Here is a 143,279-nt window from a genome sequence, read left to right on the forward strand (position 1 = left end):
ATTACCCTGACAGCCTTGTCTCTGAACCTGCAGGGGCCCTGAGATGAGCTGGCGTTGAGGGAAGCAAAAGGAAGTGGTGTGTCGACGGGGGCCACAGGCTATTGCTTAGTTGACTGGTAATCATAAATCGGAGGGCTTTTGTACAGAAAGTGTTGGGGGGAATACAGTTTGTGGAGTATTAATGCATGAAATAGCATTTCAAACTGATAAACGGTTTGCAGAATGGTCTGTCTGCGCAGATTGCTCTTCCCTCTTTCTTTTTCATGAAGGCATATTGTTTGTAATAACATTTACTGGGAGAATTTATTCCACTTCATCTCATGTTTTCTCGCAAGACAGCCTGGTATTGCTCTTGTGAAGGGAGGTGGAGTGTCACACTGTAATATTCACTCCTCCTGCCTGTCCTGTTTGGATTATTGTCTTTTTAGATTAGACTATGTTGAATTGGCCACGATGTGAGCTGTCATGCAGTCACTTAACTTGGCTCTTCAATTGATTTCTTGCTACGTCTCCCATGTGGTTGTTAAAATCAATTAACTATAAGTAACTGGGCAACAAAACACATTTCTAAATGAGCTGGTATTGATATTTTCATCTTTCTCCATTAAAAGCAAGGTATTGAATCAAAGGTTTATGTTATATGTCATGTTGTCTCTTTGTCTACACTATTACTGGGAACATATAAACCACGTTTCTAAGGCTGATGAATTTCCAACACGATGCACAACACCAACAGTAATACTGTATGTGTCAGCTAGAGCAAATATTACATTCATATCAGAACAGCTGAAACAAAAAGCAGGTTGTCATTTGAGTGCATGTTTAGGAATTACATTTGAGCTGATTATTTTGTATAACTATCTCAACTTGCTGATGTGATTCATGCACAGTGAGAAGAGATTCTTATTTCAGTTTGTGTGCACTTGCCGACTCGTAGCTGCTGATGAGATGTGTCTGTGATGATAGGGTGTCTGTCGCAGTCCGCACGGCGACCAGCGGCTCTCCCTGCTCTGGTCTTTGTGACACCTTTGGGCTTCTACTGTAGGGTGAGTCACCTCTCATCCCATTCAGCCCAACCTTTATTAGCTCTCTGCCCATTAAACATGACCTGAGTGCTCATTTTGCATGGAGACATTTAATTGCGTGCTGTTGAGGCACTAGTCCTAATAAACTAAGTGACTAAAAGAACTGCAAAACTTTCCTCCTTCCTGCACCTCCAAACCACTGTCTGCTAGATTTGTGTGATTTATACATGAATTTGATATAAAAGTATTCCTTCTTCAGAAATATTTCCATTATAAAGTTGTTAAATGTTTCACAAAGAATCAGTTATATTTAATTTAAGTTAAATCTAAAATTAACAAATCTTTGTGCACTGTGTATATATGATTGAAAGTAATGTTTATTAGTTGTGAAATTTGAAACAAGCTGTATTTCGAGTAAATGTGCTGTAACTTTAGACTGAAAGGGACTCAGTTATATTTGTAGACGATTGCCAGGAAATATATGACTGTATATTATGGTCCGGGTGAGCTCAGTGTGACGCTACCACTGCCAAAATGTGTGCTTCAGTTTCTGCAGAGTGCATTCATGTTCAAATGTAGCGCATAGTCATAATGTGTTGTGCTTTGTATTAAAGTGTCCTTCAAATGTTTCAACAGCGTTTGGGTCAGGCAGTCCAGCAGAATAAACAGAGCAGACCATTTAAAATTGTCCCAACAGTCAGCATGCCATCTAAGTTCACTTTCTATGAGAGAGTTAATATGGTAGGATTAAGACTAAAGTAGCTCTGTTGCAAACAAAGCAAACAATCTGACTTTACACTTTCTAACCCTGGATTAAAGAGGCTTCTAACTTTTTTTTTTATTATGCATACATGACCAAACATGTGAAATGAAAACCTCACAAAAATGAAATAATGTTTGATTTTAATTTGCACTCTAAATCTATCCAATCAGGTCGGTTACAAAGTTTCTAGCAGCCACCTCCCTGCAAGTAAGTCTAATATCAAACCGAAGAGCTGGCGGTGTTGGTGAATCACTCTAAAACGACTTTTTAATCACTGTATTTATCAAAAAAGACACAAAACACAGAACATTGCGAATGTAACGGTGTATGTATGGTGATATATAGTGTATGACAGCTTTTAAAACACACACACAAATTATAGACTGTGATCTAAACCTGCTCTATCTGTAAAGTGTTCCGAGATAACTTCCATTATAATTTGACAAAGTAAATAAAATTGAATTGAAAACAAAAAATCAGTTTATTCCCAACATGAAATGAAAATCTGAAGGAAACTTCACATAACACTTTAAGATAATTAGCTAAAGGTTAAAGCTATGTTAGATTACAGATTCAGCTTGGTTTCACTAAAATAGACTAGTAGTGTTACTGTCATCTGGTTATCATCCTTGTCCTCCTTTTGAACACAGAGTAAGAGGCCATATCAGACGCTTTCGTCTCCGTGAAAAGAAGCCAAACTTACACTTCAATGTTGATTCATTTTTCCTAGACAGTGGCACATACACACCCTGGTATACAGTACGTAGAAAATGCAGTTCTGCCCATACCTGCTGTAACATTTATACCTTTAAACATCTGATGTATACTGAATACCTTTTATATGTTTTTAACAGAAGACTGTGAGTCTTGCTGACAGTCTGTGTGGTTATTGTCCAGGTGGTTAGTTTGTGCAGGCCAGGGTTTATTTTTTTCTTCATCCAGGGACAGTTTTAGCTGTCCATAATGGGAGGTTCATTTCTTGTCCCTTGCTTTAGATTTCTGCAGCAACTGTGGGTCAAACCTCAGACATGGTGGCCACAGATATATTCCATGAGAGAGTACTGGATACCCTAAAGTAATTATTGCAGCATTCTGAATTTTTTAGTTTTTTTGTTCTCTTGATGATTTCCCTGGGTATCTCTTTTCAAATGGAGGACAATGTGCGCAATCATTTCTATATTTTTGTTTTCCACCATCAGCCAGAATACTGCTAATAATCCATGAAGGCCTTTTTCTGGAAGGAAAACTGTAACCGAGCACAGCCGAATGGGAAGGGTCAGCGCTGAAAACAAAACAGATCAAGTTTTTTTGTTTTGAAACTGTGTTTATAGTAGGCCTCGTGTTGCATGGCATGTGTCCATGAATAATAGGCTGCACAATGTATTTCCAAAGATTGCTTCCAGACCTATAGTGTTCAGTGAAAATAAACAAATGTTTATGTGGAAAACCTTGCTTTTGCAATGAAGTTTATGTTACCGCCTTTTTATTTCACTTGCTAAAAGATGCACACAGCTCAGTGTGAGGTACACAGTGTGCATCCACCTCTTCACAGCTGTTGGGATTAGGAATTGATTAACCTACACTGTTTAAAGTGGGCTGGAGGCCAGAGTGAATGATAATTTACAGAAATTGCACACCAAAAAAACACAAAAGAGGGGTTTATTCTGTCAATTTGGGAGCAATGTTATTCTGTTTTGAAGTTTTGCGGGTTTGTTCTTACACTAATAATAGACTAGAAATACTAATTTACAAGTACAAGTCCTGCATTAAGAAGAGATTGTTACTTATCAGCAGTACTCAAAGTATCAGAAGAAAAAGTACTCATATAGCAGAGTCACCCTATTTCAAAGTGTTAAATTATTATACATACAGTATTATATTATTGGAATATTATTGCAGATGCAAATGTCAGCAACATTTTAATGAAGTCGCTGGTTGAGCTACAGCTGATTTAACTACTTCACATACGGTTCGGTAACTCAATTTACAGCATGACAAAGTCATGTTTTAGAGGCTGGGCATGTGTTTTTTTATATAAAATCGTAATCTGCAAAGTAACGTCAGCTGACGTATAAATGTGGTGGAGTAGAAATCATAATATATTCTTCTGAAACAGTGGTAATTTGCTCCGCCAAATAAGAAAAAAAGTACAGTCTATACCTTGGTGCAGTATTTGAGTACATTTACTTTTCACACTAGTGCTTCAAATGTGATATTTCCACTAATAGCTTTTTGTAACTGGTAATGTGTTTCAGCACTGATCACATTTTGTGTCCAATATGCTGTCATACAGTTCCTGGTGTGTCTTTTAGCTCCCACAGTACATACCAGCACCGGTCTGTCACTTCCACAACAGAGGGATGATTATCATTGCTTTGAAACTTTAACAACACTCCTCATCAGGTTGGAGCATAAGGAGCTGGGAGGGGGCACAGGGCAGCCGCGCTGTGAATAGACCTCATCAGTGAGGGTGAGGGTTCAGATCCTTATATTAGTTATACAGGAGTCACCCTCCCCGACATAAGGCAAATAAGCCACTTAAAGCAATTATTTGCAATCACTAAATGTGGTATTCATTATAAAAGATTTTTTTTTTCTTGCCTCAACATAATTTCCTATTGTTCGTGTGGAAATGGGAGGCAAGAGAGCATTTTAACAGTTATTGCGGTGAGAAGGGCATCTTTTAAAAAAAGACCACTTTAAAGTCTAAAACAACTTTCAAATTGTGAAACTGAGCCTTATTGTGCACAGAACCCCTCTGAGAGGGAAAATGGCAGGTTTCTGGAGCACATTGTATTGGGCTGATTTGTAAATATAAGCTTTTGAAATGCAACACAATACTCCATTATTATTTCAACTGTTGCATATTCTATGCTATTGTAATACTTGAACTGTTTTTATTAACCTTATCAGTAGGTATTGTGGTTGGAGATATGTACGCACTTTATCTGATACCTGGCGCCTATAGATGGAAAATCATAGAGAGAGAAGCGTCCATAACAAGCTGATTTCTCCCAGAAGAAGTATCCGTGTAAACAGCGAGAGCAGATGAACAATTATTCCAAACTTTCCCTCTAGTGTTTATCTGTACATCTGTCTTTGTTTGATTACAGTTTCAAGAACAGAAGCCTCACCCACTTTAACCTCCTATCTGTGCGGGGCGTAATGTGCTATTTGGTAATGCAAACCAAATATCCAACTAATTAGCAGTTCCTGCACGTTGCTATATGTTTTTTCGCTCTGCATATTTCTGCCTTCCAGATAGTAATGCAATTAAGCACAACATTTTTTTCCCTCAACAAAATTGCTTAAGTAGATGTAATTAGGGAGTGAATGTTTTGATGAGGAGAACAGAACTTATGGAATATATCCATAAACCTTCACTCTGCAACATCAGAAAGTAGCTATAGGAAGTGTGCATTAATAACTTTGTGTGGTGTCTCTCATTGAAATTATTGCTTTACATTTTTAGACATAATACTCACATGCCCATATATAGATTAGAAGCCTGGTTACTGTAATTGTTCTTCTTCTTTGCAATGTAAGTTACTGAGTCCTCGTTCCGTGTGAAAATGCATATAAAAGATCAGTGGAAGCTAATAGGATTCGTCAGATCAAGTGGGTATCTTGCAAAGTTTTGGTCATTTTAGGGCAACATTTTCTCTTTCTGTTTGACAGTGTTTTCTTGCTGCGCTGCATGAAAATGTTTTAAAAACATATTAATGGGGTCGCCCCTGTAGCTCGCCTGGTTGAGCGTGTGCCCCATGTACCAAGGCTTGGTCTTTAGCGGCCCGCAGCTGCATATCATTACCCTTTCTCTTCCATCTGTCTTAAGCTGCCCTATTCAAAAAAGGCAATAAAAGCCCCAAAAATCCTCTTAAAAAGAAGTGCCGCAGAAGAAGTACTACATTTTTATGATATTGTACTTAAGTAAAAGTAGCAATATACCACATTGTAGAAATACTCGGTTGCAAGTAAAAGTACAAAAGTATTAACACAAAAAGAAAGTACCAAAGGTAAAAATACTCATTACACAGAATGGCCCATTTTATAATAATAATACATTATATTATTGGACAATAATATTGATGCATTAAGTCACCTTACTTTAATGTTGCAGTGGATAAAGGTGGAGCTCATTTTAATTACTTAATATACTGCTGGGTAGCTTGTACATTTTTTCCCCAAGGACTACCCAAGTTTAATCTTAATCTATAATAAATAATCATAATTTATTTGTTGATTATATTTTGTATTATTGAATTATCTGAAGTTATCAGTAAAAATATAGTGGAGTAAAAAGTACAATATTTTTCTCTGAAATGGTGAAGTAGTAGTATTAGGTAGCAAAAAATTTGAATGCTAAAGAGAAGTACAAGTACCTCAAAGTTGTACTTAAGTACATTGTTTGAGTAAATGTTCTTACATTCCACCACTAGGCATGTAAATAGTGTTTTAAAACAGAATGATGAAAACATAACACACTTAAATAAGTATTGCATGACGATTGTTTTCATAATGAAGTACACCTCTTTGACATACTAATGTGCATGTTGAAACTGCTCATTCATATTGTGTCATTTAAACTTCAATGAAAATCCCTCATTTAGTGAGTAAGCAGTTTAACCAGTCCCTGCTCCCATTAAAATCCATATACCGAGCTAAGAGTTAGAGAACTTGTGGTGGCATGCGCATCTGTGTGAAAACTGGTGGCAGCATGATGCGTCACAATCGCCTCTGATCAATTACAATGGAAATAAATAATTCATGCTGGAGGAAATGAGTCTAATTAGCAGGCAGTTTGGGTCCTTTGATAAAGCTGAGGACTAATTCTATGAAGGGCAGGAAGCTCTGTCATCAGTCAGCCCTGAACAGATTAGCATCTATTATGAATGAGGGACGAGCACCCTGGTGAAACCAACTGTGTCCGAGAGACAAACTTAATAACTCCTGCGATGGGACAAACTTCCCCACACCCTTTAAACCCCCCCTCCTCCCCAGTAACACACGTATATATCCTCCCTCCCTCTCTCTCATCAGTCTACGCTCCCATCCTGCAGGTCTATTGTGTGCAGGTAGACGCATGCCGCTGACTCGCCCCTCTGTCCATCATCTTGACAGCTGTGGAAATACATTCGCCATGCTGCATTAAGGAGCATCCACAGTGTTTAACACCACACTCAAACACAAAAGGATTCTGGGGCACCTTCTTCATGCCCATTTTCCATGTCCTTGCACCACATCACTTCATTTCAGTGCATACTTTCCCCCAGCTTTGTTTTTTTTTTAGCAACTTCTGACAAACAAGGAGCAGTAAAGAGATGCTCTACGTGATGCAGATGATGTCACATCTCTCCTCTGTCTTGCGAGAACTACACAATAAAGGCCAATTAGAAAGCAGTGTGGAGCCGTTGTGACAAGCAAAGGTCCCGGTATCAGGGGGGACACACATGGGCGGGGTGAACCTGTCAGCTCTACATTGAGAGAGAGATAACAATAAATAGCTAATAATGACACTTAATGGGCTTGATTAAGTTGATTTGTTATGGAAAAGTGCAGCAAATGGTGAATGTAGGCGATGTGATGAGAGATTGATTTTAACAGATAGGAAACTCTGTTGGGGCTTTGCTGTACAAAAGAGCTGCAGAGGGAAAATACGGTACAAAGGGATGCTGAAAGGATTCTCACGAGACACATTTGAGATAATTAGATAAATTTCACACTTACACACATCATTCACTCAAGGACATTATGAACATGTTACATTTCTCCACATACAGAGGACGTCATATATTTTTTAAGCTTGGTCTGATTATTTTCAACTTACATGTTTCCAGCAAATGCAATATGTTCATACAGTATATGAATGTCGTTAAATGCTATTATGGGAGCAGTAATGACTGCCAGATAATTATCCCTCCCACTCAGACTTGACGGGTGCTGAATTTCTCTCATTTCACCATATAATTGTCTATGATTGAATTGGAGATTTTATATACTTCTCTGTTCTTTCAGGCTGAGTTGACTTTCCACGGTGATGGTGGAGGTTGTCACAGGCCCTACAACTCCCCCCATTGCCCTATAAACAACATGCAATGGCGAACAAAGTTTCCCTGGCTTTCAATGTGCCTCTCCCAATTTTTCCTCGAAAGCGAAAGAAAGTCAGATGAAGGGAAGTTTAATTAAGTAAGAACCTGTTGAGGAAGATTTCCAATCATGGTCTTCAGAATGAGTGCATTCAGCGTATTCATCTCCAGGCGATATGCTCTCTCTTTATCCAAGTGTGCGCTGGAGTTCTCTAGAGGGACCGCAGTTAATTGAATACATTAAAGTGGAGCGCCGGAGGCTTTATTTATTTTTCTACTTTAGTCAGACTTGTTTAAAGGAGACCAACTGCTGATGTTTGGCCCCTTCTAGAGTTTAAATGGTCTCTACACTGGGAGTGGTGTGCGGGAGTAGTGGTTTGAGAAGAGATTTGATGTAATCCATAGCCTTATTTATTCACCATGAACCCCTGAGTGAGCCTAGTTTATGTATTTGGCAGTCATTCAAATGTGCATCTTGGCCCTTAGGCCTGTGTCCCATTATGTATCTGAAGTCAATCCAGAGGGACCTATGGAGTTTTCATTTAGTTGCTTTTAATGTTTGGCTGCTGCTGCATTCTTTCTCCCTTGTAACTTTTATGACGGGTTGCGCTACACTCTTTGCTAGCACGAGCCAAATTGACAGCGTTCATATGATCAACTTTTACTGTATCTCTTGCATACACCAACTTCATAGTGTACATATGGAGCTACCTCACAATTGCAGCTCATTCTCAGCCATTTTAATCGATGTTGTTGTTTCATGTAAACACAAATATGAATTCAAATCACAAATTGCGCTTTTGCCTTTTTTCATGTTGTAATTGTCTATGTGCAACAGTTTTTACAGATGTAAAACTTTCTCATTTGATAATATATACTTATATAGTAAAAGAAAAGAAGAAAAACATCTGCAAGCAAACAACCTATAGTGGAAATGTATTTTTTTTAATTTTCTTCTTTATTTTGACGGGACAGTGTAGAAATGGAGGAGAGCGAGAGGGGTATGACATGAAAGAAAGGCCCCAAGGCCAGAATGGAACCTAGGAGGTCGCAGTTATGCATGCGTTTTAACCATTCAGCTAAGGCAATCCAGAAATGTAATTCGCACACAGCAAATATTATTATAATATTCAGGTAATAATAGTCAGGTTTTCATATTAAAACAAACATTGTCACAGGTGGAGTTTGGAGTTTTAGTAAAGTTTTTTTTTTAAAGTCCCTTTAATTTGCGTGTTTCTTTGGTGTCTTCAGTGCTCACTGACTTGTTGAAATCTGTTCATATGATACTGACAACGTGTGCCAAATGATTTAACAAAAAAAAAAAATTATTAAAGATGCAAAACACTTTGGGACTCTTACGTTGAAAAATGTTATTTTGATTTTCCATTACTGGTTGATGCCGTTTCAAAGCAAACAAGATCATATCAGTACTCAGTACACAACTTTCAATTACATACAGTATAAATGGAACCTGGATCTGGATAGGTCAGAGGGAACGTAGAAATGACAGAGGTGATTCTTTAACAAGCACCTTGACTGGTGGATCTCCGGGTGTTAACATCATGTGGAGTGTGAAATCCAGACGGTGGCTTTCTCCCCAGTGGGCACCGAGATCAGATCCCTGGACAACACTCATTAGTCAACGTGCTCTTCACATCCACCGTCACATTTATCATGACACAGAAAACTTACTTGCACAAGCACATTATATGCTCATTAATAACCTGGTACAACATTCATCTTGCTGGAAGGAAATTAATTTCCTTGGTGTGGTGCACTTGTTCATTTAAACCCATTGTCATATCCCTTTTTTCTTTGTTTTGCCGAGCAGGAGTAGCTCCATCCTTTCAATCATAGTTAAAAGGGTAATGGTATAATATTATTTTGCATTATATTAAACTGGCTGGCTATCTAAGTCTCACAAGAAACACCTGGATTTGCAGTATAAAAAAAGGAACAAAAACAAAAGGGCTTTTTAAAGGTGGATTTGCTGCTGAGAAAGTTATTTTAGTTCTCCACAGTTTCATCCGAATATGTAAAATGTCATTTGAATACTGGGATGCCTTTTAATAAAAAGGACTAAAGTGAGATTTAAAATGAACAAGGTGATTAAGAGTGACTGTGCTGGACATTTATATAGCAGGACTGCACATAATGAATAAAGATCCATGCTTTAGTTCCAAATTTAAATTTTTGCACAAAATGTGCCGGATGTCGGCAGCTTTTAATCACCTTACTGACAGGAGTAACTGCTTTCATTTAACCTTGACTGAATATCATGAATTCTAAAGCATTTAATTGGATACGTCATTTAACAGAATGAACAGAGCAAATTTTCACCAATTCAAAGGCTCAGATTGACAGACAGTGGCAGTAAGACCCACCACAATTAAAGCTGATCTGTATTCACTGGCCCTGTCACCCATCGCCATTAGTGATGTGACTGTTTGATCATCTCTGCAGAGAAACTTTGTCGAACTTCACCTTGTTTTGAAAGGATTCAACGTTGAATGAAAGACGAAGGTTGAGGAGGGTAAGGGTCTCTGGAGGATAGCGACACACACACACACACACATGCGCCCAAATGCACACACACACACACACACACACACACACACACACACACACACACACAAAACTATTTTCCTCTGGGATCAAAGCTCCCACTGATGCACCTCTGGTTTTAACAGCAGTAACCATTCTGAAAATGGACGTGACAGCACAAAAAAGACAACAGTGCAAGTCTCCCACCATTGTGTTTATATCTCCATCAGTGGCTTAATTGAAATGTTTCAAAATCAAATAGCAATGCCATTTTTTTGAGACTGAAAGTATGGCTTTGTCTCATCGCTCTCTGCAGACAATTGCCCCAGTGATGTGAAAAACTGTGTCAAGTGGTACACAGTGAGATTTGCGGCAGACACTTAATTGTTTTCCTGTCTTTGACTTCAGAGAGAACAAATTCAATCTGTGTGTCAGACATTTCCTCTGTGACTAAGCCTAACCAGCCAAAGCATGTTTGGTTAAGCAACCAGCCCCAGGGTTAGATTTCAGATTTTGCAATTACAGTTTTTTTTCATCCACAAAAATACAATGTGTTATTTAAATGAACATAGCTTTGGGATGTTTCTGTTAACCAGATCCAATATAGTGGTTTTCAGAGTGAGGTCTGGGGACCCCTGTGGGCCCTTTGGAGTGCCCTGAGGGTTCCCCAGAAAAAATGAATTGTAGATTAATTTCACTCCATTTTAACTCATAATTTCATACAAGGAGAATAGATTGTCTGTTTTTGGGTCATCAAGGAGACGTCTCTATATGAGTCATGGAGGTCTTAGATATTTTCTATTTTCTTGTTAAAATAAGTAAAAATCCATAATATTTTAAATGATAGATAATCTGTAGTTCCAACCATGTTCTGTAGATGTGAAAATTGTGTTTCTAAAATGGGCTAAATATTTACAACACTTACTGTATTAGGGATTCCAATGAGATGCATCTTCATTTCAAGGGGATTTATGTACAAAAGCACACAAAATAAAATAAACAGTGAATCTCAGGCGACAACTAAAAACACCCCTTAGACCAAACCCTTTATTGTTTCCTCTTGGGAAAAGTCTTGCGAAAAAATGTTCAACAAGGATGACACACTGGCTTATTCCAGCTGGATATGATCAACACTGACATTTGGAACAGAATAAAGGCATGTTAAAGGAAATGCAGATTAGGGAGACCAAATCAAATCCACTCAAGTGTTGTTCATTCTGCCCTACCACAATACAAACCATGTGTGCTGCTTTTAAGTGGTGAAAATAATCTCAAGATTATAGAGTGGTCTCTGGTGCTAATTGTCTAAGAGCTGTTTTTCTTTTGCTCCCATTAATTCTTTCTTTAAGAGCTTTCCCCTCAAATGTTTTTAACTGGATTTTGTCAACTGTTAGCTTTGGAAATATTGTTTGTGTGGTGAAAATGATCTCACAAATGTTCTCCGGGACATCTGTCGTAACAGATTTGAAATGTTAAGAAGTTTATGCTGCCTCAGAGGAAAAGCACTTAGCGCCTGCTCACTGATGTGTGTTGTTCTCATGCTAAGGGTGGGAAAAGTCTGACAACAGGTTTGAAGCATGGACAACTTCACAGCTTCCACATGAGACTGAACACAGAGGCACTCAAGCTACATACAAATGTCTTGAAAAGCTTAAGCATTTGTGAACTTTTCATCCTCAAAGTGTCATCCTGACAATCTGTATGATTAACTACAATATCTTTAAAGTCTATTTCCAATCAGTGTGTTGTTTATTGTTGTGTTTCTTCATTTGAATGTTTGACCTTTACTGTGTAGAGTTTGACAGCAGAATGCTGTTTATACATTCATCTGCAAAAAGAGGAACTTTGCTCAACTTAAATCTGAATTTAAGACATGTACAGAAGAGCAGGATTTGTTGTCATCATTACTAACTAGTTTGGCAGCTAATCATGGTCTAAAGCTTACAGTGCACATGCACAAGAATGAGTAGGATGCATCTTGTGTCCACTAGTTAAATATGTTTGCAAATTTACAGATTCTGGACTTTTCAATGAAATGAATAAAAGTGTTTTTATGGAGGAAGAAAACATGTCACAAATCATAACTGCAAGAAGAGTATTTTCTTTAGTCTTTAAGTCATCTTAAATGATGCACATGTCATTTCAGACTGAAACTATCCAGCAGTTAGCTCACAGCCACAGACTGCAGCTTTGGTGAAAACACCAAACAAGCTCTCACTCCAACTTTTCTCAAGAGTTCCGTACCCCCTGAAGATTTTTCACAACACACACACCCACACACACCACACACACACACACACACACACACACACACACACACACACCACACACACACACACACACACACACACACACTCCCATTGTTGCTGAATAGGTCAATCACTAAAAAAAGAAAGGAAAAAGTTAAAAACAAACATCATCCCTCTTTAGCTCCCACACACTCTATTCTCTTGCTTTGTAAACCAGTGAAGGCCATCACTTGTCTGGAGTCAATGGTGAAGCAAGGCAGAGCAGCTTGCACAGGTGCTTTCATGACTGATTAATATTGTTGGGTTTAAGGCTGTAATATTAAACAAATGGTCCTTTCTCAAGGGCCCAGGGGCAATTTTGAAATACCCTGCTGTGAAACAAAAAGTTGTCGTTGTAGCACCTGTAGTTTGTAAAGGTGTAAACAGAGAAGCAAGTAAGCACAATGCAGGAATACAGTAAGGACGAGCGTCTGTAATCTGTAATTATCATGCTGGATTTTAAACCCATCACTGGTGCATTTTGTGACACTTATAATTGTTCCAAAATGCCCAGTTGTCAATAGCAGAATGAACAAGAAACATATAAGATTTCTAGTGAACTCTTTCTCCTTAGTGTTTTTGTACCCATGCTTTTTGTTTCTGTGGCTGTAATGACTTTTTGACAGCTAAATTGATACAGCACTTCATCTTATTGTGACTGGAATGAATACTTTTATTCTTGAACATGTTTTCTTTTTATGTAAAGACACAAGTTCTAAAAAAGATGTGACCTCGCGCATGAATACGGATTGATCTGAGGTTATGTATATTTCATGTGTTACTGATTTGTTTTGACAGCGTTGCTTCAGTGTATCCACTCCACTGAAAGTCGTCCAGGGCTTGTCCATTTGCCTGTATAGCCTGGATTCATGGTCGGCAATGAATTGTGTGTTGAAGGGTCTGAAGGAGAGAGTTAATGAAGTAAAAATTAATGAAGCACGTGAGCACCACCATCTCAAGGCTGTACGCTCCTCCATGCCCCATTTATAATGTATGATCTCAATAAAATCAATCCAATGTACCAGTTCTCACTTAGGGTAAGAATAGATTTACAGATTACAGCCGTGTGTTCCCCTGGTCATAATTACACCCAATTTACCCTCCCCCTCCTACAGTCAGAGTGTGCTGCTGGACTCCTTAAGAGAATTTAATGTTAAGTTTCACAACACTGTGCACAGACAATGCAGACTTCTTCCTGTCACATCACTGAATACTCAGCTCTGATGCTGTAGGGGCAAAACCTGTCACAACCACTTCTTAAAAAGTGCAAGGCATACCAAAGTCTACTCATTTTCTGTCACACGTTTTACGACTCTCTGATGTTTCCTGGTTTGCAGAGTGTCTTTTTATTTGGTTTGTGATATGTGAGAGTATATATGTGATAGCCCTTTCACTTTTTCCTTCACTTCCTGAAGACTTGTTGAAAGTTGGAAGGAGAAAAAAGTGTAGCAAGTTGCCTGCATTAGAGCTCCCCCTTCAGGTGCCATGGAGAACAATGTATCAAAAGACCACACAATGAGAAGGGGCAGCGTTACATTACAGTGTATCAACATTATTTAGCACCAGAATCGATAGATCATGAGCATGTTTTGTGCAGACGTATTTTCTTTTCTTTTTTAAATCTTTTTGACAATGACCACAATTATTTTGGTGGCAAAGACAAGATTTTGTGTCCAATGAAATACGCAATCAAAATCCCCATTCTAATTATTCTTGCTGTGTTGTATATGCAACAGTGCAAGAAATGTGCAGAAACATTATTTACAGCTCACTGTACACTTACTATTGCACACTCACTGTATGTGCATGAGATTATTTGCACAATTGTCATATGGTCTTCATCATTATCATTTTTTCGGTCAGTTGTCTCACTCTTCCATGAGCTGAAGTTGTAAACTATGTGGAGCCACAAGTACTTTCAAAAACAAACATCCACAATAACAGCCTACCACGTTTACAAAATGTATGAATCCCAAGTGGATGAGAAGCTGATTTTGTTTTAGATAAACCCATAGAGGCTTTAGACACACACATAAAAACAGAATTGTCAAGTTCAGCTGCCTGATGTGCCTCCCCGCCACCTCCATGAACAATTCTGTATTTATAATGTCATCTTATCACGGTCCCCTTCAAGGCAGCAGCAAGTGCACTTATGCCTTTCTTTGTTAGGGTGAGTTGGCAATTTCCTGTGAGATGGAGCAACTGCAGGCAGCCCTTTTCTTTGATAATGTCTCTGACACCTGGACCAAACTGCTGTTTCCATCACTTTGCAGCCTGGAACAGGGGGAAAAAGAACATGTCATAAGCCTCCTGCCCCCCAGAGTCACTCACTGTGCATTTAACAGCACTCTCCTCACTACACTTTCCATGATGTAGAGGTCAGAGCCAGAAGAGAGATGCTTTTGTGGAAAGTTGTCTAGCTGAGCTGAATCCAAAAAGTAGGAACAGTAAGAACAGTAGGAACTGCTCATTTTACTATCAGAAAAGCATTTATCCAATTATCTTGTATGTATTCCCTCTAATAACTCAGCTTTACATGGTGTACCATGGTGTGCCATGTCAAATTTGTACCATGTAAAGCTGGTTACTAAGCAGCAAGCCTGAAAGGGTGTTTATTACAGAGTCCTGACAGATTGATTCTAAATTATAATTAATCAGTTGATTTTGACCCACAGATTGTGATTGTGCCCTGTGAGTTTCATTTATTCTACTACAATCACCGTAGACCTGCAGGACTCTCAAGCAAATTAACAGTCTTCACGCTACCCTGCAGCCATAATGAAAATATCAGTCAATCAAAACCCATATTATGCTGTGAAATACTACCACATATATTCAGACCCGCATACAAATAGAAACTGCAGAATAATTGCTGAACCTGTTTTAGCTTTATGGCTGGCAGTAGATCAGTGACACAATATTTAAAAGCTGCTGCACTGAGCACATACTGCATACCTGAAGCACCACGGTCCTGATGTATTTTCTACTTTGTTGACGTGTGATAAAACAGATATCTGGAAATTAAGATGCTTTGGGGAAATCCAGGCTCTATTTTCTGTCAGTAGGAGAGCAGGGCATGCTGGGATGTGGGGCACATCTGTGACCTGTCTGCAGGTCTGGTGATGTATAGCTGTGGGCTGGACGGCCACAGTCAGGGCTGTGTGTTGCTGCTCAGTGTGCCATGGCACTCAGGGCACTTCAACCCCCAGTACCTCCTTACAGGTACCCCGCAGCCCGCCACCGCGCGCTACTCATTTACTGCTACACTGGTTTTCATAATTAGCGCCGCAAGGCCTCATTAAATCTGCTCTAATGAATAAATATTGTATTTCATAGCCTGATTACCAGATCAGCTCAATGCTTGAGCGTTGTAAACAATTACTTCCCTAAATATTCATCACCCCAAAGTGGATGATCATTGGTATTTAATACAGGACTAGTATTTTCAAGTGCATCTTTATTATACTAATAATAGTTTTTGAAATGTTCCTTTTGGTGGGGAAAAGAGTTGTTCAATAGAAGTTACAAAGTATTAGTGTTAATGCAGTACAATACAAAAAAAAATGCAATAAATCTTACATTTACTTGTTTTTGTGTCAGAGACTGGATGGTAATTTTTAACTATTTAGTATAATTAGTGTCCAAGTGAATTTTATTATATAAGTAGGTTTTCTAAATACAATGTTCTGTTCAGATAAATAGGACTGGACATAATATAACACAACACTACAAATGTATCTAATGACCATTCATTTTTGTATGCCTGGTAAAATATAACCAGAGATTCTTGTTATAATGTTTATTGTTGCATTTGTAAATTGACACAATTATTTGATTACAAAACTACAAAACTTAGTTACAGTGGTTACCATCACTTTAGTCACCTACACACCCAGAGTCACTTAAACGTGTAACTAAACAAATATAATTAAATTATCAATCAATAAATCAATAAATCAATCAATCAATGAATCATCAATCAATCATTTCAAATTTAAAACGCAAAGGAATACTTTGACAATTTGGGAATTAAAATCATGTTCTTGACAAGATTTAGATGAGAAGAATGACAACACTCTCATGTGTGTCATTGTGTCATTTGTGTGTTGAAAGTCGTTGTGTAGGCGCCCCTTGCTTCCTGTCCTCATGCTAGTTAATCTTCTCAGAGCCACTGTGAGACCAAGACCACAATGGCATGAAGTCAGCCTACTCATTTGACTATCAGTGTCTGTGTCTGTGACATTTTTTACTAAAAACAATGACTATATACAATCATTTTATACTAATTGTATCCACGGCCAAACATCATAGCCCCCCCCCCCATATCCACATATAAGCTTGTGTGTCTTAATGGATTTTTTCGACATACAATGCTATTATTGTTTTCAACAGAAATTCTTTATACTATACTATACTATAACTTCATCACTTTTTTAAACATTCTATACTATGACCTTATTCAGGGGTTAAAACTGCTCCAACAACAAACCAGCCAGTAGTCACAGCAGACTCTGACCCAGGTTCAATACCCAGATCAGACGATTTTTTTTAAGATTCTATACTATGACTTTTTTCAACATAGAGTACTACACTTTGACTTTTTACGACATAACATACTATGACTTTTTACTAGCTTTTTTGACATACAATACTATGACTTTTTTTGATATTCAATACTATGATTTTTTTCCGACATACTTTACTATGACTTTTTTACGACATAACACACTATGACCTTTGTATCACTTTTATCGACATACTACTACTTTTTTCAAAGTTCTATACTATGACTTTTTTTTATCACTTCTATCGACATAGTATGACGTTTTTATGTACTATACTATGATTTTTTTCCTACATACTTACTAAGACTTTTTTTCGACATTCTATACTTTGACTTTTTTATTGTTTCAACATACTATTCATTTTTAATCACATTTTTGACTTGCTATACAATGACTTTTTTTAACATACAGTTCTTTGACTTCATACTATAACTTTTTAATGGCTTTTTTTTTTACATACCATGCCATTACTGTTTTCAACAAAAACTCTTTGATGACACACTAGCTTAATGGTTTAGTCACGGTGGGTTCTCACCCAAGTTTGACATCTAATCCCGGTTGTCACGTCTTATAACGTTTTTTAACATACAATATTATGACTTTTTTGACATACTACACTTTGACTTTTTAATGGCTCTTTTTTACATACTATACTATGAAATTTTTTGATGTAGGAAGAGCCAATGGGGATCCAATAATAAACTAAACAAAGCCATGTTTTGACTTTTTTCGACATACCATACTATGACCTTTTAAGCACAGCTACTCTTCCTGTACTGGAAAACGTCATAGTATGGTATGTTGGTATGGTAAATGTTGGTATGGTAAAGTCACAGTATAATATGTCGTAAAAGTCATGGTACAGAATGTAAAAAAATGATAGAATAGCATGTTGAAAAAAAGTCATGGTATTGTTTGGCGAAAAAAAAAACTTTATGAAAAGAACATGCTGGGACTGTGTATGGAACTTGTGTGTGAGAATCTGCAGTGATTGTTTATTGACAGCAGTTTAAACCAATGAGCCGTGTCAATGAAGAATTCGTTGAAAAGAGTAATAGCTTAGTAAATTGGCAAAGGCCGTTGAAAAGTTATAGTGTGGTGTGTTGTAAAAAATCAAAGTATGTTAAAATAAGTTATGGTATTGATGTTGAAAAAAGATTAAAAAAAAGTTTATTGAATAGAATGTTAAAAAAATCTTAGTATAGTACATCAAAAAAAGTCCTAGAGCCATTAAAAAGAGCCATTAAAAAGTCACAGTGTAGTTTAGTTTATTACAGGATCCCCATTCGATGTGCCCTTGAGCACAACTACTCTTTCTATATCGGAAAAAGGAATTGTATAGAATGTTGAAAAAAGTGATACAAATGTCATAGTATAGTGTAGTATAGTATAGTAGTCAAAAAGAGCCATTAAAAAGTCAACGTGTAGTAAGTAAAAAAAAGTCATAGTATTGTATGTCGTGAAACATTATGAAAAGTGATTGTTTGAATTGTTGAATGATTTTTTTTGACATGCTATACTATGACTTTTGGATCACTTTTTTCGACGTACCATACTATGACTTTTTTTGATATAGGAAGAGTAGCTGTACTTAGGGGCACAGCTAAAGGGGATCCTATAATGAACTAAACTAAACTATGCTTTGACTTTTTAAGTTCTTAGTAAATTAGGCTTCACATTAAGTTTTGGGGATATCCTGGCTCAGAGGTTACACCTGCTGCCAAAGGCAACCCTTAGGTAATCAGTGTAGACTATCACCCAGACCCTTTTCATGTTTGTTTTTTTTTCCACATACAATACTATGACTTTTTTTGACATACTATATACTATGATTTTTTTACATTCTACATTCTGACTAACGGCACAGCTAATTGGAATCCTATAATAAACAAAACTAAACTAAAATATGCTTTTGACTTTTTTGACATACCACAACACTTTTTAATGTACATAAATTAAACTTAACATAAATTCTTTAATTATTTGATTTATTAATTATTTGGTGACACACTGGCTCAATAGGCAACAAGTAGTCACAGCTGACCATTTTCATGACTTTTTTTTTTACATTAACAACACTATAACTTTTTAGGACATACTATACAATGAATTTATCACTTTTTTTGACAACCTATACAATAATTTTTTTCTAAAAGTCTATTCTTTGATGCCACTATGCTTTGACTTTTTTTGGCATTCCATACTATGACTTCTTAAAAACTGTACTGCAGAGATTGTCATTTGGGTACTAATTTAATTTCCACCCACTATTTGAATGCTGAAACAATCGGATCAACAGAATAACAATTTTGTTTATTGTGTTAGTCTTGAAAAATGCCAAACATGAAGTAGTTTCCAACTTGGCCCATTCAAGCCAGCACAGACAGTTCAGTCACAGGCCCATACAAGGAAAGTGTCAACTTTTTAGTCAGATTAAAAGTCAGTTTTACCCTCTTAAGGAATGCAATATCACTATAAGCACTGACTGTAGCATGCTATTTGTGGTGGAAAGGTTAATAAACTTCCCCACTCTCCTTGAGATCTCCAATCACCAGCAGTATTTAGGATTTCTCCTACACATTTTAATAACAGTAATTACAGCTGCCACTGTCTGGATCGAGTGATGGTCAAGTCAAAGGAAACTGATAACATGATTTTGCAGTGATTAATGCTTTAATGAAAATGTATAGCTAACCACATGAACACAAAGCAAGCATCACTAGAACATACAGTATAGTCCCATGAACTGGTCAGCATTATTGGTGCTATCAGTGCCTGATAAACACAAGCAGCAGTAACATAACCTCCACCTGCCATTACGCTGAAGAGGAAGAAATCCGACAGTTGATTATTTTTGAAACAGTATCATATAATCAGTGTGTCCTGGTGCAGGTCGAATGAAGTACATTTCAAAGATGAGCGACACAAAGGTTAATTCCATGTCATTTCGCGTAGAGTATCGCACTTCTGAACAGAAAATGCAGTCCATAACTCTATTGCCACTTCAGTGGCACCTTCAACCAGTCCTACTTAACAGTGTAAGGCAGAAAATGAGCCAAAGAGACTGGAGCAGAGCGAGAATGTGCTTTAACAGGATAAAATGATTTACAGGTATGAGATTCCCATTAGAGTGTGCTAATTGTTTCCACACCATTAGTGACAGTTATCTAATGAAGGATATTTAACCAGGCGCTGTAGTATATCACATAGTTCCTTTCGGTTTAGAAGTGAGAGGCAGTGGACCCCAAGTCTAGGCTCTTTCCACCTGCCCCCCAGCAGCATGCAGCTCATTCGACCCCTTCTACAGGACACCCCCACTAAAGCAAACATTTTGTTTTAGTTTTACATTTACACTTTCAGCAGATTTACAAAAGGCTACCCAACTTGTAAAAACACAAGCATAAACTAGAAGAAAAATAAAATAAAAAGGCAGTGATGAATCCCTTGGAGGCCAATTTATGTCAGAGTGGACAGTGTTAAGTCTGTACATTTAAAACAATGTAAAATACAGTAGATCTAATCAAGCCGGACTTTGCAGCAGGGAGGATGATTCAGCTATAAAAGGGATTTCTTTTTTCCATGCTAGGGAAATATGTACATCAATTGTCTTAAAACATACACATAAGATCACAGACGTATGTTTGGAAGTCAACAATTTAAGGTTGACAATTCTTTTGTCCACAACAAACAGACCAAGCAGGAAAATATGTTAAACAACAACAAAGCAACTAGCTGCATGTGCCTCTTCCAGATGTCAGCTAATGCTACATTTTTTTGAAATTTCACAAACAGGAACAATAAGCATTGTGTTGTAATGTTTGAAACCCCATGAACAATATTTGGACTCTGGGTAGGTAAAAATGGTCACAGAGCACGTCAGTCAGGTCCAGCTCCTTTCTCCACACGTCACTCGATTTCTTCCATCTCCTTTTTCAAACTGCAATGAAGATTAAACAATCTCAGTGTTAAAAACCGACATTTAAGTCTAAAACAACAACACACTTGCACTTGTAATGCTCCAGTAACCTTTTAAGGTAGGAGTGCACATTATCAAATCCATGATATTTAGCCAGGTACACTAACACTCCTGTAGCACAGCGACCGTCTCGGGCCCGACAGAAGCTGCAGTTACAGATCCCTCTGCATGGCGGGCACTGCCACTCCTACCAGGAACAATGATTAAGAAGTCAGTCAGGGTTGCCCATCACACATACACGATCAAATGTGAAACCTTGTACGATTTAGGTACTCACTGGATTCAGCAGAGCATCACGGACTTCCTCTCCATAACGGTTACGGAGACAAGGGCCGCAGAACTGACCTCTCACCCCCACACACTCTGGATTACGGCAGTTGGTTTTAGTGTCTATGGTTTTTTGGCGGCACTGGTGGCAAGTGGACCCCTTAATGTAAAGAGAAACATGTTAATCTTCAGGCAAAGAGCTCCACCAGCAGATGCAGCCAATCAAATCATTTCAGCATTGCAGTTAATCTGGGACCTACAGTGGAGCTGTTGTAGACTTTGTCCCGCACATTGTGGCAGATGCTTTGGAGCTCCGCCTCTGTGATGTCATCCACAGGCCGCACTACATGAGGGATGGCCTTGGTACTGTTGATGAAACGACGACGGGGCTGCACATGAAATAAATGTTATTAATGCCTGTACCTTATACTGAGGAGGATTTGATGCAACGTGAACGGTAAAGAGACATGCAGACCGTTTGTGCAACTTACAGGCTCATCATAGTCCTCACTGTAGCGGCTTTTGCGAACCAGACTAAACTTGTTCTCGGGCTCTTCCTCTGGAGTTGGGCTGGGGGGTCCGTCCACCAGTGAGCGGGACCGCGTGTGGGGACGAGACAAACGCTCTGGGTTTCTCCTACAAGCCCGTGGAGTTCCCATTGCCCGTCGAGGTACTTGTTGAGGCTAAAGTTCAAATAGTACCAATTAATACAGAGCACTGATAAAGCACTATGCTCCATGGTGAGATGTGTAATAAATCGTCAGGTTAAATTACCGTAGTGGATGCAGACATTGCCATCCGTCTTGGGAAGAGTCCGGGTACCTTGTTCAGTTCTGCCATGAGCTTTTGCAGCTAAAAAAAAATAAAACTATGAATGGACAGACAAGGTAAAATAAAAATGGAAGCTGTTCTAATCACAGTTTAGAGCACTAAATGCTGTAAGTAACTAGTGTGAAATAAATAGAGCAAGTTGTACCATTTCTTTGTTCTCCTTAATATTCAGAGCTCTCTTGTGCATGAAGTTCTCCTCTTCCTCAGAGTCGGAGTCTTCTACTTTAATTTGAGGGAATGGTTCGGACGCAGGCCTCTTCTTGCCTGTCTTCTTGTTGGGGAATGGCATGGCAACCTTCAAGACGGTGGACCTGCGGCCACGCCTCGGAGGTTCGGAGTCTACTTTCTAAGAGAAAGTAGAATTAATGATTAGATGAAACTTCCGTGGTTTCTGATTAAGTTCTGAATGTTTCAATTGTATTTCTTCCAAGAACGTACCATGGCTTTCATCTGACTGTTGATCTCACTCTCCTCAGACCCACTGCATGTATCCTCCTCTGATGAAGTCTTAAACATCTTTGGTTTCTCTGCCATCCTCTGCCTCGTCTGTCTTAAGCTGTTCCTCTAAACAGAAACAACCAAGTTGCAAATGAATTTGCAAAGACCCCACACATTCACAACCATTTTACAGCAATAGGAAGACTTTATTTTTTAGAGATTTTATCGTTACCGTATTTGCAAAGCCTCCATCAGAGCCAAAGCTATCACAGCTGTCATCAGAGGAAGAAGAGGAAGTCTCCAAGGGAACCAGAGGGACAGTGCGGAAGCTTCTTAAACTCATCCTGGTATATGGAGCCTGTGCTGCCAGTTTCTGTAAAGGATAACAGAGGTTAAGAAACCATGAGCTTTTTGTATAGCCCAGCTACAAAAGTGCACAGGAAGGTGTGTGTCACAGGAAGGTTTGTGTTAACACAGCTCAAACTCAATTGTTAACTTTCCACCTGAGGATGCCAGGTGACTGATTGCCCTGTGAACTGTGTGCACACCGGAGTAACCAATGTGGGTGTGCTACAATTATAGGAACCAACATTTACATAGCCAACAGTTGGGTTTCTTCAAGTGATCTTGCTCTCTAGGCATGAAAAGGTTTATGGTAAGGCTAACGTTACTAGTAACGAGTCATTCATTGTCAATTCATTTTTCGTGTAATCATTTGCTCTATCAAATAAAACGTTTAACGTCTAAAGCCCAAGTTGACATGTCCACAGTGCTTGTTTTGTCTAAAATAATATTTAGTATAGCTCTACCATATTAGTTTAAAATTAGCGAATATTAGGGTTTTAATGTTTAAAAAGACGAACGTTAGTTATTGTTTTTGTTGAACTTTTACTTAAATAAAAGTCAATAGAATAACACGAATTTTCAAATCCAACTATGGGACACACTCCTGTTGTAAACTTAACGTCAACCAAATGCAACATAAAGATAGCTAGCGTTAGGTCACGTTAACTGGATCGTGCAGATTAACACGCTTAGCATTAAAGTTAAGTTAACGTTACCTCTTCAACTTTGTTAACTTTGAGTTACTTGCCCAATCTTTTAATTCTCGAGTTGATCATGTTGCGAGCCAGTGAACTTTGAAACGATGAATAAGTTAGCAAACCATTGAAGGAAAAGTATGATTTAAATGGTAACCTACCTATTGCAAAGGGATCATAACAGGATGGCAATTATCGAAAGGATAACAAAACACGATTTTGCTGATAATGGTGCAAGTTAAGAAATAGTTAGGCTGCTTTTCTTACCTTGGAGCGGGTGGATGGCATTTTTCTTTTAATAATCTTCGCACATAAACAGCGACACAAACACCCCGTGCAGCAGCTCAGCCGAGAACAATCAGATGCCGCAGCGGCAGGCGGTTCCCACTCTGTTCATTTCCCGCGCCACCGGAAAGTCCTGAAAGATATATAAAACGTCGTCAGATAGTAACAAATTGATTACACTTTTTGTAAGACGTGGGGGGGGGAAACTCATGAGCGAAATTCGTAATTAAGATTTTAACATGTGTCCAATCTTTCTTTAGATAAGATATCTTCACACACGTATTTATGTACGATACATTTAAGGAATGAGAGCGGTGCATCTTCCATGTACTTTTCCGTGGCGCGAATTTTTTATTTGTGAATTTGCATGCAAGGCGGGTAAAATGTTGAGTTCTGTCCAACTTTGCAAGTACTAAAGAATCCACATTTGAAAAGGTCATTTATTTTTCAGACTAAAGTTCAGTGGTCATTTTCACGCTATAGTAGACAGGGCATAGTGAAGGAAAATACAACACTTTGTGTACACTTAATTAAAATAAGAAATGTTTCAGTTACGCTTTATGTGGGTTAGTTGATAAATGAACTAAATGATGAACATGTAGTGAAAAAGAAGATATAGGAATTGAATTTATTAAAACTGAATAAAATGGACTTATACTACAAGATAGCTCTAAAGACTGGCAACAAAAACAGGGTGAAATAAACAGAAGGATGTTGATGTGATTGAAGAGTGAACAAAATAGTAAGGCTGGTGTGGGGGGCACACAAAACTTTGCACTTTTGGGTTTATAAAGTTTGCTTTTACCTTATACTATATCCCATATTATATAATTATGTTGATGTGTTAGTGTTTTATTTCTATTATTAATAATGACAAACACTAAGTAGCATTACTTAATTGTATAGCCTATATTATATGTCTGGTGTATGCTGTTTATACACTAAACCTTGTTGACTTTGCTATTACTAAACACATCCCGCCACTGTCACGTTTGCCTTGTAATTGTTTTTTTAATTCCTCTTGTATATATTTTTAACTTATATTCTTATTTTAGTTTGATAAACCTCTCATTAGTAATTTTTAACTTTCTATATTTACATGTTCACCTACTTTTGTCCTTGTGCGGATGCTGCTGCTACAACAACACCAATTTCTCCATTGGGGATCAATAAAAGCGAACCGTATCTTATCTTATATGTCCATTGTCAAACAATGGAATCAGAAGACCATGTTATATTTCAGAAATTCTCCACAGAAAGAGACATACCAAAGAGGCAACTCAGAGGGTATGGATTTGAAGAAATGAGCATTGTATATTGGGTAAGTGTGTTATAACAGTTTATTTGAGTACTTGAGAGAAGCTGGGCTGATAAATAAAATAAAATAAATTATGCAACCATAATGCATAATGTGAAGGAAGAAAGTGAAGAACAAGAATAATTTTTCCATTTTTATAATAATAAAAATAATAAAGCATTTATATTAACCTGACAGCAGCCAGTTTAAAAAAATAAAAACCTTGTGTTCATTCACATACACATCATAGGCATCAGTGTGATTCTCTTAAAACAAGCAGTTCATTTTTGAGCATGTAAGCAGACATAATTCATAATGTAAAAACCTTCTCAGCGCATGTTAAGAAGCTGTCAGTTCATGTGTGACCCACATTAACTTCTTCCACCAACAATGCGGCCTCCCCTGCCCCCTTTCCTCTGTCGACCTCTGACTTGTTTATTGTCCTGACGTGGTAATCTTTTCTGTCGCTCCACTTTGATCCACCCTCCATCGCTGCCTTTGGCCCCTTCTTTCTCCTCACTGGGGTTTTCTGTCACAGACAATATACCTGGTATCATGGAGGGGCGGTTCTGTGGTGTAAAACTATAACTGTTGGACCATGGCCTTGCTGGCTGTCGTGAGGTTTTGCTGGTTTTATTATTAATATAGTTACCTCTAGTATTGGTCCATGCATGCCCCCTACCCTGCCCCCCTCCCACAGCTAATGTGTTGCCCAAGTAGCGGTTTCTGTGGTGGTCATGCACTGCACCAGCACTGGGTGGGCGCTCTCGCTCCCTCTCTGAGGCGCTCTCTGACGTAGTGCTGGAAGGGCTGCTGCCCTTTGACCCAAGATGAAGTGAGGAGAGTTTGGCCGAGAGGCTGGTAGTTGGCGAGGAGCTGCGTGAGTCAATCCAAGGAGTTCCATGGGCACGGTTTGGAGAGCGACGCACAGCTGCAGCATAAGAAAACCCATGGCTTTCATGTGCAGACAGGAACTGAGGCAGAGTGCGGGCGTCAGAGCTGGTGAAGGCAGCAGTTGTCTGCAGGGATTTCTGGTTCTTCAACTGCCTCCGCCTTACATTCCACATCCATGTGGGATCAATATCTAAGAAGGAAGATATGCATTGAAAAAATAGGAGCATAGTCTGTGTCCAAAACTTCAATACTGTTAAATATTTTTGTGATATGTTGAAATGAGGAAATTCAACAGCAACAATCTTTAATTGTCCAGCAGTGAAGACTGTTGCTTTGGCACTCTTTTATTTAAAAAAAAACTATAAGTAAAACGATTACCAGCATTAGACTTGTCCATGGGGCTCCAGTCGATGTTAGCTGGTGTTGTTTCAATGACCAGCTCCACAGTCTTGATCTCGTCTTGGCCACCACTGGGACTCCACATCACTGGACAGCTGTGTCTGGTAGACTTTGGTGACTTGACATCATTCTGAAGTGTGAAGTCAAAGGAGAATATAAGGATTTTTTGTGTAAGAAATATGTATACTTGTCGCACAAGGTTCTGTGATTGATGCATTTTCAAATAGCTGACATGTAACATCTTTCTTTGTTTTGTGAGGTGCCTCCCACAGCTGCTGAAATGACTCACCTCATAATTGACTGTGTAGTCCACTTTCTGGTCCTGCAGTAATCCAACAATCCATTTGTCCATCACAAAAGGTGGCTGGATTAAAATGACATTAGTTCATGAATAAATCTGACTATGGCAACAACAATACAATAATATAATAGATAACATGCAACCAATCAGAAACATAGACAACATTTAGAATTGATTAAAACATGAGTGGTCATGTATGTTTCTGACGACACCTTAGTCATCCGCAGGATTTCCACATCCTGTCGGTTGGCATTGAAGATGACGTCTTTGATATAGGTTACTGCAACGTCATCTCCATCAAGTTCCATGTACATTTTCCATTTGCAGTCCTTGAAAGGAAACAGATAATGGTGAGATAATGTAGGTCTGGTCTGGTACACTCAGAAACAACATCTGATTGCACAGAAAAGTTTATAATTGCAGTTCTGTGTGGAGTCACTCTTGTATATAAACCAACAGCACAACCTAGAGGTAGTTTAAAGGTAGTGGGAAGCTATTGGCCAGAGCACCTCTTATTGTGGGGGAGGACAGAAATTATAACATAAAAATATTATAAATAAATTGCAAGGGCACAAAAAACAAGAAATCATATAAAATTCAATTAGTGTGCAATATCACATAGCACATTGTAACACCTTATTTAGAAAACAGATTTTCATGGAAATCAGTACTATACTAATACCTCAACATTGCAGTGAGATTAGTCATACAGTAGCTAATATTGTTATGTAGACATTGTAAATTCCTAGTCAAACACTTTACATGTTATTCTCTGTGGGATCCAGGATTAATTCCTTGGAGCAGGAATCTGGTCAATTTAAGGTGATGTGGGTGAAGGTTTTTCCTCATGACTTGCTGCATGCGGCACACATCAAATCCTCACTAGGAGGCACACGTCTCAATTCCCCAGCTCTCTTCTCCTGCATACTGAATGCTGACGGAGCAGTAATGATTCTGCCAATCCCCAAAAGCTGGCCCTGAAGCCACAGGTCACCGCTTAACCACACACGGTTTATGGCACAGGCCAATTCATTGTGTAGTGATCACAGAGAAAGACATCAGAAGAATGGCACTAACATACTCGTCTGAGAAGCCTTCGCCCTCTCCTGCATCGTCCCCAGGGGCTGGAAACAGCTCAAAGGGGAAGCTTCAGCAAGCCTCTGGCTCAGAAACACACCATGGCCCCGCGCTGGCCTGTTGTCGGCACTGGACGGTCGCACCGGGGCTCCCAGGTCCATGCTAGTCTAATCACTCCAGCAGAAACAATGTCTGGTAATGATGCCTTGGACCCGAGTGCGTCTAATGACAACTCATACATAATTCAGCACCTTTCACTTGGCTGCACGGTGATATCCTCATTAGTAGGGGACCCTCAGTGGCTGTCAGATGGTGGCCGCACAATCGCAGGCCCTCATTTTGTCTTTGAGACGTGCAGCTGCTTCCATGACATCGCCAGCAAAGACGGGCAAAGAAAAAAATGCAATGCGGGTTTGTTTTATTTAGTGCAAAAAACCTTCCAGTTTGTAAAAACAAGGCTGACACAGAACCTGACACCAGGCAGGGGAAAATAATTAGCTCTCATTTTCTCAGCCTCCTGTTTCCTTCTCCCTGCTGTGTTTTCTACCCACTAAACCACCACATGTCAGAAGAAATGGGAGGCAATTAGCAGGCTCGTTTCAGCCCTGCCGAACACACTGAAAGAGGACTATTTATGATGGGACAATGAACAGCTGAAAGATTAAATAACGTTTGCCTTTTAAAAAGAAAATGACTTCTGGCTTAATGGGCTATTTTTGATTAAATTGAAACAGCAAGTGAAGAGCCACCCTTTCTCCACAGTTTGAGATCCTAACAAAGGGTTGTGAGCAAGTCGAGGTGGCTGTGGTACATGGTTGAGAATGAAATGTTTATTTATCTGGCTTTATGCATGTCTAGTGATGCCTTCAATGGTCAGTATAACAGCCATCATCATGAATTCTCAGAACAAAGCTTCAGTGCAAGAAGGCTGATTCAATCATGGCAAAAACATGATTCTGTCCATCTATTTACAACGGAACAATTATTAACAAATGTATAAAAGATGTTAACAATTAATAATCAAAGCAGATCGACATGTATATGTAATTGTCCTCAATTTTTTGGTTGCCCTTTACAGGGGGGGGGGGGAGTTATTGTCAAATACAAACACAATTTTTATTTTTATTCTAAGTTGTGTGTGTGTCTGTGTGTGTGTGTGTGTGTGTGTACATGCGTGCGTGTGTCCGGTGCGTGCGTACATGCATGCGTGCGTACAAACTTACAGATTTCCCAGTTCCTGGTTTCCAGTGATACCCAAACACTAGCTCCAGATTTACAGTTTTACTCTTTTGCACCTCCTTTTCCAGCTCATCCTGGGTAGAAAAGGGAGTTTAGGCCCCAAAGATGCACAGAAAAACAAAACAAAAAACAACTCTACCTGAAGATAAAGAAGAAACGTTCATACCTTCAACAGAGGTGGGAAGTGGACAAACCCGAGGTACTCATTTGTTAGCTTTTCAATTTCTCCCTGCCAAAGAGAAAATTTGAGATTGGTTGTTACTCCAAATATCAACAAGCAATGATCACATCCTATGAAGTATGTATGGATTAAAAGAAATAAGACAGTTGTGGTTAATGGATAACTGTGCCTTGCCTTGAGGTGCATGACGTGACCTTTGGATTTTACCCCCATGTCCCGCATGTCGTTTTCTGTGAGCAATAGCAACCTCTGTCCAGTGATGTGATTTTCTTTAAACAGGTCAGCATACAGTTGCATGCCACATGGACCCTCTCCTGAGACAGAAAAAGATACACTCAGTTTTTACAGTTTAACAGTTCACAATTAAAGAATCTGAAGATGCTAAAGTTGGAATAAAGATACATTAAATGAACAAACCTGCGCCAAATATTTGCTGCATCCAGAAATACTAAAGGGATAAAATGGAAATATATTAGTTTTGTTGTAATATTATGTGACTATACTAGTTATGAGGTAAATACAATGATACTGACCACATGCTCCTCTGTCCATGTATAGATGTCAAGGGTGGGCAGCAACTGCATAAAAACAAGACAAGTAATAGTAACAGTAATAGAATATAGATGAATACACACAGTATGAAACATGTGTGCATTTATGACCGACAGAGTTTAAAGTAAAAATCACAAGTAAATGTTGTAGGTGTGACTTAAGTAAATGTTATTGAAATGGAAAATAGCCATGTTTTCCATGTTTTGCGAAGCCATTACCTTCTGGTTATTGTGCTGTGCGATTAAGACAACTTTCCTCTAATAGTGTATTTCAAAACGAAATGTCCATCTGACTGATCTAACGTGATCTGTTTGAAAGATAAATCATTTATTGCTCATTAAATGTAATCAGGCAGAAACTTGCCAGCCAAAATAAAGATGTCATCATTGTGATCATGAGACTGGTGTGTAATGACAGAAATAATGCAATGGAAAATTGGAGGAAAGATGACTAAATGAATGAGTAATCCCCCATTCACTGTCTTCTTCCCACGACATCTGATAACAGCTCAGATTTTTGAGCTGAATGCCAGTCTCAAAAGACAGTCGCTGCCATACATTTCAATGCAGCCCACCGCCCCATAAAGCCACTCAGCCCTGCAGCATTTTCCGCCTCCTCCAGTGCTGCAGTTCGGAAGTAAACAGATTCAGAAAACTCTCTGCCGCTGCCAAAGTCTCATTGGAGTGACTTAACATCACTTTTCAAGCAGCATATTGAATTTCACAAATATGCTGCCATGCTTGGTTCTCTCTTAAATTCGAAATGAGAGCACAGTTTTTGTGTTTATGATACGTGTGTGTGGAATATGCAGGGGGAAAAAAACTTGGGTTTAGTTCACACAATTCTGCCCCCATGTGGACTAAGTGGATGATGGGTAACCAGACCATGAATACTGGGAGTTAAGTATAAAGTTAATAACACAAGAAACAGCTCAACATAAATGCCTAGTGAAGCAATATATTTTACAATCTTATTAAAATGGTATCAGTCTCTTTGCTCTGTTCTGTCTTCTATCATAAAAGGTTTGGCAATAAGAGAAGTAATACATTGTAATTCTTATAAAACAGATCAGCAGAGTCTTGAAAGAAACTGATTTATTGACAAAACAGTAAAGGGAAATAAGTCACATCAAGTAGGTTGTGTGATATTGGCAAAAGCTTGAGGAAATTACTAACAAGTGTAAAGGGTGAATGTTTCTGAAGTGTCTGGATTTCACACAGGGAAATGTAAATAACGGTAAGCATCTGTGTTCATTGTTATGTCTTGTCTAGTGTGCATAGGGCTTGATGGCACAGGAGTATAGGCGATGTTTGAATAGAAATATTAGCTCATGGCAGGATGCTAACAAGCAACAACACAGGAATACAGAGGATTACATCCTCATGAGACTGACTGATTATAACAAGCGAAGGGGACAATTTAATGGGCTATGCTCAAGGAAGCATGTCCTTCCCCCAGATGAAGCCTAATAACTAACTGAACACTAATGCTAATACGATTTTCTCTACTGTAAGTGCAGGTCTTGAGGCCAATATTCAGTTAGACCATATGGTGTGATACCGTATGTAAAACATGTGTACAGTAGGAAATTATTCTATTAAAATCTATATTTGGTCAAATCTGTGACGTATGATTAAGGCATTTTAGTACAGAAATCTTGTTATTATTAATTATTTTTTCTTAATTTCAAAAACCTTTTCAGGCCCAAGAAACAAGCCTGTCTTAAAATTTGAGAATGAAGCTTACAGTCACACAGCAAAGTCCCTCTCCTGCTGTTTTGAACCTGGGTCAGTCAGATGACAAACATGTACTTTCTCATCCTGGTAAGAGACTGCGTCTCAACAACTGCACTCCACTACATCCAGAACAAATTGGCCAATCTTAATGTCAGCAAAATGTCACTTCATCATAAAAGCCTGGCCTTCTCTAAGCAACTGGCTCACGTGGCTCTTTCTTCACAGCATGGCACTATCCAGTACATTAGACATACGCTAAATGGCATCCATAATATCCATAGGTGGAGGGCTACAAATATATTCTGTAATATCTATACCATTTCTGAACACAACTCGAACAAAACTGAAGAAATAGTAAGCCATTCCTGGTGTTTCTAATGATTATTGAAATAATTGAAATAATCATGACTTAACAAGCAATTCATTACCAAAGAGTGCTTCCATAACACCAATAATGCATTAAGTGAGATAACAGTATTTAACAATGCGGCTGTGGCAACACAGAGAGTCAGAGAGCTTTATTCACTGTCGTCAGACCAAGTTAAGAGTCCCATCCCCAGAGTCATGTTGATTTTGTGTCCTTCTCTGACACTGCTTGACATGGAGGAGTTCTGCCTGGCCTGCATGTTGACCTGCATGCCCGAGTGCAGGACAGGCCGACCAAAGTCCAAGGAAAACATGTCCTCAAAGCCCTTCATCATGGACTGCAGATTCACCTCTTCGTTACTGGAGGTTGTGATCTGACATGACATCTGTGAACTGCTTGATTCTTCCGTCTTAGACTGATAGAACGACTTTGCGCTTATCTTTTTTGCCACAGGTAAGAGGAGCTGAGAGGCAGAGACAAGTGGAGAGAGAAGGGACATAGGGGTGAAAGAAAAGAAAAGAGGATAGAAAAGAAAAGAAAAGAAAAGGAAATAAGTAATCAGACAAACCACAAAATAAGTGTAAATAAGAAAAGTGGACAAGTTTAACCCCAACCCAAGAAAAAAACTAGATGGTAAAAGGAAGTTAACAGAACAGAACAATAAGGGGAGAATAGGTACAGAAAGGAAACACAGGAAATGTCAGTGTAGGCCTACTTAATTCAAAGATGTTTAAGTTATCTTTACTATTCAATACTGTGGCATTTGGTCACACACAGCAACCACATTTTGTTCAAAGAAACACAAAGTGCAAACCGGAATATAATCTGTTGTGTCTCTGGCATGCAAATAATACAATGCAGGGAACAAGAGCAAACAGCAAAGCTTAAACTAAAGTTCTGCAACGCTCACAATTCAATTCACTCTTCATTCATTCACTCTTGATCCTGATCGAAATGTACTTGTTAGGCAACCATGCACTACACTGCACATAAGTGAAGAACTGTCAATAATATACTCTGCCCATTATATGCTTTTTACTTTACTTCTCATTCCACACTTTTTTATTTGGGTTTCACTGCTTTCCTATTTCCACATAATGCCAGAGGATGACATTCTCCCAATGTGATTGAGGAAACACGCATGTGAACAGCAGTGGAAAAGTGAGGTGCTGCTGCTGGGACCACCTGAGTTAATGGCAGCTGTCCTGAGGGTGAAGGTGGATCAAGGTGGAGAGGAGATGAGAGGAACTCACCGGACTGTTGGACTGTTCGATGAGTTTGCGCTCCCACATCTTTAGACGGCGCTCTCGCTCCTTCAGCTCCTGCTCTTTGGTACTCAGGTCTCTCTCCAGCTTCTTAAGTCTCTCAAGAGTAGCTTCAATCTCACACCTGCAGTATACAGCAGCAGAACACTGTCAACAATTCACCAAAATATCACCACATTAAATTATGTTAAAGGCTGGCAATATTTTTAATCCGGTCAACAAACCCACATGAAAAAAACAAAACCAACAATGTATCAGTCCTATGTATACTAAAAATGCTGTCAAACAGGACTACATAGTGCATTTGTTAGGGACAATTCTCAGCTGTAGATTAATACATATTTGCAGCCCTAGTGGCTCTTCTTGCAGTAGGATGGTGTCTGTAGGGTTGACTCAGTAAACCACGGTGCTTGTGTTTGATGAAATGAAGAAGTGTGTCATCCAGTGCAACGTTGTGTGCTCATGTGTTTTAAAAATCTTGTTTAACCCCTTTTTAATATTTGTATTTATTAGCTTTAATGTTAACTGATATATCATATTAGTAGTACTCCATGTTTGTTATGGCTAGGTCATTTCATTAAATATAAACATTTGGCATCTTTGGAAACTTTGGGATTTCCACTACAATCTGAAATGAAGTAGGTTGTACAATGTTTGGCTCCACCAACGAGTTTTAAGAGGTTTTAAGGAGCGCTTAGCTTAAGTTTTGTTCTTTAATTGAATTTATTGACAATAATAAAATATGAAATATCACCAGCCTTATCCTTTAAACAACCCAGTGTAAAGAAGTAAAACATTTTGAAATTAATCACAGTTAGATTACTAGGGAAGTAAGCAGTGAGACATTCAAAAATCAAATCTAATTAAACTGTAAACAACACAAGTGATTCCCTGCAGTCAGAAGGTGATACGTTTGTGTCTGATGCTTTGAATGCCAAAGACAGGACACTTCACGTTGGGGGAAGTTTGTTTTGCCCAGCAGGTGGGGCTGCACAGTGTGTCGTTGAAATCCATGCTGAGCAACAGCCCAACAAAAAGCTAGTTCTCACACTTTGTGTTCATAAACACATGCAGCCCAGGCAGGAAAGCCCATCCTTACTCTTCCAGTCCTGACCCGCCCTCCGATTCTTCCACCCCCACGCTTCCCACTTTGAACAATTTCCATTCTTGTTCAACTTCCCAAATAATTTGTCCTTTTTCCTCCCATTTCCCCAACAAAGGTTTTGGCATTTCACATTGCCATATACATTGCAGAATTCTCTTATTTTTTTGTAAACTTTTCTATCCAGACAGTTGCAAGATGGACAAGGAAATGACAAGACTGGCCAAAATGGTCTGATAGAGAGTGTAACATGAGGCGTTTGTTTAGTTTACAAGATATTTAACTGATATGACTCAGTGTATATTTGCTTCTTAGACAAATAATTACTTCACACAATACCGGATATTAATTAAGTGGTGGTAAGACATAGCAACCATTAAATGATATCAGCTACGTTTCACTAGTATAATTTCAGTGCTTGACATTTGATCTTTGTCTACACAAACAACCTACAGTGCAGTCTGTAAGTACTGGATTTGATATGAAACTTTATTGATATTGATGTATGACAAAATACTTGCAAAACTATTGACACACCCATTAGCCTCACTCAGCTGTACTTGTTGTTAACACACTAATCTTGAATGGTGAACATGGTAAACATTATACCTGCAAAACAGGATATTAACATTCTCATTGTGAGCATGCAAACATGCAGATGTCAGCATTTAGCTCAGTGTGCAGCCTTACATAGCTGCTAGCATTGCTGTCAACTCTTAGGTTTGTTATAGCTTACATACCCCTGAGTACTAAATTCCTATACTGTGCACCAAATATGTATTTGAGCATTCAAGCCGAAAGTTAGCCCTTTAACCATAAACTTATTCATTTGCACTATATGCTCTACCTATTCCTTAGTAATTTATGGGTAATGCAAATCAGAAAAATAGCAACAAACCCAACAGATCTCATTACTCTGAAGTCAACACAATATCTCTCAACCCTTTCTGGTGAAGCTACCACCTGCTCTTATCACCATCAAGCCTGTCCTTCCACTTTCAGCCAGCTATAGGCTTATAGTATCAAACCTGTTGAGTTACAACAAATGCGTCTTTCTGTGTTACACATTTTCAGTTTCTGTTTTCCAGCAGCAAGATTCACTGCAACCTGCTCCACCTGCAGATGGCTGCCTGGACATGATGCCACCAGCACAACTTCTGAGGAAAAACCTCAGAGCATAGACAAGCCCCGCAGAGAGGCAGACAGAGAATAAAGTAACAGCTGAGACTCAGGCTGTGCTGAACATCACCAAACCTCCAGCTGCTCATACAACCCAATTAAACACTTCTACTTGAAAAAGATGGTGATTATTTTTAGGGCCTTATGGGTAAAGAGAGGAAGTATATCCAGATGGATGATTCTTTGGAGGTTTTTATGCCTTTATGTAGCTATCAGTGTAATTATTAAAGATCTATATGCACAATCTCAAGACCTTTTTTGAATCCCGGCCCCCGTCAGCTACATTTCCACATCATTCTTTGGAAACAGTTGCACATTTCCTTAGGCTGAGGCAGTATATTGGTGAAAAAGGAGAGTTATAAATACGTTTACTCGGCCTGGGAGAATGGCTGATCACATTACCTCCATTCAGCCTTGTTGTGAAGGAAAGAGTTGCACTGTTGAGGAAGTTGGCTGTCATTAGACATGGACTCCAAAGTAGAGAGGATCTGCTTGAACATTGGCCTTTCCTAAATCAAAAAACACACAAACATGTGAATTTGTGTGATTCAAATGGAACCATATATATGTTGTTAATTTGCAAAATAACGTGACTTAGCTCACTTTTGGCTCTGTTGCCCAGCAGTTCCTCATGAGCTCAGCAAAACTGGCAGGACAGCCACTCGGGATAGTTAACCTCTGAAACATGCACAGATGTAGGGTGAGCTGAAGGGGTGCTGATTTAAAGGCATAGTTTTATACACATATTTACGTTCTTGCTGAAAGTTAAAGCTAAACTAATCAAATTTGCTAATCAGGTCTGTTTCTGAATGTTCATATTCCTAAATGCCTTACTGTATGTAAATTAGTAAGCTGATTGGAAAATATAGAAGCAAGAGCTGTACGTACAGTACATAACGTACAGTACAGGACAAAAGTTTGTACACACCTTCTCATTTAATGCGTTTCCTTTATTTTCATGACTATTTAAATTGTAGATATCACTGAAGGCATCAAAACTATGAATGAACACATATGGAATTATGTACTTAACAAAATTGTGAAATGACTGAAAACATGTCTTGTATTCTAGTTTCTTCAAAGTAGCCACCCTTTGCTTTTTTGATAGCGCTGCAAACCCTCAGTGTTCTTTCAATGAGCTTCATGAGGTAGTCACCTGAAATGGTTTTCACTTCACAGATGTGCCTTGTCAGGGCTATTAGTGGAATTTCTTGCCTTATTAATGGAGTTGGGACCATCAGTTGCGCTGGGAAGAAGTCAGGTTGATACACAGCCGACAGCCCTATTGGACAACTGTTAGAATTCATATTATGGCAAGAACCAATCAGCTAAGTAAAGAGAAAAGAGTGGCCATCATTACTTTAGGAAATAACGGTCAGTCAGTTCGAAAAATTGCGAAAACTTTGAATGTGTCCCCAAGTGCAGTCGCAAAAACCATTAAGCGCTACAACGAAACTGGCTCACATGAGGACCACCCCAGGAAAGGAAGACCAAGAGTCACCTCTGCTGCTGAGGATAAGTTCATCTGAGTCAGAAATCGCAAGTTAACAGCAGCTCAGATTAGAGACCAGAAGAATACCACACAGAGTTCTAGCAGCAGACACATCTCTAGAACAACTGCTAAAAGAAGACTGCGCAAATCAGGCCTTCATGGTCAAATAGCAGCTAGGAAAACACTGCTAAGGAGAGGCAACAAGCAGAAACGATTTGTTTGGGCCAAGAAACACAAGGAATGGACATTAGACCAGTGGAAATCTGGGCTTTGGTCTGATGAGTTCAAGTTTGAGATCTTTGGTTCCAACCGCCGTGTCTTTGTGCGATGGAGAAAAGGTGACCGGACGGATTCTACATGCCTGATTCTCACCGTGAACTATGGAGGAGGAGGTGTGATGGTGTTGGGGTGGTTTTGCTGGTGACACTGTTGGGGATTTATTCAAAATTAAAGGCATAGTGAACCAGCATGACTACCACAGCATCCTGCAGCAGCATCCCATCTGGTTTGCGTTTAGTTGGACCATCATTTATTTTTCAACAGGACAATGGCCCTTAAACACACCCCCAGGCTGTGTAAGGGCTATTTGACCAAGAAGGAGAGTGATGGAGTGCTGCGCCTCCACAGTCACCGGACCTGAACCCAATCGAGATGGTTTGGGGTGAGCTGGACTGCAGAGTGAGGGCAAAAGGGCAAACAAGTGCTGAGCATCTCTGGGAACTCCTTCAAGACTGTTGGGAAACCATTTCAGGTGACAACCTCTGGACGCTCATCAAGAGAAGGCCAAGAGTGTGCAAAGCAGTAATCAGAGCAAAGGGTGGCTACTTTGAAGAAACTAGAATACAAGACATGTTTTCAGTTATTTCACAATTTTGTTAAGTACATAATTCCATATGTGTTCATTCATAGTTTAGATGCCTTCAGTGATAATCTACAATGTAAATAGTCTTGAAAATAAAGAAAACGCATTAAATGAGAAGGTGTGTACAAACTTTTGTCCTGTACTGTACTGTACGTTATGTACTGTACGTACAGCTCTTGCTTCTATATTTATAGGTGGTTCCAAACTTTTGGCCTATACTTATAGTCACACTTGCTTTCCTCTCCGTAAGAAGGACTAAACTTATGAATTGTAAAACATGCAAATTAGATTGCTATAAAGAACATAACTGGTTGTTGACGTTTCAGCATTTGCTCTCTATGGAGAATGCAGCATCAACCCTTGCAGACTAACCAATAAAGCAACAACTTGACTGTGTAGTGTTTGAGTCACATGAGTATAAGTATTTCATGAGTATTTGTACCACCCAACCCCCCACACCAAAAACCTGTCTTCAATGTATATGTTATTATAATTATGTCTTTTAAGGTATCTTGTGAATTATGTTGTTGTTATTATCCTTATTATTTTTATTTTTATTTTTATGTGATGTTTGTTTTGGATAAAGTAAAAAATGGTTTCAATAATAATAAATGTATAAAAATCTAATCTGCTGGCTGTTGCTTCATATTTACCTACGGACACAAGAGTGCTATAAATCTTCTCATCTAACTCTCAACAAGAAAATTAATAAGAGTAATTCCCAAATTGTCAAACTATTTCCTCAACAATATATTTTACACCTAAGATCCCAAGCAGGGACATATGACACCAAACTGTTGATTCAGTGTGAAGATCTGGACAATAAGGATGCCCCAGTTCCAAGGGTCAATAAATGTATAAAGTATGTACACGTAATCACACACTAGAGCACCTCGTTTTTCTCCACCACGAGCCAGGCCACTTGTAAACCTTCCAGGCCTTTGAAAGGTATCTCACGGGTGAGCATTTCCCAAAGCACCTGTCAAAGAAGTCAAGAGATAATGTCAGTAAACAAACAAAGTGATAATACTGTAAAATTATACGCATGCTCTGTCAACCTACACATCTATGAATCTTCTGTTTTGCACCACTGCGTTAGCTTTCACAGAATATATATATTGTTGAGGGGATGAGTAGCTCTTATGTGTTTCTAAAGCATGCATAATCATATATGAATAAACTTTAAAAACACCTTTCTGCCTTTCTTGGAGGCCAAATGCAACATTCAAAATAGACAAAAAGATTCATTTTAGATTTTCAACAACGATTAAGGGCTGCCATGATTTCTGAAGCACAATAACAGTACTCCCTTGATAATTTAGGTGCTTTTCAATTGGTATTTATCAGTAACATAAATCAGAAATCAGAAATAACAACCTGCGTCAACATCAAATTAGATCATGAAAAGGTGGAGGAGAGCCATGCAAAATCCAGAGCCAAGGGATCTACTGTATATGTGTACCATATTTCTGCACTTGCCAGTTGCCTCGTATTACATGTACGTATTTTACTATAGAAAACAGCTCCACAGAAAAGTGTTTGAGGGGGAAAACTGCATATTTACTGTAAATCTGCAATCATGTTATCAGTAATTTGTTATAAGTAATTTACTCTTGTATTATAGGAACTGCAATTTGTAAGCAGTTTGTGTCTGGAAACTGCTTCCAAAAGTCTTAGACAGAAACTTCATAAGAATTTCAAAAAGAGGAATGAAACAGAAGGTTTCTAAGAGGCTATATTTATGAAAAGGTCAAAACTACTTTTATTGTCTACTTACGCAGAAAAAGAAATACAGGAATGAAAAACTCAGAGGGACTGGTTGACTGACAGTTGCTTTTTTAAGCCCTGGGTGACTTAAGTGCAATTTCTACAAATGTATAATTGAAAATATTTGATTCAGTTTTAATAGGTTTGATTTTAGGATATATATCAAAGGCATTATTCTCTCTTTCCTTAAAAACCAAAAAACATTCTATAAATGGGTCAGGCCGTGAGTCTCACTCGTCAATCATTCCTTGTGTGATCTTTGAAAGAAATAGTCTTACGAACGGTCGTAAACTTTGACTTTTTGATTTGAATCTGTACTCGTATTTTTTTTTTTTTTTTACTTCAGTTACTTTTCCAGTACAACCACAACTCAGTGATTACAACCTCTCAAATCTGTTGCTGCAATGTGCTCTCTCGCATCACACAGCGGCAAGTCTGCGCCCTCGACTTTTGAAACACTTGTTGCGATACATTTGGTGCAAAACTAATTTGTACCTGTGGACTTAGTCTGTGGAGCTCTGAGCCAACAGAACGGCCGGGGACAGCAGGGTTTCTGTCGCCAGATGACAGACAACTCTGTCTGGCTTATTTATGTAGCATGAAAGCTAGCCTTAGCTAAATAGCAGCCAGCCCTCTTCTAAATACTGTAAATACCTTTTAATCATCTCGACATTTTTTAACAGTCCAACTGAAACACTGGCGGTGAGCTCCAGGTCCTGCAGCCGCGGACATAGGGGAAACTCTTTGGGGAAGCAGTCTCTTATCTAAATGTGCATGCCCCTCCAGTTCGTTCCTCTGATTTCTAGACAAAGGTACTTTGTTTGTTCTCTCAGTGGATTGTGGAGTCTTCAGTCATGGCTGGCGACTTTAACTGTTGCCTAGACCCGTGCTTAGATAGAGCTAATAAAACTGCACAGTCTAATATAGGGCAAGGTCGATCTCTACTCAGCTGCTGCATGGATGTACATTTCATCAACACTTGGAGGATCCACCGATTGCAGTATTAATTTTCTTCAAAAGTACATAAATCATCCTTCAGGATTGACTATTTTTTACCTCTAAATGTGCCCTTCAGAGGGTTATTTCTTGCTCTATTGGCAATATAGTTATTAGTGATCACTCACCAGTGTTTTTTGTCATGTCTGGCAGGGCTCAATGCATTAGGGGACAATGGCACTTTCCGAACCACGTACTTAAAAATCCTAATTTTAAAACTTATCTTAGTGAACAGTTTACTTATTTCATACATTATTTCATTAAAAAAAAAAACAGAGCAGAACAACAGCTTCTTGAGAAGCAACTAAACAAATTGCAGGGAGAATTTAACCTAACCTAAGCCTTTGGAAGGCCTGAGGCTCCAAACAGACACTACCACAGCAGCTCTGGACACTCTTCTATCTAAAGAGGCTCAGAAATCCATATTGTTTGTTAAGCATAGGATATATGAATTTGGTAACAAGCCAAGCAAGTATCTAGCCAATTTGATTAAGGGAAATGCTGGCTCCCAGGCTATCCCACTTATAAAGAACAGGGCTGGTACAACAGTCCATAGCAACAAAGATATGAACAACTCGTTTCTTGATTTGTATGAACACTTCTACAATTCTGAATTAGATCACAGTTGAAGTGGAAGTGATAGAGGCTATCAGTGACTTACAAAATAACAAGGCCCCGGGACCTGATGGGGTGACCCCTGAATTTTATGTAGCTTTTGGTGACCTGTTGGTTGACCCTCTTCTTAATATGCTATCCCATTCTTTTGATTTTGGGGTTCTCCCCGACACTATGATGGATGAAAACATTTCCCTAATTATTAAGAAAGGAAAACACGCAGATGAATGCACCTCCTACAGGCCAATTGCCTTGCTGGACGTAAACCAAAAATTATTGGCTAAAATTATAGCTAAGAGGCTAAGGGTGTTCTCCCAGATTTAATTTCAGTGGACCAAACTGGATTCATATTGGGTCGTAACTCACGCAATAATCTAAAGAGAATATTGAACCTCATACAGTTTGGTTCAACGTCAAGGTCCAAATCTCTCGTCATCTCCCTTGACGCACAGAAGGCCTTTGACAGGATTGAGTTGCTCTACCTGCTCGGTGTTCTTTCAAAATTTGACCTTGGGGACAACTTTATTAAGTGGATATCTCTCTTATATGCTGCCCCGGGCCTCTGTTATTACAAACGGCCTGACGTCTTCCCCGTTCTTGGTAGGACAAGGCACTACTGAAGGGGGATTGGCAGTACTGGATTTTAGACGCTATCAGTTAGCATCTCTCTGCACCTATATCTGGCACTGGTTTGACAAGGGCGCTGAATCCACCTGGCTTGATTTGGAGGCTGACCCAGTGGCCCCTATTCCTTTGCACCATATATTATATGCTTCTAAGGGGTGGGTTCACCTTAACTTAAAGGGCAAGTTTATGTTACAGAACACTTTAAAAGTCTGGAGGATGATAAGAAAGAAGATCAAGATGGGATTTTTTCCTCTCCTTGCACCTGTCCATTTGAACCCAGATTGTCCTCCTGGTTTGGCCGACCAAACCTTCTCAATGTGGTTTAGTAGGGGTATAAAGACTGTGGGTGACTTGCTGACGGAGGACACCGTGTTACCTTTTAATCAGTTTAGAGAGAAGTATAACCTTCCACAGAATAACTTTTTTAGGTATTTGCAAATACGCAGTTTCATTCCTTCTAATACTAGGTCATATCCTAATGGGCTGTCCACCTCAGCTGTGGAAAAGGCGGTCTTGAAGCCCGATTCCAGAAAACTCATTAGCAGGTTTTACAAGGCCCTGTCGATTTCAACTGTACGGTTCACATCAGATCTCTCTGGAAAGCGGATTTTGGGGAGACTATCTTAGACGATGTATGGGATGAGGTTTGGTCAGGCCCTGCAGGTTGCTTATTTACCAACAAAGCCAGGGAGAAGCAATTTAGGGTCATACACAGGCTCCAAATCACACTGGTGAAACGCCATAGGTTTAACGCACTGTTGGGTCAAAATATGTAAGGAAATTGATGTTGTATTCAAGATACAACTAGCTCTAACTCCTGTCGGCTGTATAATGGGGTTAAATCCTAAAGCAATGGGTCTTGGCTCCTCCAAATTAAGGCTGCTGGAGGTGCTTCTCTTTAATACAAAAAGATGCATTGGGGCCAGCGCTCTGTTCTCCTCCGCCATCTGCTGGGGCAGCAGCATCGGAGCCAGCGACACAAACAGACTGAACAAACTGATCAGGAAGGCTAGCTCCGTGATCGGCTGCAAACTGGACACGTTTGAAGCTGTGGTGGAGAGGAGGTCACTGAACAAACTGTTATCTATTATGGATAACCCAGACCACCCTCTCTACCCCCAATTGGTCCAACAGAGGAGCAGCTTCTCAAAGAGGCTCCAACATCTTTGATGTCGCACAGACCGCTACAGGAAATCATTCCTACCACAGGCAATAAAACTCTTTAACGTGTCATCACTGGGTGCTAAAGGAGACTGTTAGACAACACAATACTGCACAAAGGGCAACCTGCACAATTGGTTCATTTACATTTTAGCATACATTTAGCATATTATTTAAGCAGTTGCACATTTTGTTTTCCCATCCTGTATATATTTAAATATTTGTTCTTATATTTTATTCCTTTTATTATTATTTCATGTATGTATGCACATTTTTTCCTAGTATCTCATTTATATTCTGTGTTGTGTGACTAATGTACGTGTGCTGCTGTAACACCGTAATTTCCCATTTTTTGGGGATCAATATCTATCTATCTATCTATCTTTCTTTCTTTCTCCTATGGATCTCAGATTCTGTTCCCATGATTTAACAATGGACTCAAAGTGTGTTGTAACTTCTCCCATTAGAAGCTATCAGCTTCTGGCTCAGAGGCATGCTTTTCACAATCTGGGAGGATGATGGACGGACCTTCTATGGTCTAGCATGGTCTGAGATCTCGAAATACAGCGGGTGAAATAAGTATTGAAAACATCACCATTTTTTTCAGTAAATAATATTTCCAAAGGTTCTATTGACAAGAAATTTTCACCAAATGTTAGTAACAATCCACGTAATTCATACATACAAAGAAACCAAAATAAATAAGTTCAGACTATAAGTTATGTGTAATAATGTGAAATGACACAGGGAAAAAGTACTGAACAGGCTTACTGATATTTAATACTTTGTACAAAAGCCTTTGTTGGTAATGACAGCTTCAAGACGCCTCCTGTATGGAGAAACTAGTCGCATGCATTGCTCTGGTGTGATTTTGGCCCGTTCATCCACACAAACAGTCTTCAAATCTTGAAGGTTGTGTGGGCCTCTTCTATTAATCTTGATCTTCAGTTCTTTCCATAGATTTTTAATGGGATTTAAGTCAGGGGCTTAGCTGGGCCATTCTAGCAACTTTATTTTCTTCTTTCTTTGAAACCAATTGAGAGTTTCTTTGGCTGTGTGTTTGTGATCATTGTCTTGCTGAAATGTCCACCTTCGTTTCATCTTCATCATCCTGGTAGATGGCAGCAGATGTTTGTCAATAATGTCTCAGTAAATTTGCCCATTCATGCTTTCTTCATTTATGTGTAGTTTGCCAGTACCATTTGCAGAAAAGCAGCCCCACACCATGATGTTCCCACCTCCAAACTTCACTGTTTGTATGGTGTTTATAGGGTGATGTGCAGTGCCATTTATCTTCCAAACGTGGTGTGTATTATGGCATCCAAACAGTTAAATTTTGCTCTAATCTGACCACACTATATTCTCCCAGTATTTTACTGGCTTTTCCAAATGTTGTGCAGCAAACTTTAAACGAGTTTCAACATGCTTTTTTTCAGCAAAGGAGTCTTGCGTGGTGAGTGTGCATGCAGGTCATAGCGGTGGAGTGCATTACTTATTGTTTTCTTTGAGACAACAGTACCTGCTAATTGCAGGTCTTTTTGAAGCTCTCCACAAGTGGTCCTTGGCTCTTGAACAACTCTTTTGATTACTCTTTTCACTCCTCTGTTAGAAATCTTGCGAGGAGCACCTGGTGAAGGCAAATTTATGGTGAAGTGATTGTCTCTCCACTTCCGTGTTATGGCCCCAATAGTGCTCACTGGAACATTCAAATGCTTAGAAATGCACCTATAACCAATGCCATCATTGTGTTGTGCAACAATTAGGCTACAAATGTCTTGACACAGCTCTTTGCTTTTACCCCTCATGAGACGTGTCTTGTGTGACATCTTGGCAATGAGACCTTTTTGTGGGCCATCAGATGGGACTGAACCAGCTGATATTAATTTGCACTGACAGGGGGCTGGATTGCTTTTTAATTACTGGTCAGTTTTCAGCTGTTGTCTTGGCTTTCCATGCCTTTTTGCACCTCCCTTTTTTTGTGTGTTCAAAACTTTTTCTATGTGTCATTTCAAATTATTACACATAACTTCATTTCTGAACGCATTTGTTTTGGTTTCTTTGTATGTATGGATTACTTAAGTTTTTACCAACATCTCGTGAAAATGTCACGTCAATAGCACCTTTGGAAATATATTAGTATTGGAAATACTTATTTCACCCGCTGTATATTTCCAGATGACATGAAATGTCTACAGTAACTCATTTTGACTGACTATGTTGAGTATGCCTCAATTGTGCAAACCTTCTTTTATTTTATTTTATTTTTTTTAAATTACTTTTCTGTTGTCTAGTGTTTGTTTTTTAAGAGGTTGCGGGTGGGCTAAAAGGAGGACTTTATTCTTTACTCAATGGCTGTCTTCATTTATGTTGTATGTGCCCCTAGTAAACTTATTAAAGTTATTCTCAAAATATGCACCTAAATAATATATAAAAAAATAAAAAAGAATACTCCATCAAAACTGCTTGTAGGATAGCAAGATATTAGACCCCTAAAAGATTTAGGAGACCTCCGAAACTAATTTGGTAGCAGAGACCAAGTCGTAACACTGAGGAACATTTGTGCACAGAACTTATTCTTCATTATAAGAATAAGGGCAATTGTCCAAGACACTATCACTCAAATGATTGCTGGCTCTTACTCTAGGCAATACGTGCCAAATCAGCGATCTGCAGAGAATGCTGCTTTCCCCTCCTTCTTGTCACTCACCACACCATAGGAGAAGGTGTCACAAGTCTCAGACACAGGCAGGCTCTGAATCACCTCCGGAGCCATCCAGGGAAACGTGCCCACCAAGGACATGTGTGTTGTGTGAGTCAGGAACTTGGATGCCCCAAAATCACAGATCTGAAGTGATGCAAACAGAATAGAAATAACCATTGCAACTAATTCAAAATGTGTATTTTGCAATCCATAGCCACAATCAATAGAACAATGTACTTATTGTGCACTAATCAAACCAGCAATGCAGATTTCTTTTGGCTACTGAAACCTGCACGTGTGCATCTGGTGGTGATGCTGTTGTTAGTAAATGCTACAAATGTGGGTATTACTACAATCAACTGCTATTTTCGTCACTGCAGTTTGCCAAAATCTGTTCTTGGCATTTAGCTCTATGATACATCAGGTACAGGGAAGGATTCAAAATAAATAAAAGGTACAATATATTGCCATGAGTTTTTGTTTAATCTCCTTTCCACTAGTCTCATTCACCAAAGCACCTATAGAAAAGTTCAGTGGTTTCTCAAACAAGCTAAGTTAGTCACTGCCCTCTTGTGTCCACATACTGTAGGTAAATAACATACCAGTATTTTATGCTCATATACCTTTCATATTCTGAGAATAAAGTCATAATGAAATCCTACCTTAAGAACCTTGTCTGCTGCCACAACAACTGCAAGACAAAATAAAAGTATGTATTTACTTTAAAGTATATGTAGCATAGTTTTGGAAACAAAAGAATATTCTAGAAATCAAATCCTTTACCATTCCTGGACTTTAGGTCTCTGTGGATCACCTTAACGGGGGCCTCTGAATGTAAATAGTGCATTCCTAAAACGAAAAATAAAGAGACGTTTTTCAGAAGGAGATCACTGGAAACTCCAATATACACACTGGTGGCTCTGATCAATCACATAAGAAAATAATGCATCTTTGTTTGACATACTGTATATATAGAGCAGCGATGAGGGAGACCTAGGGCTGCTTCAAGTAGAAAACCAAGGCTCATTGACCCATTATTTATATTTCCATGTAAAAGTACACTTACAGGCCCTACAAATACTAAAGCACATAAACGCTGGTGTGGACATTAATGACTGCAACAAATTAGGGCTTAAGCGAAGAGCAAAGTCAAACATTTTGTCTTGCCTTGTAAAACGTTTTAATACTTTCCAAGATATGTCTGTTTCTTACCAACACTTCTGATAATCAGCTGACAATCTCGTTTTCAGACCTCTCTAAGTGTCCAAGAAATTTACTAGTTAAGATACGACGTGCTAAGCGGTTTTCAAGGTGAGCTAAAGATGTAAACTCTGAAACTCTTAACATCAATGCAGGTGTTCGTCAGGGTTCAGCCTTGGGTTGTATCAGTTAATTATTGTTTTTTTTTCTATTTGTTTCCAAATGACAAATGTATCCAAGTTTTTATTGCATCCAGAAATCTAAATCTTGTATAAGATGAATATCATTTTTAAATATTTTTTTCTTTTCTTAAAATATTTTTCCACATATTTCCATTAAATGTGTATAATATTGCAACATACAGTATGCAAAATATTGCAATTTTGGATAGCTAGCAAGATGTCTTTTACTAATATAATCAAGGAGATAAAATAGTTGTCACATTTACCTCTGGCCATCTCTGTAGCCCATGTCATGATCTGCCCCATGTCCATTTCCTCACTCTCATCGCTGGACAGGTAATCATACAATGATCCACCACTCGCATACTCTGTAAAAAATAAATCGGATTATGTTTTATGGAATTGACAGTTTGTGATGGTAAAATGACTTACTGTGACAAAACCGTTCTCTGGAGGCGTTAAATTATACATATGAGTGTAGTATGTGAGAGCATTATGTGAAAACAATTGAACATTGAAATTCTGCCAGATGACTCCTAGAAGCCAGCTGACAGTGTATTGTTTACAAATTGCTCCTGCCAATGACCTGTTGCTGTGGATGAGTCAATTTATCACTAACTGAACACAGTGAGCCACCCTGTTAACTCAGGAGCCCACACATTTATAAACTCTAATCTAAAACACAAAATATTAGTCTTTCATAATAGTCTTTCTACTCTGTTTTCTAAAGTTTTAAACACTTCAAATGGGGTACTCCTTTTGGGCATTGACAACCACGTAGCCTTTTGCAAAATCCCCCTCACAAAACTGTCCATACAAATAAAGGTTTTGTTTAACACAAAGCATATGCAGAACAGGCAAATCCATCTTTTTGCTATCTGTAGACAGAGATCTTATTAGGTAAAGTGCTTGTATTTAGATAAACAAGCACTATCATACCAGTTAAAGCAGCAGGAAACCTCTGTTTGTGCATAATAACCCAATCATGGTCCAACACAGTAATGTAAACATGCAGCGGCACCAAGACAGGATTTTAATTAACAATCATAAAACACACCAATGTCTTTTATTATGAATCCGGACTTTGCATGGGTTTTTTATTTACGTTAAAAAGCTGACTGACAGCAGATCTACAAATAAGATCACCTCACTTCACCTGTGTGTGCAAGTAAACACTTTTAACACATCTAGCAACATTCCACGGATAATATCCTGCAGCTCTGTTGCAAACTTCTCTTTCGTTTTCGTATCATCTCCCTATTCAGAGAGAATTATTCTTGTCATAACAGGGTTTAAATCAGTGTGTGTGAAACAGCAAACCCTTGCAGACAAAGCCTTGCAGTGTATCTCACATGTGAATGTACCTTTACCCTAAAACAATAACTAATTCATTGGGTTTATGAGGCGGCTAAGTGACAGCAGATATTGTAAACCCATGCAGGTTGACATGGACAAACGGGATTGTAGATATAGGTTGTAGAAAGAGGGAACTGCCTAGCCTGATGATGTATGTCAACAGACTGAGGCAATTTATAACAGAGCTGATGAACGTGGACATGGCTTGGTCGGGATGGCCACAAGCATTTTTCCTGTATCTGGTGGTAATTAGATTCTGCTATGATAAATTGAGACACCATCTAGCCCCTTGACAACAAAATCTTCCTCTTTTACAGCTGCTGCTTAGGGGGCAAGAGGTTTATGTTAGTGGTCACAACTGCAAATGCTTTCACCTAACTGTTAACGACTATTACTCTCACACACAGCTATCGCATAGAAAGCATGGTTTGCATAACGTTTAGCATGAGTTTCACATGAGAGTGGTCTGCTCACAATAACCTCAATCTTCCTACTGAAGAAAACAAAACCTTTGAATACATGATCTGTGTAAAGTCACATGTAAAGGGACATCCCGTAAGTTAACTGGGGAACGAGGATATACACCTGCACAACATGCAGCTTTGTGAATGTAAGATGGGAAACTCTGTAGAGGCAGCAGTTGCCCAACTTTGTTACAATGTCATTTTCTGAAGAAGATGTTTCATAATACTGTATCTAGAATTTTAGCAGAGTCTTCCCAGAAAGGACAATTATTTCAGCATGGTGATAGAATACAAATCTCAGTCATGGAGGTTATGGGTTGACCAGAGATGACTGTAGTCATGCCATTGATGGGTGTGTCACACTGGGAAAACATTTTAGTGGGTGTGATGTGAAGAAGAATATATATCTTGATGTAAATGACAGGACGGTTATATCTAGTACAAAACAGTAAAACTGAAAAATAATATGTGTTTAAAGAAAGTTTTTTTTTTTTTTTTGACTGAGGAGTGTTTTGTTAAAGCATTTTCTTTTTCAATGCTAAATTTTGTTAATTGAATGAAGACAACACAACTTGGAGCATTGGCTGTTTTGATAACGGCAACACAGTTTTGTTGTTTTTGTCACCTCTTCCCAAAACCTGGCTTTTGTTTCTAACAATTTATCCAAACAATGGAAAGTAGTAGAGCGATATTGGCTTTTTTAACAAAAAAAACGCAGGGCTCCTTCTATAACATCTTTACAAAGGTAAAGATAGAAAGGCAGAACAACAATCTCTCTGTGTTTATCATTCATCATTCACCCTTCAAATAGCACACATCAAACACATCAAGTCATGTTTTACCAGATAGATACTGTATCACCAAACATGCTTGTTTGTTTAAGTTACTGTTTTTGTTTTTAATGACTTCTAGCTCTTGTTCTTATGGATTTTGAATGCATTTAGTATAAGGAGCTTTAGCTAAAGATTCTGTCAATACATGTAATGTTTGCAACAACACCCCTGGCCGGGAAAGAAACACATCTCAGTTTACTGTATTAGACAACACACAATGAACACACTTGATTTATTCACGAAAAATGTGAACTACGGGTTTCATTGACCACAAGCACAAAGAACATCTTTCATGTGTTTGAGCTGGCTGTGGGATGTCGTGTATTGTCCTCGTAATGGAAGGAGGTGATACTCCCTATTCAGGATGTGAGTGAGGGCTGCTACGACTTTCACTGTCAGCGTATTAATCTTTTTACTGGAAGGAGAGCGATGTTTGAGGACAAGACATTGAAATGATGACAATGACAATGACAATGAAATGACTCGGATCACAAGGTTTCCCAAACATGCAGTAACCCCTGAATGTCCCAGACATTTCAATAATGGCTGGCAATGTCAAACAGAAATGGTACTTCTTCATCATATCTAGTGATGGTCAAATGAAGCTTCGCCAACCACTGTCTTTCATTTCTGAGCTCTCACTAGATGGCGCTCTCTGTTCAACTAAGGGTTGAAAACACACTGAACTGCCATTCCTTTAACCTTTTTCTTTGAACAGAGAGCACCATCTAGTGAGCTCATAAAGTAAAGACAGTGGTTTGTGAAGCTTCATTTGACCATCACTAATCATATCTCAAGAGGCTCAGAGGTTCAGCCTTTGATGTAGAGTCAGTAAACATTTTAGGAGCCTGTAACACAGCTTCTAATCTTCATGTAGGCTTTAGGTGGGTGGTGCGCTGATGTTTCAGTGAAAAGAGTTTAGTTTTTCTTAGAAAGCGAATGAACTTTGGACATTTTTGCGCTGCACACTAAATCTCAATTACATACAGTGCTTAACTAATTAGTTAATTAATTGATTAGAAAACAACATTGGCAATCATTTTTGAATCGTTTTTCAAACAATACATTTTGCTGTTTCCAGTTTCTGAAATGTGTGCTTTGTTTTGCTAATTTATATAATTGTTAATTCAATATATTTTGGGGTTTCTGCTGTTGGTGGGACAAAACAAGGAGTTTGAAGCATCACCATGGGTCCTGGAACACTGTGATGGTCATTTGGCCACAAATGTCTTTTTTTTTTAGGATTACGTTTTCATTATTCAGTTGATAGTGAAGCGGCGGACAGGAAACGAGCTAAGAGAGAAGGGGGGATGAGTTGCACAAGTTCCACAGCTGGAATTAAACGTTTTGGATATGAGGCATGCGCTGTAACCTTCCAGCTACCAAGGCGCTCCTGTCCACTACTTCTGACATCTTACAGACAAAAAATTAACAAAATATCAAAACAAAAATTGACCGATTAATCATAATCATAATTGTCATTTCACAGCCTTTATAACACTATGCTGTACTTAATTAAAAGTAACCTGTGATTTGTTTGTAATTTAGTTTGTTTGAAGTTTTATTTACTGTTTTATTTTTATTTCAATTTATATATTTTCCTATTTTTATTGTTTGTTGTTTTTTACAGTTTTTTGGTCTTATTTTGAACAATTTCACTCTTGTAAAGCACGTTGTGACTTTGTTCTGTAAAAGGTGCCATATTGAATTGATTATGTTGAATTAATAATAATATAATGTATAATAATAATAATAATAATAATAATAATAATAATAAATAAGAAGAAGAAGAAGAGAAGAAGAACCATAATAATATTGTTATTATATGGAGCATCATCATCAATACAGCATAACAACACTGAGATAGACCAAACTTAAAAAACGGCAAATTAAGAAACTCTGCCCGAAGCAAAAGCGCAGGATGACAAAAGAAGCCAGTTGATTGTCTTAAATCCAAATGCAGAAGAACAAGGGGAGATCAGCGCTATAACAATTGGACAAACAAAACACCAGCAGAACAAACTTAAATAACATCTCCACAATAAAGTGAAAGTTTGTGCAGAGGCATTGAGGGCCCCTTGCCACATGAGCTGTATTCTTCTCAGCCTATAAGTTGAATACACAAAAAAGGGGCACACAATTACGGTATCAATGTGTGCACTTCCTGAACCCTCTGGCATTCACTTCTGCTTCCATAGAAACCGCTGCACCATTCAGTGTTGAGCAAACTGCAACTGATGCAAACAGATTCAGCTGCTGCTGCGTTTTGCAGCCCGGCAACTCTGTTGTACACTGATTATTATTGAGACATACTGTATTTATGACACAATCAATATGAAGGCTTTAGATTTAAAAAATCTTACCGGTGACGATTCCATAGTTGGGAGCTTCAACAATCGCGCCATAAAATTGGATGATGTTACGGTGGCTGAGGACACTGAGAATTTCAGCCTAAACAACAGACAGACAAGAGGAAAACAACTTTTTCACGCTGATGGAGGTTGACATGCAAATGTATGAACGTCATTATATCAATGTCTAAAGAAGCAAGTGTCTGCAGCCATGCTAACGCACAGCAGTGCTTTGATCTAAATGCTAATGTCAGCATGCTAACGTGCTCACAATAAGAATGTTAACATGCTAATGCTAAGGAGGGTAAATGTTTACCACATTTACCATTTCAGTGTAGCATGTTAGCGTTTGGTAGACAAAGTACAGCTGGGGCTGTTTGGCATGGCATTAGTTTTGTAGTTATTTGCTCATGAACCAAAGTACTGGACTTAGTGAAATTCGGACATGATGATGCCACTGGATGAAAAGTTAATGTTTTACCAAATTACATTTTTTACATACATACAACAATTAATCTATCTTATAGTTGTTGAGACATTTCACAAAAAAACACAAATGTCAACTTCATGATGACGCTAGAGAAAAAGTCAGGGGATCACCAAAGTCAGTAATATGCATCCACTTGGACTGTACATGTCTGTATAAAATTTCATGAAAATCCAAAGTAGTGGACCGTCCAACAGAGCCATGTTGCTAGCATGGGGCAAAAAGTATATATACATGTATGTTCTAGTGTGTTATATTGATTTATTACACATCTTTGTTGAATACTAGATTCTGATTGATGAATTACAGCATTCCTCAGATTGTTATATCTGCACAGCAAGTCATTATTTCGAATTGAAGGGTGATGAAGGGGTCTTAAATCACTCTGAATGGATTTCCTTTGCAATAATGACCTGCTCGCTTTACATTAACCCTGCTTATTACACGACAACTAATAGGACTATATGATATGAGGAAAATATGCAATATGCGATATTGTTATTGCAATGTCAATTTCAAACGTATTTATATAACACATTTAAACAACTGTGGTTGACCAAAGTGCCGAAAAAGACAGACTATCAAATACATAATTATTACGTAAAAATACATAGTTACAAATAATATGAAACAAAACACATTAAAAGACATTTGACACCCACTCAGCTAGGACCAAAGGCCAGAGTAAAAATTGTGTCTTAAAAGTATATATAGTCTGCGCCTCTCGAATATACAACGGAAGGTTATTCCAGAGGATGGAAACACTCACCGCAAAAACTCGATCCCCTCTACGTTAAGCCTAGCTTTTGGGACATCCGGAAGCAAGTGGTTGGTTGACTTTAGTGTTCTAACTGCTGTGTAGTGATGTAAAAGTTCAGCCAAAGCTTTGAAATCAAAAATGTGACATCTACACTGTTGAATATCGCGATAACAATATTATTTGCAATAAACAGATATTAAAGTGTATTTAGTTCTGCCTTGCAGCTGTATTCAGTATTCTGCAAAATTACAGAAAATGTTGTTGAATTTAAAAAAAAATAAAAAAAAGTAATTTATAACATTCTTTTATTGATGAAATTACACGTTGAATTTAAAATTTTATTAAAATAGGCTAGTTTTAATACTAATACTCTCTTTCAACTATGAACAATTTATATAACACGGATTCTCAATAAAGCGTGCCATAACAGGCAGATGTTTTTATTTATTGTTTTATTTGACTTAAAGTATTTATATATTACTGCATTTGAGGTTAAATAGCAGATTTATTTCCACCATCCTCCAAGACCTTTAATAAAAAACTATAATAAACTTAGTTTTTTTTACTTATGAAACCTGACTCGTAATCTGTGCAAAATCGCTATGGTGTCTTTTGGGATATGTGGCAGCCTTTCGCGATGTGTTTATTGCGCAAGTTCATATTGCAACAACAATAAAAAAAGACATATTGTGCAGCCCACAATAGAAAGAAATCAATTATTAAAATATTGATTTTAAAATGATTTTATTGACTTAAAGATGATGATCAGAACTGCGTCCATAGCAACGGTCTGTTATTCACAGCAGTGGACGATAGAAAGCAGTATTTGACCAATCAGAATTGAGAATTCAACAGAGCTGTGTAATAAATGAATATAACATACTCTGGCCCAGAACAATTCATGTGAAACCATTGCTAGAATGAACAGAAACCTGATAAAACCAATCCATTTCATTTTAGCCAAACACTGTAATTATTAGAACAATTGGTTCAATGTGAAAGGATTACATTATAATTTTCACTGAACAATCATCTCTCCAACACTTGAGTGAAGTTGAATGGATATCTGTAATCTTTTACAATTTCATAAAAGAAACCATGAATCACTTTCTGAACATCCTATCACAAGCCAACAACTATAACACAATTTCTGTGAAAAGATTTTTTTTGTCTGTAAGACAATGAGCCTGAGCTTTCAAAGAAATCTCAAGAACAGTCTCTGCTGTAATTTGGGCCGAATACATTCCTTCATTTGGCAATACTGTTTCTTGCATAGCACATTTCTAAAAGAGGGGGTGTATAATGACCATGAGTGCTGGGTACAGAAGTCACCACATCGGGCTAAATGGGGTAGCAATTAAAATGATTACTATACTGACAATTAAAAAGTATATGAAAAGCCCAGGCAATTATGACTCCTACCTCGTTTTCAATCTTGAGCAGTTTCTTCACTGCCACCTCTTTGTCCTGGGAGATCCACCTGGCTCGGTACACACTCCCAAAGCTGCCGCCGCCACAGTTCTCGTAGAAGTGGATGTCATCGAACCTGATTTGCACGAAGGAGGCGCTTGGAGACGACATCTCATAATGACACTCAGCACCAACTATGAGGGAAGGAAGGAAGTCTGGTTCAATAATGTCCCGTAAGGTAAAACAAACTTACTTCTGCTGTGTAAGATGCTTGAAGAATAGCTTTACTCTAAAACACCACCTTTGAGAGTGTGACTGCAGGTTAGACGAGACTCCAACATGATCTAAAAAGGGGCCACTGAGGCTGATTCTGCATATAGGGATATCCCTGGTTTTAGAACCGTCATTTACTGACCATCTCTTTTCCACACCCTCCTCATCATCAGCACCAGTAAGCAATGAGCTCAGGATCCAGGCTCTGCTTGTATAAGGTTGATGGCATGCCTGGTATGCTGTGATCATGCAGCCAAAGTCACACACTATTCCAGCATGGTCTACAATGTTCGGTACAAGTAAGGCCACAGACAGAGAGTGCAAAAAATTGACTTTCTCTGACTGTTTCAAGACAAAAACATAGGGAAAACCTCATATTCTCTAAGGCCATGCTTGGAGTATTTGTGTAAACCAGAGTTAGAAATGTAATGCTACCAAACGGGAGTCCACACAGATTGATTATCACATAATTTTGTTTGTCCGTGAGAGCATAAAAAGCATCTTATAAAGGATATAATTCCATCATTACCGGAAATTGTAGCTCTGTTATTGTTCATAGGTTTTCCATTTCAAGCAGAGCAATTACAGCTGTTAAAAGGCTGCTACCTGGGTCTTCATTGGGATTGCTATCCAGCCCAGCAGGAAATGCCTTCATTGTCACAAAGGGGGGCCATTGCTTTCTGCTGATTTACTTGTATGTATGCTATACTTAGCCTCACAACAATCTGCTCAGTGGACCAGCCCACAGTAGGCAATTTTCCGTCCACTCAAGAAGCCTGGGTTACTGGGATATGGTAGCACTCCTGCGCTCCTTCCTGCTTGTTCTCACTTAATAGCAAACACTGCAACAATAACAGCCTGATAGCCATATGTCAAACCACAGGTAGGTACTGTAATCAAAATCAAATGAAAAATAAACCACACAAAGCTAGCAGATAGTGTGTTGACCTGTCAGCTATTCAACATCCAAACTGTCAGCAGCGTGGTGAAATCTGAGCACAGACACATCCAGATGTTGATATCACAATTTGAAATAGTAACCAAGGATCTTACAGTGCGTGGTTGGATAGCCTATTGATCATGCTCTGTGTGGCTTAGGTTATTGGGATAATTTGGATGACTAACGTTATATGGCTTTATAAAGACAAGATGCACTGCAAACATTTCACAACATTCAAAAATGTAAAAGCTTCAACAATTAAGAGAGTTGAAAATAACCTGCATTACTATTACTATTACTGTCAGTATTATTATGACTGTACTTGTTATCATCTCACTTTAACAGAAGCCCTTAATAAACCCTGTGTTATGTCAGACACCCAACAGCCGCAAAACAAAACTGTACACATATCAAAACTGTACATTATGAATCAGCATAAGACTGTTCTTAATCACATGGATGCCAGTAGGCTACTTTGTGAATAGCCTACTGTATCTAACTTGTACTTTTTGACTTTTTTTTTTTTTTTTTACATACCGACATTAAGTGCGAAGTTTTCGTCTTCAGAGCAGCTTGTCGTCGGTGCACGTTACAAACGTTTAGTAAGACGCCCGGAGAAGTTCAGAGTTCCGGTAAATCTCATGTGACGTTTTTTCTGTCTCACTCACTCCGCGGTGGTTTTACTGGTTGCACAACTTCTTCCAGCAGCAGTCAACACTGACTGGACTGGACTCTTTCACACTCACGATCCTGATGACAACAGCTCCCCCAGCTGGATCAAAGTGGGACAAACTACAAAGTCCTCCAATGTTGTTTTCCTACACCGACCTGGGACTGTGGTGCTCCACGTGTGGTCCGCGGACCAGTCGAGGTCCACTCTAAAATGCTATAGGTCCCTTAAATATGGAACAACACTGGACCTTTTTATTCTTCTGTCACATGTTATTGGGTTCATTTATTGTGTTAATATTCCCCTTGTTGTCTTTTTGAAGGCTACTGTACATTGTACGTTGCTTTGTATGCACAAATGAGCTTAATTGCCACTCCTAGCTCCTGCTCATTCATATCAAACTTGTTTATTTGTGGAAAGTAATTAATTACATTCACTCAAGTACTGCACTATAGGTACACTTTTGAGGTGTTTTTTTACTTAAGTAAAGATAGAATATATTATGTTACTACATTATATTTAAAAGAATATTGCACTTTTTACCCCACTACATTGATTTGAAAGCCATACTTAATGTTTACTTCACAGGTTTAAATTTTTTATAGGTCTACAAAATACCCCCTGGCCATTTTATTAGACACACCTACACTTTCAAATTGGTGGATTGTACTGTTCTGAAGTGCATGGGGGTTTGGCCTTGACCAACTGCCACTTTGCTCGTTTTAAAGACATGATTTCTTTCTCTCATGGGTGGGTCAAATTCTCTGGGAGGGCAAAGCAGAGAAATTACCTATTATGACCTCACAAGGGGCAAGATTCCAGATCGGCCTATCTGAGCTTTGACTTCCTCAAAGGCAGAGCAGAATACCCAGGGCTCAGTTTACACCTATCACGCAATTTCTAGCCACTGGGGGAACATAGGCGGGCTGGGGGAACGCATATTAATGCTAAAAAAAACTCAAAATGCCATGGGACCTTTAAAGAAGCAAGCTTGTGACTGGGAGATTTCTGGTTCAATCCCCAGACCAACAGGATAAAATCTGGGTGGGTAAAGTGAAAGAGCAGCACTTGTCCTGTATACTTAAAATAGTATACTAAAAGTTATACTATTTTAACATGGCATTTTTGCAAACAATGTATCAATTAAATAGCAAAATAAAACAATAATGACAATACGTTGCACAACTACATCTAAAATATTTATTGTTTCAGCACACAAAAGGTTTTCAGACATTTACTGTATCTCCAAAGAGAAATGTGCTCACACAAAGAAAAGGCAAACAACTCTTTGCATGCTGATACAGTTTACAACACATACAACTTTCACAAACTTAAATATGTATAAATATTGTTTGATACAAAAGATACGAAACAACTGAATATCAGGAATATCAAGACTTTGCATTTTTAAAGCATCAGCATCACACAGTGTTTGCATCTGAAATGTTAATCTGATAAATGAGATACCCCACCAAAAATGGTTAATTCCTTAAATTGTCGCTCTTGTTTGACTTGGAGATGATGGTGCAGCACAGAGTTATGAGAGGTACTTCACCCACCAACAATTACTGCTGTTAAACTATCCCAAATTACTCTAATAAAAGGCTTACCAAGTCATGCGTCTGAAAGAATCTCTCATTATCAGTTATGTCATTAGGCCATCCATGTGATTGCCTGTGTTGGAGTAAATTCATCCCAGTGCAAGCGCATGTCATGAAATGAAGCAGCATCAGAGTGTAACATTTCTGTCCCTGAGTGGTTTAAGACCTGCGGGGCTCAAGTCCATGAGAGAGCTGAGATAGCGTCCTTTGGTTGTCGATCACGTTGAGTTGACGTACATAAGTCCGAACTTCTGGGTTCTTGCTAGCCAGAGGTGAATCTGGACCTGGTTAAATGAGTGATGGATGGAAGTAAAAATGTTAAAATGCAATGAATTCCCTGAAAAATCCAAAACAAAGAACTGGAGTCTAATTGAAATGCATTATTTGTTATCAAACCATTTTGATACTTTATCCCAATTTTTCTCGCTATGAAATAAACTTTTGGGATGCACACTCACTGAATGGTTGGCTCCTACAGTATCTCACTATCTTCACCGTGTTAGCGATCATCCGCTGAAAACCAAAGAGAAATGATCAGCAACAGATATAGCAATTAACTGAATAGCAGAAAAAATAGCTGTACACCAACTGCACCAATCTGCATCTTCAGAGCCTCACCATTTTCTCAAAATTGACCAAATAGTCAATAAACGTCTTGTTGCCCTCATGAGTGAATGTCATGTCTAGAAAAGACCAATTGTTGAGATGATTAAAGCTGTTGAAGAAGCAATTCAACCACAGAACAACCATATCATAAAGGTTAATATGACATTGAATTCAAAATAAAGGATCATCAAATAACTCTGACCTTTGATTAGCAGCGGCATGAAAGGAATGATGGGAGGTTCCAGCTTGGCAACTGTCAGTCGGTACGCCCGGTGGTTCCTGGACGGGTCCTGTGGAAACAGTCACACTGTTCTGAGATCTGCCGTCGCCGTGTTAAAGAGATCCTTCACAGTGCCATCCGAGGATGATAATGCTAAACCCAAACTTGACCAGCTGACAGTGGAAGATATGCTTATTTTGGACAGAAAACACAACAACTCAAAGATAGAGACCCTTTGTACAAAATGAGTCGTTTCAACTTACCATGAAGTTTTCAAATTCCGAATAAAACTTCTTGAATTTGTTAGGAAGTTTCTGTGAAAACAGATGCCACTAAAGGTTAACTTGCAGTTAGGATAAGAATCATTTTGACACAGACAGGTACCCACCTCCCAGGTCTGCCTCAATCTGCACACAGCTGGGTTACTCAGTCCCATAATGATAGCAAAGAAGGCATTCAGATTCCTGTAATCTTTGCAGCTTTAAAAGAAAACATGAAAAAGTAGAGTAGTGAATGAACAAAACTGTAAGCTGAATCAAAGAACAGCAGAATAGACAGTTAAACAAAGTCCACTTACTGGGCTGCAATCTTGATGAACTTCTTCAGAAGCTGCACCCTCTTGTTGAGCTGAGAACACAGACACATCTCTGTGATCACCCAAAACTGAATTTCATTAAACCTCCTCAGGAACAGGTCCAGGTTCACTGTGGTTTTCTTGACGTTTTGCCTCCCAAATGTATGGTAGATGAGTTCAAGCTGTTGGACACCAAAGAAAAACACTTTTGTGAGCAAAATAGTGGATCAACTGAAAGTAAACCAAATTAACTTTAAGTTATGCCACCAAGTCTGGTCTCTCATACCTCATGTACACAGTGAAAGAGCTCCCAGTCATAGGAAGTCATGTGGTAAGCCACATCCTTAGAGCTCATTAACTCAAAACCGGCCAACAGACCTGTGGAGGAACCCTCCTGCTGGGTAGAGGGGTCTAATAAACAAGAAATAACAGCCTTGTATTTTTGATAATCATGTAATCTACTGCAGGAATTAATGTTTTGCACTATTAAAAACAACAATGCAAAGACCATCTACTGGTGACATTGGCCAAAATACAATAAAATGAACATAAAATGAGAAGAAGGCAGCTAAGCTGCATCTAAAAGTAAATACTGCAGTTTGACTTTACAATGAAAACATTTACATCTATATAACAAATCTGCATATTCAATAGGTTGCTTGAATACTAAAATGATGGAAATTTACAGTATATCATGTGAAAAAGCTCAGTGAGTCTACTTTATATGATGACAATGTGCTGTGTAATTAGAGATTAACCCACCAAAGAATCCAACTGATCCCTCCGGCTGGCGAACAACCGTCCATTTATGCTAAGAGTGGAGAACACTGAAACATCATTGGGCTTGAAGATGACTTTCTCTGTAAAACAAAAAAACACGACACCGAGGGTTAAAAAAAACATTTATGTCAGATATAATAATAATAATAATACATTTTATTTAAAGACGCCTTTCATGGCACTCAAGGACGCCGCACAGGGAATTCATAAATTAAGAACAGCAAAACAAATACTATACAACAGCAAAACAAATACTATACAACAGCAAAACAAATACTATACAACAGCAAAACAAATACTATACAACAGCAAAACAAATACTATAAAACAGCAAACAAATACTATACAGCAAAACAAAAACAAAACTATACAACAGCAAAACAAATACTATACAACAGAAAAGGCGGAGCAACAGACATTTAAGTGGAATAGGCAGTTATAAACAGATGTGTTTTTAGTTGTGATTTGAAATGGGGGAATGAATCAATGTTTCTGATTTGGGGGGGTAGTGAGTTCCAGAGACGGGGAGCAGAGCGGCTAAATGCTCTGCCCCCCATGGTGGTGAGACGGGCGGGGGGGACAGACAGGTTTATGGAGGAAGAGGATCTGAGGGAGCGGAAGGGAGTGGGACGCTGGAGGAGATCAGACAAATATGGGGGGGCGAGGTTGTGGATGGCCTTGAATGCTAATAGAAGGATTTTGAATTTGATACGGAACTGGACCGGGAGCCAGTGGAGCTGTTGGAGGACAGGAGTGATGTGGTGGATGGAGGGGGTTCGAGTTATGATGCGGGCAGCTGAATTCTGGACCAATTGAAGTTTGTGGAGGGATTTGTGAGCGAGACCGAAGAGGAGAGAGTTGCAAAAATCGAGACGGAAGTGACGAGACTGTGGACAAGAATTGCAGCAGTGTGGGGGTAAGGGAGGGGCGGAGGCGATTGATGTTACGTAGGTGGAAGTAGGCAGACCGGGTAATGTTATTGACATAGGGTTGAAAGGATAATGTGCTGTCAAGGATGACACCCAGACTCTTAACCTTGGGGGAGGGTGAGACGGAGCAGTTGTCAATTGTGAGAGAAAAACCGTCTGTTTTGGAAAGAGTGGCTTTGGTGCCAATGAGGAGAACCTCGGTTTTATTACTGTTTAATTTGAGGAAGTTTTGGGTGAGCCAGATTTTTATTTCAGAGATGCAATCCGTAAGGGAGGTGGGCGGGAGAGTGGACGAGGGTTTGGTGGAGAGGTAGAGCTGGGTGTCATCGGCGTAACAGTGGAAGTGAATGTTAAATTTGCGGAAGATATTGCCGAGGGGAAGCAGGTAAATGATGAAGAGTATGGGCCCCAAAACAGAGCCCTGGGGCACACCTGAAGTGACGGAGGAGGGAATGGATTCACAGGACTTGAGTTGAATGAACTGTGTGCGACCAGAGAGGTAAGATGTGAACCAGTCTAACGGAGTGTGAGTGATGCCAATGGAAGATAGCCTATTGAGGAGGGTGGTATATATTTATATAATAATATTACATTTAATATATATATATATACAAATATATATATATATATGTATATATACACATACAGTGGCTTGAATAAGTTTACACACCAATGCTAAAGAGGAATAAAAAACATCTTTTGGAAATTGATCTTAATGCCTTAATTAAAAAAATGTAGGAAATTCCGACCTTTTAAGGCCACCAATTTTCTTTGTGAATGAATAATATATTGTGTATATATATATAAAATCTGTAAAACAATAAGAGGATCTACAACTCTCTGACGCCTTTTTTAGCCATGCTAACATGGCAAACTTACAATCTGCCCAACACCATGGTGCAGAATAAAATATCTCAATAACTACTAGATGGATAAATTATTTTGTACAAACATTCATGGTTCCCAGTGGATGAATTCTACAGACTTTGGCAAACCAAAGCGCCACCAGCAGGGTGACATTTCTGGTGAAATGTCTTGACAACTATTCGATGGATTACCATGAAATTTGGTACATACATTAATGTTCCCATGTTCATTCATGTTGAATTATACTAATGTTGATGATGCATTAACCTTTCATATAGCTTAATCATCAGGTCAAACCTTTCCACTTTTTATTTGTACAAATACTTTGCAAAACATTTATTTTCCTTGTCTGCAACTGCCTTTTTCAATTTCTAAAATTACTGAACAATGTGGTTAAGGTAGTTGGGAAGTCGGAGACTTTCAATCTGAGAGATGGTTATGGTATTGGTCAACAACTTATACCATTTTGTTATACTATTGTACTATCTGTCCTTCAAGAGCTCTCTCATGATACATTGTATGTAAAAGCTAGTGACAGCCTTGATTTGTTCTTGCAAAGCTAAAGTTCACTGGTTAGAGATACAGTATATGAGCAGTATGATAATAAACTCCAAGCAAGAGTGCAGCTACAGCTCTGTATCTGTTTACTTGCCTTCGATAAGGAACATTCCAGGTCAAGTGTGGACGAGTAAGAGCTGCATTAGAGCCTTCTGGCAGAAACAGTGGAACATCATTACAGTTAGGAGCAGCCACTAACACCAACAGCCTCCTGCTGAATGTCATGAAAAAAACTGAGCTCAGGTTTTTCCCAAGCTGCTTTAAAGGTTATTCTTTAGCACCTACTGTAGCACCCATTTACTGTCCACAAAAGGGAGCTAATTTCTCACTAAATCAGTCATGAATTTATTAGTATATCGACCTGCTTGGGCTCTCCCTGCTGGTGCCGTCTCCAATCATTTGATTAGCATGTAGCTGCCACCACTCTCACCTCCTGTCGAACTGAGGTTGACCAGGAGCAGGTCCTCCGCTGACCCCAGCTTGTCGGCCACAGCACCGATGACCTCCCTTACTGAGGCAGCCACAGGGACTCGGATTGTTGTGTAGGTGTGGTCACAGCAGTAGACTTTGAGCAGAACTGGAGGCAGGAATCAGAACAAATACGGGACTGTCAGCAAGACGGAAAGAAGGAGTGGTAAAGATGTACTGGAAAGTTGGAGGCAGTTGGATTATTGCAATTCTAAGGGGTCACTGGGTACATCTGAGGGGTTGTGGATTGATTCACAAGGGGAAAACATGTTTATAAATGTTTATCTAATTTAGCTTTTTATGTGAAACCCCGGATAGTTTTTGCTTTTTTAAAGATATCATAAGCCAAAATGTTTTGGATTCACTAGGTTAAAGCTTCCTATGTCCAGCAAAGTCCATTGAGAACTGACTTTGATTAAGCATTTGCAAACAAAACATGTTCATGTGTGGGATTGTGCAGGCAAAAGATGCCAAAAAACACACCAATGAAGCATTTCCTCTTACTCAGAAATAATTTCCACATTAAACAAGTAAATCATTTTTGCTTACAGAAAGTGGATGTGTGGTTTTACATGGTAATCAGCATTAGCAGGTAAATGGCAGGAAGCAGCCAAACTTAAAACAAACAGGCGTGAGTGTTTATCTAATGGAGACTTGATGACGTAAAGACATTGCTAAATACATTTTTTAAATAGTGGATATGATGTAACAGCGACGGACAGCAGTGTGCAGTAACGATTAACTGTTTACGATCAAGCGTCTCGGACAAATTCTATGTCAGACAGGGATGTCCATTACTCACTTTCATCATTACTCTTGATGGGCTGACGTTTCTGAAGCTTCTCATCCCCCATACTAAACTGCCGCAGTAGGACTTTGTGCTGTGACAAAGTTTAACAGATTTAGGCATCGTGACATTTTTGCACAACACAATGAAATCTGCACTTAAGATTTAATTTGAAAGAAAAAAAAACGGTATCTTACCTTTTTCCGTGAAACTCTGGCATCTTCAGTGCTGAAACATGAAAAATAAGCGTTTTATTTAACCCAGAAAACCTGCCTATTTTGTTTACAATTATGTGCACATACAGGAGGATTACGGTACAAAATGATAAATACAGATTTAGATTCAGGATTAAGATTTATTCATTCACTTACTTTCGCTTCACACTTTTCTCCAGTTCTGTTAATTGATCCCTGAGGTCTGGAATTGCTTTGGCATCATTAGATACAGCCATGAGAAACTCCTGCAAAAAACAACAAGCTCTATATTAAAAGAAGTATTTCGTAAACAAAAGGTAACTTAATTTGGTATGGTGTCCGGAGTCATATCATAGACACAAATCAAAGAACAAACATGTCAAATGTAGTCAACATCCTTATTGCTGAGGGTAGCCAATAAATATAAAATAGATTGACAGTCACTGTGCATGCATATCATGTTGTCATTTAATAAGAGTCATTCATATTCTGAATCTCCAAACCAATCTTGACATAAATCTGTTTTTTATCATTGGACAATTCTCTACTTTGTGTGGTTAGCTGGTGTCTATTTATGACCGGACACCTCTGACGCAGGTGTTTGTTTGCGGTTGTAAGTTCAAAGTAGTAAACTCAAGGTAAAGACAGCAACAGTGAGACGTAGCTAAGAAGCTTGGAGTCAGTGTTATGTGTGTCACCAATATAAAAATAAAATATCAATTGAAACTCAGTTGACCCCTGCAGGGGTCTTAATGTTACTTATATCTACTGTATAAACTGACCTTTAGGAAAGCCACAGAGGAATCCTCCTCCTGCAGGTGATCTCCATGTACAGCAGCCCACTGCATCACCAGGCGGATCACCCTACGCTTGTTGTTAAGAGTATAGTCCAGCTTCTCTTGTTCAGAGCCCTGCGAGGCCTGGGCATGGTAGGTGCACAGCAGTTAAAGATCAAAACACTGTCAGAAGAGCAGAGTAGGAAGGGTTTCCCATGTAACCACATTAAGTAACATAGTGCTGAAAGGATATTGGGCCATCAACACCGGACATAGTTGACTGTTTGGGATGAAGACACAATGCATGAGCACATAGTCATCTAAGGCTGAGTCTGTCACAAAAAAAGAGAGAGAAGGCTATGTCAAACACCTATGTAAGAGCAGATCAAAGAGTGCCCAGAACCATCAGGCCTTGATCCTACACCTCTGCAGGCAAATGAAAACCGAATGCATCCACACAAGCGAGAGTAATTAGATCAGCTCCGTGATGTGTGGCTAATCATAAATGAGAACAAACAGGTCAGTGCAGAGCAGCAGGCTGAGGACAGAGGAGAGAAACTCTGAGCCACAGAGAATAAATATACTGCACAGAAGAAAACCCTTCACAGTAAATCATTATCATTCTGACAGATTGTATTAGATACTAATGTACTAATCTGACATGATGAATATTGCATGCTGAGCAGTACCTGACTCTGTGAATTGAGAATCCAATCGCATCATTTCAAGAAGGTGCTCCAAAATCTTCTCCGGAGTCCCTGACATGACCTTGTATCTGAAGGAACACAGGATAAAACACACCCTTCACTAATCAAGAAACACTGGCTCTTAATGCTCTGTGACACCTCCATGGTCCTTGACTGATTTGTCTTGCTTGAACATGTGTCTGTGATTGCTTTATTTGATAACAATCCTATTTACAATCACCGGGTTCTCGGCCAGGCTGAAGAGTAAGGGGAGCCTGGGCTCAGAGCTGTCAAAGAAGCCAAATTAAAAATGTAGGGGCATCTTCTCTATGAAGGAGAATCAACACAATCCAGTCTAGGTTGTTTTTGTCACTGCCCAATATAAGGAGAGTGCATATTGAGAGTGTAAACGGTTTACGACATAACTGTGAAATTGTGAAATCCATGAAATAATAAACTTTTCTCATTACAAACAATAACAAAAGATGGGAATCATTTCAAAAACCTTTTAGCTGTCTAGCTATGATTGTTTGATTGCTAACGTTAGCTCAAAACGCCATTCCAGTGACAGCCTTTGTTGTGTTTGATTGCTAGCTTGTAGCCAGCAGTGAACCAACTTTGTCAATTTGGTACATTTTTACTGTATTGACATTTCAGAAGTCTCTCGTTAGCATCTTACATGCTACTTGTCATACTGATGCATCGCAAACGTACTCTCGTACACAAGTGACGCTGCGCGCTTAAATCGCACTCTCCTCACAGTGGGCATGACAGTTTTTTCATTACCATAACCACTCAATGGTACTTGTAGTATGACATTTTCAAAGTTTTGAGCATCTATGTGTTGCAGCAGCTGTTTATCGAAGCGGCACACCCAAAAGTCATTGGTGACTTAATCTGCCTTCCTCCACTGGGCTCGTGCCATATTCATTATTATACGCATAATATGGCAGTGACAGAATGTTTTCCACAGTTTACACTTGTGGTGCAGGCACAGGATTGGCACCCATTAAGATAATTTACGCTGGCTCTTTTCTAATGTAAATACACAACTGTACTTTTTTATGTCATGCACTCTAACTGTAAGATTCAATTGTTGCTAGAACGTCATTTAAGTTTTTAATTTACCCAGCTGACGTCACTATTAAGCATTAAAGCTACAGTCAAGGTACTAGTAGGTTTCACTCACTTATGTGTAATTTACTGATGCATGTTAAGGTTTAATCTTAGCTAGCTTGAGTTCCCCATTGTCTTGCTTTTATAACACAGTCTCCAAGAGGTTTTTAAAGGGTATCCCTTTATTACGTGTTGTAAAGGTTTGTTTTTTTAATCTGTGTTTTCCCTTTTCGTTTGCTTTTTTCACTGGTCTTCGTTGTGTTTGTAGTCCCGTTTCTGTTTAAGTGTCTTGTTTTTTATCTTGTTTTTTTTGAGTTGGGTTTTTTGTCTTGTTCCTCCCCGGTCTGGTGTTCCCAAGTGTCGTATGTTCTGTTTCCTGTTTTATTTTGAAGTTGGGTTTTTGTCTCCTCTTGTCTTTAGTTTTACTTCCGGTGTCTTCCCACTCTTACCTGATGTTTTCCACCTGCTTCCCTGCCCTCTTGTCACCTGCCTCTCGTTACCTCATGACCTTGTGTATTTAGTGTCTGTGCTTCCCTCATTGCTTGTCAGATCGTTCTGGTTCGTCTGCTTGTATGTACCTCGTCCTGCTGTTTGTTCCCGTTCCTGCGTCCTGTTTCCTAGTGAGTTTTTTCCCTGTCTTTGGTTCTTATTTTCTTCTTGCCTTTTTTCCCCCGGACCTTTTTGTATTTTTGCACTTGTTTTTGGCTTTTTGGATATTTGTTTTGTTTCACTGTTGGACAATAAATTTCCGGACATTTTATCCATTCTGTTTGCCTGCCTCTTCTTGCGTTTTGGTCATCATTCCCCTGCTACACATCACCCATGTATTCCATGTTTATATATTGCTTATAAATAGTACATAGGGGAACTAAAAGTGTTGTCATTTTACAACACCTGCCAGACAGAAATAAGAATTTCTATGGATCATAAATTGTTCTGCAAAGATCTACAACACACACACACGCACCCTGCATTTTAATAATTCCTGTGTAAAGTCTAGTAGATTGGATTATGGGTGCTTTTACTTGTAATGGGAGGACGAGGCTCCATGGTTGGAGGTTCGACTGCTGCCGAGACTCTTCTCTAACACCAGAACATCCTGACCATGCTCCTTCAGACGCACCGTGTTGGCCTCCACGTCCTTCACACAAATACACACACACCGTGCACATAAGTTATGCATCTTAAACTGTACACTTTGAGCAAGAAGCTGTGTGAGCTGTAAGGTTGTGTGTAGTTCTGTCTGAGCCTTTTTTTGTTTTTAATAGATTCTTATCTATCCAGTATCATGAGGTAGCAGGTTGGTTTACTACCTGAACAAGCAGTGGCCTGCTGGAGGAGAGTTCCCGTTTTCCACACAAGTTTTCATCCACAGTTAATTAACCCCAAATCAGCATTTTATCTCTAGCTTGAAATATAGTAATATAAGTCATTAACAACATATTTCATATTAAGATGACTAAGCTAATGGGTGCAAAGGTCTGGAGTACTATCTCAAAGGATACATAAAATGTCTTTTATGGCTGCATTGCTGAGGTTTTGCCAACAGAGGGCAATAGAGCTTTTTTTTTTTAAATGTCCCTGTAAAATCATCAAAGATGTACAGAAACTCACCCTTAAAATCCTGTTAAAGTCCTCCTTGTTGACTCTCAGGAAGTGACAGTTGTCCTCTCGCAAGACAATGGAGGCAGCTCGGGGGGCATCGTTGACTAGAGCGAGCTTTCCAAAGTCGTCTCCCTCGTGAAGAGTGCAAACAACACCCTGCGAGACACAGCATACTGATCAGTTACTGACCAATTAATCAATGCTCTGGTCGGAGCAAAATGATCATTTTATTGTTATTAGAAACGATGTGAGCTCAAATGCATACTTTTCCATAGATGACAACGTTGACTGAGCCCTTCAAAATAATATACCATGATGTACCCTCCTCCCCCTGACTGAACACTAAGAGAGAAAAGAAGATTTTAGGCAGTCTGATATACTCTAAATTGGGATTTGTTGGATTAATTCTGACTCTTAAATGCATTTATTAATTTAATTGTTTGGCACTGGCTGTTTGAAAAGGTCACTTATTTTATCACATTACTTACACACGGTTCCTGCCTTTGCATGAGACTCAAAGATCAGCACTCCTGCCAGTTCTCTCTTCACCTGCAGAATGTATAACTCATGACGATTAATATGAACACAAATTGTCTGCAACAGGGAGCAACCAGAAAGAGTACAACCATGCAAAGTTTTACTCTCCCACTAGTCAATACTGCCAGTGTAAAACAGATGTTCCTAAAATTGAATGAAAGTCAAAATCCATAGAAAGCCATGCAGTTTTCAGCAATTCTCACATAACTTGTAATTTTTAGTGAATCCTAGCAGCAATGCAAATTAATGATTTTACTTGTTGAACATGTATTAAAATGTTTTTAAATATGTGATCAATTATGTTACGGCTACACAGGTACAGTAGGTGTGTTCGGTTTGCATGCCTGCATCTTTTCCTTCAATCTGCTCTTAAATATGACACTTTTCTGAAGAGTTGAGCATATTTTTTATGCCACTTGAAACAGAATTAAGATTACTGTCTGCACAGTGACAACAGGGGGTCATGTGACCACATAAGAAAGAAAACTCACAGTGGTGGATAGGTGAGATAAGGCCTTTATATGGAGCAGCTCTTCATAAATGATCTCCAAATCATCTGCTGTTCTTTCAGAGGGACTAAAAAACAGGAAATATGTAAATAAAATCATAACATTATCACTGCACCAATTCACTTTATTTATTATTGCTTAAGAGATCATTGCCTTATAGCCATACTGTTTGCTCAGAATCATCCTCATGTGGGCGTCAGGTCCAATCTGTGAGAGAAGAAGCAGGGTGTCCTGCAGCTCCTCTTGGCTTTCTTTCCTCTCCTCCTCATCGGGTAAACTAGCATCCTCCTGCTCGTCATCCAGAAAGCGGTAGAAAAGGTACTTGTCCTGGAAGCTCAGCTCCTGGTCCACTGCGTCACAACAACAAAGACAGCAGGGTTTAAATTTATTTAGAAATCACTGCTTTGCATGAACACGTGGTGCAGACACAGACATCACACAGAGTCTCACCATGGTTGAGAACACCTTCTTCCAGCAGCACCTGCCACATGCCCACAGCCTGAATACGAGAGTGGATGCATGAGCTCTGTTGCATTTGCCAGTCAACCAACTCTGTCCCCACGCAACACTGCCTGAGAAAGACAGGAACATTCTATATAAGATCTTATACAAGGCTGAGCAGCAGTTACATAATATATTTTGTCTGATTTTCTTAATTGAATCTCCCTGTTCTTTGTTTTTTTTTGTTTCGGTTGTTATACTAAACTGCTAAACAGTCAGGAGGTTAAATAAGACCGATAAGGTGTTACATTTCATTGGTGGTTTTCACTTTTTTTCTACCTTTCTTTCAACTTTACACACTCATATTTGTATTGTCAGATTGCTTTCATGTGTGTGAATGAATTGTTTGTATTGTCGCTTCCCTCACATTGCCCCTTGTGAGACTAATACAGTATTCTGAATTTAATTGAATTGCATGTTGCAATCTCCCTAAAAAATAACGAAGAATTAAGATGCCAACTAACCTGTATGTCTTCAAATGGTACTTTCTGTCTCTGATCATGTGAGGCGCCCTGGAGAGGATGGCGTTACGGAGAATCTTACCCGCACGCAGGATCTTCTCAGACGGGACCTGCACAGTAGAACTCAAGTTAAAGCTTGGCACAGGAAAGTCCCACTGAGTACCAGCCACATAAACAGGTAATGATCAGCCCCTACATTCAGTAGGTGGATTGTGTTTAATACCTGAGAAATGCATTTAAGGTGAGATTTGGCTGGACTTTCAATGAATGACTTCTGCAAAATAAAATGAAACAAATATAAGGGCAATTGAAATAAAACACACCATGGATGACAATCAAACTGAGGCTCAACATCACAGGAATCAGATGAGATTTAAAGCTGTTGTGGGAAACAACAGTCCAGTAATTGCTAATAAAAGACATCAGGAAAACAACAACACGCCAGACAAGTCAAGTGTTTTTCTTCTCACAGGATGTCTTCTTCACTGACTTTAGCTGTCAACTTTAATTGTACGTACAGCTTTCTATATTGCTTCCTGTAATAATAATAGTGTGTTGCCAGACTCTTGATTCATTCAATTGCTTAAATTGGACACAGATATTGTCAATTACCGTATGAAAATGTGTTTTTGTTTATTTTTTTCCCCCACTAGGGCCATGGGGTGGGCTGCAGGGCTGTGACATTTAAAGTGCACTCTGCATGCTTTGGAGAGCAGCATAACTCGTGCATTTATGTGGAGGCATTAAAGTTCATGATTTATTTACAAGAAAATTTGTCCACTCAGTACCCAAAGAAGCCGGGCTTTCATACTTATTATTTATAGCATATGTTAAAGCAAATTAGAGCTGTTTGTGTGTTACATAAAAATAAAACAAGCTATTTTTAAATAATCTTGTGGCCATGTTGTGACTAAACTCTATGTAGGAACAAAGCACAGTGCACCATAAATCAGCTGTAGTGCAACGTTATCAAGACAGTGGTCAGGAAACGACAACAGGAGAGAGGTGGGACAGGAACTGTTATGGATGGAGACAAAAACTCCAGTCTTATTGTTTATATTTAGACCACCTTTATACAAACTTCACATTCCGTGTTCTTTTCCATCCTCTGTTAGAGAGACGAATAACGGTAAAGGATGCCATTACATCAGGCAAAAATAAAAGCACAGAATGAGTTATAACCCATAGGTTTAAATGTCAAACCATGTACAGTGACACTACCCTAGACAAGAACAAGGCCAAAGAACCAGTATCATCTCACTTTTTGTCTCTCTCCATCACATAACAATAAGTCATACAAATATTTCATGTGTGTCAGTTAAACTACCTTATTCTGATGTTTGGAGACTGAAACAAATGAGTTGTCACTTATGTTCTCTTTTTCCGGCATTCCTTGTGGGAGAAAACAGAGATTATATTAATGAAGTGAATTAAGATGTGTGACAAACAACGATCACTGAGAAGAAAGTCCTATTCTCCAACCAGAGGAAATGTAGTACAGAGACTCTGCAGGTCCAGGTGTTAAAAAAGTGTAAAGCCACTTAATCCTTGAAATTTGATTTTAAAAGTAGGCAAAGTAAATATAGAACAACAAAGCACTGTATATATAAACATATAGTTATACTTTGTAAGTCTTTAAAACAATAAAATAAATGCAAAACACCACAAATTAACTTATAAAAAAAGTATAAAATACTCTATAATCTTTAGCTTAATGTGATTTTTACAAATTAAGTGGTTGTGGCTGAAAACTAGAGGGTCCTCATTTTCCTCTTATATTTTTATGCAACGTAAAAAGATTCTTCTGTAGATCCACTGTTTGGAACGTCAGATCAATTGTCTCTGGTGTGAACATGCGCTTACATTTTAGAGAAAAAATACTTTTTTAACAAATCTATACTGAACATATTTTTTTAATTAACAGTTCTTCTTAAATAATCATGCCATTAGGCATTATTACTCAAATCTTGTATGGTCAGTAAAGTGATGTAAATGAGGATATCTTACAGTCCTGCATGAGGTTTGTAAGCTGTAGTAATTTCTCTGTGTTAGGAGCTTTAAGCTTGTACCCTTAACAAATGACATAATCAGTCAACGCTGCTCAGTCAGAACTGTATCTGCAGGAAGAACTCAGCTATACAGACACAGAATCTACACAATACATAGAAAGTGGAACAGATGGGTCATATTGTGGCTATACATCCAGGAATAAAGCTTGAGCAACTTTGTTCACAATGCTTTGTTTAATTCCTGGCTATTTTAAATTCCTGATCATTTTTGTAAATGTATGTAAAAGTTATTTTCTGTTGCATAATATTTTTTAGCATGTAGACTAAATAACAAAATACAATACAATAAATTGACAAGTTTTTTAGTAGGACAAACACATTCAGCAATAGTAACCATTGCTGCTAAAGGTTTGCTTATATCAGAAAGAAGTAAAACTGGATGCACAAACCACAGTAACAAGTACAGACTTTCCCGAGCCTTAAATAGTATAATACATTTAAACAAAATTACTCATTTGAGTCACAGTTGATGATGACTCTGTGATGGTCAGCCTCCTTTACGACAATTAAAACAGCCACGGTCCTGTAGTTGATGAATTTGTAGATTCTGTTCTACAGATCTTATATTGAATCTGTCCTGACCTTGTCCCTTCTCTGTTTGTTCTGAAATCTTAACATTAAGTTAAAAACTGCACTAAACAGAGGTGGGAAGATGAGCAACAAGATATTGGGTGTCCAACAGTTAGGGATGGTCAAATGAAGCTTCACGAACCACTGTCTTTCATTTCTGAGCTCACTAGATGGTGTGACACTGAATTGCCATTCCTTTAACCTTTTTCTTTGAACAGAGAGCATCATTTAGCTAGCTAAGACAATAAAGACAGTGGTTTGCGAAGCTTCATTTGACCATCACTACCAACAGTACACATTGTCACCTGTTCCATCGACAGATGGTGTTCGTTGTTTCAAGCCCCCAACATCGCCTTCCAGGCAGCGCTGCCTGGCAGTCACTAGGATTAGGCAATGGTTAGGGTTAGGGTTAGGTCAGGGTTAAAACACAACACCCGGGATGGGCGCTGCCAGGGGCACAGGCACAGGAACCAGGGGACCACTGGTGTGATTAAAACACTTCAAAACCTCCTTCAAAAAACAAGTTTGGTTATTCTTCATGTTAGGGTTAAGGTTAGGTGCCTTGAAGTCAACGGTTGCAGCGCTGCCTGGAAGTTGACGTTGGGGGCTTCAAACTCCATTGAGTTGGACAGATACTCATGAAAGCTAATGCTATTTGCTCTGACAGTTCCCGCTCCTTATTTTCTGAATTTCAGTCCTTGCCGTCTGGCTCCCATCTGAGATGTCTATCTGTAAGGAGTAACAGGTACAAATACTGCTTTATACCTGCAGCCATTTCCTTCTTGAATGTTGTATTCCAGTTGGACTGTGTGTAGAGCTTGTATGTATTTATGTGTCTTGTATGTGTTTATACTTCCTGCCCACCTCATTGCCATCAACAAATAACACAAATAAAATTGAAGTTGACTTATACTGGTCATTTTAGAAAGCAATGACAAACATTGGATTTTGTAATTTACGTATGACAATGTTAAACCTAAAACATCCTGTATGGAATCTGTACTTGTTTATTGCTTTTTTTAGAAGTTAACACATTTGTACATAATTTTATTTATTCAAGATAAGATGTAAGTTATAAAAATGTAAATTGAATTTGTTGGTAAAAGGTAAGATCTAGATAGAATATGTTGAACGTGTTTTTTTATTGAACAATAGTGGAATAAGTTGTGCTCAGTTAGAGTGTTACTGAATGCATGACTGAGTGAAAAAATGCTGACTTTAAAAGCTCTACCTGTTTGCAACAAAGTTCTGCAGAAGCACAGCATTGTTTTAACAAAAAAACTATTTAAAATATGTTTAATTCATGTGAGTAGAGTTACATAACAAATAAGTTACTGTAGATGTATTCTACAGGAGAGTGCATCAGCCTCCAGCGGCTTGATGCTCGTGTGACTTCTGTCTTGGTGTATTCATGCATAGAGTACATACTGTAAATCCCCTAAGTACTCCACTGTATACCGCAAAAGAAATACCAAGGGCCCTGCTTTTACAGTGCTGCTACACAGCATGTTGCAGAGATAAATACTACAGCAGACACATCAACTTTTAAAAGCAGCCCAAAAGGCTACAGTAGTCAATAAATAAACATAAACATAAACATTACAACATACTGTAGTAGTGAACCCACTGCCAGTGGGCCAACCGGCTCTATGGATTTTCTCACTGCTGTTTGTCATTTTTATGGTACATGACTTTGAAGAAGGTAAGTAGTCTGTTTAAGCAAAGTTAATATTGAGTTAACTTCCAACAGAAAAAAATAAATAAAAGTATCAGCCTATATCACAATGTAAGAAGATGGACAGTTGGACAGTAAGGGGATTAAAATAAAAGTATTACATATGTATGTGTATATGTTATATTACCTAAAGATTGTACAATCTCATTATACAAACAAAATCAAAGTTACTTTAGGGAATATTTAAAAAGTAAAATGACACCATTTTACTGTGAACAGTGTTCATCTTGATAAATACATCAAAGACAATCTGCATAGAATCTGCATACTCTTATTTTTCTTATCTGTGCCTTTAAATCTCATGTAACTGATATGAAAGCAGCTAAAAATAAACCAAACGCACTTCTGTACCTGTTTCTAATTATGTAACGCTAATTATGTAACACTGTCCCAGAGCGTCCTTCCGTGCGCACCAACTGCAACCTTTGAACATTTAGGAGCTTGTCTTGAAGATCCTGTTACAATTAAATTTAATTCAAAGTTCCAAAAATGCTTTTGACTCTTTCACGGTCTGCACTGTGTGAAGGTGAATATGACAACAATAACAAAAACTGACAAATTTAGGAATAAAATGTGTGATTGCTGAGCCTAAACCACTTCAAAATGTAAACAGTAATTAAGGGCTACTTACTGTCACCACTACATCCGCTGTCCATCACACCATAGGGTGGGGAGAGCAGGCCAGCCATGTACTTATGATATTTCTATGAAAATCGGAAAATACAAGGACAAATCAGTTATAGCAGTCAATAGCTTACAATAAATGATCAATTTTACAGAAACGTGTAATATGATTGCAGCGCATTATGTGTCAATAAGCAGTTTTATAACTGGGTAAAGAAAGCTTTGTCCTTGTGTCTCATCACTTTATCAACTTGTCCATGGGAGGCCAAGGTAATGTCCCATCGCCAAGTGTGTGTGGTAATGTGACTTAACAGCAGCCTTTCACAGTTTATACTCTGGATAAATATTTAGAATTTAGCCAGAGATCTTGCCTTTTTCAATAAACCACTCACACACAGCTTTACAGGGCAGGATCACCATCACTGAAGACATACTCAGATCATTTACTTTTGTGTAAATGTCATGTTTTTGTTAGTTAGTGAACAGAGGTCAATTCAACCGTAGCTGAAGAGACGTAAAAGCATTTCAGAAAGCTGGATTAGCATTCGATAGCTAACAAAATATATGGAAAATATTTAAATTTTGCCAACTGAGGTTAACCATTTAGTTATTATCATTTAATGGGGATTTCTATTCTGCTGTGAATTCTTTCTCTCTTGCAGAAAGTACTTACTTTTACTGTAATATGGATCCCCTGGGTCTGAAATAAAGTTTATACATATAGATATATATGTACATATCTATATATATATATATATATATATATATATATATATATATATATATATATATATATATTAAATCTGCATCTGATTTATAAATAATTTGTCAAGTAGACTCATGGATCAAGATTCATTTGTGGTAAAAGACAACTGAAAATGATTATGTGGTAAAGCAACTAGGTTCTGAGTCGATAAAAAGTTGATTGAGGACCACTTAGTGACCGACCAGTTCTCTCTACCTCCCCATCATCTGGTCTAGGAGATTGAACAAAAGCTAGAACTAAAGAGCCATTTGTTCCTGTATGTGTAATGTACTCTCAGAGGTCATGTTTTAAATTCAATACTACCCCCTTAGGTCAGTTAATCACTTTAGCAACCCTTAAGGGCCACACGGCTTTGTATCTCAGTTTAGAAACATCTCAGTGACCTCAGTTTTGAAACCACATATCTACTCCAAAATAAGGATTAACTTGTTGCTCATTAAGACAATACAATATTGATTAATGTCGCGCTAACACCACACTCAGATTATCAAAATGTGTCTTTTGTGAAGCCGTGTTTGTACACATGCAAACAGATTTATATATTCAAAGTTGATCAACAGAACTGAAGCCTCCAGAGTCACTTCAACATGCCTATCTTTGTTGACAATTAAAGGATTAGGGGGGAGCACTTAAACTGAGCAGCACATGAACAAATGAACTCAACCCCTCTGAGCCAATAAAGCCATGCTCCCTGAGGGGTTAAATACAATATGCAGGGTGGGTGTGGTTTTAGAGGAGGCTTTAAGTCCATTATCAGGTGTGCAAAAAAGCACTCTGTTTCTATTAGTAATGATGTCTCTGACTCTAATGACACACTTTGCATTTGTTTGTTATACAACATCCAGCATGTCATTGAGTCACTGACCTTTCTAGTGTGATTTTATTTATCTTTTTATAAGCATATTTTATCTGAGGTCAAACCGTTAGTTGTTTAATCTATTAATCGATCCACAGAATTTGCAACAATTTTGATGATCAATTTATCCTATGCCATTTTACTTCCCTTTATAACGTATGACCATACTACTGACAGAGATTGTCTCCAGTAGTAGAGGAAAGGCAGACCTGTAGCTAAATGCTTTATTGGATCACACTGATGTTGCTTCACATCAGCATTCACTGACAAATAGACAGTCAATAGTCATAAGGGACAAACAAACTCCACTGGGACTCACAGAAAGCTCTGAACAGAACGTGCACTTTTGTTTAAGCGGTGCGGCGTGTGTTGGACTGGGTCAAATAATCTGTCATGATCTGACATCCTGACAGCAAGCACATGGGTGTAGTCAGGCAGCTCACAGTGTCTGATTCAGTCTCTTACAAAATATTTAGTTACTTCTATAAACTGATTCCATTACGTTAGAGAAGATTTTGATCTGTTCCTTTAAGCCGATTTACTCTGAAAAACTGAGAGGTTTTACAAACGCTTCCACAATAGGGAGTCTGAATCCCATCACATCCATTACTTCCAAATGAAATCCATCACTACCAGACAGCAGAAACATCAACTTATATTTTGCTTATTTGCAGTAGATCTCCCAAGTTAGAAAGCCAAACATCTTTAAGATATTTAGTGGCTTGCATAGCTAAAGGATATGACTGACAGACAGTGTTAAAAGTGATACAAATTTAATCTGTTAAATGTTAAATTTGATCAACTATTAACAAGTGCACAAGCTCTTTCTTAATGTTTTAGGACCCAGCTTTTAATAATGCATTTACGTTTATAAAAGTAGATAAGAATGCCTGTCCTTGTGACCGCAATATCTCATGAACACATTGAGGGAATCCCTTCACATTTGGTACAAACGTCCACTTGGACTCAAGGATGAACTGAGAAGATTTTGAGGATCAAAGGTCAAAGTGACTGTGTGAACTCACAAAACACAATTTTGGCCATAACTTAAGAATTCCTACAACTTATTATGACAACATTTCACACACATGTCTAATAGGATAAAATGATGAAGTGATGACATTTTATACAAAAAAGTGTCTTTACTGTGACGTCATAATGTTCTGTAAACACACTTTTTTGACTATTATTCAATGCTATAACTCCGGCAGAGAAGAGGAGACATTTGGTTGGATACTGAATTGGTGACACTCCTTTTGGGTGGCCACTTTAAAGATCTTCTGTGTTGCCATGTTGACGATGTGTGCCAAGCGTCCATGTTTCACCAAGAAATACACTTACCGTGATACCTTTTATATATGTTATATGAGTCTGGACAGACATGCTAATAAACTGCAACTTTACTGGTTTGCAGAGGCATACAGTGCTTTGAAGCGGGGATTCTGGCATGATATTCCTTTAAATTGGACAAAATGCTATTTTATAAACCTTTTCACACTGTTTAAAAAGTAATATTTGATATACTTGACTAATATTTAGGTAAATGCAGCGTAAACACATCTCTGAGTCATTTGAGCATATGATCCACAGCTTTCATCCTTACATGAAAGGGAGGTTTACAAATGTCTGCAGTAACAGATGTGCCATTCTGTCTTCCTCCAGTGAAGCTTGTTTTTTGCTCATCTGCTCTCATACACTGACTTCACTGTTCACAGGAGCAGGAGAACTCTTACATATCCCTCAATCCTGACTTCTACTAATGGTTAATTTTTTCCCTGTTCACCTATTCAATATTTATTTTGAATATTTCTGACAATATTTACACTGTAAAAACACTGTAAATATTGTCAAAATGGGGTGAGTCTATATCTCTATCTGATGGAATAGCTATGCTTTAAAGTGTTCACAGATACATTGAGTCTTATTTATGTCATAACAACATATCAGTGAAGATATTGAAGTCATATCAGTGCAGTTCAAGCTTCTCCTCTGTCTTTCACGCTTGAGCACGTGATTGCATTGTGAGCATCAATGTGCATGAATGCACTGCTGTATTTTGAATACTTCACGCCAGATTACATAACCTACATAGGGAAACTGTTCTCAAAGCAATCACTGATTATTCTGAACTGTCACAAGCACACTTCAGGCCACCTGGGGGGAACAATTGGGAGGAAAACCCCTCCTAAGAGTTTCCCTTCTCTTCTGCTCTGTTAGATTTCCTCCCAAACAGAAACAGTTACAATATGAATTCTAAAATTTAATGATTTTAGTAGGAATGCAAATTCTGAACTTTAATTTGACATTTGGATGGCAAATTCTGAATTCTTCCAGATAGTGTGCACACCAGCAAGAACAATTCTGTACACATTTCTATCCAGCATTGTTTCACTTTCACTATATATTTTTTATATTATATTCTTATATATATTCTCATGCAGCAAATGCCTTGAATTGTTAAAAAGTTTGTCATGGATTACCTAAAGAATGCTACCAGCGTCCCATGCAGCCTATTATTGTTGTTAATGACTGGAAGATCCTCCACAACTTCTTAATCCAGACGTAAAGAAACACCCCAAGGATATAAATCCAGTTGTTAAAGAGTCATGAGTCAGATGGAGCGTGGTCCAGCAGCTCCGTCACCACAGCAGCAGACTGTGTCAGCCCAGCAGAGTGCCAGTCAGCCACTGACTTCTTCTGAGCAGCAGTTGCTAGGTGATAACTCAACTCCAGTCACTGAGCACCAGGGTCTCTCTCTCTCTCTCTCTCTCTCTCTCTCTCTCTCTCTCTCTCTCTCTCTTGCTCTCTGTCTTTCTCATGATCAGAGTAGTTGCTCATTTTCAGCTTGACCACCTTCACAAGTTGTAAGAGTTAAAATCTGAAATATTAAAACAATTATTGCAAAAATGTCTCTGCTGTTTTTGTCAACTTATAACCCCTCAGGAGGACATTTTTACTCCTTGGACATAACGGTAGAATTCAGTTTAACGTGTGTAAATTTCTTTGTGCATCCAATCCAAGTCGAAGATGTACAGACAGTCACATCCAGTATCCTGTTCCTATCGCTGAGCTCCTTCCTCTAAGGACACATGCCAGATGGCGTCTTATCTTTGACCTTGTTACTTATCAAAGTCCCAAGACAGCTGCATTGAACTCCCTGAGTGTTTTCCAACAATAAATTAATTCCACTTATAATATTATAATATGGATACCCAAGATTAAGTTTTCAATGTGCTATATTATTTGTCTGATTTTAAGGATGCTTTAATTAACATTGATGTGGTTATCTGGTGTTTGAGAATTAGTTGTTGCTGCTTTAGTATAAAGATGTTGTTTTTATATTGTCAATTTGATGCCTGACGAAGGTCCATATTGGAATGTTGAATCTCTAAAATAATGGAGTGTGAAGGAATTTAACCCTTACTTTTCAAGTAAAAATATGTGAACATTCCTAGAGAATAAAATAAACAAATCACACTTACACAAATAAATCGCACAAGCAGCTTCATCAGCTCATGTCATAGCTGCGTGTTTGTGAATGACAAATGATAAAGGTTGTAACAATGAATATGATAATAGAAAATTCTTGCTTTTATGATTAGGTATGTCTGATCAAAAATTCTTTCGTTCTTACTTTCTTTCCATAGGTGACAAGCAGTAATGTTTGATGCCTCAAGGAGAATAACAAAATTAATGTGTACATGGCATTTGGTGTTCACTTTTATTTAACTTTTTTTGTTATTTCTTCATCTACAGTATATCTCCATTTATCACATTACGAAAAGGTGACACATCAGTAAATTGCTGTCTCACTGATTTTGAGTCAAAAGATAAAGAAGGGATGTACTGTAACTAATAAACAGAGAGGTGGGGCTGAGCAGATGTCAGTGTGTGTCACTGAATCCCCATGGCAAATATGTCACTTTACACCCCCAACTGACAGTAACGACTGCAGCTTAGTTGTAATTTCCGTAAAATCGCACGTAAGAGGAAATAATTTCTTATTTTAGATCTGACCATGGTCATCCTGAATTTGGTGGAATAAAGGCTTGTATTGAACAGGCACACATTTAAGACAAGGCAATTTTACAAAATGTATTTTGAACGTCTATAATGGACTGAGGCAGAAAATATTTTCCTTCTTTACTTCTCATGCCAGTAACAAATTTGATTTGACATTTGAAATTGATTTACTCTTTGTTTTGGCTGGAATTCAGTTTAGCCAGCTCCTCCATGCTGTGGTTTAACTTGATGTGCAAACGCATGAACAATGCAATGATATGGCAGATGAAAGCTGAGAGAAATCTAGTTTGTGTGCCGGATGAATGATTTTAGTTTAGCATTGTTCTTTCTACAGCGGACACAGTATTCTGCACCACAGAAATTGAGCTGATAATACAAATCTGCATGGCCAGTTCCAGTTGCACATGTTTTATTTTCCAGGTTGGAGTTCAGATTTGGGATGTTCAGATGTTAATGATGTAACAACTCTGTTAGCAGAGATAAGGGAACAAAACAGAAATGTTTTGATATAATCTTCCTGCTCTTTCCATGCAAATATACTTTGTGCGCTTGGAGGGACTCCAGCCCTGGATGTGGTTTTCTACTTAGATGCTGAATCACCAGAGGATCCATGTGGCCTCCTTTTTCCAACCCCCCTCCATCCAATCCTTAGACACCAGAGGGCACGCTGCGTCCCTGCCACTTCCTGTTCATCAGCTTTCTCCACTGGCTGCCCACCAGGCTTCTTCTATGGACTGATGACACACCAACCCCACCCACCCACCCATTCTCTATGCTTAGCACCCAACAGATACGCCTCCAGCTCAAACATGCATGAAAAAATACATGCATAAATATGTCTCTATCTATAGGTACAGTATGTATACATACCTTTCTAAAGTGTAATTTGTCACATCTGACATTCAAAATATTAATTCTTCCAAATAATGAAAGCAGGTCAATTCAGGCCACATGCAGGCTGACATGACTGTGCGACAGCTGTCTTATGACCCTTCGAACAAAAATCACAATTGTGTTGTTTCAATCACAGTGCCCATCGGAAGCAGGATACAAAAAGAAAATTGATGATCAGGCCATCTAAGCTTCGGCCAGCGGGGCCGTGTGTGCTGAGCTTGGCTCATGTCTGCTCTGTTAAACAAACAGCACGGGGCTGCTCGCTCCCAGTTGTTGTAGCAGTCAGCAGCCATAAGAAAATAAAGGTTAAAGTTGCATACATGAGTACCCATAGACACTAATACAGAAATGACTTTGCCACGTGTACTTACACTATAGTCACATTTAAGAACCATTAAACCCCAAATACATATCCACAATTCCATAAAGCTATTGAGAGAAAATTGGAGATATATACACTGATTAATTGACATGGACTATCATGAATACATAATATTATCTATTGGTTCTTTATAAGGCAATTCTTTGCTCACTCCAGCACAGTTTTGGAAGAGTGCTTGGCCACAGGAGGACAGATCTGTGTGGGAGGAAGAGGAGGAAGTGTGTTACTTTGTTTCAGGGCTTCCTTCTCAGCTTAAAGCAGGGTAGGTGGTACCTTTCCCTTAACATCACTCCTTTGCAATCAGCTGGCATCAATCAATTGAGTATTTCTCTGTTCAACCTGGTTTTCAGGGCTGTAAGCAATAAGACCACTGATCTTATGCAGCTTATGGTTTTTTATTGTACAACTAAATTTATTTAAGTTTTAAAAAGCCTGTGTGAACAGATAAACTTCATTTATTTGAACAGCCACTTGGACACCCAGGGAAGTTGGAGGCAGTTTGTCACCACAGTGCATCAGAACTGGCAGATAAAGTCTGAAGTCTGATGCCACCATTTACAAGATACGACATAAGAATCTCTGCATTGCGGCAATACTGAGGGAATATATAAGCACAGTGCTAGGCAGAATAATTTTGTGAAACTGTTGTAGTAACAACACATGTAATGATTATCTGTCAACAAGCTGATAATGTGAATGTTGACTCAAAAGCCCTATATTTACAGCTTGGCCGACTTGCAAGGCAAAGCCAGCTAAGCACAACAGAAGATCCATCTGATGCTGTAAATAGTTGTCATGGTTTTCGGGAGAAGTACATCTGGAAACAGCATAGAGTGAATACCTCATTTGGAATACCTGGACTGTAGGAGTGATGAAACTGATTTAAAAAGGAAACACATGTTATCTTACTCTGCTTGGAATCATGTTTTTTTTCCACCACAAAGTCAAATTACCTTGCACATCTACTCCTTCTCCCTTATTGAAAAGTCCAGAATCTATAAGTATGTACGTTGTTTACATGTTTAACTGCTGGACAAATGATGTCTGCCACTTAGCTGAAAGTTCCGTTATTAGTGTATGTGCACTGGATGTTTCTGGTTTCCATGTGACACTTCTATAAGATGCATATCATGATTGACGACCATGATCAGTTCACAAACTAGTTGTGATCTCAAAAAAACCTGCTCATTTGTTCATGTCTTTAACTCAAATTCAAGGTGAGCACAAAGAAACTTTCCACCTCCTACAAATTAATGTGAAAACTTTGTGTCAAACTCTGCACATACATTTTTATGCACAGCGAAGCTTAAACATCCAAGCGAAGTAACTTCGCTGTGTGTCATCACATCACAAAAACAACCTAGACCAGAGAGATCTAAGGACAAAATCCAACAATGTGGGCGTAGAAAAAGCAACAAAATCTCATCTGAAACACACCTTGCTGAAGAGGTTTCCTGAGGGCAGAGGTGAAACATATAGCGTAGTAGTACTTCCACGTGATCCTTACCACACATCCAAACACTGTTAGGTATCTGGTCACACTGCTGCTGGACCGCACACTGACACAGACACATAGCCCATAATCTAACAGCCCCTGATGCCCTTCGGCCCCAGAGGAAATGGGCTGCCTCTCTCTGTAAACCAGCCCATTGCAGTGGCTCCAGCTGAGGGGGAGCTGAGAGAGGAGAGGGGCCTCTACACAGCATGACTCCTTATAGCTAACATGCAGGAGATGGAGGGATTAGTGGTACATGGTGACCAACCATAAACAATAATGTTTCTCTTTGGTATCATTGTGACAAGATACTAAAGAGTAAATATTTGTAAGATTGATTGTGACAGTCACAATCAATGATAGAATTAGAGCACGCAATAATAACATGAGTTAACACACACAACCAAACAGAATGTGTTTCTCCTCAGCACAGCACTTCCATCTAGTGGTCAAATAGGGTAAACCTTTTACACCCTAATAATAATAAAACCCTCATTTTATGGAATGCTTACACACAAACTTGGGAGCAGAAGGTTACAGTATAATAATGTAATATTGTAACTAATATAATATATTCCTGCAGGGGGGCCAACAACATATTCAAAATCAAACCTCCACTAATTCACAAGACATTGTGTCTACACGCCAACTACGTTATGGCTTGTGCTTAGCTCAATTCGTCACAGTTATCACATTCAACATTTAAATTCCAACAAGAACAAACTAAAAGAAGTGGCTGTTCCCTGGCTCACAGCAGCCCCCTCAGTATTTCATCAAATAAAGGACAAATGATCAGAGATGCATGCTGCCTTTAGGCATCCCACTCAGCTGTTAAGGATCTGCTTTATAACTGCAATCAATGACTTAAACAATTTTTAATAAAACACATTTTTACTGTAAATAGCCTTATATCACCTGTTACTGTGGGTGATTCTACAAATAGGATTCTTGTTTCATTACAACCTCATAATCAGGCTGAATTTTGTTTTCAACTCCACATTATTTAAATTGCGAAAAAGGAGGGGTGTCAGCCGAGATTCAGAGATCTGAAAATGTAGTTAAATGCATCCTCTTTATTTTTGTTTCAAGAAATGTGTGTACTTTATGTAATGTCTCTAATCTTGGTCCCGTGACTAAAAGATAACAAAGTCAAACTAAAGAATGACAAAAAAACAACATGTTTAGACATATTTGGCTAGCAGCCCTTCCAGATCACTTGATACAAGCACTTACCTTGAGTTATTCTGTGTATGTGTCACAAACTGCAATGGAGCCAGAGAATGTCTGTAGCATGATACAAGTACAGATGGAGCACATAGAGGTACTCACCTCCCACAGGGACCTGAACTCCCGCTGCTCAATGCGTAGGAGCTCACTGAATTCCCGTGTGACAATGGTGGCATGCCGGGGGGTGTTATTCAGAATTGACTCCCCAAATGCTGTCCCAGTGCCCAGCGTGCATATAGTGACAGCATGCTGTAACAGAAAGAGAGATGTTGCTCCACATGAATCATTCCTACATAGAGATAAAAAAAAGAATTGTAAAACGCTAATGTAATCTCCTTATTCCGCTGGGGGGAAAAAAATACATTTGTGTGATGCACTTGAGGAGCACTGATCGGATCACTGTTATAGGCTACAGGCAATCACTTGAACACTTGTGTTAGATAGATGGATACACTTCAATCTGCAAAGAAATTACTCCATTCAGCAGGGGCGTCTGGGGGGAAAAAGGGGACTGAGTACCCAGGGCCCTCATGTGAGGAGGGCCCAAAAAGATGCTGGAATATATAGCTGTGGATGCCAGGAGGGCCCCTTAATATATGCCAGTTCACTATTAAAAACTAACCAGTATTTGTCCCCCAATGTTATAGGCAAAATGCTCTTTACAGCCCACACACTAAATAAGCTGTAGGTTGGATGTGGATTCTTTGGCATTCATGATGAATTTCGAGTGCACCTTAACTGACAAAATCATTCAAACCATAACATAAAGATTGTCAAATTTTAGAATACGAAGCAGATTTAGGACCAAATTTTGTAAATTAGCACATCAAAATACCATTAATTTAATCAGTTGTACCTGATAACTTGCTGTCACTGAAACTTTGACATCCAGTGAACCAGAGAGGACGGCATACCAGCTGGTGCCAATGTCTCCTTGGCGATACACTAAAAAACACAGCACAGTTAAAGGAAAGCATCTGCAAGAAACATGTTGGTGCCAGATATACAATATGATGCTTTCAGAGCCTGTATTTTGACCTACAAGTGATGCCTTTCTCCAAGCACTCATAGAATCCACACATGCAAATCTGCTGCAGCAAACTGGGGTGGAATCTCTCAAAGACCTTCATATTTTTCAGACGTGCCAGGATTATGTCAACATCTTCTCCAGAGCGCTCTGCTGGTCTGGAGAAATAAAACGAAAAGGGTCAATGTACAGGTAACTGTGAAAATAAATGTACACAAGGTACTTCCTGTAAGTAGGCTGCAGATCTTGAGTCAGCATAAGGACATCTTGGCCTGGATTCTGAAAACATCTGAAGTTCTGCAGGAGGGATGTGACACAAATTTATCCCTGAGGAACATTGTCCTCTGGTTTCATGTTACAGTTCTTATGTCATGGCACATTGGCAGTGTCCTGTGCAACTAGCAGACCACAGTGGATCCAGAAACACGTAGAATAGCAACAACATTGTTTTTATCATTTCTATTCATGGCAGTCTAATGATGAAGGTTTAGTCAGAAAGAGTATCTTTCCTTTTCCGCTCCAACTCAATCTGCTCACTGAGGGCGCTTCACTTCAACCAATGAGATTTCGTCACAACCTCTATGATACAATCTCGTTACTGTCAAATGTGAAATAATGATGTAAAAAAAATGTGTCTATGTCTCATCGTCCTATTGTGTACACACGTCAAATAACATCCTAGATCAGAATAATTCATCATGAAGGGTCTAAAGTTGAGATAAAAGCCTTTCAATGTTTAAGGGTCCTTTACTTAACAATAAAAGTCAGGATTTTAATGTGAAAAGTCACACCGGGAACTGAAAATATTTGCGAAAATTATCTCTTTTAGTCTTTATTCTAATCAAGAACATTTAGAGTTTTGGCTCCTGCTCACCAAGCGGCTCACTGGTAAATTGTTTTAGGTGTATAATGCCAAAAAAAGATTACGAAAGGTATTACTTAAAGCATTGCTGTTTATCACAATGGGCTCTAGCAATACGAGTGACCTAAACTGGGTCAAAAAAATGCTGATCACGACATCACAGATGTGGCGTTGTGTGTTTTATCTTTCTCACTCCTCTGTTGCCTGTAATACACTGACTCAAAATGTGTTCCACTGAATCTGGAGTCTCTGATGTATTATGTGGGTGGTTGTACTGTAGCATGTGAATCTTTAGCCATCCTTTAAAAAAACTTAAACAAACAGTATCAATAATTCAGAAATGGAAACAATTGCTTGCTACACCACTGCAACAATTCTCTGTGGCTCTGAAAGTTATTTATTGAACAAAATGATATGTCTCAGTACAATAAAAGTGTGTTCATTGTAAGACTCATAACAGGAAAGTTACCCAGACAGCTCATTTTCACCTGAGAAACATTGCACAGTACGGCCCTTTTTAACTCAACAAGATGCAGAAAAACTAATCCATGCCTTTGTCACTAGTAGGTTAGACTACTGCTATACAGTTTTTACTGGTCTCCCAAAAAAACATATAAAGAAATTGGAACTCATACAGAACTCTGCTGCTAGACTTTTAACTAAGACCAAAAAGAGAGAGCCCATCACCCCTGTGCTAGCTGAACTGTACTGACTCCCTGTTTCCAATAGATTTGATTGGCGTAGCACCCTCATATATCTCTCATTTTAGTATCTTATCAACCACAAAGGAAACTTAGATCTTACAATGCTAATCTTTTAATTGCACCCAAAGTGCTCCACAAGCAAAGAGGAGAAGCTGCTTTTATCCACTATGCACCAAAGCTATGGAACACCCTGCCTCTGTACATCAGACGAGTTCAGTGAATATCTTTAAAAAAAGACCTGAAAACATACCTGTATATGAGCTTTTTGTTAACTCATTTTATCTTGTAAGACTACTCGGATCGGATTTTCTACATTGGACTGCTGCTATTAGAGCTGGAACCAGCCAGAAGCAGATGGGCTCCCCCAATTAAGGTGGGTTCTGCTCAAGGTTTCTTCCGTGAAAATCCTTGCCACTGTTGCCATATGGCGTGCTTGTAGGGTTGCGGCTGCCAATTTTCCGGCCGTTGTGTTTTTTTAAACATCTGTATATAAATGCGGATGTGTAATTATTATTATTATTATTATTATTATTATTATTTTCTCTATTATTGTGTTAAATGTTACAAATGTAAAGCACTTTGAGCTGCATTCTGTATATGAAAGGTGCTATACAAATAAAACTTATTATTATTATTATTATTATTATTATTATTATTATTATTATTGTCATCAAATGTATCAAATACTGAAAAGAAGTCCATTGAGTTTTCACAGTGAGAATTCACATGGAAACATACATGTTTGTCACCTGACTTGCATTTCATTGTAATATTAGCAACAGGCCAATAAAGTGAAGCATACCTGCTACAGGTATTTTCTTGGAAAAGGTGAGTCATACAAGAACTGTTTGGTTTAAGCGATACAAGTGGCTTCTGGGACTAACCACAGGTTATTACTGTGTAAACACGTTTGGCACACGGCATCACTTTTCTGTTTATAGCTGATGCACTTTGGACCCTCTTTCTTCTTTGTTTACACCTGAGCTGTGTCCAACACCCCTGCCTGTTTGACTCCTAAAGCACTAATGTTCACTTTTCACTATTTTGAGTCCTACCACAAATCCCTCACAGGGGAAGTGGAATTATTCAATTAATGTATGTATCATGTACACATGCACACATTGCAATTCTTTGCTGTAGATTATAGAGATATAGTTTATGCAACACTGCAACTGGGGTGATGCAAAATGATGATGATTCATAAGTATATGACAGACCTTTCTGTTTTTAAAGATTTCAAAAGGTGTTGTTATTAGAGGACTTTTTTAAAGCAGTCCATGGCAGCTGCTTGGTGCTTTACCTCCTCTGGCAGGTGTTCATGCAGTGGTGTCACCTGCTGGCCAAGTGTTCTGCAGTCATTTAGGGCAGAATGTAAAAGGATTTATGATCAGAGCTATCACTAAGCATCTTAACTACTTTAATGGCTTGTTGACAATAACTTCTCTCCAGTAATCTAGCGGTATATTAAAACACAGACAGCTGCAGGATTGTTATGTTGAATTGTATAATATTATACATAGCCTAATGTTCCACATAATCTGGCAGTTTTATATGTGCATTATCCAGCATCAATGTGGCTGCTTTTCTGCTCATCACAGAGAGCATGATGCCAACTGACCTTTTTAACATGTCTTTTTGAAACTTTGCCCTCGTTAATCGATATTGTGCACGTAGGCTACATGTGTGCAAACAGTAGGCCCTATGAACCATCCCAGTATTTGTCTTAGACATTAATAATGAGACAGTGAGTAGGCTAACTGAAACAGCTGGAAAGTATATTTGATTAATGTAGTCAGTGGTAAAAAAGACACCCAAAGTCTATCTATGGTTAGTAGCCTAGCCTTGTTACTTAAATTATTGTTCTTAGCCATGCTCCAATATTTCACCGGTCATTGAGTTTGCCCAGAGCCACGGTCCTCATGAATGCAGTAGCCGTGTGCTACGCATGGCGCTTTCAAGGATACCCTAATTCAAACTCTGGAGCATAAAGTCTTAATTCCGTTCGGGAAATGAAAACTACAGATTTGACAATGTTTTAATTCAGTAACTGAAACACAACGCCCAAGTGCTGTTAGAAAATCAAAATCGCGTTAATATCCCGTCAATCGTCGCTTGCACAGTGCCCTAAAATGAGTTGCAGTGACATGATAATAGGCTACCTCTTATCCAGACAGATAATCCACTCGGCAGATTCCGACGAATGTGAAGAAGTGTGAGCTGCTACCATCTTGAGATCCTGCTGCTGCGGAGGTGGAGAGAGCTGGACCACAAAAACACTTCATGTGCCTTCAGTCATCCTCTACTGACAGTCGGTGTACTGCTCCTGCTGCTGCTGCAATGACTGTGGAGCCAGTAGAAGTAATGATGCTCAGTTGGTTTTGAGGAAAAAAAACGCAACAAAAGGGCAACAGTTTTCAACAGGGCCCCTCCAGCCTTTCAAGGTTGTTATGTTCAATTGAAACATCACATGAATCTTAGAAGGAGTGTTTAAATGGGGTATTAATAACTGCACACCAAGGGAGTAGCCTATCATCTTTGGAGTTTTTTTCACAGTTAAGTTAAGCCAGCTGAGTTGCCCAGTTTTTCTTTAGAGGTGTTTATTCAACATCATGGTCGTTTTGGAGGTTGTTGAACTGTATTGTAACATTGGGAGGTGTTTCTTATACAGTGCCCACCCTACTTATATCAGAGGCTAGTTTAAATACTAAAAACACATTTTAATACAACTCAATGCAACCCAAACAACCTTCATGAAGTTAGCATTTATTACAGGGCAGTATTAGCTTTAGCTGTTTCCCTAATAAACAGACAACTGAATGTAAATCAAAGTTTTTTTAAGAATATGTTTTGAATAGTGGGTGTGATGCGGTAAATTAGAGTGTCGGACCCTGATAATGATTTTTAACAGTTTTGAAAAGTGTGATATGTAGCAAACATTGAATAGTTGCTCATCCCAACTACGGTCTTCACTCTGCGTGTGTCACAATCTTTCTCCCACACATTACTAATGTTTAAAACGTGACTGTTAGGTGATTTTGTTATTAAAGCAGCCTTGTGATTATAGGAGAAATATCAGGTTGCCATGTACATGACATTGACCGTGAAGCAATTGGCAGCTGTCTGGATGTGGAGGACATGGGTACATGTGCCTGGAATAAAGTGGCCAGTCAGCACAATGAGTGACTTCTCTATTGCAGGATCTTAGCATATGTTGCAAAAGGGGTGACCTTATGGTTAGCCTATAGAATAACATCCAGAACATCATCATGAGCATCCACATGATAGCTCATTGGGAATATACAGGGACTGCTACTGCCTCATGCAGCACTTTTTATAGGGACTGGCGGCTTGCCTTCTATCAAAGTGGGAGCATGTTCATAATGGCCCTGCAAAATGATGCTTTGTGATAAGAGGCCACATAATGAAAGGGTCATTGGTCTCTCAGAGTTACCTTGGCAACAAACTGCCATAGAGACAGAAGTAAAGAGACTCAGTGGTGCAGCTCCACAATGCCTTCTGTGCAGATAAAATTGTGAAGAAAACTGTTTGTGCGATCCTTTCTTTCTAATTACGTTAAACTGAGAGCTGAGTTCTGTGTTACTATTAAGAGTTTTTTTCCTCTCATTTTCTATTATTATATAGGCTACTACATTGAAACATCACAAAAGAAAAAAACTAAACATAAAATAGCTTTAAAAATGTATCATGTAACCAAAACACCTAAGATGACCAAAGTAAAAACAAAAAGGTTATTCTTTTTGAAAGGTTGATTTATTGAGGACCCAATCTGTAGTTTTTTTTGTCTTTTGACTATCTGAATTACAAGTACATTTTAACCTTAGTCACTGTGCAGTCTCAGTTCTCTATGTAAAGACCTGATATTCACTGTGACAGCATTTGGTGAGGCACCCATTGTGCCTTTTTTGTCTTAAAAAATCTACAAGTAGGTAAATACTGATGGTTTAGAGGCAGATGTTTTTAAACCACAAAACAATCAGCAAAGTACATTGAAAATATTAAGCTTGAGTGGTTTTAAAAGTTTTGTGGGAAATTATTATGCAGTTCATGCTGTCTATGGTTTGGAAAGAGTGTGCATGCTAGTTATCATTGCTTTTGATGTTAATCACATTTTTGGGAATGATATTTAAAATCAGGTCTTTCTATCTGCCACTAGATGGAAGCATCCTCTCAGTAAACGCTAAGAAGATGAGCATATCAGGACAGAAAGTGATTCAACTCCCCATTCAGAGGGAAAAAGGACTATCATTCTGCTTTGACAGTGATTTGAAGGATTGTTTGGGAATGTAGCCACGGTCTCAGTCTGACACTGACATATTTAGGGTGCATTAGCATGAGCAAAAATGTCCAAAACACTGTGTGGTTTCACAGAAATGTTTGGCATTACAAAAATAAAATGAGACTCACAGTGTTGCCGAACATTTTAAACATTTGTGTTGTCTGCATTGTCTGAGTATCTGTCCTGTACCTGCAAACGGGTTTTGATAAAATATCAATAAAGGTCAACTTACCAGCTTTTTCATTTTTTACTAAGTGGACCTAATAAGATTATTTGTCAAATTACAGATCTTGCTAAAATAAACAGTGAGGAAGTGAGACTGAGCTCAGGCCGTGGCATGTACAGAAAAAAACACACATTCTTGTAACGCTACATACCACCAACTCACAGCAGCACCAGACCAACACATAACAATGTGTGAAGATGTCAATATGCAGGCAGTACTTTTCCACTACACCGTTTGTTATTACTTCTTGTAAACTACCAGCTCAGAAACCACTCACCTTTCTGTTCTCTCGGAGACCATTATATTACACATGTCCGCATGTACTCTAGAAATAGGTATCCATTCCAAGTAAGTGTGCAAACAATCATGTATCCTGAAAAGAATATAAAGTTGCTATTTATACTAAGACCCCTACAAACAGTGGCAATATTTAAACATCACGCCCTCTTCAGCAAGAAGGAACGACGCCAGGCAGAGACAGTTTTCTTCTGTTAGCTGTGCCTGGCTGGATTGAGTTTGAGACATTGTTTCAAAGGTCTCACTGGCTACTCTGACCTGCTCTTCACCTGCTCCTGTTTCCATTTGGTTTGACTTGCTCATTTGATGTTGTTTAAAAGGTTGCTATAGGGACCACTGGCTGGGCTACAGCGAGTTACCCCTGAGGGAAAGCCCATTGACTGTGTATACTGTATGTGGCTTTTCAGAACCACAGTTGCTAAGAGATGATCCTGCAAGCTGGAAATGGCAAACACAAAGACACATGCAACCCTTATGTGCACAGTCAGCATCAATTGAAATGCTAATGAGCCTTTGGAAAGATGTTTGTTACTTCTGGTATGTAGAACTATTATAAGTTAGTATAAAATACTGAATGTTCAGGGTCAAATGTCTCATATGTATTTATTCTTGTCAGATGACATTTTTGGGATGTAAGATTTGTTTTAGCAGAAATTAGTCTTTCTTAAAAGAGCAAAGTACAAATTCCAGAGTCAAAGGAAATGATGCTAAAAACAGTGTGCTCCATAAACTACATTGTTCAAATGTTTCACTCCCGGTCTAAGAGCTCACATCCCCACACAGAGCCAAATGTCATTGGATTTACATTAAACAAATAAAAAATGAACACATTAAAAAGCCATGATGTACAATGTAAACAGACATATAACTTATGTACACGTAAGTGGCTATGCAAAGCTAAATAAAACCTCTTACATCCGATAACCAAACCTCAAAGGGAATGTGAGGGCAGATAACTCCAGAGGAAATGCCTTAGGTCTGGACCTTTTCCAGAGACCTCTTTCTGAATGTTTTAAAACATTAATTTACAACGCAGATATTATGGTCTGAAGGAGCCCAAACTGAGGCACCTATTTTCATAATATGCTTTCAAGTGACTCTAAAACTTGAGGGTAAAAGGTAATCCTCTCTGGAAGAAAATACTCAGTGTTGGGGGTTCAATATTTTATGTTTTGTGGAATTAAAAATTCAAATGGGATTAGACTTTAGGCAACTGAAAAAATGGTCATGCCTTCTAAATAGATCACCATCTGCTTAGGCCTCCTGCTGTAGTCTGGTTCATATTTATCACATCCCTGTTTGCATTTTGTTACATAATTGTTCTCATGTTTAGTTGCATTGGTCACTGAAGGGTTTATGTTCAAAATGTAGAAAGATTTAAACAAACACAACAATACACACGTAAAATAAAAAAAAATTGTTGTTCAATAATGACCTGAAAAATGTGTTATTACAATTTGTATTTAAAAGCAATGCAAATTAATCATCTTGTAAAAAAATAAGTTCAAATATTCAGTTGAGATTAAAGCATATCTTCTCCAACTTGATCTGGCTTTTCTTTTCTAGGTCCCTTTGATTGGATGATATTTTTGCATGTTGAGAATGTAGGTTCCCAGCCACAGAGGGAATCTGACTTTCATTCAGAAGCTCTGAAGTTGCTCTCAATGAACTTAGCATCTCTTTGTTTTGTGAATCAATCAGGTGCATGTTGTGTAGGATATATCGTTTTTGCCAAATAAGAGCTGACTTACACTTGCTCTCTGGATGGGACATGATTTTAAATATGACAAGTAAAAACTAAATTACGCTTTGAGAGTTGTTTTCCATCTATACTTCTGTTCTGTGAAATAACTTCAACAGGTATTTCCAGCATGATAAATTTGAAATTAAAAATATATAAATAGAAAATGTCCCGAAACACTTTTCCATGCCAAGGCAAATGTATGCAGAATATAGGACCTCTGTTGATGACCTATTTTAATTGAGGCCAAATTTAGAGTTAAACCAGACCTACTGTACGTAATATGAAAGAGTACTGAGCCACATGACACACAGGACACATTCTCCAGTGACTTTAGAAGTGAGACTACACCCACATCATAACCTAGAGTAACACTAGGCATTCATAAGAGAATTGCTTGTTTAGTTACCATATGCATGACAGAGCTAGAACAAACTTTCAAAGTCTTTGTTTTCCACTACCCTCGACCAAGAATTGTGAACTCATTATCTGCTTTACACTTTCATATTTATCTTTAATTCCCCCCCCCATTATTATTTTTACATGTATACATTTATCCTTTAATATGTGTCTAGGTGTTTTATGCTGTATTTCTACTGATTTTGATATATTATGTGAAACACTGACATGCTTTGGGTATGTACTATGCTAATAAACTTGCTTTTCCTTACACCTTACAGTCACGTAGAGGTACTCTTAAACCCCTTTCCCACAGGTCAAAAAAATTACATTACACCCACCGACATCTGGCTTTTGCATTGAGTTGGGAAAAGTGTACTACAAATTCTTTCAGATTTTCCTCAGATTTTATTTGTTTCTTGTGAAATATACTATATCCTGCTGGGGCCCTCCAAAATCCTTCAAATTAAACAATCTGAGAAAGAGAATCACTCTTTGGTATAAACATGCCCAAGATAAGGCCATAACCTATTGTCTCATTTCAGCCAAACAAGGATCCACTTCCTGAAACATGGAGCCTCATAATCAGCCTATCACCAGTCCAGCTGCACCAGTGTGCCAAGTCATGGCTGGGTTTACCTGTCAGAGGGCCTCTAGGGCAGTGTTAACATTTTCTTTTGGAATTCAGTGGACCCCAGTGTTAGTTGCCTACTCTGCCCAAGTAATCCTTGCCCAAGTCTATTTCCCACAGTATAAGTAAGATTTCACCATCACAAACTTTTGTTTCTGCAAAGTATCCTAAAGGGCTACTCCAGAAATTTGGTATTGCACTTCCAATAAATTGGGGGACACAAAGAAGACCAAATGAGGCAGCAATGACCAAGATACTAAGTTACAAGCTACAAAACAGTGGATCTCACATTTTTATGCTACTCAATAGCATAGTTTATTATCTGCCTCTTCAAACTCCTTTTAAACCCTCCACCTCCAGTTGATTAGGTAGATTCTCTGTTTTAAGCCTAAACCAAGATAACTGTAATAACATCAGTCCCATCAGCTGTAGCCAAAGAAGACATTATGCAACTTTAAGTGTTGTATATTGAGAGTATAGTACTCCTTGTGACTTGTAAGATCAGTGTCTCATTAATTTAAATATATCATAATATTAATCTCTCAGTCAAAACAGTGCATAGACTAGGGGGGAGTTTTAAGGAAAGCCCTATGTCTACTGTGCACCTTTTACAGACCTGGTTGTAATACATGCACAACGTAAATGAACTCTAGTTTTTGTAGTCCAGGTGTTGACTGGTACCCGTGCAGAGTGAAGCCGTGAGCTCTACGCTCTTTCCCACGCCTCTCTCCTTCAATTCCTCATGTGTCTGTGCTGTGGAGGAAAAGGGGCGGTGAGGGTGGAGCGAGGTGGTGGGTTACACAGTCATAGGTTACAGTCCTGGAATGTGTGCGCGCCCCCGATTCTCTGTGTTCTCGTCGGCAGCGGGGCGCGCGGCAAAGACAGACTCGTGTGCGCGCGCTTCCCGCGACAGGACAGGTCTGGAAGTGCAACAAGGAGGAGGCAGGAAAACGCTGCTGGAGCGGGGAATGATGGCGGTGAGCAAGAAGAAGGGACAAGTTTGATACTGAAAAACAGGGACATTGTAGGTTATCTTTCGGCGCCTAACACGATGAAGCAATTAGGTGGTAAGTTGTTTACTTTTGTCCCGTGTTTTGTGCAGAGCCGGAGTTAACATTTTCGACGGCTCGTAGGCTACTTAAAATGCCACAATGAATTGTTCAGACTGAGGCAGTAACGTCGGGGCTGTGTTGAACTGTTGGCCCACTAAGTTCAACTTTGTTTCGCCTTTTTATCTGGGATGTACCGTTACTTACCACACTAACAACGTTTAACCGATTGAAATTAGTACATTAAAGTAGGCCTACATAGCTGGATAAAGTTACTTCCAATTCAAAACAATTTTGGTTTAACGTCAGCTAACGTTAACGGCAGACAACCATCGAATGCATAGAAACGCTACCTTCTAGCTAACTCACTAACAGTTAACATTCATTTTCATGTTCTAACTTACTTTTTCAGGCTGTTTTGGTTTGCATACAGCAATATATAATTATGTATCAACTCATTTTAAATAACTTACGTAGCTAAGCCATGTTAAAATGGTCGTATCTGATCTCTGTATTAACGTATTTTACTATCCATTTTTCCTTAGATGACTTCGCTGTGAGTGTTTAGTTGAGACAACTATGCTCCAAATAAGCTCCGACGGGCCAATGGCGCTTGCGTGAAGTTGAGGGATAATAATAGTTAACCAACAAAACGCATCAGTCTCTTCAAACCGTCATATCTAATAGGGCTGCAATCACAAACAAAAGCCAAAATGATCAAAGCGGAAAGCAAAGGAGGCGATAGGACCCTGAGGAGCGCATCCCCTCACAGAAATGCATACAAGTCTGACTTCCACGCCATTAAGTGCTCTTTTGATGGGTCAAAATCCGACGGCGACTCCTATGCAAATGGTTCCAGTGACACCCGGGAAGACTCCAGGGGTAGACCTTTTGGGACCAGAGTAAACAAGATAAAGAACATATTCCTGCAGATGGATGGTCAGCAGCAGGAGTGCCAAGAGGGCAAAGTGACTTTAAAGCCTGATTTGTCCCCAGTGTCCCCACCAAAGCTGCAATTACCAGTCAATACTCACAGAGTTAACCTCAGCAGTGCCACAAGCCCAGAATCACACAATTTAGATAAAACACCCAAGGGGGAAGATGTTGAGATTGACAAAGTGGCTTTGGCAGAGAAGTTTTCCGTGACCAGAAAACTCTTTGAAAGGGGCATCAAAGAGCAGCCTGCAGCTGAAAAACAGTCTCCAAACAGAGTAGTAAATCGTTTGTCCCTCGGAAGTTCCTCTGATGAGGGGAAAAGCTCAAGAAGAGTATCAGGATCCTCTGAGACCACTGTCAAATCAGAGCAAACTCCTACATCAACATTTAAATGTCAACTGGATGAGAAGGCTGATAGTGAGAAAAAGCATGTGTCTAGAGTGTCACTGAATTCAGGACCCATGTTCAAAAAGTTGGAGAATTGCATGGCAGAAAATGACTCAGAAGACAACAACACAGCTGTTGGAATCGGAGGAATTGTGTCCGCTAAACAACAAAGTACCACTGAACCCTTACTGCCTTCCTCCCCAACAAGTGACAACTTACACACATCTACTTCTCCTGTTAAAGTTGCCACTAACTCTACCCCTGTGATTGATGCCACTAACAAAAATACATTCCAGACGGCGTGTGTTATTAACAAACCAATAATGTTGGGGTCAAGTATTAAACCAACATTTCCAGTTACCAATGCAGCATACAAATCTAATTCTCCAACAACTGATGCCATTCACAAACCCCTCTCGCCAGAGCAAACAACCCCAGTTAGCCATGGCTACAAATACTCCTCGTCATCCAGTGATGGATTTAGTAGGACATCTGTTGGTGGGGATGAAGGCAAGCCACATAGTCCACCCCCAGGGGATGTGAAGCAGCCTGTTCCATCAGCTGCTGGGTTTCAGAACACCAACAGGGCTAAATACCCAGATCTATCTGGGAGTAATGATAGCGTGGTACATAGATCTACCAGGGACAAACCATCCAGCCAGACCTCCTCACTGGACTCCAGAGGGTTGGGCATGGTACGAGCAGAACTAGTAGTAGTTCAGAATGAGTCTTCAGAGAGTGAGGAGAATGATGATGAGAACATTGAAGATAATGTGTTTGAGGAACAGAGGGTGAAAAGCCACAAAGACAACCAACTAACAGACCTGAAAAGAACCTCTCCACCAGAAAAACACAACTACAACCCTGCTCATCATGTCTTAACAAGAGATTCCTCAAAAGAGATACAAAGGATAGCGGAAATTGTGGATGAAGCTAGAGTCTTGGAGGACAACAAGCGATTTGGGTTGAAACGGGTGAGACAGGAGGACAGTTTAGTTGTGAATCAAGATGGTAATGGTAATTGTGAGGAAGATGATGAGGTAGCAGAGGAGGAGAGTGAGTTGGAGGAGCAGGTGAGACATAGAGCCTCACCAATAGTGTACGGTATTGAGAATGCAGCATTTGTGGATGACAGAGATGTAGACCAGGTCCTCAGGGAAGAGGAGGAGGAAGATGAAGAGGAGGAAGAACAAATGTATATGGATTATGATGACTGTTACGAGACCACTGGTCTGTCGGATGAGGAGGACCCTCCCCCAAAGAGGAAAATCAAGTTTTCCACAGACTCCATTCAGGTTAGTATTTTTTGTTGTGTTGTTTACATCTGGCTGTGGTGTTGCTGCTTAACTCAAGTACCTAAAAACACATTGCACAGCACCCTCATTATAAACCACCGTCTCACTGATTCAGCAACCTGACCTAGGTGTTTTCCCGCAGACACAAGACAAATTAGCGGAGACTGAGAATTAACAATTTTGTTGGGCATGTTGACGTCACAGCTGCTGCACTGCACTGTGTATCGTCATCCCAGTTCAGAAAATGTAAACTATAGTTTATTTAATCCTTGTGACCAAGGAGGCAGGTAGTTTGATGACCTCATCACCTGGTGCATTAACCAATGCAAAGAGATCAGGAGGGAGAAAAGGAATACAGAAGGGCTGCAACTAACGATTATTTTCATAGTCAATCTGTAATCTGTTGAATATTTTCTCGATTAGTTGTTTGTTGTTGTTGTCAAATGTTGAAAATGTGGATCAGTGTTTCCCAAAGCCTGCGATGACTACCTCAAATGTCTTTTGTTCACAACTCAAAGATATTCAGTTTACTGTCACAGAGGAGTGAAGAAACTATAAAATATTCACATTTAAGAAGCTGGAATCAATGAATTTTTATTTAGTCTTAAAAAATTACTCAAACCGACTAATCGATTATCAAAATAGTTGGCGATTAATTTAAGTTGACAACTAATCAATTCATCTTTGCAGCTCTATAATATAGAAGAATACAACTAAAAGAAGGCAGAATTGAGGTAGATACATGTGAACTTTAGACTGAAGAGTAAAAAGCCATTGCCACCCCTGAGTAACTGCACTGCATGGCTATCTTTTACTAATTTAGAGTCGTTCCCCTCTCTAAGTAAATCATGTGTTGCTCTCATGAGGGACTTTTCACTTCTCTCCAACATGTATTTGAGGAATTCAGGGATTTTATTCACCCATATGATCTCTTTTACAGACCAAGCTATTTTATCTTATTACAGTTGCGGAATTCCAGATTTTTACTATCCATTAATTTGTAAGAATATGAATCTCAGGATACATATGACAAGAGCAAGACACTTTACCCATAGTTGCTCCAGAGGCGTTCAGCCTTTGACATATGTAGCAATTGTAAGTCGCTTTGGATAAAAGCGTCCGCTAAATGACATGTAATGAATCTTTTGTGAAAAGCAGAAAGGGACATTCTGTTTATTTTCTCTGAATTCCGTCATGTTGTCATAGTGGCTTGTAGGGATACGTTTAATATCTCTTCATTGAGGATAGAAGTCCTACAGTTAGGTTTGTAGAGTTGGGTTTTTATATATCATGTTAGTATAGGGGCTATTACTAATTTACATTAAGTCAACCATTTTTGACTTTGGCAGTTTTGGAAAATGACTGCTGGTGCTAGTATCTAATCTTGGCTAGGGATTTTCCAAATGATCTGTGTACAATTAGCATCACCAATAAATCACATCTTTTAATAATATTTTTTAATAATAATAATGTATACTTTATTAATTACAATGTGACAATGTTTTCACTCTGTTGTTATTACACACATAACACTCAGGCCTGAATTACACACACATGCTCAGTACCTATACATGCACTAAATAGAGAGATGTCAGAGTGAGGGGGCTGCCCATGGAAAAGCGCCCCGAGCAGTTGGGGGTTCGGTGCCTTGCTCAAGAGCACTATGGCCGTGCCCAAGAGGTGAACTGGCACCTCTCCAGCTATTAGTCCACCACCATACTTTGGTCCATATGGGGACTTGAACCAGCGACCCTCCTGTTCCCAACCCAACTCCCTACTGACAGAGCTTGACATCTGGAGAAACACAGGATCAAACTGTAATTTTGTAATACAAAATTCCCTGTAGTCTCATATCATAATATCCATAGTACGTACAGCCTATATCTTCAAGCTTAACAGTTTTGTACTCCAGCTGATGTAATCTCTTTTTGAATTGCCACACATCATGTTTTATAAACGGTGCCAGTGCTTTTTCAAGAGTTGTGATTAAAGTGACGTGAATATGTTTTACAATCTATTCAAACAATCACCATGGGTAACATTTTGCTAAATTAGGGAAAAACAAATCACTTCAGTGCATTCCACATAGCTCAGTGTTTATCCAGGCCTGTTATCGCAGGGTGTGGACCCCCCCCCCCCGGCCATACTGGTTCTGGGAGAGGGGACCAGAAGCTGACCTGAAGTCACAACAAACAACAGTGTGCCTCCTCTGGCCAAAGTGGCGCTATGACAGAGATGAACACAGCTTTATAGTTCACAACAATATGCTAGACTGTGTCACCTCTCTGTTGCAGTTCACATACTGCTCATAACCCTGAGACTGAAGGAAAGACGCTGTACCAGGTTTACATAATGTATTTGAATAATCAATACCTTGTATAGCAATGGGAATGTAGGGCTGCAACCAACATTATTATTATTATTATTATTATTATTATTATTATTATTAACATTATTAAATGACCTAATCTGACGATTTTCTTTTCACAATTAACTGATGAATCATTTGGTTCATAAAATGTCAGAAAATTGCATTAAAATGTACTAAAGGCCAAGGTAACAGCTTTAAGTTGTCCAACCAACTAACTATGTTGAACCCAAATTCATTCAGTTCGCTAACACATAGGAAAGCAGCAAAATGTTAATTGCCAAGAAGTTAGAACTAGGAAATGTTCAACATTCATAAATTAATTGATCATTAAAGTAGTTGCAGATATATAATCTGTTGATTAAGTGATTGATCTTCTTGTTTAAGATCTACTGGAATGGTCAAACTGTCCATAATCCTTGTACCTTGCCATTCCCATTACAAAAACCTGCATTGTGGATGGACTAATAGTATGTTGTAGTAAGCCATTAATACTAAATATTAGTTGGTATGCACTATGTTCAAAGAATTCAGACAGCTTTTTCCCCAGTCCCTATTTTAACCTCCAGGCTGTGAGAGCGCCTATAATGACCCCCAGGGTAAAGCAAAAGATAAATCGGTATGCAACAACAAATGAACAAGTGTAAGGTAAAGACAAGTAGCAAGTCCAAAAAGGTCCAAGCATTCTTTTAGGTTTCCATTTAGCTTGTTATATAACTGCATGAATAAGTGCATGCAATGAACATGCTGGAAATAAGTATTTGAGATAAAGAATTTGAGATTTGTCAAAACAGTGACCGGCCCTTGGATGAAAACTATGGGGTCAGGGTTACATGGTATGCGTGCGTGTTAGCCAATTAAGTCACACCAATATAGATCCGTCAACCTTTCTACCTGTAGCCTGGCTAACAAAGGCCTCCCACTAGCACTGCATCATTCTCCACAGTCTGCTAGTCATAGCTGGCGCTGGGATCGGGCACACTTGAGTTGTAGCTAACAAGGAGAGAGGAAGTGCTTTGTGCTTCTGGCTCACAACGGGATAAGGTCCCCATGTAACTTGAGTCTTCTTGACAGAGGTGGTGTCCTGTGTGGAAGAAAGGTCCTTTTTGTGAATTAAAGGAGATGTGCAGTTTCAACATGTATCACCCTTATCAGGGTTGAAAAACAAACCTTGGTTGAAGAGGACTTTATCAGGCAGTCAAGATTAGTGCACACAGTTTCAATAATAAGTCTTGTGTCAAGCCAAATATTGGATGTTTATGGTTGTTAAATGCAATGAAAGTACTTTGTATGCATTTGCATTGTGATAAAAATATTCACAATGTGCAATGTTAGAAAGAAAATAGCTAGAATTACTGCATGGTGTTGAAAAATTACTGCAATAATTTTATACATTAGGCTTTGTGAAATGATTTTTCTTCATGTACTATAATACAGACTCCCACTTTATTAGGGCATAGAAATGCTGCAATCCCATTGCTGCTGTGTCAGTATATAAGTTTGAGCTACCCTCTGGCTGTATGAGCAGTATACCTATTTGGTGTTAGTGAGGAGGTTGTTTCCTCCATAACTGCAAATAAAACCAGACCTGTGATAGTATGTCTAGGCATGTCCCTAGCCAGTGAGACCTTTTAACCATTGATCACATTTTGTTAGCAGTTTACAGGTTGGCATAAACTGCAATTCGCTTTAACCTATAGTTTGGGAAAAAGCCCAGAGTTTTTGAATGATTCACTCTTCCCGCTGTAGGCGTTTTATCTGGCCTGTCTTGGGTTTTGTGTCGCACATTGGAACAGGAGTCAAAAACCAGTTTACCATAATAAAAAGGACTAAAACCAGGATTTGCACCTGCTGCTTTGCCCCACCGTCGCAAATTCACAGGAAGTACCACTAGCATTGTGCCTTCTTGAACACACAGGGTGTGGTAAATGATCGTAAAGTTAATTGCAACTGAAAGTATTCAATTAAAACTATAGTGCGTTGTTTCTGGAGTTTTTGAATGATTAACTCCCCTTGCTGTAGGCATTTTTATCTTGGTTGCCTTGGGCTTTGTGTGTGATGTTGCACAAAAGAACAGGAGTCAAAGACCAGTTTACCATAATAGAAAGGAATAAAACCAGGATCTTCAATCTTCTGAACATAGCCATACTGAGAAATACAAAGAGAATTGTGTGGAGCTGATAGTCTTGATTAGCTTTGTAGCAACAAATTTTGCAATGGCTTGAATGTAACGGACGTTCATTAATATCAAAAAGTTAAAGCTTTAACTATCAAGAACATACAGAAGTGTATTTTTCGCATTTGTGAATCAAATGAGAATCATGGAGGGTTAAAATCAAAATGATTGTGTAGACTAATATTTTCCCCCACCCCTATTCTTTACAAATTGCTGGAAAGTTGAAATTTGATTACAGCACAACAGAATCCTCTACTCTATCTGTGTTTCATGTGATCAGTGAAAAGCAAAAAAGGGCATACTCCACATTTGGACTCTGGCCTCTGTTGCCAACCCATCCCATAGTGTTATGCTTTCCATTTCCGATCTGTGATAGGTCTTCTGCTGGCCAGAGGAATGTGTCTGACAAGACTCCACCCTCATTCAACCGGCAGACAGGCCCTCCCCTTGTGGTATTGTGAGTTCCTCCCAGCCACCTGGGCAAGTGGGTGACTATCCGACGAAACAGGGTGGAATACTAATGGAGTCAGCTCAATACTGTTCATTAAACAACTTGGCATGGGATGAGTTTTGGGCTGATTGTGATTGCCTTAAACTCTTTCATTATGCGTTGATTACAAACATACACATTAGTAGATGCTGTGTGTTTTTACAAAGTTAACAATAATTGTGTGTTAAAGTTTTCAGCAACGCTTGCAGCTGTTCAACCTGTTTTTGTTTGCAGTCCTTTGTAAATATATGATTCCATTATGGTGCTCTTCTCGGACTTTACCTCCTCCTGCTGTAGGCTATATTAACACATAAAACATAACCATTGTGGGTTCAGTTACAGTTTATGATTGTGAAGGGCATGCATACATGAAGTACTAAACTACATTCCGGTAAGTTGACACCGGATCTAAAATTGGGCCCCATGCCTTCTTCCCTAATTACTCTATGATCTGCGCCAGACCGCCACCCCTGCCCCAGCTCGCTCGCACAGCATGTTTTGATTTGTTGTCTTTTTGTAGGCCAGCGCATTGCTTACATTAGGAGCTCCCCAATCCAGTGGCCAGCCCTCGTTTTGCACTGGCAAGAGATTTCTTTGAATTGCCTTTCCTTGCAGCTGCTGACTCATTTCCCACATTGGTATTCTGTTTTAGGGAGGGGAATAAGGGAAAGATGGGAAGGGTTTCAGTTAGGGTGTGGGTATGTGGCACATATTTGCATGTGAGCACACGTAGAGAGGACAGACCACTGCAGTTGTTGAAGATGGATAAAAATATGAAGATGGCCTAGCTGCCAGTTGACCCACATCAAAACCTCAATGACCGCAGTAATACTTTAGGGGGAGACATTGGCATTAAAAGAGCATGTTAATCCCTTGTTCTGTATGAACTTGTGGATAAATTGTTAGTTCTTCTTTGGTCTCTTATAGTTGGGGTCAGTCTGCCCGATCATCATTAGTTCAATGTTTTGGTTTAAGTTGATGGTGGACTGGGCTCGTGCTGAACAATAAAGGAAAGTCACACTGGTTTTGTCTGATAACTAGATAAAGTGATAATAGTGAGCTGTATGTAAGGCTTGTTTGTGAGGGAGAGGCAAATAAAGAGATTGATTTCTGTCTTTATTTCAGAGAAAACAGTGGTTGAGTGATTTAGGTTTCAGCAAAGAGCAAAACATTTTTTGAAGAAGGCCTGGTAGTCTATGGCAACAGGAAAGTCCGATTTTGGAGTCGTGGGGATGAAGGGGGGAGAAGCCAAGCTGACTGCTACTGCTCAGCTAATGCCGGGGCAAAGGGTGCAGTGATGCTCCCTAAAGGCTATGTTCAGACTGCAGGCAAAAGTCAGAAGTGGTGTGAATCCTCAAATTGAGCCCAAATCTGATTATATCCAAATCAGATTGAGGCCACTTCCACATGTGGTCCATGAAAGTGAGGGTTAGGGTTAGGGAGGTGGAGAGTGTTTGATAAGACCCAAAAAATGGTGAACTATGCCTGGGCAGGGCGAAGCCAGAAAAAAAACTCTGGTGGAGGCCTGCTGCGGACAGACCGCTGTAATGAATTTGCAGTCATAACCTTGCAACTCTTTCTCTTCGTTATTCTCCTTCATTCTTTTCCCATTAATGAGCACCTGCTCATTAATGTTATCGCTGCCATTGCACAGTTACATTAAAATTTTGAAACAAACGCGAAAATGCTTACTTCCTCCATAACCTCCGTAACTTTAGTGTAACAACGTGCTGCATCTGATGTCATTAGTGTAACCGCAAACAGTTCGCACTGGAATCTGATATAGGCCACATTTTAAAAGTGAATGTGAACAACCAAACAAAATCAAAAATTAATTATAAACAATCAAAAATCGGATCTGAGCAAAAAAAAACCAGAATTAAGCATTAAGACTTGTGAACAAAGCCATATTATATTAATCTACATTTTCAACCCTTAATTACAAAAGTCTCCAAAGTATAAACTAAAAAGCAGCTTTCATCCTTAATGAAATTTCTGTCTGCTCTGTTCTGTGAATTCCTTTTTATCTAAATGAATTAGAAGTTAATAAGCTTTGTCTGTCCTATTTCTAGAAGTGCTTTCAACCTTGTTGTTCATGCAAAATAAGTCTCAAGAGGCAAGCAGGAAAAAAAGTCGCAGGTTGGTTTTTAAAAAGTGTTTTCAGTGTTCCTTAGTGCTATGTACACTGACCTCGCCTTTGTGTGATAAAGATAACGCACATCTACCACAATATATGGGTCATAGAATATACACCTATGGCAATAAGTAAGGACGGACGAGGATTTAGTCAGAGGTGGACTCCCTTGAGTTGATGGAGGGTCGAGGCCCCATGAATAACATTCCTGCCTGTACCACAGCTACAGGAGTGTGCATAATCCTAAAGTTTTTAATCTTCTTTAATTTGGTTTGGGAGGCAACAGGAGAGAGGTACCTGTAGGTGTACCAAATCAGTACATGCACATATTGTTTCCAAGATAACACAATATGATTCCACTTGGATAAATGTGCTTAAAAGTCAGGATGTTGTAGGACAGAAATAGAATAGAATTTAGTGATTCACTAACAATTTGAACAGAGTGCTCAGTGAGGCATTCTGTAACTTTACTATCTGCACTCTTTTGGGCTGATATACAAAGGCTACATAGTGAGGAGACAGACAGGCAGAGGGAAATGGAGAGTGTTTGATTTCCCAAGTCTTGACACACTGCAGTATCAAGACCTCAGACTCTGTTGCCCAGATTAGAATTGTTTAGGCCTACTTGATTATGACATACTGTATATACCGGTACTCATGGCAAATGTCTCAATCAGTCCTGTAATCCAATCTATTTGTCACCAATTGTTTTTTCCAAATTTATTGTTTTTAAATGTATTAACCACAACCTGGGTTGCACTCTCTATGTCATGGTAGTACCACTCTGGGTGCACAAGGCATAAAGCCTTCTGGGATCTGTCAATAACTCTAACTTGCGGAGAACCTACACACCTGTTTGATTACATAGACTCATGCATTAGGCATGGTTACGTCTCATACAGTGGCCTGGTGCGTGGTCTCCTCGTGACAGCCTACCTACCATGTAACAAACATTTAAGTTAACATAACTACCACGATAATGTGTACATGACGTGTATTTTTATGTGATATCTATCGGTAATGAGCCTTTGAATTTCTATGTACACAATCATCTAAGCTGCATGAGCAGTAAGACACCCAACTTGAGCAGCTGCACGTTTACATTCGGTCTTGTTCAGTAGCCTGGTGTGTGGTCTCCTCGTGACTACCTACGATGCAGCCTGCAACATTCACTTCTCTAACATTTAACTTAACATAACTACCAAGATAACATGACATGTATTTTTATGTGATGTACTTCCCCATCGATAATGTGTGAATTGCCATGAACAAAGTCATCTGAGATGCACTAGAAACAAGGCTTGGTTAATAACTCAAACTTGCCGAGAACCAAGACACCGCTTGATTACATTAGACTCAAGCGATTGCATGGTTACTCTTTCGGTGCTGCTCGGCTGGCATTAGCCCATTTTCTGATTGATTCTACTACCACTCCAGTGGAGGTGCTAATGAGGTAAAAAAAAAAAAACAGGAGTGAGCTAGCCTGTGATGATGTCTGCCAAACTCCAATTTACTTTTTAAACAATGCTTTCTATCTATAAACTAGTCTCTCATAATTGAGCTCTCTGGTTCTTCTCTCCCTGTTCTATTGGGACTGTGTTAGATCCAATGCACAAGAGCCTAACTAGAGCTACAACAACTAGTACAACTAGTAATGATAACGAGTAATCATTGACATTTTTTCACTATTTTCTGTATTTTTGTTGAATCGGCAGAATAATCAGTGATCAAAATGATTGTTTGCTGCAGCCGTGGTGCTATTTTTGTCTCAACACCGCATGAACTGTATCTACTCTTATTACGTTGTAGTAATAACTGAGTCCCTACACATGGTCCTCCCATCCCATTTCATGCTGAAAATTGTAATTCTCATTTTAGCTTGACCCCGTGAGTGTTTTTCTGAGTGGATTACAAATACCATTTCTGTTTGGTACTATCTGTGCTGATCAAGGTAAATAACACTTAGTGATGTTGTATGTAATAACCCTTAAGGCTGGTGTTGAGTGCTGGGTAATGCCTGGTGATTGAAGGGTAAGGGAGTATGTTTTTCTTTGTATTGCTCTTTATTATATTTCCTTGTGCTGCTGACAACTCGCCTCCGAACATTGATCTTTGCTAGATCCACTGCTCAACTCTTCCCCAGCTGTGTCCTACTTTCCACGCTGCTCGTGTTCGGCTGTACTGTGTATGTATTTTTATAATTCCAACCAGAAAACGATCTCTGGGACACAACCAAGTGCTTTGCGGGTTCTGCCTGCAAAGTTAACAACTTCTTAAAACTGATAAAACTCTCATGAGTGTCTTGGGAATGTATCTTCTGCTTTAGTGTCATTGACACTTGATTTACATCTGTTCAAAAATATAATTGATGAATCTTTCATTAAAGACGCAAAAGAGCACCCAAGAGTTGACAGTGCAGTCATTACAGTTAGATAACTAAAGATCATTTAGTAATAATAATAGTAATGTTCCAAAGTATGGGGTGTAATTCTCCCTCCCCAATGCTATTTCTCTCAAATGAAAAATGGGTTCTTCAAGGATGTGTTAAACAGAGATCTCATAAACTTTGACATAAAACCTGAGAGCTGGACAACACTCATGGAATCATGACCAATGGAGAACAAGCCTCTAAAATGGTAGAGCAAATGATCAAGACAGGAACCTACAGAAACTGAAGGAGAGACGTCTTTGTTTAGCTAACAAGATTTAATATGTGAAAAGTGCCACGCATTGTCATTCATGACAAAGAGAAGATAATGAAGAATTCAAAAGTGAAAATCATTTGCATATAAGTCTGTCTGATGCTTAACTACTTGGTAAAGACATACAGTAGAAGGTGGTATACTGAAGTTATGCACTTGATATTTTGACCAACACAGGTCTTTAGTACCTTCTCCAACGAGGAGTATGATCGGCGCAACGATGATGTGGATCCAGTCGCAGCATCTGCAGAGTATGAGCTGGAGAAGAGAGTGGAGAAGATGGATGTGTTCCCTGTGGAGATTGAGAAAGGTGAGTTTAGTAAAACACTGAAGGTCCCTTCCTACATGTCCTAACCAACCAGTGAGAAACATTTTATAATGGTGAAACTTCTTTTCACCTAGCTGCACATGAAGCAAAATGTAAATGTGTGTGTATGTGCTGTGACAAATTCTTGTAAATTGTAGTTACTATTCTTAATCCTTATACATTTTCTTTATTGTATCTTTATATGTCAGAGTGTCAACAACATTAGCATGTGGAATTGAGCCTATTTGTTTGTAGTTTTTTCTAATCACACTTTAACATATTTTTTGCATTCAGGAGACAATGGACTTGGGATCAGTATTATAGGAATGGGAGTGGGAGCTGACCAGGGTCTTGAGAAGCTGGGCATTTTTGTGAAAACCATAACAGAGCGAGGAGCGGCTGAGAACGACGGACGGTGAGTTAAAGCCCTGAAACCTTTTGCACAATCCCACATTTAAGTCTTGTTACAAAAAATCCATGATAATGTTTTGTATATTAAAGAAACATGGTACACACTCAATGCACTGCACCACCACAACAGTTTTTTAATGTCACACTCTAGGAATTGCTCATATCCCTCAGGGCCCAGTGACACACAAGACAAACAAACTGATGTATTTATAACTGGACAAGGAAGCTAAAAATGTAGTTGATACTTCTGTTTCCCAGGAATTTTTAGATTTGCTTTATTGCCAGCTGCATTTTGGCTACTGTATTTTTTGCTTTTTTTAACCTGTACTACTATTCTGAAGGTGGTGCATAACTCTTCTGTGGAAATGCTTTGAAAATCTCTCCTTATAATTACTATTGTTTGTGTCTCTAGCATACAAGTGAATGACCAGATAGTGGAGGTGGATGGTATCAGTCTGGTGGGTGTCACCCAACTGTTTGCTGCAACAGTCCTGAAGAACACTAAAGGCACAGTGAGGTCAGCTCAAAGCCCATCTCCTCAATTTGTTCTGACAATTACAAATAAGTGGTCAACAGTATTTCAATCTCCTGCAAATCCAGAGGGGAACGGGATGAGTTTTTTGTTTTTGTTTAAGAGAAATAGGCAAAGTGTTGTGGCATGTTAATGATTTTGAATGAAACACCCACACATGATGTGGTCGGGCCTAAACTGCATCTCCAAATTTGCATTTGGCTATAGCTAAGTAAGACATGACAGAAGCTACAGTGAGGTATATTCAGGCAACATGCAAACAATTCCATTATATGGGCCAATAACACATTGCATTCTAAAAAACAGCTTCCTGATTGGACGGGAGAAGCCAGGGACGCAAAGTGAGGTAGCCCGCCTCATAAGCGAGACACTAGAGCAGGAGAAGAACCAACAACAAGAGCAACAACACCTGGATGACCCGTATGAGCACTCTACAGAGGAGGTGAGTCAGGACTTCATTAGAAAGCTCTGTCGCTGCTCAACCTTATGTTCATGTCATATGGGATGGATGGGAATTGAAAACCTGAAAACCACATGACTGCATTATTAAGTGCACAACCAATACCCAAGATTCCTAGTCATAATTACAATTTGGATGTTGATGTGAAGGCTATTTACAAGTTGGATACTTGTAATTGCGATTGCTCCGACATAACACGAACACGGCATTAGCCCCTTTGCCACGCCTAGTCCAATCCCGCTCAGCTCAACCAGGAAATGAGCAGCTGGCTGCGAGAAAGCCATGTGTCACCATTCTGCTCTGTTGGAATGTGTTTAGTCAACCGTCGCCTGTCTGCCAGAGTTGTGAAATGTTTGTGTTATAAAAATTAAGCAGCCACAAGCTCCTGTTTTTTACATAGAGAGACTGGACAGATATTTACTGGAGCAGACAAAGATTTAAAAAGAATGTTGCATAACTTTTAGTGAGGAAGTGGACACCATTTTGAGTGGCTGTGTAGTTATGCAAATTGGGTGTTGGTGTGTTATAGACTTGTTATCCACTGAGAATATTGTTCATGTAATGTGTTCGATGCTGCAGACATGTTACAGACATGTGTAGCATGTGTAACTCCTGCAGTGTCTCCCCATGAACCAGCCTACCAATGTTTGGTTATGATGCATTGATTACAATGTTCCCTTCAGACTATGGTGGACTATGCCACTGGGAGTGTTGTTGACACATGCTGAGCATGTTCCTGGGCATACAGGGTGTGTCAGTGTTTGCAATATGTGTGATGTCATATTTCAGGAGGAGCGCTATGAGGAGGAGGACGGAGTGGATGAGAGGATTCTATGCTCTAATTTCTCTCCAGGGCAGAACGTAGAGCTGTTTCAGCTGCCTGATTCAGAGGCTTTATTTATGCCGAGCAACATGGACAGCTCTCAGATGGTCTTCAAGCTCAAAGAGGTATCACCCACACCATGACTTTCAGTCTTGTGTGATTAGAATATATATATATATATATAAGTTTCAGTATTTTGTGTAGGCAACAAACAATTATTAACAACATACAATAATATATTTAACAAAATCTTTTGTTTTCTCGTTTTTGTTCCTTAGTTGCAGCTCAAGCACAGCATTGCTGCAGCTGAAATAAGTCAACTAAAGGAAAAGGTATGATGAAGATGAAATTCACCTTTCTTATTTTTTTTTTGTTTAAGATATTCAACATATTCACATAACACACAAGAAAAATACATACAGTACCAGTCAAAAGTTTGGTCGTTTTCTTATTCACTTGAATTAATTAATAATTTAACCATTGCATTAAAACGAAAACCAAAAATAGACTTTCACAAACTTATTAGTTAGTTTTGTTCCATCAGTAATTATACTGTATATATGGGACCTTTTTGTTTTTGGATTTGTGTTTCTAGGATCCTTATTAGAAATTAGCTTTGATAGTCTCATGATAGGCTGTACACTTAAATTATGTTGTAGGATGTGAAATATTAATGCAGGAAATCAGGGCCAGACGAAATGTTCTTTACAATTTATATTTAATACCACAAGTAACACCACAAGACTGTCCAAGGCCAGTGGCCCACCTGCAAATTTAATTTAGCCCACATAAGTAACATGCCCCAATCTTTGTACAGCTAAGGGCATCTGAGGAGGACAGGTCATTGTGGGAAGCCAGGGAGTCTGCACTGGAGCAAAAGATTGAGGATAGCAACGACAAAATCCTGAAGTTGGAGAGTTACTGGCTGGAAGCCCAGGGTCTGTGTAAGACTGTGAATGAACAATTAGCTGAGTCTCAGGCCCAGCATGAGACCCTGGAGAAGAAGTACAACAAGGCCAAAAAACTGCTCAAGGACTACCAGCAGAAGTGAGTTTGTCTGGAGTTACACAACCATGCACTGTTGGAGGGCTCAGTGTTGTTAGCTTCAGTGGTTTACTCATGTAAATGTATTCACACAACCCATTTGAGATCAAAAAATGTTGAACAACTAAAATACTTTACATCAATATTAAATATTGTTAGACCAAGGTATAAGCTCTGATTTTCCATTTTGTAATTTTTAAAATAAGTTGTTTTGTGATAATTACAAAAAATAGAATGTGTTTACAAGCTGTTTACAAGTACTGATGGGAAACCACATTTCCTTGTTTCCTCCCCAGAGAAATAGACTTTGTGAAGAAAGAGGAGGAGCTGAAAAGAATTCTAGATGAAAAAGACAAGTGTTACAGGGAGCAGCTGGAGAGCTTGCAGAAGAGGGTAAGACCCCAGCTGGAAAAATAAATGCTTATACAGTACGCCACAGCAGACTTGCTAGAGACACTAAAACAAGCTCAAATGTTGTTTTGTCCACAGATAGCTGTCCTGGAGTCCAGAGGGGCCTTAGATGTGGAGCGTCAGAGTGGTCTGGACTCAGCAGCAGATAAGAGATTAATTGTCCAAGACCCAGTCACCAACACACAATCTGTTGACTCGCTACTAGGTACAAAGGGTTACAAGAATTAAATTGAATTTAAAATGGAAGTACACATGTCACACTTTGTGTGATCCGCAAAACATTGACAAGCACACATCATAAACTCCTGTGTGCGTGGTAAATAAATTAAAATGTTCACAGTGTCTTATGACTTATTTGGTATTTGTTTTTTTCTACTGTGTAGAACAAGGCTGGAGTGAACTGGTCCCTGAGACTGAGCGCTTGGACACCAGTGCACACAGAGCAAAAGGCCTGCTGGCTCAGAAGGCCAAACGTCAGCCTCCATCCCGGAACAAACTGAAAGAGAGCCTCGCTGTGGCTTCAAGTCACTCTCAGGTCAGTCAGGAACAGCTGATAGTGATACCTTACTATGTTGTATGAGCATGTATTTGGATGGAACAGTCAGCCACCTGATGCCAGAGGTTAGGCAAGGGACATTAGCTGACAATTGTGATGCCATTTATTTTGGGACTAATCTGTCTTCTTGCTATTTTAAAGCAAAATGCAGAAAAACTTCATTGCTGTGCTATGCAGCACTTTCCCTAAAAAAACAATTGCCCTAAGATACTCAACGGCTGATCTAAAGTACTGTCGGGGACCTATTGAGTGTCTTTTTTGCCTTAACAAAACAGTAGTGCACCTTTTTAAATTTGTGTTTGTACATGACTCAGCCAATACGAACTGAAGCGTGGCTTTTTCTGTTATAATAAAACTTTATTCCCTCTTCCTTGCATTGTCCTTAAATAAATATAAGCCGTGAATAATAAGCTTTGTCCCCTCAGGAAACTGAAGAAGAGGAGGAGCAGGAATCTCCCAGGAGGAGGAGGTCGATCCAAGAGAGCCTGTCCCTCCCAGTGCCTGTCTGCTATCTTGGGAATGGACAGAAAGATGATCCAGGAGAGACTAAAGATGGATCCAGGAGTAAGGCAGAGCTCTCCAGCAGCCTGTCTTTGTCACTGTCACAGGGAGACAGTGTTGAAAGCAGCGGAAGTCCTTCTATTTCCCCTCCAAAAGACACCTCGTTCCATAATTCCCCCTCTGGATTCAAGCACAATGTCAAGAAGAGGGAATCAAAAGGAAAGAGCAAAGGTATGCAAGACCAAAATGTAATGGCTGCAATAGCAATACTTTCTGTTGCATTGTTCCTGAACCTGATTATCGTTTCATTTCAGAGGAACTAAATGAGGGCTCATCAGCAGGAAAACCTAAAAGACGATTTCCAGACTTTGGGTAAGTCTCTATAGTGATCACTGTCATTCCTCTCCAATTTACCATAATTTTTGCACTAATGAAAAAAAATGTTACTGACTGGTCATCAACAGAGGCCTCCGGAAGTCAGGTGGCAAAGGAAAAAAACACGACAAGGAGGCGATGAGATCATCTTTGGACAGCAGGTACGTTCAACTGTATTTTCATCAATTCAAAGGTAAGAAATATTCCAAAGATCTGTTGTTCTTTTTCATGTTTTGTAAAACATTTTTTGGGGTAATTCATTGCTACATATGTTGCTGTTATTGTAACAACTACAGATTATTGGAAAAATTATTTTTTTAAACTGTAATATTAATGAAAACTAACGTTACACAAACAAAGACTTGGGTACAATACGGTAAATGGCTCAACTCCATAAAGACCTTAACTGCCGTATTTACTGAATCTGTTACTCTGTGGGTGTAAATATTGAGCTAAACAAGACCAGCTTTTTACTTTCTTATTGCCGAATCTTAATATAGTTTTCGCTCTTAAATCTGATGGTCAGTACTTATTGCCGCATTTTAATTGCAACACGTCATGCTGTCACATGTGTAAGACATCTTCCTATTTCTCCAATATCCAGGGGATCAGCAGAGTTACTGGAGGAGTCTGGAGGGAACCTGTCTCCTGCAGATTCAATGACTTCCATCCCCACCTGTATGCCTTTCTCCTGGTTTGGGGACAAAGACAGGGACAAAGACAGAGAGCCCTCCTCTTCCAGCAGCAGCCTACCATATGCTGCAACTGAGACCAGCAGTGAGCAAAGCCAGGACCGCAAGAATAAGGTTTGTAACTTTACGTGAACATAAATATTAAACAGAGAGAGTATTAGTATCCAGCACGTTATATACAGTAGTATTGAGATATGCCATCATCAGGGGTCCCCACTTGATCCCCTCAGCCTTCTGCAGAACAGTCCTTGTCTGTCTTCTCATATTATATTTCAATCTTCATTGAAAGAGTAAAACTAGTAAAAACCTAATGGCTGGCGGTTTCCAGATATGTGTCGTCATTAGAGAGCGCTAGCAGGAAAGGGTTAGGTGGCTTTCCAATGAGTTTGCAAATCGTGACACATCAAATGCATCCAGTGAACCGCATGGCTAACTGTCACACAGGCGTCGGGCTGGTGTTCCCACAATGCTGTTTATTGAGTTGAAGACACAAGCTGAAGAAAATGATTATTAAGGAAAAGTTTTGGCAGTATGGTACTTTTTGTCAGTGCTTTGCTGCCTGGACATTTATCTCACTGAACCGTGTTTCCTTTAAACAGACAAATCTCTCCTGGTCCTCTTTATTCAGTCGCTCATTAGATTTGGTACAGTATACGCATCTTTGTTTTACCTTTCGATTTTAAATGTCACAGTAGAGCATTACTAACATCCTATGAATAATTTCTTTTTAACTGGGTATGTGGTAAACTAATGTGATATCATTTTCCTTTTGTCCACAAATAGAAAGCCTTGTAGCGTGTATAAGAGGAAATGGATGAAGCCAAAAATAGTTTCTTGGCCTTGTTTCACCAGCTAATCAGAAGTTTGATTGAAAATTTGTGTGTGTGTGTGTAACGTCAACACTAACGGCTACGTTTTAACTATTGTGCCACCTGTTTGAGTGTTATTCTAATGCTAGATGTAAATTAAACTAGATATGAACCTGCACATAGCTGGTGCAATAGCCTGCTGGTCTGGGTAATATTTCCCTGATTCCAAATTTGACCCACATTTGTGTCTGAAAACTTATTAATAAAAGAAACACATTAAAAAAGATCACTTGATGAATCAAATAGGTAATCTAATAGCACAACTAAATGAAAAACATTACCCCATACCTGAATTAGTAGAAGTAGTATCGCTAGTTGTTGTAGCCTAGAGGTTGTTGATGTAGTTTTGGTGGTGGATTAGTTTTGATCACCTTGATCTTTTTGTGTGCTACATAGTAGATCCTTGATCTTCTCCCTTCCTTTCACATGTTGAAGATCAGTCACTCATCGCTCAAATCGGTAACCTGGATTGCTGTCACTTTAATCATAGCTTCAATCATTAACCATAATACTTTCTGTCATTATGGAAACAGCACGGCACTTACCCTTCCCTCACAACTGTAGTATTGTATGTTTGCTTCTCCAAGTGAAGAACTCTTGTTTGGTGATGTGTTGCTTTAGTAAATGCGTTCCTTGTTTCCACTTGTTCCAGAGTTTTTCAGTCATAGATGATTCTAGCCCTGCCAGTCCCAGTTCAGACTTCTCTGGGTTAGTTGCTGAACCCAATCTGTCTGGGCGCTCACGCACTTTAATCTTCTCTTCCAGCGAGGTGAGTGCTCTCCTTGTTGCACAGTCACAAAAGCTGTGTGAGACGCCTTGATGCAGCTGAAAGGGGACATTCTCAAGCATGGTCTTTGTGCCTCCCCCCTTTCATAGCTGAGATTAAATTGTGAATGCAGAGGAAATAGAATAGAGATGCATGTATGTAAAGCTATTTTGTTTTGTGTTAAAACCAGTCTTGTGGCTTAGCTTTTCTTAAGTCATCTGTGATGTTAACAGTTTGTTTGTACTTTTACCTCAGTTAAACCATCAACCAGTGCTTAATATTCTTTTCCCCCTTGGTAGACCACAGACTGTTGACTGCTCTGCTGCCTGCTCTGCTGCCTGCTCAGTGGTGTTTCAGCAGCCTCATTCTCTGATATTACAGTCTCCAGTGTCTCAGTCGCTCTTAGTAAAACATAGAGTAGGAAGACGCACACATCTGAGAATGTTATTGGTATTTTGCTGTCATTGCCCACTTGTGTTCTTGGTGCTAGCTTGGGAAATTTGTGCACTGCACACAGTTTTGTTCAACAGAACTTTCACTACATGTTATTTCTGTTTGTTGTTTATATATATAATTGGTTTTACTTTACTTTTATTTTGTTCCATTAGCCTCGCACCATCACTGAGTGGAACTGCTTTTCTGCAATCTCTCCACCTACAGAAATAATAAACATACGTATTTGTATTATTTGTGTCTTGTGTAGACTTTGGATGATGAACCAGCTACAGGAAAAGAGTATCATTGGCAGAACCGGCCAGTCTCTGAATGGACCAATCAACAAGTCTGTCACTGGTTGATGGGCATGAACATGGACCAATACACGCCTGAATTCACAGCTAAGGGAGTGGATGGCCAGCAGCTCTTATTCTTGGACAGTGACAAGTTGAAGGTAAAAAATAAAATAGCATGATGATAATTAACTTAGAATTACCTGTATATTAAGGAATGATGGTTTAAGATTGATGGTAATATGTTTATTTTTTACTTTCTTTTACTTACACATGGCCTCTTTAATTGCAAAGTAAGCCATTATTTAGTCAAGCCATGCGGGCCTTTTACTGCCACCTCGTGGCCAGAATATGATTGCATTATTATTTTTGACCTAAATCTGTGCTCTTTTTTTACATCAGGCACTTGGTGTGTCAAGTCAGAGTGACCGTTCAACAATCAAGAAAAAGCTTAAGGAAATGCGTAAGGCCCAGGAGAAGCTGGAGAAACAGAGAGAGAAAAGAGAGAAGGAGGTCCGACGCAGCGAGAGACTTCCAGTCAGTACCGACTCTGTCTGCTGAGGTAGCAGCTCTATTCTCTGATTTCATGCAGCTCATAAAGTTCATCACTGGCCAAACCCTGAGCAACCCTTTTTTATTATTTTTATACTTTTGGTGCCATGACATTCATGTCACATAGTTTTACCAACAACCACCAAACATGGCTGCCAGGATCGTAACCTGTACCAACTGAGGTGCCAGTTGTGATTTATGTTTATACTGATTATTTTCTCATCACAGTTCTAACAAACTTCAGCTCAAGTAATTTTAACGGAAAGATGGGGAATTCTTTTTAGGTATGTGACCAAAAACCAATAATGTTTTTACCACTAAAATTTAGAAGCTATAATTACATTAAAGTCTGTTTTCAGATTTGATGTAGTTGTTGCAGATCATGCACACATTTACCTATGGACGTTAAATGTATTCTGCTTTTTCAGCATTTTATATTTTTGCTAACTGGCCTGTTTCTATGTACAACTCTTCTGTGTGAACGATTTTGTACAGTTCAGATAAAAGCACTATTTGTCTTTTAAGCTTCAAGGGGTGACAAGGTTTAGATGTATAAATATGTTTTATACATGTGCTTATTAACTGCATATCTTTTTTTTTTTACTTAAATACCATTGTTCATTTTATACTGTCTAAATTTTTCTACTAAGTAGAATAGCTAGATTGTTATTTTTGCTGAATGAAAAGCAACAAACAAATCAAGTGGGGACGAGGGGAATGCTGCTTCTGCTGTCTCTGACTCTGTCGCTGAGATTGTCCCATGATGCTCCATGTAAATACACACAGCACGCAGGTCTGCTACACGTACGCCTCACTGCTCCATTAGACGGTCAGATGGATCTATGACAAGGACTTGTGTGAGTCGGGAGCACAGCGTGGTGTGTAGCTGTGAAGCTGAACAATGAGTTGTTCACAGCCAAACCAAGTGCTTCCTTTCTCCTTCTCACGCACGACTCCATGTTCTGTATACAATACGACATGTTGGACTGCAAAAAAAATCATGTTTTCTGAATCGGAGTAACATTTCTTTGTACATAACAGCATCAATAAACTAATTCTCACCTTATGAGTTGTTTGTATTGGGTTCTTCCCCCTTTTTGAGGTTGCATTTACATTGAGCACCAGATAATTGCGTCATGAGTCATCAGACCAACAACTAAAGAAACTGGACATTTTTAAGTGCGGTAGTTTTGATTGCAGGGCTGTTCTCTTAATCTGTTGACATAAGATAGTCTTGTCCCTCAGTAATCAATACTGGATTATGGAAGCATTTACATTGTGTTCAGTCACTTAATTTGCCAGATAAGCGGTAAAACTATTTTTTCTGCTTTTATACAAAGTCTCACAGGATTCTTTAGATTAAACGTAATATTCACTTTTAAAATAAATTCTACCCATGACACTGTTAAATCATCAGAATTTTTCATGGCGTCTGAAGCTGATATGGAAGACCCTAAACCATTTGCAATAAATGACTCGAGCATTTCATCCAATGGCATCCCCCTGGAAAACATACTGTAACATTCCCCCAGTAACAATCTTTTTATTTAAAAGCCCTTGAGTAAATAATGTGGGTATTCGACATTGCATTCACTGTAGTAAATACAACCACAGCAGTCCAAATATTTTGCTCTTGTACTGCAAGTGTTACAACTTGAGAAAAGATGAGCACATTGCTTCAAATTAACTGAGTTTCAGAAGAAAACTAAATATGTCGCAAACCCAATAAGTCATATCAGCCTACTTATTTTCCTTCAGCTTTGTTGAATTTCAGATTTAGGTTTATTAAGTAAATAACAGGTGCATAACATAACTATAGAGATGGCAAATCACTGTTTTTTGATCACATTGCTTGTATACATCATCCACTAACAACTACAGGTTTGAATGAAAACATTCAAACCAATCAGAAGCACACAGATTAATAAAAACAAGCAACGACTTATTGTGTAACAAGTTTTCCATTTTCTTACCTTCCTTTATCACGGCGCAAAATCGCCTCGGGAAGGAACTTTTGGTGGACCGTGTCCGTTCAAAAGTTGGTTCATTCGTGCAACAGAAAACTCCGAATGGACAGATCTAGTCTAGCTAGCTGTTTGGATTCCCCCTGCAGAGATCTGAGAAAAGGTTAAGTTGACCGGAGTTTAAAATGCCAACACAAAGAAAACCCAAGGCAACATATTTGGCCTAAATGATTGAAATCCATCGGCAACAGAGCAATCCCGGAAGTGGAACGTTGAGGCAACGGGAAAAACACATCCTCACGTATGTCCCGTACCTCCTCAGTGGGAGGGACTAAGACCCATGGAAGGGAGGCAAGTGGAGGAGTCGGGGATCCAATTTAAGGGCTATGGGATGCACCTATTGACTACAAAGTATCCTACTTCACACAGAAGGGATGAGCAGGGATGAACAGATTGCATGCATATGGAATGTAACTGTTATTACTTTCAGCAAAATACTGGCAGCTAAGCATTTAATGTGTAAGCTGTCAAAACTAACAATACAAACACAGTTCATAGGTTTCAGTTGGTGAGGTTTTGAGATGATGAGATGTAGTTGAATGGAAATTTGTTCGCTCTCATTGCATTAAAAACAATTACATTTCAGCTGATTTCATTGGCTGAATTTAGTTTATCTCAGATATTCGTTACTGGTATTCATATGTTGTTTGATAAATAAAAACTTTCAGTACAGAACTGCCACAATTTTTGAGGTCATTTAGAAAAGGTTACATAGTTTATCCACCACATATGTCAGCTCAGGACATCACAATTACACTATTGAAAACAAGGAATTTTTTTATGCAAGGTAAAAATGAAGTACCTACCACAGTTTTAATTACACACACACACACACACACACAACACACACACACACACACACACACACACACACCACACACACACACACACACACACACACAACACACCACACACACACACACACACACACACACACACACACACACACACACACTTATTTTGCTCTAGAAACTGCGAAACGTTGTCATGTCCTTTGGCTCTTTGCTGGGGATGCACCAGTCGTCGGCCTCGTGAATCGTTTTGTAATGTTTCCAGGCCGACTTGTTGTACACAGGGAGCCTCTCAATGGACTCTGTGGAGAGTGCCTGACAAGAAGATTTAAGAAAATAAGTTGAAACACAATGTAAATAATGCGCGTGGGTGCACAAACACGCACACGCACACTTACCCGAATGTAGACCACAGCATCAGTTCCATAACCTTCCAGAGAGTACAGCTTCAGGTCCCCTTGAAAGTACCGGGCGTAGAGTCGAGAGATTGGCAGGCCATACCCGTAACCAGCCTGGACAAAAACAAAACAGAGCAGTTAGCAGTTTCATAGCAGAGCGCAAATAAGACAACAGCTGCGTGTGGTAGAGACTAGACCGTGAAGTAAGCCTGGCACTGGAACAAACTGATAATACATACAGATGTTTTGCTGTATACACATTACATGAACAGGAGGGGAAATAACAGAAATGCTTTCATGTATTTTTCTCTCTCTTTGAAGCAATGTTACAATAAGAACACCATGTGATACAACTGAAAGCTCCAGAAAAAAGCAAGTACGTGGGTCAATTGTGATTATTTTCTTTGTCCTCTACCATTTCAAAAGGTCAAAAGAAGCTGGTCTGTTATTAACATAGATCATGATATAAGGATGCATGTGAAATCACGTGTAATCATGTGTTAAAGCAAGTGTAAACATATTAAAGATTCATTTTTAATTACAACTAAAATCTATTTTAGTGAAATTCACTTTGGTTGGGATCCATTTGGAACAGAATTTAGTAAAATAATAACACAATATGATCATATCATCACAATAAAAAATAATTATCACCCAGTTCTACTAGAGACAAGTCAAGTCCTTGATGTACTTAAACTGCACTTTTCCTGTAAGTTCAACTGTTCAACTGGGATCGCTTTTTATTCTTTTGATGGTGCCGGAGTACAAATTGGAGAAGTTGACCACAAAGTCAGAAGAGTGAGCTCCCATCTGTCCACATGAATCCACAAACTATTGATCACACATCAGGACTACTGACCAGAGGAGCAGCACGGGCCCCGTCCATGCTCGGCCGAGGAGCTGTGGAGTACGTGTAGGTAAACAACCGATCAATCTTGCGCAGCGGCACGCCTCCTCCACGATCACTCACCTGAAGAAGAACACATGGTCTGAACGGTATCCTCATCCAATGACTCCATTTTCAGTCTGGACATAAGTTTACACTGCCACGTTTTGGCAAAAAGACTTCCGTGCAGGAGCACAGCTTTACCTTGACTGTCAGATCTTCAGTTCCCAGGGCGACCTGAGCATGGATAGCAGGATACTCCATGGCATCGCCGTACAACTCCATGGTGGCCCGCATGGCGTTCTGCAGCAAGGCAACACGTGAACATGTAAAACTGAATCATGTGAAACAGCTGTCTAATTATTCAGTTCAAAAAGCTAATCCAGACTTACCTTGAAAAGTTCAAACACCATATGATACAAATGAGATGGGACATAGACCACAGTGGTGGGGTTGGCTGTCGGGACAGAGGATCAATGATTAGACTCAATTTCATCAGACATGTTTGAAACAAACAACTCTTATATATATATATATATATATATATAATATATATATATTTATTCATTAATAATGCAATTTAAAGTGCTTCAGATAAACACATGTGTGTGCTTGTAATGTCCATAATTAAAAGTACCTGTGAATTCCTCCAGCACCAGCTCAGGAGAGTTCATGTAGTACCGGTCACAAAGGGTTCGTGCATTTTCGTAGGCATCTACGAGAAAGAGGTTTGTTTTCAGGAAACAACACGACGCTTAAATACTTGAAAAGTAACATATCTGAGCACTCTGTCACCAGCATCAAATGTTTGCGCTCTCACCTCTGATAACCTCGCTGACACGACAGTTTGGATCAATGCTGCCGATCTGTTTGGGATGAGCTGGGTTCACCTTCACCTTCCCACCAAAGAGGAGAGCTGGAATAAAGCACGCAGGTGTATAACCATGCACTACACTGCAGTATGAAAAGGGGGAATTATTGGAATGATAATATACCCACAATAGACATATTTCTCCCTCGTTTCTCAATTAATCGTCTTAAAAATGCAACATTTCATCTGCAGCTGGACATTTTTCATTGATTTGTATTGTAATAGGTTTGGTTTTTCTTTCCGATAACTGGATCACCCCAAATTCTGACACACACTTTCCCTACTAGACTGAAAGCTTGACGACCCAAAGCAAAAAAAAAACTTTCTAGCTCTGCATGCACACAGAAAAGCTCGTTATGAATGTTTTGGTTTTTTAATTACAAAACCTTGTTTTTATGACAGTAACAATACTGTTACCAGACAGCACAACATCCACTCTATGAAACACTATGAATTATGGAGAGCAAAAAGAAACGTGTGAAATTAAATTTTCAAAAAAGTAAAGTTGACAGAGGCTTACCAAGTATTCCAACTAATAGAATATCGCTAAATGTTCTTTCTTTCTCATAATCTAATCATAATGTTGTGTTTTCCTTCATCTGTATGCCCTCAATTTGCTCCTTTGTCCTCATGGTGTTTTTGTCATAATACTAACACCCAGCACGTCTATGCAGGTTCACTGTCTCTTTGTCCTTTATGTCTCACACTTGAATAAACAATTAACTCTTTCAAAAGGTGTAGATAAGGTACAAGTCCTCTCAAGTTCATTTCAAAAATGTCTCTGGGTGTGGCCTGTGGATGTTTCCTGGTTCACTGTGGCGGTGACGGTAAAAGGTTGCAGAAAGGGACGTGCCTCAAACTTCTAAAAAAAAAACCAGGGGACTGGGATCAGAATAAATAAGCCTCTGGTTTCCTGTTAAGCGACCTGGCTCTTTGTGACACATCTACACACGAGTACAACTGCTGTTCACACATGACATTATTCATGACTGACAAAAAAAGAGAACATCTTTGATTAAACAGAGGAGAATCTACTCACTGTGCTGGTTGAGCAACATCCTGATGGATATTCTGCTCATGTAGAAACGGTCTAGAAAATACTGAAGATTTTGGCTGACAACTGGGTCTGTGCCATGGGTCTCCTTGTACTCCACAACTCCCTGAGCCATGGTGGGAATGACATCATTGTGTCGATTTCTGATCTTTATTACTGCATCTGTGAAACTGAATAAAGACACAACAACGATAAGAAATGAAATACCACAGCATTACATCATCATAAAGAAATCAAACTAAACTGCATAGCGTTTGTTTCAATTTACTTACTCATATGTGACTTTCTCATCATCTGCATTTTTGTCTTTGAACTCAAGAATCTCCTGAAAACTTTGCATGTACCTGCACATGAAAACAAATCACTATTTGCAGGCACTGGCGTCAGCGCAATTTGAAAGAAAACTAAGAAAAAGTCAAACAAAACCTTTGCGTACCAGCCCTGGACCAAACGCACCGATGGAGTCCTCAGCAAGTTGTCTGGCAACAAGTTAATCTCTTTCATGATGTTTGCCAACCTCACAGGTAATTCCTGTCTAAGGAAGGCGAATGATGTTTTCTCACATGCATTTTCTGAGCCTGAAGTGTGTAAACACAAACAGGAACATCTGAATTATCTTCTTTTTCTTTTCTTTTTTTAAATAGTATGGGACACATATTTTGGGGTGTTTTCAGTGTGTGCTGTCACTTGGGTTGGTTGATATGACAATGTACGATAGAAATTTGTCCACTGTAATTTTGCCATACAGTTTACACTGTTGTAGCTATCAAGAGGCCATTGAGAGAATGTTGCAATTTAAAGAAATAATCCTGGATTTTTAGGATTTTTTGCATTCATGTTAAACACTTCATTGATTTGATGGATTAGTCAAAAACAGACATTTTTGTGTGGTTATTTTAATTAAAAACCGTTTCTAAACTTTTAAGATCTTATTGTAATTCATCCCATTGTTTATGCATTTTATTTTATTTCCACTGCTGTGTAACTAGTGTTACTTAAAGTGGTGGTCTTTTTATATGCCTTTTCTTGGCTTCTAATCTCCCCTGTACAATGTTTTTACTACGTATGAAGCCTTATTGTTGTTCTTTCTTTTTTAACAATGTACACTAATAAACTAAAAAACCTAAATCATGTTTTCACAATAAATGTACTACATCGTGACAATCTATCAATCAAAATTAATTATTTAATTTCACTGCTTACAACTCGTGAATATGCAACCTGCGAGGAAAGGTAACATGTGTACTTTGCATTAGGAGATCACAAGCAAAATTAATTGGGATTCACACCACTGTCTTCAATGTAAACACAAAGACACACGTGTAGTATGTGTACTGACCATCGACTGTAACTATGGTGCTGACCATACAGTCTATGGTAACGTTAGCAACTCTTACCAAAATCCAGAAACTGCTTCATTGACAGAGGAGAGGGTGAAAATCTGGAGTAATAGTCAATGTCCTTTCCTATGGACACGCTGTTCCTCAGAAACCTTAAAATCCTCATTGCGACAGCTCCTGTGTTCGCTCACTCGGCGGACAATGCAATTCAGGTGGTGTCCCAGATGGTGCTTCTTAGGTTTATAGGTGGCATCCACAGCACAGCTACGCAGTTGGTTAGCTAGCTAATCTATGTTAACATTAGCTTCTACGCCTCAACTTCAGCAGAACACACTCGTGAAATTAACGCTCTGTTATTGAGCGATTTGGTAAAATGTGTGCAAAGTCATCGCAAAGTATTTCTAAATCGGCCTTTACTTTAATTGCTCATATCTGAGGGTCAAAGACATTAAAATGGGAAGAAAGCTATATGCGGTAACAGTATTGAATGTGCCAGCCGTGGACTGGCATGCACTGCAGCCAGCTAAACCAGAGAGTCATAACGATGTCAAGAGGAGAAAGGGGAGGAACGTTACCTTTCGACTTCGTTACGATGCTTTTTTTCCCTTCTTTTTTTTTATACGTTATAGTTCAAAATGTGCTTCTGTCTTTTATTTTTCACAACAATATTGTTGAACAGTAGCACATTAAAGGTACAATTAAAGCGTGGCTATGGACAAAAATTGGAAAAGCATAATGACAGATCTGATTACATTTGAAATATTTTTTTTCAAAAAAATGTGTGAATCAACATCAACATCATTTCTGCACCCCTTAAGAACAAAAACGTTGCAATGATATATATACTGTGTGTGTGTGTGTGTGTGTGTGTGTGTGTGTCAAAAATGACGGTGTTCAGTAGTTATGATAAAAATGGGCAATGTAATGTCCAAAATAAACGGTCTATGTCTGTGGCAAGTAAGAAAGCTAAAAACTCACGTAATATAAATTAATCTAATTTGACAAGATGCTTTCAAAAGGATTTGAAGAACATCATCAATCGTTTCAAAAGCGTTTACTTGCCATGGTTACAGACCGTTTTATTTGGCCGTTACATTGCACATTTTTATCAGATGACTATTGAACAACGTCATTTGTGTAGTTGTCATACAGCTCGTGTTCAGCATACATTTTCTTTTCTTGTCGTGGACTCAGTACTCTTTGGACAATGCAGAGTCTAAATCCCTGAGGTATGTCTTTCAGGAAGCAAGCTCTACAAATTAAATTTCAGTAGGGGTCTGGTCGGGGCCGTGATTGGGCATTGGACCAGTCAATCAACCCAGGGAGGCGGGGTTTGTGCGCTTGCAGACAAGACTCAGGGCATAACGTAATTTGATTTTGTTCCTTACTGCCGTCATTTCCTTTAGTCGACTACAGAAATGCCTGCTTGAAGAAGTACGAGGTAGCGGGCCACGTTTTTGTGAAGGATGTTGTGTTAGTTTTTGGTCGGCGGCTGGCTCAAGGTAACGTTAACAAACCTGTGATTGACTATATTAACTCTAATGTCTGAAAAGTCATCGTAGGAGAGACACTGTTTCCTCGGTTACATCGGTTGAACCTGCTCGCATTTGTGCCCCGCCAAAAGCCTCAGAAGTTAAGCGAGGAAGTGACCATTTTGTGAGTTTGCTGTTTTCGATAACGTTATATTAAAGTCAGCCCCCTGTTAACGAAAATGAGTGGCGGATTCAACTTTGGGCAAGCCACGGGCTTCGCTTTTGGAGCTCAGAAGCCCACTACAGCCGCAGCCCCAGCCACTGGCACGGGCTTTGGGATGACCAGCTCCACACCCGCAGCCCCCGGAGGGGGCTTCGCATTTGGCACTTCCGCTCAGGCCACCCCAAACCCTGCCGGCTCCTTCAGCTTTGGCACCCCAGCGAAGAGCACAGCTGCCGGCGGAGGAGGCTTCTCTTTTGGGACCCCCACCCCCTCATTTGGAATGAGCACTCCTCAAACCACAGCAGCAGCAGCACCCGCAGGAATGACTTTAGGCTCTGCAGCTCCAACTGCGGGATCAGGGTTCACCATGGGTACGGGTTTGCCTGCACAGACCACCGCTGCCGCCCCCGCAGGAGGAGGAGGCTTCGCCTTTGGAACTCCTGCTCAAGCTCAAGCTCAACCCCAACTTGCAGCACCACCAACAGCCACAGTTACTGCAACTACAGGAGGTTTTGGAGGGTTTAGCTTTGGAGCAACCAAGGTCCAGGCGACCACAGCTGCAGCCCCTGTTACAGCTCCTACTGCCTCCCCGGGAGGGGGCTTCAGCTTTGGCACCAGTGCTCCATCCAACCTCACCTTGGGCGCCCAGCCCCAGCCAGCCCACACTACTGCAACCACAGCAGGTCAGGGTGGAGGATTTAACTTTGGGATTAAACCTTCCTCCACCCCAGCACCCCAGGCAGCCCCAGCTCCAGGCCCATCTCTCTTTGCTGCACCCATCTCTACAGCTGCTGCTGTCGCTGCGGCCGCTGCTGCTACTGCTGCTGCTGCAACTGCCGCTTCAACAGGTACAGGCTTTACTTTGGGTGGAGTTTCAACTTTAGCAGCAAGCACTGCTGCTGCAACAACCGCAGCTGGTGGTGGTCTGTCCTTTATGATGAAACCTCTGGGGGCAGCGACCATCACCTCCACCTCTGCCTCTGTCCCTGCTGCCACTGTTGCAGCTGCCACAACAGGTGCTGCTACAGGCTTTACACTGGGGCTCAAACCGCCATCCAGCACAAGTATCATATCAACTACTATAGCATCAACCATCCCTACAAGCAGTGCTCCTCCAGTGATGACCTATGCCCAGCTAGAGGGTCTCATTAACAAGTGGAGTCTTGAGCTTGAGGACCAGGAGAGACATTTCTTACAGCAGGCTACTCAGGTGAACGCCTGGGACCGCATGCTGGTGGAGAACGGTGAGAAGATCACAGCTCTGCATAAGGAGATGGAGAAGGTGAAGCTGGACCAGAGGAGGCTAAACCAGGAGCTGGATTTCATCCTATCCCAACAGAAGGAGCTGGAGGACTTACTGTGCCCGCTCGAGGAGTCAGTGAAAGAGCAAAGTGGAACAATCTACATGCAGAATGCTGACGAGGAACGCGAGAGAACGTACAAGCTTGCCGAGAACGTGGACGCTCAGCTAAAGAGGATGTCGCAGGACCTGAAGGAGATCATTGAGCACCTGAACACATCTAGTGGCCCAGCAGATACCAGTGACCCAGTAAGATGAGACCTAATTCAAGTGAAACCTTCCTTGACAAATTTCTGGTGTTTTGGCATTTATTGTTGCACATTAAATTTAACTTCTGCCTGTTTGTTTTTTTCTTCTACTCCTCAGCTTCAGCAGATCTGTAAAATTCTCAACACCCACATGGATTCACTTCAGTGGATTGATCAGAACTCTGTTCTTCTGCAGAGAAGAGTGGAGGAAGTGTCCAAACTGTGTGACAACCAGCGCAAGGAGCAGGAGAAAACCTTTCGTTTAACATTTGACTAATCAGGAATAAATATGTTGGCATGTATACTGATTTAATCTTTTTTTTCTTCTTTTTCTTCAGTCGTCCTAAAGAAGGATGTCTTTTTGGGGGTTGTGATGTTTTGGATGCAAAACCATTTATCACAACTCCTGTTAACTTGGTTTTTCCTTTTGCTGTTGGTCATTTGGTTGCATAAAAATCAATATTTTCATTGCAAGAGCTTTTGATAGAGTAGTAAATAATAATCTGTTCCCATGTAAATGCTATGGTTGTTCTAAATAGGATAATTAAATAAATCTTTGGATAAAGGCTCTGTTTTATTGGTTACCAAAGAAGCATTACTGACATTTCTTTTTGTGTTTTAGTTGTAAACTTCTGTGTGCATATCCAGTGTCCCTATAACATTTGAAATCTTATAATTTCAAAAGCTGTGGAAGGAATTGGTCATAAATGTCAAACAATACCCAATTTTAGCTTCTCAGTTGTGAGGATTTGCTGGCTTTTTTTTGTCCTATGTAGTAGCAAACTGAATATATTTGGATTTTGACTGTCAAACAAAACAAGCCAATTTGAAGATTGTCTCATGTGGTTTTAGGAAATTGTGATGGCCATTGATCACAATTTTTTTTAAAGCTTATAGAATTGAAAACCTTATTGGCAGATTAATGGAGATCAAAAATTATTAGTTGCAGCCCTTTTGTTTAGGATTATACTTATATTGGTAAGAAAAGTTCACAGCAGGAATCAGTTTTTAAGCATTTTATTACACTATACATTCACTGTAAATTAAATCTATAAAAAATACAGTTGTTTCTTTTCACCATCTTCTCTTTGGATTCTGCACATGGAACAAAAAGTTACTTCAGTGATGACCTACAGAGAGTACAGTGGATGCTACCTGAATGCCACAACAGTAAGAAGAGGTGAAGAATCAATTCAACATTTGACATTTGTGCACTATTAATTATTGTAAAATGATAATGTAGCTACATTCCAAAAAAAAGACAGAAGCATTTTTGATGGGAAGTACAGGAAGTAGACACAATTCTACACAACAGAAAAATGTACTAGCTAGCTGGCTGTGACTTCCTTGCATAGACTTTCTTTTTGGCTTAAAGTAATACAGTACAACTCCATAGAAACAGTAGTGAGCTTTGCCCCAGGACACATAAGACTAAAAAAAACTCTTTGGCTGCATGAAATTATTTTTTTTTATCAAAAAATAAATATACAGTACAGTGTGCGGAAGTATTTAAATATATACAAAACTTAATAACAAAATAATACAGTGTAAAAATTCAAATACATGAACCCAACTAATTCCTGAAAGGAAAAGATCACTGATGTTCAACAAATAAAAAGAAAAAGTTCAGTGTGTTTGTGGCTTGAGGTCGTTTTAAAAAAAAAAATCAGGTTATACCTGACTGCATAAATCATTTTGAACACAAAGAAATAAGTTATGAGTAGCTCTCATCATCAACCCAAGTCGTCATCCACGGCTTTTTTTCAAATGAATCAAGCATAACTTTTCCATCGTTGTAGTCATGCGTTTCTTTTCTTATCCTCACTGCGTGGTAACGAGGGACGCTGTCCTCTTGTTTAGAGCGTTTGAAGAATCCACACTGAGAAGGGAGATTTCACACACATGCGTTATTGAAAAATGGATAAATGTGAGAAATATTCATGCACGCTGTAGACAACAAGAGGAAGGATTTGCTGGAATGTTAGCCATGCTTTGCCATTTTTAATGGGATGTTTCAAACTGCCAAGCAGTGAAAGCAGTGATGTCAGCGAAAGATCCTGCAGGGCAGAACAAAGACCGCAAAAAAGAAAAAAATATTAAGCCTGTTGGTAAAAGAAAAATATATTGATTTCTTGGCAAAATTCAGAGATGCATATTGCGTAAATATCATAAACTCTAACATTGTGTCAATTCAGTATTTATTTTATGTTGCATTTAGACTTGAAGGTTTTTGTGTTTCCTGTTTCATCAACTTAGTACAATATGCATCTGATTGAATTTTTCTGCATGAAGTCGGCTGATTTGGCCAGAAAGTGAGTTCATTAGTCACTGCAGTAATCACACTTCATGCTGACAGCTTGTTTTTACCGCTGTTCAGAGTATAAATCAGGCCTCAGCAGAGAGTTTCTCCTTGTCAGAGGGCTGAACATGGATCTCTGCCTTGTGATACGCAGCATCGTATTGGTCTTTTGATGCTCTCTTGAAGAAACCACACTGAAGGGGAGCAAGGGTGTAAAGGGGTTTTAAAAGATGACAAATAAATCAGTTATAATGGGCAATAGCCGTAGATAAAACCCCGGAAAAATGCTTTTTTTAAACTATACTTTCTGTAAGGCAGTGTTTGTTCAAAAATTTTTGGTATTATGGATAAAATTTAAAAATCACAAGTACAACTTCTTTTTTCACTTAATTTTTGAAAATCCTTCTTTTTTTGTTCCAAATTCATCACATTGGTTTTTAGTCTAGAAATGTCAAAAACGTATGGTTACCACAGCCCGAAGTGGGGCCCTCAAAATGCTTGTTTTAACAGTCCAAAGATGTTGTCTATATAAAGGTATTCACAAAAATGAAACAAAAATTAAAAACCTTTATTTTTAAACCTGTAACCACAATAAAAACAGGGAAGAATTCTTTTTTAAGTCATTTTTTTTAATTTATTTTCCCGAATACCCTTTTCTGATCTTGTCCCATAGGGGTTAAAGAGCTGTGTTTTATTCTCGTATTTATTCTTTTATTTAAACCGTATTGCCGAATATGAGTGTCATGAAGGTGTAACGTCCCTGAATCTCACCCTTTCCCAAACAGAAAACCATCAAAACCAAATCAAGAGCCCGAAGAAAAGCCACCCGTATATCCACCAGGAAAATCCCTGTGGGGGTACTGCCCTTCGGGAACCCCCCCCGGGACCTGCAATAAAACGCCAAAGCCAGGAAAACCAAGAGATGAGAAAGGATCAAGACAGTAAACAGTAAATAATTTGTTGATAGCTGTCGAGGTGCTCACATCAGTGTGAGGAGTTCTCAGGATCATGTTTTTAGCCTTTGTATGAAGGACGAGCGAGGCCTTCACAACAATGTGCAAATTTGAAATAGAGGCGTAATCCTGCGTGAAAGAAAAACAGCAGCTCAGGTAAGACAGTCATACCAAATCACAGACCAGACAAACAATTAAAATCCAATGTGTCAGTCACCTCAATAAAGGTTGAGTTCCAGAGACGAGACCTCAGCTTAACTGCTGTACCGTCCATGCCCTGTAGGGGGCACTTGAGCACCACACATTTGGTCTCACTGTCACACGTCTGGAGAGGAGAGCGTTCATTACATATCAAAGCAATCTATACTTTTACAAACAGTGATAGATGAAGTATCCCGATCCTAACACCACATTGTTAAAATACTTGCTTGATTGTTTGATTTGTAAAAAGTCTGAAAATAGGCTAATAGGCTACATGCTTGTCACAATAACCCACAGCCCAATAGCCCAAACCTTACAGCTGTTAGAAAGACATTTAAATAGTTTAAAGGAAAAGCAGCAAATCGAGACGCTAGATGCAAAACATGTTCGTCGAGCTTAAGTTGTTCACTTTCTAAGTTGTAAAACTGCAACACATTGAACAAAGGGTCACGGTAAAAGACACGGTCGTCATTCGAAGCCATTCCACAACAGGCACAGTTACTCTCCACGGCTGATAAAATGCAATGATATTACATATATGATATTATGTGTAGCAAGCGTCGACATTATTCCCGACATGTTTCTGTCTGCCAGCAGCTCGGCACACTGCTGTCCGTGCTGACCGTCGCCTGTTGGGACCATACACTGTAGCCGATATATTAACGGTCTATGGTCCGTTCCGTCTCTGGCTCTGACCACGGGGACAGAGACGGGACAGCACCAGCACCTCGCTTCAACGCAGCGTCATAACTCCTGAAAATAATATCCATCTAGCAAATGTATCTGCAGTCACCTCAACCTTCAAGCCTTGATGTTTCGCGGTGTTGGTGAATTCTTAAAAAACCACGCCACTAAATGTTGCGTTAAAGTGTGTTGTAACTCGCGTTACTGAGATTGTTAACGAGAATAATGTCACCGAAAGTGAATTAGTAATGCGTTCCATTACTGCGTTACAGCAAAAAGGAGTACGTTACTTTTGTAATGCGTTACTCCCAACAATGTTAATTATTAACTAATGGTAGTGAATGTTTAACTAATCATTCCTTAATGATTAACCACTCAATAGGATATCTCACTTTATCTCCAGTTAATCACAATGCTTAACCACTGGTAGTGAATGTGTAACTAATCATTTGTTAAGGAGTAACCACCACATAGTAGCCTACCAATGGTAGTGAATGCGTAACTAATCATTCATTACTCATTCATTTAATAGTAGCTAAGCATTCGTGCTTGAATCACAGTCATTACCAATGGTAGTGAATGCTTAACTTATCATTAGTTAATAATTAACCACCACTCAGTACCAATGGTAGTGAATGCTTAATTCATCATTCGTTACTCATTTATTTAACAGAAACAACCAGTCTGTTTAACAGTAACTAATCATTAGTGCTCGAATCACAGTCAATCAGTAACAACTCAGTAACTAACCATTCGTTACTTATTCATTACTTATTTGTTCCTCATTCGTTAATCATTAACCATCTACTTTTTTGTGTACTTTATTGTTAAGTGTTACCAAAAACCTTATATCTTTTAAGCTCCTTAATCTGAATGTTTAAAGTAACTAGTAAAAGTAGAAAGTGGCATTTAATGAAAATACCACTGAATACGTATCTAAAATTTGTACAGTTCTTGAGTAGATGTACCTTTGTTTCTAAACAAATGTGAATACATTCATGAAGACTCACCAAAACTTTTTTTTTGCCTGACAGGGAGGACATTGTGCCAACAGTTTTTCTTTCTCCAATTTCACGCTTTGTCCTGGACGCAGAAGTCTCCTGAAAGCACATTTCTTCTCATCAACTCAACGTGGAAGTAAGCAGACTTGTGGTCAATGCTCATTTCACTTTAAGGGCATTAGAATAAAGGTGGAAAAAATACTACCTGGATGTGTTTGAGAGAGTTGATTTCAGACTCGGGAGAGCAAAGGATGTCCTCCAGTCCTGTTGCAGTGACCTTTACCAGGTACAGAAGCCATTTACCGTCTTTGTTCCATTTGGGCCACTGAATGTGAAGTGAGGCCCTGACAGAAGACTTCCACAAGTTGTTTATCTGAAGGAGAAATCAATATCTCACAATTGCATAATACTAAGACTATTAATTATATGACAGTAGTGATTTAAAAATCATATATAGAAGCAGGTCAGATGAATACACTTACTCTGAATGTGTAAGTAATCAGACTTCCAATCTCTTCTTCTGTCTTCATTGCACTTTCTCCCTTTCACTACACCTCCAAAGGAAACCTGATTAGGGCTGGCTTCCCTGATGAAAACAAGCAAAAATATACATACTGTACGAGTCACTTTATATTTATCTGTAGTCAAACTATAGTTTAACACACTTACCCACTGATCGACAACGGCAATTCAACGATTACTTTAGCCTTCACTTTGACAGGAGCAATATTTTCTTGCACACTTGTTCTAAAAGAAGGAAGAAAATACACCAATGTGGTACAATAGTTTTATTTAAAAAAAAAAAAAGCATGTAGCAGCAGTTCTTACGTTTGGAGCTGCAGGTCGATCAATCTCTGTGGTGTCGAGAGCCATACCCACAGTGCTCAGGATGATGTAAAATATAGCCTAGTATTAAAAAAGGAAACAGAACAAAACATCTCTCACATTTGAACTCCAACAGCTAAGTGGCAGGATGAACATGTAAAACAAGTCTGTACCTTTGAATCTCTCTTGAAAGGATTCCCCAGCTCACAGTCTGCTTGAGAGCCGTTCTGATTGGCTGTACAGATAATCGGCTTTTCCATCTGAAAAAGAACATATTGTACTACTAATCATAACTTAATTAATATGTCAGAAAATAATTAGACTGTACAGTTTTGGCATATTGTTTTAAAACATTCTGACAATGGCAATGGCTGTCAATTGGCTGATTAATGTCAATCTATTGGATGCAAATATCCTAAAGACTTTGGTGACCCACTGACATTTCACTACCATTAGGTCAAAATGTTCATTGATCCAACAATATATTTGATGACATGATACTAAAACTTCAGACCAAATCAGTGTTTTTTGCTAAAACTGCAAACATGCATCACAGAAATCATGTGTCCTACATGCACTGACCTATATGCCAACAGTAGCATTTTAACATGCAACCGGTCCACATGGTAATGTTGTAAAAAAAAACGTTAAATATTTAAGTACTTAAGGTTCCTTTTAGTGGTCAAAAGGGGATTTTAAATATGCTTTGATTTTCAATTTCTATTTCATATAACAAAAAATAAAAATCACTAGAAAACAGAAATGTAAAAAGGATTGTTGTTTTTTTATATTCTGAGACTGGATGTTGTCATTTCCAAGGCAACAGCGCCAGTGTACCAGTGTTGCTTTCACCACAGGCTAAAATGGCTCTGGATTCCGACTCTTACGTAATTTTAGACATGGCGACAAAAAGGCCTGTCACGGGCAGAAATCTCTGTGTGCATATCACAGGAAAGTGGGGGTGCAAGAGGATTTTCTGCAAGAAATGTGAGGAGAATTTGTGCTGAAAATGGCTCAAATTTGATGTGACCATGGACTGTACAGACTCAACTGACACAACGCTGTAGTTAGTAAGTTATATAATTATATATGTATATATAATTTCCATGTATTGTGACTCACTTTAATACCAACATGTAGGCCCGCCTGTCACTTAACTGGACACACAGGACACAGATCTTCATATTGGATTTAAGTGCCTTCTCTATTTTCTATTAATATTTGTATGGAGAATGTATGTTTTGTTTTTAAGTTGGTTATATAATATTGGTTGTATTATTGATAGTCAGTAGCAAATAGCAGATAGCAAAGTGCCATCTACAGTAAATTAATATTTTGTTGGTTTGGACATGAGGTCTCTGTGGTATGATGACAGGTTAATGTTTTTAGATGATGACTGTGTCTGTTTAATTTAATAGGTCTCCCATATGACATCATCAAAATCATCAAATATTAACATATATATACAACATATCATATATTTTCCCCTGGTCTTGTTTACCGTTGTTTGATGTGAGCGGACTCCAGAATATGACAGCGTCTCTGGGAAAGTCCCCACCAGCTTTGCTTCGTAAGCATCATCTTCATTCATGTTGTTGACTGTCACACGTAGAGCTAAGTCCTTCCTCTCATGATTTAGATGAAACACAGGACCGTTGTTCTTGCTGCAAATACAGAAAACAAAAAAAACTAAAAAATGACTCAATTGTGGGCTACGTCCAGCTGACACGGAGCAAATAAACATTCATGTAGGTAGAGCAGCAGTCATGTGTCTGGTGTATGCTTGGCTTTTCTGATGTAATGTGCTGGGCAGACTGAAACCCCTTTTGTAATTGGGCCCGATTCTACTTATTTCTTTTTAGTAGCTAAGCTTACCCGAGGAGGGAGCAGTTCATTTTCCCCATTTTACGAATAAAATAAAACATATTTGGGTTTTGTTTTTGGCAGGGCACCTTTTAAATTTTTGGGAAAGCCCCCGGGTGTACGAAAAAAAAGAGTTTTTTTTAATTCACCCCAAAGTGATTTTTATGGGTTTAAAATTAAAAAATTTGTTTTAAAGCGATTAAATTTAAGGGAATTAATGCAATATTCCTTTGATTTTTTTTTTAAAAAACAGTTTGGGATCACAATTTTTCCAAAAGGGTTTGGGGGTACCAAAAGGTTTCTTTGTTTGTTAAGTAAATTTTTTTAAATTCCCCTTTTCAGGTTACTTCCCACCCAAAATTTGCACTTTACATCCCTTTTTTACCCAGTTTACTGCAGAACATCCCCAAAAACCCCAAAAACCTTTCCCCAAAATTTTCTCCCCTGTACACCCTTTTGCCCCTTTCCCCCCCCCAAAATTTTAGCTTTTTCCGCAAGCCTTTTTGCCTTTAAAACCCAAATTCAATTGGGGGGCCTTCCTGTCTTTGTCGCTTTGGCCCCCCCTTTTTTTAAAAACCCCCGGGGGGGGGTTTTTTTTTTTTTCCTTTTGTGGGTTTTTTGGGGGTTTTCCCCCCCCTTTTTTTTTTGGGGGGGGCCCCCCCCTTTAAAGTCCTTTTTAAAAAAATTTTTTTTTTTTTTTTTTTTTTTTTTTTTTTTCCGGGTTTTTTGGAAAAACCCCCCCCCTTTTTTGGGCCTTTTTTAAAAATTTTTTTTTTCCCCCCCTAAACCCCCCAAAATTTTTCCCCTTTTGGGGGCCAAAAAAATTTTTCCCCCCTTGGGGTTAAATTTTTTGGTTTTTTTTTTTTTCCCTTTTTTTTTTTTTTTTTCCCCCCCTTTTTTTTTTTTTTTCCCCAAAAAGGGGGTTTTTTTTTTCCCGGGCCCCCTTTCCCCAAAATTTTTTTGGGAAAAGGAAAAATTTTTTTTTAAAATTTTTTTGCCCAAAATTTTTTTTTTGGGGGGAAAAATTTTTTTTTGGGGGGGGGGGTTGGGGTTTCCTTTTTTTTTTTTTTTTCCCCCAAAAAATTTCCCCCCCCCCCTTTTGGGGAAAACCAAAACCCCCCTTTTTTTCCCCCCCCCTTTTCCCCAATTTCCCTTTTTCCCCTTTTTTTTTTTTTTTGGCCCTTTTTAAAAAAAAACCCTTTTAAACCCCCCTTTTTTTTTCCCCAAATTTTAAACCCCCGGGGTTTGGGGAGCCCTTTTTTTTTTTTCTTTCCCCCTTTTTTTGGGGAAAAAAATTTGGTTTTGGGGGGGGGTTTTTTTTTAAAAAAAATTTTAAAACCCCCTTTTTTTTTTTTTAAAAAAAATTTTTTAAAATTTTTTTTTTTTTTTTAACCCCCCCCCCGGGGGAAAAACCCTTTTTGGGGGGGGTTTTTTTTTTTTTTTGTTTTTTTTTTGGGGGGGGGGTTTTTTTTTTTTAAAAAAAAATTTTAAAACCCAAGATTTTTTTTTGTTTAAATTTTTTTTGGCCCCCAAAAAAAAACCCCTTTTTTTAAAAAAACCCCCCAAAAAACTTTTAAATTGGGCCCAAAAAAAAAAACCCCCCCAAAGGTTTGGTTTTTAAAAAAAAAAATTTAAAATTTTAAAAAAAATTTTTCCCCAAAAAAAATTTTATTTTGGTTTTTCCCCCAAAAAAAACCCAAAGGGCCCCCTTTTTTTTCCCTTTTTTAAAATTTTTTTTTTTTTTTTTGGGGGGGGCCCCGGGGAAAAATTTTGTTTAAAATTTTTTTTCCCCCAAAAAAAAAGGGAAAAGGGGTTTTTTTGGGGGGAAAAAAAAAAAGGGGGGGGGGGCTTTTTAAAAAACCCCCAAAAAAAATTTTTTTTTTTTCCTTTTGGGGAAAAAAAAATTTTTTTAAAAGAAGGCCTCGTCTTCTGTCGCTTAGCACCGGCAATTTCTGCAGACACCTCGATGGGAATGCTGCGCATCTTGTCCTTAATGTTGTCCTGGTCAGAAACAGCCACCATAGTAGAAGCATAACATTAACTTCTACATGGGTTTAATGATACAGCAGTCATAACTACTATCTTGAGACAATTATTGAGAATATCAAATATAATAAATAATAAATACAAAACAATTTGAGAATATTGTGGCTTTTACCGTCACTGCATACATACTGACTACCCAACGTTCACTGCAGCAGATGTAGCAAAAATGCTGTGTGTGTGTGTGTGTGTGTGTGTGTGTGTGTGTGTGTGTGTGTGTGTGTGAATTATACGATTTTAGATGTAATGTAAGGCTGTAATGATTTTTTTTTATAATTGACATTAATTGATTACTCTTTTGGTCTCTAAGTGTCAGAAAATAATGCACGTTTTTTCTAAAGAACTAAATCCACAGCCAAAACTCAAAGATATTTAATTCACGATCACATTAGGAAAAACAATAAATCCTTACAACTATGGCAGCAGATAATGTTTGCGATTTTAACTTAAATAAAATATCTGTGATTAATTATCAGTTATTAAAATAGTAGATGATTATTTTTTTCTTGATCAACTAATGGTGTAAAGAAGGACTTGCTATTTATGTTCTTGCAAATATATCCTGCAAATGTGATTTAACTATGTGGCAGACATGTTTTACCTTCAGTTTGGCTGTTATCTTGATGCATGTTTTTTGGTTTTGGCCACGGAGTTCCAAGGTGCCGTTAAACTGGTAGTCTGTTTCAATGCGGGATTTGTTCAGGAACGTCACTCTGGCAGGAAGCCCCTGTTTCCTGCGATCGCCATCCGCCTCGAGAGAGTAGCCGACAGCTGCAGTGAAGAGGAAAGCATGTGTAAAAACAACTTAACAAATCTTGGATTTGTAAACTTTTTTTTTACCGTTTCACTTACTTAGTCTTGGGTTGTAAGATTCAGGGTTTGCTTTATAGGTGAAGCACGCGTCCACTGCAAAGCTATGGATAGGACATGGAATTTTTTTTTATTATTATTTTAATCCTAACAGAAAGTTTTGATCATGAGGTGTGTTGAAATGTAAGAACATTAGGAAACCTACCAAATGCTGTTACCACAGGTTTTAACTGTAAGGTTAATTTCCTTTGGAGATATTTTGATATCTTTCCTGATGCTAATGACTGTCCGTGCCCTGAAAGAAAGGTTGTTAAATGAAATTGTGGTACAAATCAGTACAATTTAGTTTAAATGTACTTATAATGTGTAATTATTACCTGTAGATTAGAGCGGTGTCCGACAGAGAACCAACAGCCACGTCTGGATAAGAGTTACTGTCCAAGTCCATGTTCCCTGCCAGAGAATATCCAAAGAGTCGCATGTTGTGCTCTTTTCCTGAAAGGATCTGTAATAAAGGAGGAATAATTCAAGAACCGGCACTGACAAATTCTCCAATTTCAAAAGGGGTCCCTCGGTGATTTACAATCTGTTGTTAATAGGAAAATATTAGGTCTGTCACCTCTTAGTCGATTAGTCGACTAATCTGTGGTTTTGGTCTTAGTCAACAAAGATTTCTTTAGTTGATAAGTAATGTTTTATGCTTATTCATGCTTAATTACTCATTTCCAAGAAACTTATGAGCACATTTCTGGTGAACAAAAGATTTAAAGTGGTGCTTTTGCAGGATTAATTGTGTAGAAACTCAGTTTTACAGATGATTAATTAACTACATTTATATTGTGCTTGTCTAGTCTTAACCACCTCTCAAAGTGCAAAGCTCTGTCGATTGCATCAACTAATCGATTAGTCGACAAAATCATAAAAGTGTTAGTCAACTAAGAATTTCTTTAGACGAGGACAGCCCTAAAAAAAATCAATTACATCCACTTCAAAAAAAAGGTTCACAAAACCGACCTGTGCAGGGCTGGTTTTGATTCCTTGTGCAGAACCGTGATAAATGTAGACTTTTCCTGCACTGCCGTCATCATAGGGAGCTCCGATGGCAATGTCTGTATGAGAAAGAAACAAGTTTAAGTGACACAGACTGATCCGAAAAACTTCTAAAAAGCTACAAAATGACAGCTAAATGACCTTCATATGTGTCTTGATTGATGTCTCCAATGTTCTCCACTGCCAGTCCAAACATGGAGTCCTTGGTCCCGTTTAGACGGACAGGAGTGATTCTTTCCCACCTTCCTGCCTGGTTAATGTAGACGTAAACAGCTCCTCCGATGTCTCTGTCCTTCATGTAGAACTGAGGGGCTCCTACAACTATGTCTTGCCATCTAGATCAGAGAGCATAGGTAAATATTTAATATTGCACAGATTATGAAACCAAAACCGAAAGTCCACTGTGAATGAAAGGTTGAAAAACATAGTAAATAAGTCTGTATACTTAAGCAAAATAAACAATGTTTCATACCCATCACCGTTCAGGTCAACCACAGCCAGGTCGTATCCAAAGGAGGAGGCGAGTCCTGGCCCGTATAGAGTGTGTTCCACCAAAAGTCTGGCGGAGGCCTCGTTCTCTTTCTTCAGCAGGACCACGGCTCCACTGTGATTGGCTCTGGGTGCTCCAGCCACCACCGTCAGGCCACGACTCCTGGTGATGCTGTGTCCCGAATCGAGGGAGAATCCTAGAGATGTTGTAGGATGTAAATGCCTTTATGTTGAAGAACAGGCTTTTTTTCTCCCTAATTTTGAATAGTGAGTGCCCCTGTTTTGATGTCCCCAGTGCTACCTCCCATTGTTGGACTGGTGAGGGTGCAGAGAACCTTTTGTCTCCGCTCAGCCCTTTCTTTACACCTGCTTTAACACTTGCACAGACCCCCAGTGTCCTCCCATCTCCATGCAGTTGCCCTGACCAACCAGTAGCTGGAGCTGCTAGTGCAGCAACCAGGACAATATCTTTCTCAGCTTCTACAAACACTGCATATTATGTTTACTGTAGCATCTCCAAAACGTTTTGTGTCATGCCTGTATTTCATGCCTTTTTCAGACGGACAGTAGAGAGATAACAACAAACAAGTTAGAACGAGAAAAGAGGAGTGAAATACAGCAAATCACACTAATCTAGAAAATATATTAGTAAAACACTCATGTTCAAATTTGTAAGCAATGCTATGACCTAAAGAGAAAGTAACTACTGTACATCCTTGTACCAACAGGATACAAGTTATCCACAAATATAGATACATCTGTTTTGTGGGTAGTCACCCACCGAGGTAGCTGTTGGCAGGTACAGGAACAAACTCTGGGTTGAAGAGATGGTCGTCTCTAACTTCATATGGGCCGTCATCATACACTCCCATCTCTAGCAAAGTGTTGTTCTTTTGCTCCACTCGTACAACGCCTGCAGAAATGTTTATTTTAGAATATAAAAGTACAAACACTGCATTACTTAGTTTAACAGAATGAGAAACGTGGTTCTGCCAGTAAATTGTGTGTGTGTTGTGTGGTGTGTGTGTGTGTGTGTGTGTGTGTGTGTGTTGTGTGGGTGGTTAGTTCCTGACCTTTCCAGTTATAAGCGCCTGGTGCTCCAAACACCACATAATGGTAGTCTTTGGTGAAGGTGGCAGCCAAACCCTGCTGGCAAGATCCAAACATCTCATGACCTCTGGCTCTGCCCTCGCAGAATTTCCAGTTACCTCCATCCTCATCAGAGGACAAGTCAATGGACAGGTCCTGACTCAGGACATAACAGCGCCCAATGATGTCCCGGGACTCTTGAGGGGTGTTCACGAACAAGCGCCTCTGATAGCGATGAGCACAAGTCTGGATTTACAAAACACAGCTGAGTATAAGTTCATAACTTAATAACAGATAGGACTACACCAGGACTGGGGGTTAATGGAAACAATGGTTCAGACACTCAGTTTGACTCACCACAATCTTTCCCCCAGGTCCCTGGCTCTGAACCGTCACCCCCATCCACTGATTCTCCTTGTTCTCAACAAGTACGTCCTCTTTCAGAATTTAGCAACACAAGACAAATATGTGAGCATTTATATTCATTCTTGACCTTTGGATGGACACAGTACAGTAAATGCAGACAGATAACTCACCTTTACTATCAAATTCAATGCGCTCACAATGATTGGATTGTGTGATTTCACACTTATAAAGGCCTCCTGTAATGTTTGCTGTCTGTTTTCCCAAAGCTCTTGCTCTGGGTGCACCAATCAACAGCCTGAAGAAAAAGAAAAGAAAAAAAATATAATCAAACTATTATTTTCTGAAGCGTTACAAGATTTAGTAGTTTAGATTTAGTTTAGGAGTACTGAGATTTACTTTAGAAGTACTGAGATTTAATTTTGACTTGCAACTTGTCATAACCTTCACAAGCGACACCTTCAGTAAGACATTTTCTACATTTCTAAGATGTTGGATTTAGTACATGTATGTGAGAAGATCAACAGTGACTGTGACATTGGTGACATTTCTTGTATTAAAAAAAAGGAAGGAAGAAAAGAAAGGAAATTGGTTTAACTTGCTTCATTTCTCAGTTTGACTGTCAAGTTGAAAAAAACACTGTCAAAAAAGTTTAGAAAACAACCCATTGACAGTTAAAGCTATCATTTGTTCCAGATTAACATTTCTTTCTATTAAATTGCATGTACTTGCGCTGCAATTATCTCTAAAACTTTGATTGTACATATAATGTATATATAATTTTGAAACAGTTGGTTAACAGAATTATATGCGTGTCACAAATCCATACTACCTACTAATTCTAAGCAAGTTTTTAGTATAGTAGTACAGTAGTGTTCACAGTGTTGATGGACACTGCATGTTGCACGCATTGCATGATTTCCGGATGATTTTGTTAATTTCCAGATGATTTTTTCTAATATCTGCTAAAACAGTATGACAGTATACAGTATGT

General features: G+C 39.0%; 7 protein-coding genes and 1 long non-coding RNA gene across 19 annotated transcripts in view; 3 read left to right on the forward strand and 5 right to left on the reverse strand.

Annotated features, from left to right (window-relative positions):
- Window positions 1–5,888: 5,888 nt before the first annotated feature.
- LOC116697655 (uncharacterized) lies at window positions 5,889–27,743 on the forward strand. Its single transcript, XR_004334023.1, has 3 exons — window positions 5,889–5,959; window positions 9,980–9,989; window positions 27,732–27,743. It is a non-coding gene; the product is annotated as an uncharacterized LOC116697655 (long non-coding RNA).
- On the reverse strand, window positions 16,578–24,242 carry cdca7a (cell division cycle associated 7a). Of its 2 annotated transcripts, XR_004334018.1 has the most exons (11): window positions 24,091–24,242; window positions 23,016–23,156; window positions 22,784–22,909; window positions 22,491–22,691; window positions 22,289–22,366; window positions 22,006–22,197; window positions 21,775–21,903; window positions 21,525–21,674; window positions 21,298–21,434; window positions 20,957–21,208; window positions 16,578–16,590 (listed from the first exon to the last, which is right to left on the reverse strand). XR_004334018.1 is itself a non-coding variant. In XM_032528985.1 (10 exons), exons 1-10 carry the CDS (start codon window positions 24,109–24,111, stop codon window positions 21,178–21,180), a joined length of 1,206 nt encoding a protein of 401 aa, XP_032384876.1. In that variant the 5' UTR covers window positions 24,112–24,242; the 3' UTR covers window positions 19,923–21,177. The 2 variants fall into 2 exon arrangements, 1 of the variants encoding a protein (XP_032384876.1); XM_032528985.1 differs by lacking the exon at window positions 16,578–16,590 and having other exon boundaries at window positions 19,923–21,208.
- Window positions 25,431–56,943, reverse strand: map3k20a (mitogen-activated protein kinase kinase kinase 20a). Of its 3 annotated transcripts, none has more exons than XM_032528931.1 (20): window positions 55,263–55,565; window positions 54,974–55,155; window positions 52,317–52,404; window positions 47,567–47,668; window positions 46,702–46,767; window positions 46,581–46,609; window positions 45,925–46,062; window positions 38,944–39,030; window positions 36,301–36,375; window positions 36,100–36,206; window positions 33,405–33,540; window positions 30,030–30,074; window positions 29,914–29,944; window positions 29,671–29,810; window positions 29,482–29,544; window positions 29,300–29,389; window positions 27,212–27,328; window positions 26,988–27,062; window positions 26,678–26,828; window positions 25,431–26,489 (listed from the first exon to the last, which is right to left on the reverse strand). In XM_032528931.1, exons 1-20 carry the CDS (start codon window positions 55,300–55,302, stop codon window positions 25,777–25,779), a joined length of 2,475 nt encoding a protein of 824 aa, XP_032384822.1. In that variant the 5' UTR covers window positions 55,303–55,565; the 3' UTR covers window positions 25,431–25,776. The 3 variants fall into 3 exon arrangements, with proteins under 3 accessions (XP_032384822.1, XP_032384823.1, XP_032384824.1); XM_032528932.1 differs by lacking the exon at window positions 55,263–55,565 and adding an exon at window positions 56,712–56,943 and having other exon boundaries at window positions 25,777–26,489; XM_032528933.1 differs by lacking the exons at window positions 25,431–26,489; window positions 26,678–26,828; window positions 26,988–27,062; ... (4 more) ...; window positions 29,914–29,944; window positions 30,030–30,074 and adding an exon at window positions 31,123–32,614 and having other exon boundaries at window positions 55,263–55,557.
- A 1,087-nt stretch (window positions 56,944–58,030) lies between these two features.
- rapgef4a (Rap guanine nucleotide exchange factor 4a) lies at window positions 58,031–90,250 on the reverse strand. 2 transcript variants are annotated; one of them, XM_032528937.1, is made up of 31 exons: window positions 90,013–90,250; window positions 86,303–86,445; window positions 86,117–86,205; window positions 85,363–85,509; window positions 75,625–75,697; window positions 71,947–72,011; window positions 70,843–70,893; window positions 70,623–70,729; window positions 70,108–70,229; window positions 69,824–70,007; window positions 69,640–69,724; window positions 69,100–69,160; window positions 68,877–68,953; window positions 68,621–68,767; window positions 68,032–68,147; window positions 65,894–65,979; window positions 65,458–65,536; window positions 65,211–65,361; window positions 64,606–64,694; window positions 64,432–64,462; window positions 64,250–64,328; window positions 63,410–63,556; window positions 60,604–60,705; window positions 60,132–60,256; window positions 59,849–60,027; window positions 59,660–59,750; window positions 59,535–59,585; window positions 59,254–59,341; window positions 59,064–59,128; window positions 58,904–58,958; window positions 58,031–58,729 (listed from the first exon to the last, which is right to left on the reverse strand). In XM_032528937.1, the coding sequence occupies exons 1-31, from the start codon at window positions 90,078–90,080 to the stop codon at window positions 58,605–58,607; spliced, it is 3,078 nt and encodes a 1,025-aa protein (XP_032384828.1). In that variant the 5' UTR covers window positions 90,081–90,250; the 3' UTR covers window positions 58,031–58,604. The 2 variants fall into 2 exon arrangements, 1 of the variants encoding a protein (XP_032384828.1); XR_004334017.1 differs by lacking the exons at window positions 58,031–58,729; window positions 58,904–58,958; window positions 59,064–59,128; ... (1 more) ...; window positions 59,535–59,585; window positions 59,660–59,750 and having other exon boundaries at window positions 60,608–60,705.
- Window positions 90,251–96,300: 6,050 nt separating this feature from the next.
- On the forward strand, window positions 96,301–119,074 carry ppp1r9ala (protein phosphatase 1 regulatory subunit 9A-like A). Of its 7 annotated transcripts, none has more exons than XM_032528913.1 (21): window positions 96,324–96,511; window positions 97,039–97,095; window positions 97,169–99,111; window positions 109,159–109,291; window positions 109,583–109,703; window positions 110,112–110,216; window positions 110,538–110,673; window positions 111,481–111,639; window positions 111,793–111,846; window positions 112,332–112,561; window positions 112,855–112,951; window positions 113,048–113,174; window positions 113,353–113,504; window positions 113,951–114,257; window positions 114,341–114,398; window positions 114,491–114,562; window positions 115,006–115,207; window positions 115,693–115,737; window positions 116,615–116,731; window positions 117,432–117,617; window positions 117,859–118,069. In XM_032528913.1, the coding sequence occupies exons 3-21, from the start codon at window positions 97,207–97,209 to the stop codon at window positions 118,015–118,017; spliced, it is 4,365 nt and encodes a 1,454-aa protein (XP_032384804.1). In that variant the 5' UTR covers window positions 96,324–96,511; window positions 97,039–97,095; window positions 97,169–97,206; the 3' UTR covers window positions 118,018–118,069. The 7 variants fall into 7 exon arrangements, with proteins under 7 accessions (XP_032384806.1, XP_032384807.1, XP_032384808.1 ...); XM_032528914.1 differs by having other exon boundaries at window positions 97,039–97,091; window positions 97,165–99,111; XM_032528915.1 differs by having other exon boundaries at window positions 96,301–96,421; window positions 97,039–99,111.
- A 515-nt stretch (window positions 119,075–119,589) lies between these two features.
- Window positions 119,590–125,895, reverse strand: pdk1 (pyruvate dehydrogenase kinase, isozyme 1). Of its 2 annotated transcripts, XM_032528983.1 has the most exons (11): window positions 125,430–125,893; window positions 124,469–124,610; window positions 124,305–124,376; window positions 124,018–124,202; window positions 122,928–123,023; window positions 122,745–122,822; window positions 122,500–122,564; window positions 122,312–122,410; window positions 122,081–122,191; window positions 121,222–121,335; window positions 119,590–121,138 (listed from the first exon to the last, which is right to left on the reverse strand). In XM_032528983.1, the coding sequence occupies exons 1-11, from the start codon at window positions 125,536–125,538 to the stop codon at window positions 120,998–121,000; spliced, it is 1,212 nt and encodes a 403-aa protein (XP_032384874.1). In that variant the 5' UTR covers window positions 125,539–125,893; the 3' UTR covers window positions 119,590–120,997. The 2 variants fall into 2 exon arrangements, with proteins under 2 accessions (XP_032384874.1, XP_032384875.1); XM_032528984.1 differs by lacking the exon at window positions 122,081–122,191 and having other exon boundaries at window positions 125,430–125,895.
- A 706-nt stretch (window positions 125,896–126,601) lies between these two features.
- On the forward strand, window positions 126,602–129,181 carry nup62l (nucleoporin 62 like). The gene is made up of 2 exons (XM_032528952.1): window positions 126,602–128,616; window positions 128,734–129,181. Exons 1-2 carry the CDS (start codon window positions 127,084–127,086, stop codon window positions 128,890–128,892), a joined length of 1,692 nt encoding a protein of 563 aa, XP_032384843.1. The 5' UTR covers window positions 126,602–127,083; the 3' UTR covers window positions 128,893–129,181.
- Window positions 129,182–130,474: 1,293 nt separating this feature from the next.
- The window catches only part of itga6a (integrin, alpha 6a), a 20,970-nt gene continuing 8,165 nt past the window's right edge, over window positions 130,475–143,279 (reverse strand). Inside the window, 25 exon segments of the mRNA XM_032530332.1 lie at window positions 130,475–130,494; window positions 130,983–131,156; window positions 131,898–131,996; window positions 132,085–132,192; window positions 133,763–133,852; window positions 133,959–134,126; window positions 134,236–134,298; window positions 134,300–134,339; window positions 134,423–134,500; window positions 134,582–134,599; window positions 134,601–134,659; window positions 134,752–134,838; window positions 136,080–136,300; window positions 138,361–138,442; window positions 139,086–139,255; window positions 139,337–139,398; window positions 139,500–139,589; window positions 139,672–139,799; window positions 140,309–140,403; window positions 140,486–140,679; window positions 140,817–141,030; window positions 141,615–141,746; window positions 141,907–142,168; window positions 142,280–142,359; window positions 142,459–142,583. Coding sequence (XP_032386223.1) covers window positions 131,001–131,156; window positions 131,898–131,996; window positions 132,085–132,192; window positions 133,763–133,852; window positions 133,959–134,126; window positions 134,236–134,298; window positions 134,300–134,339; window positions 134,423–134,500; window positions 134,582–134,599; window positions 134,601–134,659; window positions 134,752–134,838; window positions 136,080–136,300; window positions 138,361–138,442; window positions 139,086–139,255; window positions 139,337–139,398; window positions 139,500–139,589; window positions 139,672–139,799; window positions 140,309–140,403; window positions 140,486–140,679; window positions 140,817–141,030; window positions 141,615–141,746; window positions 141,907–142,168; window positions 142,280–142,359; window positions 142,459–142,583 — 2,821 coding nt within the window. The 3' untranslated portion in view covers window positions 130,475–130,494; window positions 130,983–131,000.

This window comes from Etheostoma spectabile, chromosome 11, assembly GCF_008692095.1.
Source record: "Etheostoma spectabile isolate EspeVRDwgs_2016 chromosome 11, UIUC_Espe_1.0, whole genome shotgun sequence".
Classification (NCBI taxonomy): domain Eukaryota; kingdom Metazoa; phylum Chordata; class Actinopteri; order Perciformes; family Percidae; genus Etheostoma; species Etheostoma spectabile.

Bases quoted from the DNA above. Each gene is read 5' to 3' on its own strand.
- cdca7a (XM_032528985.1), bottom strand. From the start codon at position 24,111: ATGCCATCCACCCGCTCCAAG. The intron at 22,910-23,015 runs GTAACGATAAAA...GTTTCTGTTTAG, and splicing joins ATGGAGGCTTTGCAAATACG to AGGAACAGCTTAAGACAGAC. The intron at 21,904-22,005 runs GTAAGTTGCACA...TTTCATGTGCAG, and splicing joins GTGAGGACTATGATGAGCCT to CCCCGTCGTCGTTTCATCAA.
- map3k20a (XM_032528931.1), bottom strand. From the start codon at position 55,302: ATGTTGGAGTCTCGTCTAACCTGCAGTCACACTCTCAAAG. The intron at 46,610-46,701 runs GTAAAGGATTTG...TTTGTCTTGCAG, and splicing joins AGACCTAAAGTCCAGGAATG to TTGTTGTGGCAGCAGACAAG. The intron at 26,829-26,987 runs GTGAGTCATTTC...TTCACACTTCAG, and splicing joins ACTACACAGTCAATTATGAG to AATGATGTCAAGTCACCAAA.
- rapgef4a (XM_032528937.1), bottom strand. From the start codon at position 90,080: ATGGTAGCAGCTCACACTTCTTCACATTCGTCGGAATCTGCCGAGTGG. The intron at 86,446-90,012 runs GTAGCCTATTAT...TTATTTCTCCAG, and splicing joins ATTATCTGTCTGGATAAGAG to ACCAGCAGAGCGCTCTGGAG. The intron at 85,510-86,116 runs GTACAACTGATT...TTTCTGTTACAG, and splicing joins CAGTGACAGCAAGTTATCAG to CATGCTGTCACTATATGCAC.
- ppp1r9ala (XM_032528915.1), top strand. From the start codon at position 97,207: ATGATCAAAGCGGAAAGCAAAGGAGGCGATAGGACCCTGAGGAGCGCA. The intron at 112,562-112,854 runs GTGAGTTTGTCT...TTTCCTCCCCAG, and splicing joins CTCAAGGACTACCAGCAGAA to AGAAATAGACTTTGTGAAGA. The intron at 113,505-113,950 runs GTCAGTCAGGAA...TTGTCCCCTCAG, and splicing joins TGGCTTCAAGTCACTCTCAG to GAAACTGAAGAAGAGGAGGA.
- pdk1 (XM_032528983.1), bottom strand. From the start codon at position 125,538: ATGAGGATTTTAAGGTTTCTGAGGAACAGCGTGTCCATAGGAAAGGAC. The intron at 122,565-122,744 runs GTACTTTTAATT...CTGTCCCGACAG, and splicing joins GGTGCTGGAGGAATTCACAG to CCAACCCCACCACTGTGGTC. The intron at 122,192-122,311 runs GTAAAGCTGTGC...GTTCTTCTTCAG, and splicing joins CTGAAGATCTGACAGTCAAG to GTGAGTGATCGTGGAGGAGG.
- nup62l (XM_032528952.1), top strand. From the start codon at position 127,084: ATGAGTGGCGGATTCAACTTTGGGCAAGCCACGGGCTTCGCTTTTGGA. The intron at 128,617-128,733 runs GTAAGATGAGAC...TCTACTCCTCAG, and splicing joins CAGCAGATACCAGTGACCCA to CTTCAGCAGATCTGTAAAAT.